Source organism: Mustela putorius, unplaced genomic scaffold (genome assembly GCF_011764305.1).
Source record: "Mustela putorius furo isolate JIRA1106 unplaced genomic scaffold, ASM1176430v1.1 tig00003988_pilon_pilon_pilon, whole genome shotgun sequence".
Classification (NCBI taxonomy): Eukaryota; Metazoa; Chordata; class Mammalia; order Carnivora; family Mustelidae; genus Mustela; species Mustela putorius.
The window spans coordinates 834856-979034 of record NW_025422127.1 but is presented as its reverse complement, the minus strand read 5'-3'; the positions used below and the strand labels follow the sequence as shown (position 1 = coordinate 979034).

Genomic DNA, 144179 nt, shown 5'->3' with positions numbered 1-144179 from the left:
AGAAAGAAAAAAAAAAGAAAAGGATTAAAAAAAAGGAAAATGAATAAAGAAAAGTATAGAAAAGAAAAAGTATATATATTAGATAAACTAGTTAAAAAACGTTAAAGAAGAAAAGGTTAAAAGTTAAAAAAAATTTTAGCTGAAGAAGAGAAAAAAAATGAAAAAGAAAAAAATTAAATTAACTGCAAGACTAAAAAAAATCACAGGGAGAAAGCTATGAGTTTCGTGCTTTGCTTTCTCCTCCTCTGGAATTCTGCTGTTCTCCTTGGTATTGAAACTGCACTCCTTGGTAGGTGAACTTGGTCTTGGCTGGATTTCTTGTTGATCTTTGGGGGCCGGGCCTGGTGTAGTGAATCTCAAGTGTCTTTGCCCCCGGCAGAATTGCACTGCCTTTAGCAGGGGGCCAGGCTGAGTAATCCGCTTGGGTTTGCTTTCAGAAGCTTTTGTTCCTGAGCTCTTTCCATAGAGTTCTGGAGGACAGGAATACAAATGGTGGCCTCCTGGTTTCCAGCCCAGAGGAGCTGAGAGCCCGGGGTCCCACTCCTCAGTGTGCTCTCAGAGAAGAGCACCCAGTCTGCCTGACCTTTGGCCGTGCTCTGAGCTCTGACCTTCGGCTGTGCTCTGAGCTCACCGAGCCTGTGGCTGGTTCAAGGTAACCCTGAGCTGTGAGCTTACTGTCTGCTCTGTCTCTGTAGCCGGTTTTCCTGTTCCAATACCCGCAAGCTCTGTGACACTCAGACACCCCCGATCCTTCTGAGACCCTGCGGGACCTGAGGCCACGCTGACTCCGCATGGGCTTCGCCCCGGTTTAGCCTCTGGAGCGATGTCCCTCAGTGGAACAGACTTTTAAAAGTCCTGATTTTGTGCTCTGTTGCTCAGGCGCTTGCCGGGAGCCGGCCCCTCCCCCCGGCGTCTATCTTCCTGTCGCTTCGGATTCACTTCTCCACCAGTCCTACCTTTCAGTAAGTGGTTATTTTTCTGTTTCCAGAATTGCTGTTCTTCTTCTCTTCAACCTGCCGATGGATTTGCAGGTGTTTGCAATCTTTAGATAAGCTATCTAGCTGATCTCCTGCTAGCTGAAGTAGTCTCATCCTGCTACTTCTCTGCCATTGTGACTCCTCCCCTCCTCTAGAACTTTTAAAGAGTTCATAAACTTATAATTATTTGTTATGATCTCTGTTTTTTCATATGGTCTATATTAGATTTTAAATGAAAAGTTCTGTGGAGTTGTGATCACTAGAGAGGATTAAACACCCAGACTGAGGGACTATACTTTAATACTCAAAAATTAGGCCACCAAACAGTCAAGGGAGCATGACACAAATTCTTATATTAAAGTAAGAACCTTTAACATTGGTGTAGTATCTTCTAAATGAGCCATAGGAATAACAGGACCTTTGTTAAGAAGACATTTGAAAGAGAAGTAAGGACTATATTCTGGTCTTTTTAAATATCTGTGTGTTTAATTACTATACTGAAAAACTATCACATTCCAAAAATGAAATAAGATCTGAGTTGATATGATCTGAGTCTACTACTGAGAATAAGATGGCCTCTGCTCTCAAGATTGTCACAGTCTAATTGGGTGACAAACAGTAAAGAAGCAATTCAAAGCAGCTGTGATGTAGGGATGATGGATATAGGAACACAGTGGAGATGTAGCCAGCCTAGTCTACAGGAATTGAGATGGCATCTCAGAACTTATTCTATATACAGTGAGGAAAATGTATTAAAATGATCAAAACAGGAGACAAGAACTCCAGTGAGAGTATGAAGTTTTCATATTGAGAGTGAGATCAAAGTGATCTGAAGTATGGTAGAAGCAGATGGAAGGAAAACATAGACTATTTTTGTAATACATTAAAAATGTAGAGTCTAGGGGAGTGTGTGTGCTATGGTGAGTGCTGTGAAGTGAGTAAACCTGGCGATTCACAGACCTGTACACCTGGGGCTGATAATACATTATATATTTATAAAAAAATTTTTAAAATTAAATTAAAATAATAATAATAAAAAAAGTAGAATCTAAACAGATTGGCCTTATCCAGATGTGGGCAATAGGGTGGAAAGAGGCCTTCTAAAAGAAAAGTAATAACAATGAATTAAAGAAGAGCAGTGATAGATTAGTGGATAAAAATGCCAGCTTTCAGTAGCCTGAGTAATGAATGAAAGATAGAGGAGTAGACAAAAACAAATAATCAGGTCAAAAGATGGGCAGAAGATATGAGCAGACACTTCTCCAAAGAAGACATACAAATAGCTAACAGACACATGAAAAAATGTTCATCATCATTAGCCATCAGGGAAATTCAAAGCAAAACCACACTGAGATACCATCTTACTCTAGTTAGAATGGCAAAAATTAACAAGGCAGGAAACAACAAATGTTGGAGAGGATACAGAGAAAGGGAACCCCCCTTACACTGTTGTTGGGAATGCAAGTTGGTGCAGCCACTTTGGAAAACAGTATAGAGAGTCCTCAAACAATTAAAAATACAGTTACCCTGTGACCTGGCAATTACACTACTGTGTATTTACCCCAAAGATCCAGATGTAGTGAAAAGAAGGGCCATCTGTACCGCTATGTTTGTAGCAGCAATGTCCACAAGAGCCCAACTGTGGAAAGAGTCAAGTTGCCCTTCAACAGATGAATTGAAAAAGAATATATGGTCCATAAATACAATGGAATATCATGCCTCCATCAGAAAGGATGAATACCCAACTTTTGTGTCAACATGGATGGAACTGGAGGACATTATGCTGAGTGAAATAAAGCCAAGCAGACAGTGTCAATTATCATTTGGTTTCACTTGTGGAATATAAGGAATAACATGGAGGACATTAGGAGAAGGAAGGGAAAAGTGAAGTGGGGGGAAAATCATAGGGGGAGATGAACCATGAGAGACTGTGGACTCTGATAAACAAACTGGGGGTTTTAGAGGGGAGGATGGGGGGATGGGTGAGTCTTGTGGTGGGCATTAAGGAGGGCACCTATTGCATGGAGCACTGGATGTTATATGCACATCAAAAACCAAAGACATATTGTATGGCGACTAACATGATACAAAAGAAAAGAAAAGAATAAAGCAAAGAAAAGAAGAAAGCAAAGAAAAGAGAAGGGATGAGATGAAAATATATATGTTGACTAGGAGAATTCATGAAATGGCATGGTCTTTGAAATTCAGTGATTGGATGTTAACCTGAGCTGTTCTTTTTTTTTTTTAATTGATTTATTTATTTTCAGAAAAACAGTATTCATTATTTTTTCACCACACCCAGTGCTCCATGCAATCTGTGCCCTCTATAATACCCACCACCTGGTACCCCAATTTCCCACCCCCCCGCCACTTCAAATCCCTCAGATTGTTTTTCAGAGTCCATAGTCTCTCATGATTCACCCTCCTTTCCAATTTACCCCAACTCCCTTCTCCTCTCTAACTCCCCATGTCCTCCATGATATTTGTTATGCTCCAGAAATAAGTGAAACCACATGATAATTGACTCACTCTGCTTGAATTATTTCACTCAGCATCATCTCTTCCAGTCCCGTCCATGTTGCTACAAAAGTTGGGAATTCATCCTTTCTGATGGAGGCATAATACTCCATAATGTATATGGACCACATCTTCCTTATGCATTCGTCTGTTGAAGGGCATCTTGGTTCTTTCCACAGTTTTGCGACCATGGCCATTGCTGCTATAAACATGGGGGTGTAGATGGCCCTTCTTTTCACTACATCTGTATCTTTGCGGCAAATACCCAGTAGTGCAATGGCAGAGTCATAGGGAAGTTCTGTTTTTAATTTCTTGAGGAATCTCCACACTGTTCTCCAAAGAGGCTGCACCAACTTGCATTCCCACCAACAGTGGAAGAGGGTTCCCCTTTCTCCACATCCTCTCCAACACATGTTGTTTCCTGTTTTGTTAATTTTGGCCAATCTAACTGGTGTAAGATGGTATCTCAATGTGGTTTTAATTTGAATCTCCCTGAGGGCTAGTGATGATGAGCATTTTTTCATGTGTCTGATAGCCATTTGTATATCTTCATTGGAGAAGTGTTGGTTCATATCTTCTGCCATTGTTTGATATGTCTGCCTGTTTCATGTGTGTTGAGTTTGAGGAGTTCTTTATAGATCCTGGATATCAACCTTTTGTTTATACTGTCATTTGCAAATATCTTCTCCCATTCTGTGGGTTGCCTCTTTGTTTTTTTGACTGTTTCTTTTGCTGTGCAGAAGCTTTTGATTTTGATGAAGTCCCAAAAATTTATTTTCACTTTTGTTTCCTTTGCCTTTGGAGACATATCTTGAAAGAAGTTTTGAATGTCAGTCTTGCTGGAAAAGTATTCTTGGCTGCATGTTCTTCTCATTCAGTGCCCTGAATATATATTTCCAGCCCTTTCTGGCTTTCCAGGTCTCTGTGGATGGGTCTGACATTATTCTGATGGGCTTCCCTCTGTACGTAAGGAGCGTCTTTGTCCTAGCTGCCTTCAAGAGGTTCTGCCTACAATTATAATACTTCATTCTTACTATTAGGTGTCTCGAGGATTTTCGAGAATCTGTAATCTGGTTGGAAACCGTTCAGCCTCTAGTACATGAAGGCTGGTTCCATTCACGAGATTCGGAAAATTTTCTGAAGAACTTGTTCCACTATATCTTCTAGACTTCTTTCTTTTTCCTCCCCTTCAGGGATTCCAATATTCTGATGTTGGAACGTTTCATGGCATCATTTATTTCCCTGATTCTGTTTTCATGGCTTCTAAGCAATTTGTTCCAGGCTTCCTCCTGATCCTTTCTCTCTATCTGTTTGTCCTCCAGATCACTAATTCTATCTTCTGTCTCAGTGACACTGGCTTTGAGAGAATTTAGATTAGATTGGAACTCATTGAGCGCATTGTGAAGCTCATCCCTGGTAGCTTTCAGCTCTTCCCTAACATTGGAAACATGATTTCTGGTCATTTTCAGTTCGGCCCTAATCAATTATGTTTGGTCATCCATGGCTTTCTCCAACCTAGCTATTGCTTGGAGAATTGTTAGCGTGAATTCTCTTTCCGACATATTGTCCATGTTGGTAGCCATTAGTTCTGTTGCAGAAGGCCCATCCTCTGTATTTTTCTTCTGTTGGGCATTCCTCCTCCTAGTCATTTTGTTGAGAGATGGCTGAACGGGTGTAGCTGGATGTATCGACCGTGGTGCAGTCAAGGTGCACCCTGGAACGCTTCTGAGCAATCAGGGTTCCCCACCCAAATGAGAGGAAAAAGAAAAGGAAAAGAAAAAAAGAGAGAAGAGAGACAGGAATGAAAGGTGAGATAAAAGAGAAAGTTCAGCTCAAATGGGCCCCAAGGTATGATTTATGAAGTATACAAACAAAACAGACAAACAAAAGACTGATAAAGGTATATGACAAGAGAAAAAAATTATATACATTTGCATATATATATATATGCAAATAAATGAAGATCCTCGTCAAAAAGAACCCAAGTGTAAGATTTATATACTACCCGGACAAACACAAAAACACGGAAATACTGGTGGAAGAAAATGATGGGAGAGTGGTTGTATATTCTCAGTGTGGGTGAGGAAGGTTGTTTGATTCTTCCTGGATGTATCTTGATATCTTTGTTAAAGGATTCAACTTTCCTAAGACAAAGGGGGATTAGGAATTGGTTTACCTATAGGGGTGGCATTGATTGGGGAAAAGGGATTACCTTGAAGTTTAACTTTATTGAATATTAGAAAATAAAAATTTACAAAAGGAATAAACTAGACTAAACTAAACTAAAATAAAAAAAAAGAAATTTAATAAATAGAAATGCAAAATGAAAACACAGGTGTATGTATCGAAAAGTTCAGGTTAGAAGGTTATTATGGAATTTGATGTAATGGACATCTTATTGTGACGGTAAATACATTAAAAATTTTCTATATAATAATAAAAAATTATCTATATAAAAAAATGAGCCAGAATAGTGGGAACGAATTAATAATAAAAATTGTCCTATGAAGTAGTGGTGGTTGTTCTCTTGTTGTCTTTTTTTTTTTTTCCTTTCCTGGTTGGTTTTCTGGGGGAGGGGCCTGCCAGGTGGGTTTCCAGTCAATGATGTTCTCTGAGTTAAGTCCCTCTGCCCCCCTCAAGGGGGTGGGCTCTGAGGAAACTATTTTTTTCAGGCTTTTGTTTTCTGGAGGTTTTTATATTTGTTCACTTTTGTTTTTCTCTATCGCCTTGACGGCTTTTGATGGTTTTTGTAGGTGTAGAGAAAAGCAAACGTCACCCTGACCTCCCTCTCAGAGAGAAGTCTCAGTCTGGCTGCAGAGCCCAAATAAGTCCCCCCTTGGCCGCTGGAAGAGCAGGTTCCTAGTCGCGGTCGCTGGGGACTCAGGATTTTTCACTTGTACCCCAAACTATTGCAGCAGTGGCTGTCTGGGCAGCTCCAGACTGCCAGAGAAGTTCCAAGCAGCAATTGCACACTGAGATTTTTCCCGCCAGCCCGCGGTGGGTGTGCCTGGTCTTTCCCGGTCCAAGAGCACTGGGCTGGCACCTGTGCGCACCTCTCTCAGGGGAGGCCGCAGGGCAAGACTTGGACTCTGATGGCATTGCAGGGCACTCACGTGGGGACTGCAAAAAGGCTGTGCTTCTGCTGGCTGGCGAGGCTCCCAGCTGTTCATGGGAGCTGGGTCCCATGCGCGCTCAAGTGTGCTGGTGGTTCGGGGACCAAGACCTGGTTTCTCTGCCGCACTCTCTCTGGCTCTGTGCCAGGGGTGGCTGTCCTGGGTCTGGGGACTTAAGCCCCTGTCCCTAACACCCTGATTCCCACAATTTCCCCCCAGTGATCCTTTGCTCTTTTTGAGTGCTTTCTATCAGACTCCCAAGTTAATGCTGGTCCCCAGATGCAGGACACTCTCGTATTGGGATATTACTTTCCAATGGGTCACCTCTGGTGGCTCCCTCCCCCTTTTGTTTATCTTCCAATATCAGTCCAACTTTCCCACTCTGCTTTACCTACCCACTGGCATCTTCTGCTCCAGTAGAGATACAGACGTGTATAATTCTGATCTCAGGCTGATTTCGTGGGTGATCAGAGTTCTTTGGAAGGTAATCAGCTCACTTTAGGGTACAGGTTGAAAGGGTGCCTCCTCCTACTTCCCCGCCATCTTGTCCTCCCCCGCCCAATGTGGTTTTAATTTGAATCTCCCTGATGGCTAGTGATGATGAACATTTTTTCATATGTCTGTTAGCCATTTATATGTCTTCATTGGAGAAGTGTCTGTTCATATCTTCTGCCCATTTTTTGATATGATTATCTGTTTTGTGTGTGTTGAGTTTGTTCTTTAAAGATCCTGGATATCAACCTTTTATCTATACTGTCATTTGCAAAGATCTTCTCCCATTCTGTGGGTTGCCTCTTTGTTTTCTTGACTGTTTCCTTTGCTGTGCAGAAGCTTTTGATTTTGATGAAGTCCCAAAAGTTCATTTTCGCTTTTGTTTCCTTTGCCTTTGGAGACATATCTTGAAAGAAGTTGCTGTGGCGATATTGAAGAGGTTACTGCCTATGTTCTTATCTAGATTCTGATGGATTCCTGTCGTGTCTGTTTTTATGCCAGTACCATGCTATCTTGGTGATCACAGCTTTGTAGTAAAGCTTGGGTATTTACCCTAAAGTTAAAGATGCAGTGAAAAAAGGGCCATATGTACCCCAGTGTTCATAGCAGCAATGGCTACTGTCACCAAACTGTGGAAAGAATCAAGATGCCCTTCAACAGATGAATGGATAAGGAAGATGTGGTCATTATACACTATGGAGTATTATGCCTCCATCAGAAAGGGTGAATACCCTACTTTTGTAGCAACATGGATGGGACTGGAAGAGATGATGCTGAGTGAAATAAGTCAAGCAGAGAGAGTCAATTATCATATGGTTTCACTTATTTGTGGAGGATAACAAATAACATGGAGGACAAGGGGAGATGGAGAGGAGAAGGGAGTTGAGGGAAATAGGAAGGGGAGGTGAACCATGAGAGACTATGGACTCAGAAAGACAACCTGAGGGTTTTGAAGTGGCAGGAGGTGGGAGGTTGGGTGAGCCTGGTGGTGGGTATTAAGGAGGGCATGTATTGCACGGAGCACTGGGTGTGGTGCAAAAACCGTGAATATTGTTACGCTGAAAAGAAATTAAAAAAAAAAAGCCAACATAATATTTAGTGTGTGTTATTTGAGAGGGAAAAAATCTAAACATAATGTCCTAAATTTCAAATTTCAAAGTCTCTGGCTTCTGGGTTGAATATCCCACTGAGAGATTCATCAAGAAAGCAAAACCAGTATCAATGAACATACAGTTATTCCTCATGAACATACTACTATTCCTTTGATTGACAGGTAATGCAAAGAGAAGGCATTACTACTTTTTTCAGGAGTGAATATAATGAATATATACAGAGTAGTGCTTCTTCATGATAAGACTTACTACACTAGCCAGAAAAGAAAATCTTCAAAAACAAAAGTAAAAATGTTAGACTCAAAATATAGCAAATTAAATAAGTAAATTCAATATCCCAGCAGTTTTAGCTATATCCCAAATAAGAATAATATAGCTTTAGGTGGAAAATTTGACTTAAATTTTTTAACCAATAAGGACTTGATTTTGGCTCAGGTCATGATCTCAGAATCATGAGATGGAGCTCCTCACTCAGCACAGTGTTTGCTCGTCCTTCTCTCTTTCTTTCTCCTCTCTCTCCCTCTATCTTTGTTTCTCTCTTAAATAAATAAATAAATCTTAAAAAAAATTTTGCCAGTAAATTTTTAGGTGTTGAATAAATATGGAACTGTGTTACTTATAGAGGTTATTCTAGATAAAAAAAAAAACACACCACATTAGCCTCAAAATAATGTACATGTTCAGGGTGGTACTGGAATAGGAGAAAGAACTGATTACACTGAATGACATCCAATCCATATATCATAATTTCACTGGGTTCCATTCTGCATAGATGTCTTCTACTATTTTATATCAAAAGGGGGTTCTTTAATAAACTTTGGTAAACATGGTTTTATTAGAACAACAGGGGTGGGGCATCTGGATGGTTTGGTTGTTTGAGCAACTCACTCTTGGTTTCAGTGCAGGTCATGATCTCAGGGTCATGAAATCAAGCCCCATGTCAGACTTTGCACTCAGGAGGGAGTCTGCTTGAGGTTCTTTCCCTCCCCCTCTCCCTTTGCCTTCCCCACTGAAATAAAGAAATAAATAGAACATTTTATAAAAAGAACAATGGGGTCAAAAGTATGATTACAATGTAGTAAAGAATAGTGGAGGGTGAATAACAAAAGGACAATTACTGTGAACAAGAACACTGAAATAGGGAGCATACAATTATAACAAGCTAGGCACTTTCTAAGTTTCAGATATGTAGAATTTAGTTTTTTTAAATGGAATATAAAAAAGACCCTACTATTATTTCCACTTCACAGATGACAAGACTGAATAATAGTGAAAGTAAATAGTGCTTAGGGAATGTGATTAATATTTTAAATATGATTTTTTTTGACTTAATGAAATTGGAAGCAAGTTGCTGGAATGTTTAAATCTTAGCCAAACAAATTGAAAGTAAAAGAAAAATCATAATGATTTCATACAATCCTGTGACTGCCAAACCCAACATATATTAACATTCCAAACAACAAATTCTTACCAATAGCAATAGACAGTGACCATAAAGTTTAGACACAAATTTCATGAGGGAGAGAGAGGAAAAGAAATGAGTCAGGAAAAAGTTGTTTAAGAGAGGAAAATATGAGTTCAAAAATTAGAATAATGCTGTATCTCAAAATCTTAAGTAATGGATACAGAAAGCCCATAACTATTTGCATATATTTGCATTTTATCAGTAACCAAACTACAATGAAAAATGAAGTCTTTAGAAGTTTAAGTTTAACTTTAGGATATATCCTTAGTCAGCAGTAAAATATAAATACAAGTAATTCTAACCCAATGTGCAGATAAAAATAAAACATAACTTGGGAATAAATGAATCATAATTTGTCATTAGAGTGCCATATAGATAAAGTAATCTGATTTTCTTAATATACCTTGAAATTATCTAAATGTACCACTGTGGAAACCAATTCCCTTTTATATATATATAAATATATATATATTTATATAAATAAATATATATATATTTATATATATAAATATATATATATTTATTTTAAAAAGTTGTTGATTCACAATCAGAAGCTTTCCAGGTGAAATCTGAAACTGGTCCCATTACACAAAGGGCAAGGAGGGACCAAAAGATGCAGGCCACTCTAGACTGATAAACTGTAGTTTCAACCAGCAGGAGAAAATTATTATATATGAGGCTTGTCATCAGTGGCTGCAAGTTGATTAAATCTCTATATCCATCCTCCAGAATGTAAAAATTTATGTAGAAGCTTTAGCTGGGTTTAATCACATATAGTGTCTAGCTGATTTCAACAACACACTGCTCTCTCAAGACTGTGTCTTCGAAAATGGCTCCCTCCATGGGAACAATGGGCTATCTGCCTATATCAAATCATCACAGTTTATGTATCATCAAATGTTTTGGTTTGGCTTTTTGGTTTTGGTTTCAAGGCTTTTGGGGCTTATTTGGTTTTTTGGTGAGAACATTTAAGTTCTACTCTCAGCAAATTTTAGTTATACAATACAGTCTTATCAAATGTAGTCACCATGTCATACATTTGATCTTCAGACTTTATTCACTTTATAGTTCCTATGCTTTTACCAATCTCTCCCTATTTTCCTAATCTCCCAGTCCCAGCAACAACATTCCTACACAGTTACTGATTTCTTTTATGTTTTTAGATTGCACATATAAGTGATATCATGCAGTATTTATCTTTCTTTGTCTAACTTATCTTACATAGCATAATGGCCCCAAGTACCATCCATGTTGTCACAAAAGGCAGGATTTCCTTTTTCCCTGTGGTTGAATAATATTCTGTTGTACACACTACATTTTATCTACTCATATGTTGATAACCTTATAGGTTGTTTCCATATCCCAGCTATTATGGATAATGCTGCAAAAAAATGCAACTGCATGTATCTCTTCAATCCCTGTTTTCATTTCCTTTGGATATATACCTTGAATCAGGATCGCTGGATCCTATGATAGTACTATTTTTAAATTCTTCAGGAACCTCCACACTATCTCCACAGTGGCAGCAACAATTTGCATTCTCAACAGTGGACAAGGATTCCCTTTCCTCTATATTTTACCACAGTTGTTATCTCCTGTATTTTTTAAAATTAATATATTTTCAGAAAAACAGTATTCATTATTTTTTCACCACACCCAGTGCTCCATGCAATCCTTGCCCTCTATAATACCCACCACCTGGTACCCCAACCTCCCACCTCCCCACCACTTCAAACCCCTCAGGTTGTTTTTCAGAGTCCATAGTCTCTCATGATTCACCCCCCTTTCCAATTTACCCCAACTCCTTTCTCCTCTCTAACACCCCTTGTCCTCCATGATATTTGTTATGCTCCAGAAATAAGTGAAACCATATGATAATTGACTCTCTCTCCTTGACTTATTTCACTCAGCATAATCTCTTCCAGTCCCGTCCATGTTGCTACAAAAGTTGGGAATTCATCCTTTCTGATGGAGGCATAATACTCCATAGTGTATATGGACCACATCTTCCTTATACATTCCTCCGTTGAAAGGCATCTTGATTCTTTCCACAGTTTTGCGACCATGGCCATTGCTGCTATAAACATTGGGGGTACAGATGGCCCTTCTTTTCACTACATCTGTATCTTTGCAGTAAATACCCAGTAGTGCAATGGCAGAGTCATAAGGAAGTTCTGTTTTTAATTTCTTGAGGAATCTCCACACTGTTCTCCAAAGAGGCTGCACCAACTTGCATCCCCACCAACAGTGGAAGAGGGTTCCCCTTTCTCCACATCCTCTCCAACACATGTTGTTTCCTGTTTTGTTAATTTTGGCCAATCTAACTGGTGTAAGATGGTATCTCAATGTGGTTTTAATTTGAATCTCCCTGATGGCTAGTAATGATGAGCATTTTTTCATGTGTCTGATAGCCATTTGTATATCTTCATTGGAGAAGTGTTGGTTCATATCTTCTGCCATTGTTTGATATGTCTGCCTGTTTCATGTGTGTTGAGTTTGAGGATTTCATTATAGATCCTGGATATCAACCTTTTGTCTGTACTGTCATTTGCAAATATCTCCTCCCATTCTGTGGGTTGCCTCTTTGTTTTTCTGACTGTTTCCTTTGCTGTGCAGAAGCTTTTGATTTTGATGAAGTCCCAAAAGTTCATTTTCACTTTTGTTTCCTTTGCCTTTGGAGACATATCTTGAAAGAAGTTGCTGTGGCTGATATCAAAGAGATTACTGCCTATGTTTTCCTCTAGGAGTCTGATGGATTCCTGTCTCACATTGAGGTCTTTTATCCATTTTGAGTTTATCTTTGTGTACGGTGTAAGAGAATGGTCGAATTTCATTCTTCTACATATCGCTGCCCAGTTTTCCCAGCACCATTTATTGAAGAGACTGTCTTTTTTCCACTGTATATTTTTTCCTGTTTTGTCGAAGATTAATTGACCATAGAGTTGAGGTGGCATATCTGGGCTCTCTACTCTGTTCCACTGGTCTATGTGTCTGTTTTTACACCAGTACCATGCTGTCTTGGTGATCACAGCTTTGTAATAAAGCTTGAAATCAGGTAACGTGATGCCCCCAGCTTTAGTTTTGTTTTTCAACATTTCCTTAGCGAATCAGGGTCTCTCTGATTCCATACAAATTTTTGGATTATTTGCTCCAGCTCTTTGAAGAATACCGGTGGAATTTTGATCGAAATGGCATTAAAACTATAGATTGCTCTAGGCAGTATAGACATTTTAACAATGTTTATTCTTCTGATCCAAGAGCATGGAATGATCTTCCATCTTTTTGTGTCTTCTTCAATTTCCTTCATGAGTGTTCTGTAGTTCCTCAATTACAGATCCTTTACCTCTTTGGTTAGGTTGATTCCCAGGTATCTTATGGTTCTTGGTGCTATAGTAAATGGAATTGATTCTCTAATTTCCCTTTCTGTATTTTCACTGTTAGTGTATAAGAAAGCCACTGATTTCTGCACATTGACTTTGTATCCTGCCACGTTGCTGTATTGCTGTATGAGTTCTAGTAGTATGGGTGTGGAGTCTTTTGGGTTTTCCATATACAGAATCATGTCATCTGCGAATAGAGAGAGTTTGACTTCTTCATTGCCAATTTGGATATCTTTTAGTTCTCTTTGTTGTCTGATTGCTGTTGCTAGGACTTCTAATACTATGTTGAACAAGAGTGGTGGAAGTGGGCATCCTTGTCTTGTTCCTGATCTCAACGGGAAGGCTGCAAGCTTTTTCCCCTTGAGGATGATATTTGCTGTGGGTATTTCATAGAAAGATTTGATGAAGTTCAGGAATGTTCCCTCTATCCCTGTACTCTGAAGTGTTTTAATCAGGAACAGATGCTGGATTTTGTCAAATGCTTTTTCTGCATCAATAGAGAGGACCATGTGGTTCTTCTCTCTTCTCATATTAATTTGTTCTGTCACATTGATTGATTTGCGAATGTTGAACCATCCTTGTAGCCCAGGCATGATTCTCACCTGGTCATGGTGGATAATCTTTTTAATGTGCTGTTGGATCCTGTTTGCTAGGATCTTGTTGAGAATCTTAGCATCCATATTCATCAGTGATATTGGTCTGAAATTCTCCTTTTTGGTAGGGCCTTTTCCTGGTTTGGGGATCAGGGTAATGCTGGCTTCATAGAAAGAGTCTGGAAGTTTCCCTTCTGCTTCAATTTTTTGAAACAGCTTTAGGAGAATAGGTGTTATTTCTTCTTGGAAAGTTCGGTAGGATTCCCCCGGGAATCCGTCAGGACATGGGCTCTTGTTTTTTGGGAGGTTTTTGATCACCGCTTTAATCTCGTTACTAGATATTGGTCTACTCAGGTTGTCGATTTCTTCCTGGTTCAATTTTGGGAGTTTATATTTTTCCAGGAATGCATCCATTTCATCCAGGTTGCTAAGCTTATTGGTATATAACTGTTGATAATAACTTCTGATGATTGTTTCTACTTCCTTGGTGTTAGTTGTGATCTCTCCCTTTTCATTCATAATTTTATGAATTTGGGCTTTCTCTCTTTTCTTTTGGATTAGTGTGGGCAGTGGTTTATCGATCTTATTGATTCTTTCAAAAAACCAGCTTCTAGTTTCATTGATACGTTATACCGTATCTCTGGTTTCTACCTCATTGATCTCAACTCTAATCTTGATGATTTCCCTTCTTATGTGTGGAGTTGGTTTGATTTGTTGTTGATTCTGCAGTTCTTTAAGTTGTAGAGACAGGTGGTGTATTCTGGATTTTTCAATTTTTTTGAGAGAGGCTTGGATGGCTATGTATTTCCCCCTTAGGACTGCCTTTGCTGTATCCCATAGGTTTTGGACTGAAGTGTCTTCATTCTCATTGGTTTCCATGAATTTTTTCAGTTCTTCTTTGATCTCCTGGTTGATCCAAGCATTCTTAAGGAAGGTGGTCTTTAGCTTCCAGGTGTTTGAGTTCCTTCTGAACTTTTCCTTGTGATTGAGCTCCAGTTTCAAAGCATTGTGATCTGAGAATATGCAGGGAATCATCTCAGTCTTTTGGTATCGGTTGAGTCCTGATTTGTGACCCAGTATGTGGTCTATTCTGGAGAAGATTCTGTGTGCACTTGAGAAGAATGAGTATTCTGTTGTTTTAGGGTGTAATGTTCTGTACATATCTATGAGGTCCATCTGGTTCAATGTGTCATTCAATGCTCTTGTTTTTTATTGATTTTCTGCTTTGATAATCTGTTTATTTCTGAGAGAGGCGTGTTAATATCTCCTACGATTAATGTATTCATATCAATATGACTCTTTATCTTGATTAACAGTTTTCTTATGTAATTGGCTGCTCCCATATTGGGAGCATAGATATTTACAATTGTTAGATCATCTGGTGGATAGTCCCTTTAAGGATTATGTAGTGTGCTTCTGTATCTCTGACTACAGTCTTTAGTTTAAGTCTAATTTATCTGATTCGAGAATCGCTACCCCAGCCTTCTTTTGAGGCCCATTGGCATGAAAGATGCTTCTCCATCCATTCACTTTCAGTCTGGGTGTATCTTTAGGTTCAAAATGGGTCTCTTGTAGAGAACATATGGATGGGTCCTGTCGTTTTATCCAATCTGCACCCTGTGCCGTTTTATGGGCACATTTAGGCCATTCACATTGAGAGTGATTATTGATAGATATGTTTTTATTGACATGGAGTTACCTTTGAAGTCTTTCTTTCTGTAGACTGTCTCTATATTTCTGTTCAATGCTATTCTTAGGATTTTTCCTCTTTTATAGAACCCCCCTTAATATTTCCTGCAGTGTTGGCTTGGTGGTTGCATACTCTTTTAAGCCTTGCCAGTCTTGGAAACTCTTTTTCTCTCCATCTATTTTGAATGTCAGTATTGCTGGATAAAGTATTCTTGGCTTCATGTTCTTCTCATTTAGTGTCCTGTATATATCTTGCCAGCCTTTTCTGGCTTGCCAGGTCTCTGTGGACAGGTCTGACGTTATTCTGATAAGCTTCCCTCTGTAAATAAGGAGCCTCTTTGCCTTGGCAGCTTTCAAGAGATTATACCTACAATTATAATTCCTCAATTTGACTATCAGGTATCGTGATTTTTTTTTTGGAATGTATAATCTTGGGTGGAGACCGTTCAGCCTCTAGTACATGAACGCTGGTTCCATTTGCGAGATTGGGAAAATTTTCATGAAGGACTTGTTCCACTATATCTTCTAGACTTCTTTCTTTGTCCTCCCCTTCAGGGATTCCAATAATTCTGACTTTGGAATGCTTCATGGCATCATTTATTTCCGTGATTCTGTTTTCGTGGTTTCTAAGCTGTTTGTTCCAGGCTTCCTCCTGATCCTTTCTCTCTATCTGTTTGTCTTCCATATCACTAATTCTATCTTCTGTCTCAGTTACCCTAGCTTTGAGAGAGTTCAGATTAGATTGGAACTCATTGAGAGCATTGTGAACCTCCTCCTGGTAGCTTTAAGCTCTGCCCTAATATTGTGAACATCCTGTCTGGTAGCTTTCAGTTCAGCCCTAATCAATTCCGTTTGGTCATGCATGGCTTTCTCTAACCTAGCTATTGCCTGGATAATTGTTAGCCTGAATTCTCTTTCCGACATATTGTCTATGTTGTTAGCTCTGTTGCAGAAGGTCCATCCTCTGGTATTTTTCTTCTGTTGGGCATCTCTCCTCCTAGTCATTTTAGTGGGAGATGACTGAACAGATGTAGCTGGATGTATCAACCGTGGTGCAGTCAAGGTGCACCCTGGAACACTTCTGAGCAATCAGGATTCCCCACCCAAATGAGAGACAAAAGAAAAGCAAAAGAAAAGAAAAGAAAAAATAAAGAGAGAGAGACAGGAAAGAAAGGGAAGATGAAAGAGAAGGTTCAGCCCAGATGGGCCCCAAGGTAAGATTTATGAAGTAGATAAACAAAAAGAGACAAACAAAAAGACTGATACAAGTATATGACAAAAGAAAAAAAAAATATGCAAATAAAGGAAGAACCTCGTCAAAAAGAACCCCAAGTGTAAGATTTATATGCTATCAGGACAAACACAAAAACACAGAAACACTGGTAAAAGAAGAAGATGGGAGAGGTCTTATAAATTCTCAGTGTGTGCAAGGAAGGTTGTTTTGATTCTTTCTGGATGTATCTTGATATCTTTGTTAAAGGACTCAACTTTCCTAAGATACAGGGGATTAAAAATTGGTTTACCTATAGGGGTAGTATTGATTGGGGAAGGGGGATTACTTTGAAGTTTAACTCTATATGAATATTAAAGGATAAAAATAAAAAAGGAATAAGCTAGATTAAACTAAACTAAAATTTAAAAAAAAGGAGATTAAGAGTCACTTATGGTTTGTCTCCCTCCCAATCCCATTTTCTTTCATTTATTCTTCTCGTACCCACTTAAGCCCCCATGTTGCATCACCACTTCCTCATATCAGGGAGATCATATGATAGTTGTCTTTCTCCGCTTGACTTATTCCGCTAAGCATGATACGCTCTAGTTCCATCCATGTTGTCGCAAATGGCAAGATTTCATTTCTTTTGATGGCTGCTTTGGTGAGTGCTGTGAAGTGTGTAAACCTGGTGATTCACAGACCTGTACCCCTGGGGATAAAAATATATGTTTATAAAAAATAAAAAATTATATTAAAAAAAAGGAATTAAAAAAATAAAAATGCAAAAGAAAAACATAGGTGTATGTATCAAAAAGTTCAGGTTAGAAGGGTATTATGGAATTTGATGTACTGTACAGCTCTCTGTGATGGTAAATAGGTTAAAAAAACTACCTTTGTGTAAAAGAAAAAAAAAGAATCAGAATAGTGGGAACGAGTGAACAATAAAAGTTTTCCTATGAAGTAGTGGTTGTTCTCTTGTAGTCCTTTTTTTTTTTCTTTCTAAGTTTGTTTTCTGGGGGAGGGGCCTGCCACGTGGGTTGTCAGTAAATGATGTTTCCTTAGTTAAGTCCTCCCGCTCCCCCTCAAGGGGGTGGGCTCTGAGGAAACTGTTTTTTTTTCAGGCTTTTTTTTCTCTGGCGGTTTTTATGTTTGTTCACTTTTTTTTTCTCTTACCTTGACCGCTTTTGATGGTTTTTGTAGTTTTAGAGGAAAACAAACCGCACCCTGATCTCCCTCTCAGAGAGAGGTCTCAGTCTGGCTGCAGAGCCTAAATAAGTTCCCCCTTGGCAGCTGGCAGAGCAGGTTCCAAGTCAGGGTCCCTGGGGATGCAGGATCTTTTGCTTGTATCTAAAGCCAAGGCGGTGGCGGCTGTCTGGGAGCTCCCGACCATCAGAGAGGTTTCAAGCAGCAATCGCACACTGAGATTTTGCTGCTGGCCCGGGCTGGGAGTGCCTGGTCTTGCTGGGTCTAAGAGTGCCCAGCTTGCGCCTCTTTCAGGGGCGGCTATGGGTCACGCGCGCACATCTCAAGCACTAATGGGGCGCAGGTCTGAAAGCAGCAGGCTGGGTTTTTGCGCACCTCTGTCAGGGGAGAGAGTTTGGGGCACGCGGCTTAGGCTCTGAAACAATGGCGCGGGTCAAAGAGTGCTGGCCGGGCCTTTGTGACTCTCTCAGGGGAGCATGAGGGATGTGCTAGCGTATCTCAGGCTTTGTAGTAGGGCTCGCGAGTTCTGCTGACCGTGGCTCCCATCCCCTCACAGGAGCTAGAACCTACGCATTCTCAGGCAGGCTGGTGGCTTAGGGACCAAGACCTGGTTTCTCCGCTGCACTGTCTCTGCCTCAGCGCCGGGGAGGCTGTCCTGGGACTGGGGACTTAAGCCCCTGTCCCTAGCCGCCCAGATTCCCACAATTTCCCCCCGTGATCCATTGCTCTTTTGGAGTGCTTTCAACCAGTCTCCAAGTTAATGCTGGTCCCCAGACGCAGGGCACTCTTGCTCGTATTGGGGTATTACTTTCCAACCGGTTGCCTCTGGTGGCTCCCTCCCCCTTTTGTGTATCTTCTGATATCAGTCCACTGTTCCCACTCCACTTTACCTGCCGACTGGCATCTTCTGCCCCTGTAGAGATCCAGACTTGTATGATTCTGATCTCAGGCTGATTTCATGGGTGAATGGAGTTCTTTGGTAGGTAATCAGCTCACTTTGGGGTACAGGCTGAAAAAGGCGCCTCCTCCTACTCCCCCACCATCTTGTCCCCCCTCCTGTATTTTTTTAAAATGTACTATTTTTTAATTTAATTTATTGTCACTGTAACAGAATTCATTGTTTATGCACCACACCCAGTGCTCCATGCAATACATGCCCTCCTTAATACCCACGACCAGGCTCACCCAACCTCCTACCATCTGCCCCTTCAAAACCCTCAGGTTGTTTTTGAGAGTCCATAGTTTCTCATGGTTCACCTCCCCTTCCAATTTCCCTCAACACCCCTCTCCTCTCCATCTCCCCTTGTCCTCCATGTTATTTGCTATGCTCCACAAATAAGTGAAACCATATGATAATTGACTCATTCTGCTTGACTTATTTCACTCAGCATCATCTCTTCCAGTAGCGTCCATGTTGCTACAAAAGTTGGGTATTCATCCTTTCTGATGGAGGCATAATACTCCATAGTGCATATGGACCACATCTTCCTTATTCATTCATCCGCTGAAGGGCATCTTGGTTCTTTCCACAGTTTGGCGACCATGGCCATTGCTGCTATAAACATTGGGGGTACAGATGGCCCTTCTTTTCATGACATCTGTATCTTTGGGGTAAGTACCCAGTAGTGCAATGGCAGAGTCATAGGGAAGTTCTGTTTTTAATTTCTTGAGGAATATCCACACTGTTCTCCAAAGAGGCTGCACCAACTTGCATTCCCACCAACAGTGGAAGAGGGTTCCCCTTTCTCCACGTCCTCTCTAACACATGTTGTTTCCTGTCTTGCTAATTTTGGCCATTCTAACTGGTGTAATATGGTATCTCAATGTGGTTTAATTTGAATCTTCTTGATGGCTAGTGATGACACTTTCATGTATCTGATAGCCATTTGTATGCCTTCATTGGAGAAGTGTCTGCTCATGTCTTGTGCCCATTTTTTGACATGGTTATCTGTGTGTGTGTGTTGAGTTTGAGAAGTTCTTTATAGATCCTGGATATCAGCCTTTTGTCTGTACTGTCACTTGCAAATTTCTTCTCCCATTCTGTGGGTTGCCTCTTTGTTTGGTTGGCTGTTTCCTTTGCTATGCAGAAGCTTTTGATCTTGATGAAGTCCCAAAAGTTCATTTTCACTTTTGTTTCCTTTGCCTTTGGAGACATGTCTTGAAAGAAGTTGCTGTGGCTGATATAAAAGAGGTTACTGCCTATGTTCTCCTCTAGGATTCTGATGGATTCCTGCCTCACATTGAGGTCTTTTATCCATTTCAAATTTATCTTTGTGTATGGTGTAAGAGAATGGTCGAGTTTCATTCTTCTACATATAGTTGTCCAATTTTACCAGCACCATTTATTGAAGAGAACTTTTCCACTGTATATTTTTTCCTGCTTTGTCAAATTATTTGACCATAGAATAAAGGGTCCATATCTGGTCTCTCTACTCTGTTCCACTGGTATATGTATTTGTTCTTATGCCAGTACCATTCTGTCTTGGTGATCACAGCTTTGTAGTAAAGCTTGAAATCAGGTACCCTCATGCCCCCGTTTTATTTTTGTTTTTCAACATTTCCTTAGCGATTAGGGGTCTCTTCTGATTCCATATAAATTTTTGGATTATTTGCTTCAGCTCTTTGAAAAATATCGGTGGAATTTTGATTGGAATGGCATTAAAAGTATAGATTGCTCTAGGTAGCATAGACATTTTAACAATGTTTATTCTTCCCGTCCAAGAGCATGGAATGGTCTTCCATCTTTTTGTGTCTTCTTCCATTTCTTTCCTGAGTGTTCTGTAGTTCCTCGAGTACAGATCCTTTACCTCTTTGGTTAGGTTGATTCCCAGGTATCTTATGGTTCTTGGTGCTATAGTAATTGAAATTGATTCTCTAATTTCACTTTCTGTGTTTTCATTGTTAGTGTATAAGAAAGCCACTGATTTCTGCACATTGACTTTGTATCCTGCAACATTGCTGAATTGCTGTATGAGTTCTAGTAGTTTGGGGGTGAAGTCTTTTGGGTTTTCCATATAAAGAATCATGTCATCTGTGAAGAGAGAAAGTTTGACTTCTTCATTACCAGTTTGGATACCTTTTAGTTCTCTTTGTTGTCTGATTGCTGTTGCTAGGACTTCTAATACTATGTTGAACAAGAGTGGTGAGAGTGGGCATCCTTGTCGTGTTCCTGATCTCAGCGGGAAGGCTGTTAGCTTTTTCCCATTGAGGATGATATTTGCTGTGGGTTTTTCTTACATCGATTTGATGAAGTTCAGGAAAGTTCCCTCTATCCCTATACTTTGAGGCATTTTAATCAGGAATGGATGCTAGAGTTTGTCAAATGCTTTTTCTGCATCTATTGAGAGGACCATGTGGTTCTTCTCTCTTCTTATTGTTTTGATAACTGTCTTGTAACAGGTGTCAAGTAATATACCATTGTGTTTTTTATTTGCATTTCCATGATGATTAGTGATGTTGAACACCTTTTTGTGTACCTCTGGCTATTTGTATGTCTTTGGGAAAATATCTATTCTGATCCATTTTTAAATTTTATTTGTTTTGGTTTATTTTTTTTTCTTTTTTTCTATTGAGTTGTATGAGTTCTTTATATTTTTTTCGGATACTAATCTCTTATCAGATATTTGATTTCTAAATATTTTCTCCCTTTAAGTAGGTTGCCTTTGCACTTTGTTGATGGTTTACTATGCTGGGTAAAAGTTCTTTAGTTTGATGTAGCCCCACTAGTTTATTTTTCTTTGTTGCCTTCACTTTTAGTGTTAAATCCAAAACCACTGCCAAGACTGATATCAAAGATATCAAAACTAATACCTCCTATGTGTTTCTAGGAGTTTTATGGTTCTAGGTCTTATATTCAAGTCTGTAGCCCATTTGAAGTTGATTTTCATGTATGGTTGCATTCATTTATATGTAGCTGTCTAGTTTTCCCAGTAGCATTTATTGAACAGTCTATTCTTTTCCTAGTGTACGTTCTTGGTTCTTTTGTCATATATTAATAGGCCATGGCAGCATTGAAAAATTTTAAGGACATGGATCTATAGTAATTCATTTTCAAGAGCTGAAGGAACATTAAGGTATTGAACAAAAGTTAATAACTACATGATTCAAATATAATTATATGTATATAATTCTAGAACATGTTTAGAAGAACACTGTTGTATATGTCCAAATATACCAATTATGTTACTAATATTTATTTTAACATCATACCTATAAGTATATTGATATATTTTGGGGGGAAAGATTGGAGTTTTGATACTATAATTAAGCACTATGGGTTATATGATTTTACATATTTTTCCTTTTCCTTGTCCAAGTATAATTTTTCAATACAATAAGCAATTTATGTAACCAATCAGTAAATGAAGAATATGGTTTCTTTATGACCCTCCCTGTACTGTCTCTCAGTTTATGTGATATAACAGCAAAAGGAGCTAAAGTTGTTTTATAACCAGATTTTTCTATTGTCCTATGCCTATTATCCGCTACTGCACCATCCTGTCTCCAAGAACACTGTCTCCAAAGAAGCCATAGTTAGTGTACTTTTTTTTTTTTACCTCTATTTTATTTCTCAGAAGATTTATTAACAACTCTGTTCTTCAGTCATCAGGGACGCTTTGTTTATTCATTTAGTTGATTCACTTATCAAATAAAGCAAATGTCAAGTTAGATATAGGAATTGTGCTCACAGCTCTGAGAGGTCAAAATTGCAACTTTGCTGAAACTGGAGAAGGTTACTGACTTTCCACAGCCTTGTACTATATTATTATTATTATTGTTTTTTTTTTAATCTGAGGGGGGTTTTAATAGCAAACAAGGAATTCCATGTGACTGGTTGAAGAAGGATACTATGGTGCATCTTGGAGTTGTGAATGTGACAGTGGATTCATAAACAAAAGTGGCCAGAAGTTCAGATAAAAATCTTCACCTCAACTACCATCTTCACTTTAGAAGTTTTAAAGCTTCATGTTTTTCAACCATCAGCAGAAAGTATGATTCACAGTCATATAGTAAGTGAGAAAAACTGTCATTTTAATTATATTTACTTTTATGTCATTTGAGTTTTATTATGCTCTAAAAATCTGTTTTACCTATCTGTTAAAAATTAGAAATGAGAGTGATACATAAATGTAATATTCTGAGAGACTTTTATGTATGAGAATATACTGACATTTGAAAGGATTAAAATTTGATAGCTATCCAGAAATATATTACCTGTATCATCAATCTCACCAAAAAATAAGATATATATTTACATAATTGTATAAACATACCTTTACTCTCTCAGAAGAATGACACATAAACTAAAGTTTCATCATCATTAAAGATCCTAAACCCATGTCAAACATGTTTTGAAAGTGGAATAAACAGGGCGCCTGGGTGGCTCAGTGGGTTGAGCTGCTGCCTTCGGCTCAGGTCATGATCTCAGAGTCCTGGGATCGAGTCCCGCATCGGGCTCTCTGCTCAGCAGAGAGCCTGCTTCCCTCTCTCTCTCTCTGCCTGCCTCTCCATCTACTTGTGATTTCTCTCTGTCAAATAAACAAATAAAATCTTTAAAAAAAAAAAAGAAAGTGGAATAAACAAAAACCAATTAGTCACATTTCACTGAATCTTTTTTAAGTCTTGTATCATACTTATGACACCTTAGATGGAAAAAAACTTTTTAGAGCATAGAATAATATCCTATGGAGATAGGACTGAGTATGTTTAGTCAATACCATGATGTATGCATTGCTGAGAAATTAGAAACTGGGTTGGAGGAGGATAGGAGATGGGCAGCAGAAATACTTCTCCCACATATCAATTTGATTTACTACAGTAGTTGAATGTATCTCTTGATTTCCTTAGAGTGTTCTGTCAGACCAACCATGAGCTTAGTTCAGTTCTTTCTTCTGTTTGGTACCCTCATCCTGAGGCCTTAACTGGTTTTGCTCCTTAGAGCCAACCCTGTTCCACATCAGTGAAACAATAAATTAGTGATAAGCACTGGGTGTTATATGCAACTAATGAACCATTGAACACTACATCAAAAATTAATGTTGTAATAAATAGTGGCTAACTGAACAAAATTTTTTAAAGTTTTAAAGGTGCTGGTGATGGCTATGGATAACGTGTATATTGCCTTTTCTAAGTCTATTATTCCAGTCCAAGGGGGAAAAAGGGCTTGGGCAAAAGTATAAGCAAGCCCCTTTCTATCTTCGTTTGGGTTATTAATGGGCACACACTCAAAATTATAACCTTTTCAAGCTCTTTTTAATTGATATGAGAAGGAGCCCAGATTTCCTTAAAGGGGGAGTGGAGGGACAAGTCTAAAGGTAGCATCATAGGCTAAATCAATAACCCCAGAATGCCCTTTCCATTTAATAAGAAGAGCGAGGTAAATAATGATGCCACAGACACACAAAAATCCAGAACCTTCCAGGGACACAGCATATGTGGGTCCCTTTGTCTGGACTCTTTTCTCAGTTTCAAGGGAAGAAATCCCATGATCAAAATGTAATCATCTTTACAGAGTACATGATAATCTGATTTACTGGAATTGTGTGACTGAATATTAGAGCATCTTATTTTTCTATATACATGAAGGAATAATGAGTTTGATTATTATAAGTCAGACTCAGAAAACAGACTCAGAAAACAGACTCAGATTATTGTAAGTCAGACTCAGAAAATCACTCACAAGTGACTTTGAACTATAGAAAACAAATTGAAAGTTGCTGGATGGGACGGTAGAGGGGGGATGGGGTAATTGGGTGACCTCTGATGGAAATGACTCATCAGATGACCCACTGGGCAGCTGATCAGGTTGTAAATGTCATGAAGCAATACTGGTGGGAGATATTTCTAGGGCTGCCAGAATGGCACAATTGACTTCTGGACATTCAAAATTAGAAGAAACTAAAAGCAACAAATCTAATTTTGAATGTCCAAAAGTCTTGATAATGGCCAATACAGACAGAATTTTGTCAAAAATATCAAAAAGTTTTAAACATTTGAGTAAATACTCTCACAGATTATTAGGAAAGATACTTAACTGTGTATTTGACCAGAGACAATAAAATATTTTACAGACAAATGCCAGAAGGTTACAGACTTGTGAGAAAACCTATCAAAGACCTAATAAAGCACAGAAAATTACTTCAATAAAACACAAAATCTTTGCTTTTCTTTCATAATCTCTTATCAGAAGCAGACCAATAGTACAGGAAAACTTTGTCCTTTTAGCAGATGAAAGAATATTAAGTTTATCCTGACATTGTTCAGCTAGACTAGAAATGATACAATAAGCAGAGGCAACAGGATCCCTGTATCACTGTTGAGGAAGGTTCTCAGAGAGTAAAGACTTGAAAGATGGGATGCCAACTTCAGAACTGATGACAGTACTATCAATATCTGTGATGTCAGGACCAGAATTCCCAGCCTTGCAAGTAACTGGGAAAAAATGAAGTTCTTTAGAACAAAGATTGTTGCCTGGCTGTAAATCTGAAAAGACAATCTATTTATGAGGCAATCAAAGAGTGATTACAGCTTGACCTCGAGAAGTTATGACTGTGTGTGTACAGGGCTGAAGAGTGTTCTTATACTGACTTTTTCAGCCAGCTGCACAGACCCTTTTGTTGCTCAGTTAACTGTGGTATAAAACCAGTAGCTTTCAAACATGTTGGATCATTTCACAGCAAGAAATAGTGTATATTTATGTTCCAGGACATACATACACATTAAAACCATGTAAGTAATGGAAATAAAAGTTCAATAAATGGACATGTATTTCCTTGACATGGAAATATTTTCAGGAAGTATTTCCTGACATGTATATATTTTCAGGATATGCCATGCATACTCTATTTTCCATTCTATGAAATTATTCTTTTTTATTTATATAAAGGTAATAAATAAATCTATAATAATATCTGTAAATTATAGGTAAAATTAAAGACACATATATCCATCTACATTGATAGGTATTGTGTATCTTTTATTTAAATAACTGTTAACCATAACTCATCAATGGTCTGTGACCTCGGTTTGAAAAATGAGAAGTTACAGCAAATCCTTCCCCAGGGTTACAAAACTCTGTGGGGTTCAATGCACCTTATCTTCTAAAGGGGCACCTGTGGCCTTGGTCTGCATTCTCTCAGTATCAATGCACACAGTTTACACAGAGTTAATTTATGCTTATTACTCTGTTTTAACATTTTCTCTGGTTCATTTTGTAATGTTAGCTCTTCTTCTAACCTTTTTAACTATTTGTAATCTTTCTTTTTCAGTGAAAACTAGGAAACCAGCAATTGGGGACCATAATAAATTAGCATCCTGTAGTATATTAGTAAACTTTTAAAAACATCTGAAATTTTCAGAAATATATTCTTCCTCATAACACATTTTTTTTGTAAATATTAAAATACAAAAGTAAATAAACTTATGTTTAACAGTTAATGTTTCTCTGATTTGTAAGTAATTTAAATATTTAACAAATACCCATTATTTAGTTTAGCTTAGTATAAACTTTTATCTTATTCATATTAATTTAAATCACTTGTTTGACATAACAATTATATTTGGATTAAACACTAAACAGCTAAACACCATTTTGTTATTTGTCTTGTTGATAAATTTTAGAACATTGAGATAACATGAGCTTATTTGATTGTAAACAAATGTGGAAAAATTTGTTTACCCGCATTATATCTAATGGTGGTAACTCTGAAGACATTCCTGGGTTTTTTTAAACCAATAAACTTGAATTAGCTTTTATACATCAAAGATCATCCTAGATCATAGGAACTTGAAAAAACGTTTGTGTTGGTTTGGTTATATTTCTGAAAACTTTAGGAATATTTAATTTATAAGCACTTGATTTTTGTTAAGACAATTAAATAGAGCTCTCACAAATTAATTTTGGTAATAACTTCCAGAGGTTGAAAAATACTAAGCCCATAATGTGTATATAGATAGACAAAGAGATCGTACAGATTTTGGTGTTTCTTCCTTAAATATTCCTCATATTGTCATGTGCCTCAGATATGAAACTCAAAAGAATAGCTGAATCCAAGTTGTGTTTCTGGTAGATGGACTAACTTAAAATTACCAGCTCAAATTCCCTAAGTCTTTAACCAAAGACTTTTAAAATTATTATTATTATTAGTAGTAGTATCACTTGCATGCTGTATGGGAGCTATTTTGTCTTTAGAAGCTTCTGTATGACAATCAAAGAATGTATTCCATGGTCTTCAAGTGGCTTGGAATCTTCTCTTTAAAGAGTCTCTGTTAAGGTGGACTCATTTAAAACAAAGCCTCCCCAAAATGGCCAATGCAATTTTAAATTATCCAACAGCTATTTTAAGATACCAGGAATTTCTCATTTCCTCTCTTATGAAATAAAAGTGTATTCACCAGTAGGAAGACCCACCACCACCACCACCACCTCCATAGCACAGTTGTGAGCTAGCATCATAATCATCCCCATTGGTTTCTCCAACTTGGACCCAGATAAAGGCTACAATCTCAACCAGAAGGAGGGAGGTTGGAACCTGAAAGGACTCACAGTTGGAGACAGCTGTCCAGGGAAGTGATGAGCACAAAGGCTTGAGTGAATACCATGGCCAGTTCTAGGCCACACTGAACCTGCAGCAGTGGGATTGCTTCCAGTCCAGCTTCTGACACCAGCCATGTCAACCTAAAATTGCCAGGAAGCAAGAATTAAGTAAGAGTACTTATTTGGAATCAAAGAATTGCAATTCAGGGTACACAGACATGGGAAAAACTAGTGTCTTACTAAGGAGCAAAAGCCAGGGGTTGTGTTTTGTTTTGTTTAAGCAAATAGAAAATGCTTGTATTAGTTGTTGACAAAGAAGTTTTTATTAGTGCTGGCAGCAGAAAACTAATCTTGACTGAATATAATTGGCTGCTAAATCTATCACTAAACTGTCTGTAAGAGACAGTGAAGGCAGCTGTTCAGGCTGAGTCCTTGGAATATTTTCGGTTTGGCCCCGTTCAAAAGTTCATGGTTTGCTGATTCACAGACCTGTAGCCCTGGGGATAAAAGTACATGTTTATAAAAAATAAAAAATTTAAAAAAAAAAGTTCATGGTTCCACCAGTGAAGACTTGCATAAGACCCATCTCCTTAATGGCCTCCTGGCTCCATTTAAAAACTCCTTAACATGGGTCAGGAGCAAGATGGTGCATGAGTAGAAGACTGAAATATCATGAGGTCCCAGGAGTTCAACTGGATAGTTATCAAACCATTCTGAACACCTACAAATTCAACAGGAGGTTGAAGAGGGGAAGAGCAGCAATTCCAGGAACAGGAAATTGACCACTTTCAGGAAGGTAGGACATGTGGAGAAGTGAATCCAAAGAGGCAGAAAGATAGACCAAGTGGGAGGGGTCATCACCCAGCAAGTGAGAGAGCAGCGGAACACAAAATCAGAATTTTTATAAGTCTGCTCCACTGAGGGATGTTGCTCCAGAGGCTAAGTAGGAGGTGGAACCTTCATGGGAACAATGTAGTCTCAGAACCCACAGGGACACAAAAAGACTAGAGATGTCTGAGTGTGGCAGAGCTCCCAGGTACTGGAGCAGGAAAGCCAGCTGCAGAGACAGAGCTGAGGAGTGTGGTCTCAGCTTGGGGTTACCTTAAACCATGATCCAAGGAATAGCAGGGCAACTGCAACTAAAGAGATCCGAGAAACCTCCTCCTTCCTGCTCTGGGAGGAGTGGCATGGGAGCACATTGCAGGTATCTGCTGGCAACGGAGACTCCAAACCCAGCCATGTGCCAGAGATAGAAATGCTTGTTAACAGGCTGGGTCATCTCGGAGCACACCTTCAGTTCTCTGAAGATAGAACTCAATCACAAAATCCACAAAAGGAGATTGACCACTTTTCTTGGAGGGTGCACTGAGGAGTGGGGCCCTGAGCTCTCAGCTCTTATGGGGTGGGAGACTGGGAGGCCACCATTTTCATTCCTGTCCTCCAAAGCTGTACAGAAAGTGTTCAGGAAACAAAAGCTACCAAAGGCAGATTGCTTAGCCTAGCCCGTGGCAAGGGCAGTGCAATTCTGCCTCAGGCAAAGACATTTGAGAATCACTGCAACAGGCCCCTCCCCCAGAAGATCAGCAAGAACATCCAGGCAAGACCAAGTTCAAGAACCAGCGAGAAATGCAAAACTCCAGAGGTAGGGGAAAGCAACATATAGAATTCGTGGCTTTTTTCCCTATGATCCTTTAGTCTTTCAGAGTTAAATTTTTTTAATTTTATTTTTTTCTTATTCCATTTTTAAAAATGTTTCCCTCTTTCCTATTTTAACATTGACTATTTTATCTTACCAATTCCTTTTCAAAAATCTTTTTTTAATTTTCATTGTTATACTCATATTTTATTCCTTCATTGTTTTTAACCTTATTTTTTTGTATAAATATAGGGTTTTTTTTCTTTAAAATTTTGGATACAATTTCTTCTAATAGACCAAAATATACCCTAAATCAAGTGCATGGTTTTGAACGATTCTCCAGCCTGATCGTATTCTTTCCTCTTTTCAACTAACTTCTTATCAATTCCATTTTTAGAATCTATTTTAATTTTCATCTTCACATTCATATGCCATCCTTTCATCATGTTTAACTCTTATTTTTGTGTATATACAAGTTTTTCTTTCTTTAAAATTTTAGGATGTAGTTTCTTTTAACAAATCAAAATACACCTAAAATCAAGTGTGCAGCTTTGTTCTATTCACCAGCCTAATATATATTTTTTTCCTTTTTCTCCCCCTATTTTTCTCACCCGGTCTTGAGTCTCTTCTAATTTGGTTAATGTATATTTTTCTGGGGTTGTTGCTACCCTTTTAGTATTTTGTCTCTCATTCATCTATTCTTAACTGGATAAAATGACAAGGTGGAAAAACTCACTACAAAATAGAACAATAGGCAGTAGCAAAGACTAGGAACCTAATCAATACAAACATTAGTAATATGTCAGAACCAGAGTTCAGAATGACGATTATCAAGGTGCTAGCTAGGCTCTGAAAAGTATAAAAGATATTAGAGAATCCCTTTTTGGAGAAATAAAAAATAAAATAAAATAAAATCTAACCAAGCTGAAATCAAAAAAGCTATTAATGAGATGCAATAAAAAATGGAGGCTCCTACTGCTAGGATAGATGAGACAGAGGAGAAAATTAGTGGTATGGAAGACCAAATAATGGAGAATAATGAAGCTGAGAAAAAGAGATAAAAAACAACTACCAGATCATGAGGGGAGAATTCAAGAGATTATATATATATATATATATATATATATATATATATATATATTATATAATATTAGATAATTATAATCTATAATATTGAATAATTGGGACCCCAGAAGAGAAGGTATATTGTAGCAAATTACAGCAGATAATTTCCCTATTTGGTGAAGGGAACAAGCATCAAAATCCAGGAGATGCAGAGAAGCCCCCTCAGTATCAGTAAAAATAGGAATACACCCTGTCATCTAATAGTAAAACTTACAAGTCTCAGTGGCAAAGAAAATTCTGAAAGCAGCTTGGACAAGAGGTTTGTAACATACGACGATAGAAATATGAGATTGGCAGCAGACCTATCCACAGAGACCTGGCAGGTGAGAAAGGACTGGCATGATATATTCAGGGCACTAAATGAGAAAAGCATGCAGCCAAGGATACTATATCCAGCTAGACAATCATGGAAAATAGAAGGAGAGATAAAAAGCTTCCAGGACAAATAAAAACTAAAAGAATTTGCAAACACGAAACCAGCCTTACAAGAAATAGTGAAAGGAATCCTCTAAGCAAGAAGAGAGCCTAAAACTAACAGACCAGAAAGGAACAGAGACAATATACAGTAACAGTCACCTTATAGGCAATACGATGGCACTAAATTCATATCTTTCAATAGTTACCTGAATGTAAATGAGCTAAATGCCCCAATAAAAAGAAACAGGGTATCACCACAGATAAATTAAAAAATGTCCAGCAAAAACAAAAAACAAAAAACAAAAAACACAAAACAAAAGAAACAAGACCTGTCAATATGCTGTCTACAAGAAACTCATTTTAGACCCAAAGACACCTCCAGATTTAAAGTAGGGGGGTGGAAAACAATTTACCATGCTAATAGAAAACAAAATGAAGCTAGAATGGCAATCCTTATATCACATAAGTAAGATTTTAAGCCAAAGACTATAATAAGAGTTGAGTAAAGACACCATATCATACTCAAAGGGTTTGTCCAACAAGTGGATCTAACAATTTTAAAATATCTATGCCCCTAACATGGGAGCAGCCAATTATATAAACCAACTAATAACAAAATCAAAGAAACACATCAACAATAACACAATAATAGTAGGGGACTTTAACGCCTCCTTTATTGAAATGGACAGATCATGTAAGCAAAAGATCAGCAAGGAAAGAAAGGCTTTAAATGACACACTGGACCAGATGGACATCACAGATATATGATACTTGGGAAAACCCAAAAGCCTCCACTCTAAAACTGCCAGAATGCATACAAGAATTCATTAAAGTGTCAGGATATAAAATCAATGCACAGAAATTAAGGAGTCCATCCCATTTACAATTGCACCCAAAACCATAAGATACCTAGGAATACACCTAACCAAAGAGGCAAAGAATCTGTACCCAAAAAACTATAAGGTACACATGAAAGAAATAGAGAAAGACATAAAGAAATGGAGAAATATTCCATGCTCATGGATTGGAAGAACAAATATTATGAAAATGTCTGTACTACCTAGAGCAATCTACACACTTAAAGCAATCCCTATCAAAACACCATCAATTTTTTTCAAAGAAATAGAACAAATAATCCTGAAATTTATATGGAACCAGAAAAGACCCATAATAGCCAGAGTGATGTTGGGGAAAAAAAAAAAGTTGGTGGCATCCCAATTCCAGACTTCAAGCTCTATTACAAAGCTGTCATCATAAAGACACTTTGATACTGACACAAAAACAGACACACAGATCAGTGGAATAGAATAGAAAGCCCAGAAATAGATCCTCAACTCCATGGTAAGCTAATCTTCAACAAAGCAGGAAAGAATGTCCAATGGAAAAAAGACAGTCTCTTCAACAAATGGTTTTGGGAAAATTGGACAGCCACATGCACATAAATGAAACTGGATGATGTCCTTACTCCACACACAAAAATAGACTAAAAATGGATGAAAGACCTCAATCTAAGACAGGACTTAATCAAAATCTTTGAGAAGAACACAGGCAGCAACCTCTTCGACCTCAGCTGCAGCAACTTCTTCCTAGGAACATCGTAAAAGGCAAGGGAAGCAAGGACAAAAATGAACTATTGGGACTTCATCAGGATCAAAAGCTTTTGCACAGCAAAGGAACAGTCAACAAAACCAAAAGACAACTGACAGAATGGGAGAAGATATTAGCAAATGACATATCAGATAAAAGGCTAGTATCCAAAATCTATAAAGAATTTATCAAGCTCAACACCCAAAGAAAAAGTAATCCAAAAGAAAAGAGAGAAAGCCCAAATTCATAAAATTATGAATGAAAAGGGAGAGATCACAACTAACACCAAGGAAGTAGAAATAATAATCAGAAGTTATTATCAACAGTTATATGCCAGGGGCGCCTGGGTGGCTCAGTGGGTTAAAGCCTCTGCCTTGGGCTCAGGGCATGATCCCAGGGTGCTGGGATCGAGCCCTACATTGGGCTCTCTGCTCGACAGGGAGCCTGCTTCCTCCTCTCTTTCTGTCTGCCTCTCTGCCTACTTATGATCTTTGTCTGTCAAATAAATAAATAAAATCATTTTAAAAAATTAAAAAAAAAACAGTTATATGCCAATAAGCTTAGTAACCTAGATGAAATAGATGCATTCCTGGAAAAATATAAACTACCAAAATTGAACCAGGAAGAAATCGACAACCTGAACAGACCTATATCTAATAACGAGATTGAAGCAGTGATCAAAAAACTCCCAAAAAACAAGAGCTCAGGACCTGATGGATTCCCTGGGGAATTCTACCAAACTTTCAAAGAAGAAATAACACCTATTCTCCTGAAGCTGTTTCAAAAAATTGAAGCAGAAGGAAAACTTCCAGACTCTTTCTATGAAGCCAGCATTACCCTGATCCCCAAACCAGGCAAAGACCCTACCATAAAGGAGAATTTCAGACCAATATCACTGATGAATATGGATGCTAAGATTCTCAACAAGATCCTAGCCAACAGGATCCAACAGCACATTAAAAAGATTATCCACCATGACCAGGTGGGATTCATCCCTGCGATACAAGGATGGTTCACCATTCGCAAATCAATCAATGTGATAGAACAAATTAATATGAGAAGAGAGAAGAATCACATGGTCCTCTCAACTGATGCAGAAAAAGCATTTGACAAAATCCAGCATCCGTTCCTGATTAAAACGCTTCAAAGTATAGGGATAGAGGGAACATTCCTGAACTTCATCAAATCTATCTATGAAATACCTATCATCCTCAATGGGAAAAAGCTTGCAGCCTTCCCGTTGAGATCAGGAACATGACAAGGATGCTCACTTTCACCACTCTTGTTCAACATAGTATTAGAAGTCCTAGCAACAGCAATCAGACAACAAATAGAAATAAAAGGTATCCAAATTGGCAAGGAAGAAGTCAAACTCTCTCTCTTCACAGAAGAACAAATAATCCAATCAATAAATGGGTAAGGGGTACCTGGGTGGCTCAGTTGTTGGGCATCTGCCTTTGGCTCAGGTCATGATCCCAGGGTCTGGAATCAAGCCCTGCATCAGGCTCCCTGCTCAGTGGTGGGCCTGCTTCTCCCACTCCCATTCCCCTGCTTCTATTCCCTCTTGCTCTTGCTGTGTCTCTCTCTGTCAAATAAATAAATAAAGTCTTTAATAAAAAAAAATAAACAGACTTAACACATGAACCAACATTTTAACAAAGAAGACATCTAAGTGGTCAACAGACACATGAAAAAGTGCTCAACTTTACTTGGCATCAGGGAACTATAAATCAAAACCACAGTGAAATAGCATCTCTCACCAGTCAGAATGGCCAAAATTAACAAGTCAGGAAATGACAGATGTTGGCAAGGATGCAGAGAAAGGGGAATCCTCCTACACTGTTGGTGGGAATGCAAGCTGGTGCAGCCACTCTGGAAAACAATATGGACGTTCCTCAAAAAGTTGAAAATAGGAAGCCTGGGTGGCTCAGTGGGCTAAGCCTCTGCCTTTGGCTCAGGTCATGACCCCAGGGTCTTGGGATCGCACCCTGCATTAGGCTCCCTGCTCAGTGGGGATCCTGCTTCTCCCTCTCTCTCTCTCTGCCTGCCTCTCTGCCTACTTATGATCTCTGTCAAATAAATAAATAATTTTTTTTAAAGTTGAAAACAGAGCTACCCTATAACCCAGCAATCACACTACTGGGTATTTACCCTAAAGATACAAATGTAGTGATCTGAAGGGGCACGTGCACCCAAATGTTTACAGTAGCAATGTCCGCCATAGCCAAACCATGGAAAGTACCTAGATGTCCATCAACAGATGAATGGATAAAGAAGAAATGGTATATAAATGCAATGGAATACTATGCAGCCATCAAAAGAAATGAAATCTTGCCATTTGCAATGATATGGATGGAACTAGAGGGTATTGTGCTAAGTGAAATAGTTCAGTCAGAGGAAGACAATGATCATATTATCTCTCTGATATGAGGAATTTGGGAAGTAGGGTGGAGGGGATCGTGGGGAGTAAGGAGAGGAATAAATTAACAAGAGGGAATCAGGAAGAAGACAAACCATAAGACTCTTAATCTCACAAAACAAACTGAGAATTCCTGGGGGGTTAGAGGGATGGATAGTGTGGCTGGGTGATGGACATTGGGAAGGGTATGTGCTATGGTGAGTGCTATGAAATGTATAAGCCTGATGATTCACAGACCTGTACCCTGAAGCAAATAATGCATTATATGTTAAAAAAAAATGCAACAGCAAAGGCTAAGGAAGACACAGAATTTGAAGAGATGCAAAAAAAAAAAAATTTGATCATATGCTCCTATAAAGCATTAAAAAGTACAATAGGTTAAAAAAAAGAAAAGGAATGAGGAAGAAATTATATTTGTGAGTTTCCTAATTTGCTTATAGTAAGCTGTTAATATCCACATAATAGGTATTAAATATTGTTATTGGTTTTTCATTTAGTTTACCTTGTTTGTGCATGGATTTAATTTGTTAAATATATCTCAGTGTTTCCTAATGTAAATTGATAAATGCCTGAAAAGGTCTTAGAAATCTAGACTGTGGTCATTGGTATAAATTTTTTCAAAATAGATCTGAGATAGTAATAGATATGATGTGGTAGCAGTTTAAACTCTACCCATGGGGCAAATAATACATTATATATTAATTAAAAAAAACACTCCTTGACATAAGTGGCCCGATTTTATTTCATCTTTCAGAACACCTATAGTTAACAGTAACACATTTTACACTTCAAACTTAAGAGGCTAGAACTCATGTTAATTGTTCTCAACACAATAAAATATTTAAGAATACACATATATATACATTTTTTCAGTTTAAAAAAAACAAGTCTTCACAAATATGATTTTAAGGGAGTACCTTATTCTAAAGCTTGATACTACTTAAGATTCCTCCACTTGATTACCAACCCATCATTCAACAATAACTATTGTTATTAAAAGAATCACTCCTTTGAGATTTCACATTTTGTAACATCTAAAGGACATTCACCAGTGAAAAGAACATAAGGATATCTAATATTTTTGTGAAAAAAAAGAATAAGACCAGAAAACAACACATTCATCATAATTACAAGACTAGTACTGTTATCATGAACAATAAGGACCTATCAACTGGGAGATATCATGATTTATAATAAGAAATATCTATTTGGTCATCATCCAGTTAGACACACAGAGCTTCTAAAACCTCTGGGATTTCCTAAGTGATGGAAAAAATAAAGGTATCTTTTGTTATACTAATGAGGTGACTTGAGAAGCCATTTTGTGACCTAAGGATGGAGGCTGACTGCCAGAGCAAGAAACCTTGTACAAAATGTTAGAACTTACAGTCCTGGCCAACTCACATTTGGGAAGCAGAGAGGGGTAGAGAATGAGTTCAATCACCAAGAGCCCGTGAGTTGATCGATCACGCCTAAGTAATGAGGCTTCCATTAAAAAAAAAAGAATGGGTTCAGAGAACTTCCAAGTTGGTGAACATGCAGAGGTGCCTTAAGAGTGGCACACTTGGGGGAGACAAGATGGCGGGGAAGTAGGAGGAGGCGCCCGTTCAACCTTTACCCTAAAGTGAGCTGATTACCTTCCAAAGATCTCCAGTCACCCACGAAATCAGCTTGAGATCAGAATTATACACATCTGGATCTCTACTGGAGCAGAAGATGCCAGTGGGCAGGTAAAGCAGAGTGGGAAAGTCGGACTGATACCGGAAGATAAACAAAAGGGGGAGGGAGCCACCAGAGGCGACCCGTTGGAAAGTAATATCCCAATACGAGAGTGCCTTGTGCCTGGGGACCAGCATTAACTCAGGACTCTGTTGGAAAGCACTCAAAAAGAGCAAAGGATCACGGGGGGGGGGGATTGTGGGAATCGGGGTGTTAGGGTCGGGGCTTAAGTCCCCAGACCCAGGTCAGCCACCCCTGGCACAGAGCCAGAAAGAGTATGGCAGAGAAACCAGGTCTCGGTCCCTGAACCACCAGCACACCTGAGAGTGGTTGGCGCCCGGCTCCCATGAGGGGCTGGGAGCCTCGCCAGCCAACAGAAGCACAGCCTTTTTGCAGTCCCCACGCAAGTGCCCTACCATGCCATCAGAGTCCGAGTGTGCCCCGAGCCCTCCCCTGAGAGAGGTGCACACAAATGCCAGCCAGGTGCTCTCAGACCAGAAAGACCAGGCACTCCCAGCCAGGGCCAGTGGGAAAATCTCACTGTGTGATCCCTGCTTGGAACTTCTCTGGCAGTTTGGAGCTGCCCATGGTTTTGGGTACAAGCAAAAAATCCTGAGTCCCCAGGGACCGCAACTGGGAACCTGCTCTGCCAGTGGCCAAAGAGGGATTTATATGGGCTCTGCAGCCAGACTGAGGTTTCTCTCTGAGAGGGAGGTCAGGGCGCAGTTTGCTTTCCTCTAAACCTACAAAAACCATCAGAAGCAGTCAAGGCAAGAGAGAAAAACAAAAGTGAACAAATATAAAAACCTCCAGAGAACAAAAGCCTGAAAAAAACAGTTTCCGCAGAATCCACCCCCTTGAGGGGGGCGGGAGAACTTAGCTGAGAGAACTTCAGGGACTGAAAACCCACGTGACAAGCCCCTCTCCCAGAAAATCAACCAGGAAAGGAAAAAAAAAAAAAAAGACAAGAGAACAACCACCACTACTTCATAGGACAATTTTTATTATTAACTCGATCCCACTATTCAGGCTCATTTTTTTATATAGTTAATTTTTTATTATTATATAGATAATTTTTAACCTATTTACTGTCACAGTGAGAAGTCCAGTACATCAAATTCCATAATAACCTTCTAACCTGAACTTTTTGATACATACACCTGTGTTTTCCTTTTGCAATTCTATTTTTTAAATTTCTTTTTTTTAAAATTTTAGTTTAGTTTAATTTATTCCTTTTTTAAATTTTTATTTTCTAATATTCATATAGAGTTAAACTTCAAGGTTATCCCCTTTCCCCAATCAATGCCACCCCTATAGGTAAACAATTCCTAATCCCCCCCTATCTTAGGAAAGTTGAGTCCTTTAACAAAGATATCAAGATACATCCAGGAAGAATCAAAACAACCTTCCTCACCCACACTGAGAATTTACAACCACTCTCCCATCTTTTTCTTCCACCAGTATTTCTGTGTTTTTGTGTTTGTCCTGATAGTATATAAATCTTACACTTAGGGTTCTTTTTGATGAGGTTCTTCCTTTATTTGCATATATGTATATGCAAATATATATAAATTATATTTTTTCTCTTGTCATATACTTTTATCAGTCTTTTTGTTTGTCTGTGTCTGTTTGTATACTTCATAAATCTTACCTTGGGGCCCATTTGGGCTAAACCTTTTCTTTTATCTCAACTTTCTTTCCTGCCTCTCTCCCTCTTTTTTTCTTTTCCTTTTCTTTTTCCTCTCATTTGGGTGGGGAACCCTGATTGCTCAGAAGCATTCCAGGGTGCACTTTAACTGCACCACAGTCGACACCCAGCTACACCCATTCAGCGATCTCTCACCAAAATGACTAGGAGGAGGAATGCCCAACAGAAGAAAAATACAGAGGATGGACCTTCTGCAACACAGCTAATGGCTATCAACATAGACAGTATGTCAGAAAGAGAATTCAGGCTAACAATTCTCCAAGCAATAGCTAGGTTGGAGAAAGCCATGGGTGACCAAACGGAATTGATTAGGGGTGAACTTAAAACGACCAGAGATCATGTTTTCAATATTAGGGAAGAGCTGAAAGCTACCAGGGATGAGCTTCACAATGCTCTCAATGAGTTCCAATTTAATCTAAATTCTCTCAACACTAGAGTAACTGAGATAGAAGATAGAATTATTGATCTGGAGGACAAACAGATAGAGAGAAAGGATCAGGAGGAAGCCTGGAACAAACAGCTTAGAAGCCACAAAAACAGAATCAGGGAAATAAATGATGCCATGAAACGTTCCAATGGCAGAATTATTGAAATCCCTGAAGGGGACAAGAAAGAAAGAAGTCTAGAAGATATAGTGGAACAAGTTCTTCAAGAAAATTTTCCAAATCTCATGAATGGAACCAGTGTTCATGTACTAGAGGGTGAAAGGTTTCCCCCCAAGATTACAGATTCTCAGAAGTCCTCGAGACACCTAATAGAAAGAATGAAGAATTATAATTGTGGGCAGAACCTCTTGAAAGCAGCTAGGACGAAGAAGATCCTTACGTACAGAGGAAAGCCCAGCAGAATAACATCAGACCTGTCCACAGAGACCTGGCAAGCCAGAAAGGGCTGGCAAGATATATTCAGAACTGAATGAGAATAACATGCAGCCAAGAATACTTTATCCAGCAAGACTGACATTCAAAATGGATGGAGAGATAAAGAGTTTCCAGGACCGGCAAGGCTTAAAAGACTATGCAACCATCAAGCCGATACTGCAGGAAATATTATGGGGGCTTCTTTAAAGGAGGAGAAAGCCAAAATAGCATTGAACAGAAATATAGAGACAATCTACAGAAAGAAACACTTCAAAGGTAACACGATGTCAATGAAAACGTATCTATCAATAATCACCCTCAATGTGAATGGCCTAAATGTGCCCATAAAATGGCACAGGGTTGCAGACTGGATAAAACGACAGGACCCATCCATATGTTCTCTACAAGAGACCCATTTTGAACCTAAAGATACACCCAGGCTGAAAGTAAAGGGATGGAGAAACATCTTTCATGCCAATGGGCCTCAAAAGAAGACTGGGGTAGCGATTCTCCTATCAGACAAATTAGATTTTAAATGAAAGACCGTGGTCAGAGATACAGAAGGACACTACATCATTCTTAAAGGGACTATCCACCAAGATGATCTAACAATTGTAAATATCTATGGCCCCAATATGGGAGCAGCCAATTACATAAGAAAACTGTTAATCAAGATAAAAAGTCATATTGATATGAATACACTACTCGTTGGAGATCTTAACACGCCTCTCTCAGAAATAGACAGATCATCTAAGCAGAAAATCAATAAAGAAACAAGAGCATTGAATGACACATTGGACCAGATGGACCTCATAGATATATACAGAATATTCCAACCTAAAACCACAGAATACTCATTCTTCTCAAGTGCACATGGAACTTTCTCCAGAATAGACTACATACTGGGTCACAAATCAGGACTCAACTGATACGAAAAGACTGAGATTATTCCCTGCATATTCTCAGATCACAATGCTTTGAAACTGGAGCTCAATCACAAGGAAAAGTTTGGAAGGAATTCAAACACCTGGAAGCTAAAGACCATCTTGCTTAAGAATGCTTGGATCAACCAGGAGATCAAGGATGAACTGAAACAATTCATGGAAACCAATGACAAGGAAGACACTTCGATCCAAAACCTATGGGATAGAGAAAAGGCGGTCCTAAGGGGGAAATACACAGCCATCCAAGCCTCCCTCAAAAAAATTGAAAAATCCAGAACACAGCAGCTGTCTCTACACCTTAAAGAACTGGAGAATCAACAACAAATCAAACCAACTCCACACATCAGAAGGGAAATAATCAAGATTAGAACTGAGATCAATAATGTAGAAACCAGAAATACAGTAGAACGTATCAATGAAACTAGAAGCTGTTTTTTTGAAAGAATCAATAAGATCGATAAACTATTGGTGACACTAATCCAAAAGAAAAGAGAGAAAGCTCAAATACATATAATTATGAATGAAAAGAAAGAGATCACAACAAACACCAAAGTAGAAACAATCATCAGAAGTTATTATCAACAGTTATATGCCAATAAGCTAAGCAACCCAGATGAAATGGATGCATTCCTGGAAAATATAAACTACCAAAATTGAACCAGGAAGAAATTGACAACCTGAATAGACCAATATCTAGTAATGATATTGAAGCGGTAATCAAAAGCCTCCCCCCAAAAAAGAGCCCAGGACCAGTCGGATTCCCTGGAGAATTCTAGGAAAGTTTCAAAGAAGAAATAACGCCTATTCTTCTGAAGCTGTTTCAAAAAATTGAAGCAGAAGGAAAACTTCCAGACTCTTTCTATGAAGCCAGCATTACCCTGATCCCCAAACCAGGCAAAGACCCTACCATAAAGGAGATTTCATACCAATATCACTGATGAATATGGATGCTAAGATTCTCAACAAGATCCTAGCCAACAGGATCCAACAGCACATTAAAAAGATTATCCACCATGACCAGGTGGGATTCATCCCTGCGATACAAGGATGGTTCACCATTTGCAAATCAATCAATGTGATAGAACAAATTAATAAGAGAAGAGAGAAGAACCACATGGTCCTCTCAATTGATGCAGAAAAAGCATTTGACAAAATCCAGCATCCATTCCTGATTAAAACGCTTCAAAGTACAGGGAGGGAGGGAACATTCCTGAACCTCATCAAATCTATCTATGAAAGACCCACAGCAAATATCATCCTCAATGGGAAAAAGCTTGCAGCCTTCCCGTTGAGATCAGGAACATGACAAGGATGCCCATTCTCACCACTCTTGTGCAACATAGTATTAGAAGTCCTAGCAACAGCAATCAGACAACAAAGAGAACTAAAAGGTATCCAAATTGGTAATAAAGAAGTCAAACTCTCTCTCTTCACAGATGACATGATTCTTTATATGGAAAACCCCAAAGACTCCACCCCCAAACTACTAGAACTCATACAGCAATTCAGCAACATAGCAGGATGCAAAGTCAATGTGCAGAAATCAGTGGCTTTCTTATGCACTAACAATGAAAATACAGAAAGGGAAATTAGAGAATCAATTCCATTTACTATAGCACCAAGAACCATAAGATACCTGGGAACAAACCTAACAAAAGAGGTTGAAGATCTGTACTTGAGGAACTACAGAACACTCATGAAAGAAATTGAAGAAGACACAAAAAGATGGAAGACCATTCCATACTCTTGGATCAGAAGAATAAACATTGTTATAATGTCTATACTGCCTAGAGCAATCTATACTTTTAATGCCATTCCGATCAAAATTCCACCGGTATTCTTCAAAGAGCTGGAGCAAATAATACAAAAATTTGTATGGAATTAGAAGAGACCCCGAATCACTAAGGAAATGTTGAAAAACAAAAATAAAACTGGGGGCATCACTTTACCTGATTTCAAGCTTTACTACAAAGCTGTGATCACCAAGACAGCATGATTCTGGCATAAAAACAGATACATAGAAGAGTAGAACAGAGTAGAGAGCCCAGATATGGACCCTCAACTCTATGGTCAAATAATCTTCAACAAAACAGGAGAAAATATACAGTGGAAGAAAGACAATCGCTTCAATAAATGGTGCTGGGAAAACTGGACAGCTATATGTAGAAGAATCAAACTCAACCATTCTCTTACACCATACATAAAGATAAACTTAAAATGGATAAAAGACCTCACTGTGAGACAGGAATCCATCAGAATCGTAGAGGAGAACATAGGCAGTAATCTCTTCAATATCAGCCACAGCGACTTCTTTCAAGATATGTCTCCAAAGGCAAAGGAAACAAATGCGCAAATGAACTTTTGGGACTTCATCAAAATCAAAAGCTTCTTCACAGCAAAGGAAACTGTCAAGAAAACAAAGAGGCAACCCATGGAATGGGAGAAGATATTTGCAAATGACAGTATAGACAAAAGGTTGATATCCAGGATCTATAATGAACTCCTCAAACTCAACACACACAAAACAGACAATCATATCAAAAAATGGGCAGAAGATATGAACAGACATTTCTACAATGAAAACATAAAAATGGCTATAAGACACATGAAAAAATGTTCATCATCACTAGCCATCAGTGATATTCAAATTGAAACCACATTGAGATACCATCTTATACCTGCTAGAATAGCCAAAAGTAGCAAGACAGGAAATAACATGTGTTGGAGGGGATGTGGAGAAAGGGGAGCCCTCTTACACTGTGGGCGGGAATGCAAGTTCGTGCAGCCTCTTTAGAGAACAGTGTGGAGATTCCTCAAGAAATTCAAAGTAGAACTTCCTTATGACCCTGCCATTCCACTACTGGGTATTTACCCCAAAGATACAGATGTAGTGAAAAAAGGGCCATCTGTACCCCAATGTTTATAGCAGCAATGGCCACGGTCGCCAAACTGTGGAAAGAACCAAAATGCCCTGCAACGGATGAATGGATAAGGAAGATGTGGTCCATATAAACTATGGAGTATTATGCCTCCATCAGAAAGGACAAATTCTCAACTTTTGTAGCAACATGGACGGGACTGGAAGAGATTATGCTGAGTGAAGTAAGTCAAGCAGAGAGAGTCAATTATCATATGGTTTCACTTATTTGTGGAGCATAACAGAAAGCATGGAGGACATGGGGAGTTAGGAGAAGGGAGTTGGGGGAAATTGGAAGGGGAGGTGAATCATGAGAGGCTATGGACTCTGAAAAACAATCTGAGGGGTTTGAAGTGGTGGGGTGGTGGAGGTCGGGGTACCAGGTGGTAGGTATTATAGAGGGCACAGATTGCATGGAGCACTGGGTATGGTGAAAAAATAACGATACTGTTATGCTGAAAATAAATAATATTTTTTAAAAAAAGAGTGGCACACTTGGGAGGGCATGAAGCTCTGTGCTCTTCCCCACATAACAAACCCTATACATCTCTTTTTTCTGGCTATTCCTGAATTATACCTTTTTATGAATAAACTGCTGATATAGTAAATAAAATGTTTCTTTGAGCTCTGTATGGACTCTAGCAAAGTAATCCAACCCAAGGAGAAGGTCAATGAACTTCAGATCTATAGCTGGTCTGTCAGAATTACAGGTGACAACTTAGGCTTGCCATTGACCTCTGAGGTGGGTGGAGAGCGGTCTTGTAGGACTAAGCCCACCACCTGTGGTATTTGACAACATCTCTAGGTAGATGGTGTCAGAACTCAGTTGAATTGTAGAATGCCCAATTGCTGTTTGAGAATTGCTTTATGTGGAAAACAATATACATCAGAATTGGTGTCAGAATTTTAAACTGGAAAAAAATAGCAAAATATATTCTTTTCAAGCACATATAAAACATTCTTCAGATTCAATCATGTCATAGACCACAAAAAAAGTCTTAATAAATTTAAGAAGATTGAAATTATGTCAAGCAGCCTTTCCAACCATAATGGTATGAAAGTAGAAGAAAACTCAAAACCTTACAAATATGTGGAGATTAAATAATATCTACTGATCAACCAATGGGCCAACAAAGAAAGAAATCAGAAGATAAATCAAAAAATAACTTCAGAAGCTAAAATGGAAATACAACATACCAAAACATATGGGATACAGCAAAAAGAGTTCAAGGAGTGAAATTTATAATAATAAATACCTATATTAACAAAAAAGATCTCATACAAACAACCTAACTTTATACTTCAAGGGACTAAAACAGAGGAACAAATGAAGCCCAAAGCTAATAGAAGGAAGGAAATAACAAAGATCATGGAAATAGAGACCACAAAGAAAATATCTATGAAACCAGAGCTTTTTTTTTTTAAATAAAAACAAAATAAAGAAACTTTAGTGAGACTTAATAAGAAAAAAGAAGACTCAAATAAATAAAATTATAAATAAAAGAGAAGACCTTACAACTGATACCACATAATTACAAAATGATATCAGACAATACTATAAAAATTATATGACAACAAATTAGACAACCTAGAAGAAAATGGATAAATTCCTAGAAACATACAACCTACCATGTTTAAATCATGAAGAAATACAAAACCAGATCAATTACTAGTACAGAAAATAAATCATTGATCAAAATCTTTCCAACAAAGAAAAGTCCAGCACCAAATGGCTTTACATGAATTCTACTAAACATTTAAAAGAAGAATTAATACCAATCCTTCATAGAATCTTCAAAAAAAAAAAGAGAGAAGAAAATACTTTCAAACTTATTTTATGAGACCAGCATTACTCTTATATCCAAGCCAGACAAAGACACTACAAGTAAAGAAAATTATAGACCAATGTCCTTAACAAACATAGATATAAAAATCCTCAACATAATATTAGCAAAACAAATTCAACAATACACTAAAAGGATAATACACAATGATCAAGTGGAATTTATTCCAGGAATTCAAGGAATGGTTCAACCTCCACAAATCAATCAATGTGATACACCACAAAATGAAGGATAAAATTCCATATAGATGCAGAAAAAGCAGCTGACATAATTCAGCACATTTTCATGATAAATAGTATCAGCAAACTGGGTGCAGAGGAAATATCTCAATAGAATAGAGGCCATATATGAAAAGTCTACAGATAATACTGTTCTCAGTAGCGAAAAGCTGAAAGCTTTACTTTAAGATCAGGAATAGGACAAAGATGCCCATTCTTACCCTTCCTATCCAACATAGTATTGGAAGTGCTAGCCAGATAGTTAGTCAAAGAAAATAAATAACTGGCTTCAAGATCAGAGAAGAAGAAAAACTATTTCTATTTGGATACATGTTATATGTAGAAAACTCTAAAGACTCTGCAAAAAAAAAATTGTTAAAAATAATAAAATATTTAGGGGTACCTGGGTGGCTCAGTCAGTTAAGCGTCTGACTCTTGATTTCACCTCGGGTCATGATCTCAGGGTGGTGCAATAGAGTACAACACTGGGCTCCACACTCAGCACAGAGTTGCTTGAGGCTCTTTCTCTCTCTCCCTCTGTCCCCTCCTAAAATAAATAAATCTTAAAAGAAATAACAAAGAATTTTAGTAAATATGTAGTTTACAAAACCATTATACCAACATCAGTTATATTTCTACACACTAATAGTGAACTCTCTGCAAAAGAAATTAAGAAAATAATATCATTTACAAAAGCATCAAAAAGACTAAAATATTTAAGAATAAGTTTAACCAAGAAAGTCAAGATCTATACACCAAAAACTGTAAGACACTAATGAAAAATACTGATCACAACACAAATAAATGAAGAGATATACCATGCTCAGGACAGTCTTTACAAAAATTCCAATGACATTTTTCACAAAAATGAAACAATCCTAAAATTTGCATAAAACCACAAAAGATCCTAAGTATCCAAATCAATCTTTATATAGAACAACAAAGTTGAAGGCATCACATTATCTGATTTTAAACTATATTATAAAGCCATAGTAATCAACACAGTATGATATTGGCATAGAAGTTGACACAGAGATTAATGGAACAGAATAGAAAGTCCAGAAATGAACCCACACAAATATTGTCAACTAATTTATAACAAAGGAGCCAAGAATACATAATGCAGAAAGAACATTCTCTTCCAAAAATTGTGCTGGGAAAACTGAATTGTCACATGCAAAAGAATGAAATTTGTCCCCTATCTTATGCCATACACAAAAATAAATTCAAAATAGGTTAAAGACTTGAACATAAGACCAGAAATCATAACTCCTAGAAGAAAATATAGGAGGGTAAGCTCTCTGACATTGGTCATGGCAATGATTTTTTTTTTTTTAATTTGAAACCAAAAGCAGAAGCAACAAAAAGCAAAAATAAGTAAGTGGGACTACGCCAAATTAAAAAGCTTCTGAATTGCAAAGGAAAATGTCAACAAAATGAAAAGGCAATCTACTGAATGGGGAAAAACATGCAAATCATATATCTGATAAGGAGTTAATATCCAAAATATATAAAGACCTTACATAACTTTAGAGGGGAAAAATCCAATTTGAAAACTAGGGAGAGGATCTGAATAGATATTTTTCAAGAAAAGGAACACAGATGGCCAACAGGTAGTATCATTAATTGTGAAGGAAATGCTAATCACAACCACAGGGTGGTATCACTCACACTTGTAGAACTGCTATTATCAAAAAGACAGGGGCGCCTGGGTGGCTTAGTGGGTTAAGACTCTGCCTTTGGCTCAGGTCATGATCTCAGGGTCCGGGGATCAAGCCCCACATTAGGCTCTCTGCTTGACAGGGAACCTGTTCCCCCCCACCCCTGCCAGCCACTCTACTTGTGATCTCTCTCTCTCTGTGAAATAAATAAATAAAGTCTTTAACAACAACAAAAAAGATAGCAACTGTTGGTGAGGATGTGGAGAAAAGGGAACCCTAATACACTGTTAGTAATGTTAATGAGTGCAGCTACTATGGAAGTTTCCTCAGTATGGAAGTTCTTCAAAAAATAAAAACAGAGCTATCATATAATTCAACAATCCCACATTTGGGTATTTATCTGAAGGAAACATAAACACTAAATAATAATGTTAACAATATGGGTGCCTGGGTGGTGCAGCAGCAGGTTAAGCACCTAACTCAGTTTCGGCTCAGGTCCTGATCTCAAGTTCATGAGACTGAGCTCTGCATCAGGCTCTGTGCTCAGTGCAGAGCCCACTTAGGACTCTCCTTTCCTCTCCCCCTCCCCCACCTCTCTCTCTCTCTCAAACAAATAAATCTTTTTTTTAAATGTTACAACCACTTTGAAACTGCCCGTCAAACAAAAACTTGCATTTGATCAGACCATTGAGATGAAGGTATTTACCAGAGAGAAATGAAATACCTGTCTACACCAAAATTTGTAGATCAGTGTTCATAACAACTTTATTCACAATAACCAAAACCCAAAGACATTCAAAATGTCCATCTATTATTGAATAAACAAATTGTGATATATCTAAGTTCTGGAGTATTTCTTGGTAAGACAAACTGACTACTGATACACGCAATAGTAAAAATGAATATAGGGGTGCCTGGGTGGCTCAGTGGGTTAAGCCTCTGCCTTTGTCTCAGGTGTTGATCCCAGGGTCCTGGGATCGAGCCCTGCATCGAGCTCTCTCCTCAGCGGAGAGCCTGCTTCCCCCACCCCCCTCTCTCTCTCTGCCTGCCTCTCTGCCTACTTGTGATCTCTGTCTGTCAAATAAATAAATAAAATCTTTTTTTTTTTAAAGATGAATATAAAAAACACAGAAGGGAAGAATGTTGTGTATAATTCCATTCACATGAAACACAAGAAAAAGACTTGCATTTGAAAAAATCAAATTTAATATAAAATGATGAAAAGCATATTGCCATTAGCTGGGATTAGAGGGTTTTAATAGGAAGAGACATTAAGGAACTTTGTAGGAAAATGGAAATATTCATTGTATTTTCAGTGGTAGTAATAATTAGAGAGGTATATTTTTGTAAAAATTCCTCAACTGAAATATTAAAAAATGGTCCATTTATTGTATGTAAATTTTACTGTAACAAATCTGTAACCCAACCTGCACCCATGTTAACCCATAAATGAATGAAGGTAGTAATTACTTAAAAGAAAAGAAGATGTGTGTTCATGACTTAGGTGAATGCACAAAGATACTCTTAAACACTTAATTTAAAGGAAGATATTAATTATTACTTAAAATAATGAATTAATAAAATGATTAATTAAAACATAGTTAGAAATAGGAGGAGTCAAGATGGCGGAGATGTAGCAGGCTGAGAATACTTCAGCTAGCCGGAGATCAGCTAGAAAGCTTATCTAAAGATTTCAAACACCTGAAAATCCATCGGCAGATCGAAGAGAAGAACAGCAATTCTGGAAACAGAAAAACAACCACTTTCTGAAAGGTAGGACCTGTGGAGAAGTGAATCCAAAGCGACGGGAAGATAGACCCTGGGGGGAGGGGCCGGCTCCCGGCAAGCGGCGGAGCAACCGCGCACAAAATCAGGACTTTTAAAAGTCTGTTCCGCTAAGGGACATCGCTCCAGAGGCTACCCGGTGCAAAGCCCACACGGGGTCAGCGTGGCCTCAGGTCCTGCAGGGTCACAGAAGGATCGGGGGTGTCTGAGTGTCTCAGAGCTTGCGGGTATTGGAACGGGAAAGCCGGCTACAGAGACAGAGCCGACAGTAAGCTCGCAGCTTGGGGTGACCTTGAACCGGTCGCAGGCTCGGTGAGCTCAGAGCGCGGCCGGAGGTCAGGCAGACGGGAGTAACAGGGCGCGGTTCTCTGAGGGCACACTGAGAAGTGCGGCCCTGGGCTCTCGGCTCCTCCAGGCCGGAGACCAGGAGGCCACCATTTGTATTCCCGTCCTCCGGAATTCTACGGAAAGCGCTCAGGGAACAAAAGCTCGTGAAAGCAAACCCAAGCAGATTACTCACCCCGGCCCCGGGTAAGGGCGGTGTAATTCAGCCTGGGGCAGACACTTGAGAATCACTACAACAGGCCCCTCCCCCAGAAGATCAACAAGAAATCCAGCCAAGACCAAGTTCACCTACCAAGGAGTGCGGTTTCAATACCAAGGAGAGCAGCAGAATTCTAGAGGAGGAGAAAGCAAAGCACTGAACTCATGGCTTTTTCCCTGTGATTTTTTTTAGTCTTGCAGTTAATTTAATTTTTTTCTTTTTCATTTTTTTTTTCTCGCCTTTGGGTAAAATTTTTTTTTAACTGTTACCTTTTTCTTTTTTAACGATTTTTTACTAGTTTATCTAATATATATATTTTTTCTTTTTTATATTTTACTTAGGTGTATTCTTTTTTTTAAAATTCTTTTCTTTTTTTTTTTCTTTCTTCCTTTTTGAACCTCTTTTTATCCCCTTTCTCCCCTCTCACGATTTTGGATCTCTTCTAATTTGGTTAAAGCATATTTTCTTGGGGTTGTTGCCACCCTTTTAGTATTTTACTTGCCCCTTCATATACTCTTATCTGGACAAAATGACAAGACGGAAAAATTCAACAACAAAAAAAAGAACAAGAGGCAGTACCGAAGGCTAGGGACCTAATCAATACAGACATTGGTAATATGTCAGATCTAGAGTTCAGATTGACGATTCTCAAGGTTCTAGCCGGGCTCGAAAAAGGCATGGAAGATATTAGAGAAACCCTCTCGAGAGATATAAAAGCCCTTTCTGGAGAAATCAAAGAACTAAAATCTAACCAAGTTGAAATCAAAAAAGCTATTAATGAGGTGCAATCAAAAATGGAGGCTCTCACTGCTAGGATAAATGAGGCAGAAGAAAGAATTAGTGATATAGAAGACCAAATGACAGAGAATAAAGAAGCTGAGCAAAAGAGGGACAAACAGCTACTGGACCACGACGGGAGAATTCGAGAGATAAGTGACACCATAAGACGAAACAACATTAGAATAATTGGGATTCCAGAAGAAGAAGAAAGAGAGAGGGGAGCAGAAGGTATACTAGAGAGAATTATTGGGGAGAATTTCCCCAATATGGCAAAGGGAACGATCATCAAAATTCAGGAGGTTAAGAGAATGCCCCTCAAAATCAATAAGAATAGGCCCACACCCCGTCACCTAATAGTAAAATTTACAAGTCTCAGTGACAAAGAGAAAAACCTGAAAGCAGCCCGGGAAAAGAACTCTGTATCATACAATGGTAAAAATATTAGATTGGCAGCTGACTTATCCACAGAGACCTGGCAGGCCAGAAAGAGCTGGCATGATATTTTCAGAGCACTAAATGAGAAAAATATGCAGCCAAGAATACTATATCCAGCTAGGCTCTCATTGAAAATAGAAGGAGAGATTAAAAGCTTCCAGGACAAACAACAACTGAAAGAATTTGCAAACACCAAACCAGCTCTACAGGAAATCTTGAAAGGGGTCCTCTAAGCAAAGAGAGAGCCTACAAGTGGTAGATCAGAAAGGAACAGAGACCATATACCGTAACAGTCACCTTACAGGCAATACAATGGCCCTAAATTCATATCTCTCAATAGTTACCCTGAATGTGAATGGGCTAAATGCCCCTGTCAAAAGACACAGGGTATCAGAATGGATAAAAAAACAAAACCCATCTATATGTTGCCTCCAAGAAACTCATTTTAAGCCCGAAGACGCCTCCAGATTTAAAGTGAGGGGGTGGAAAAGAATTTACCATGCTAATGGACATCAGAAGAAAGCAGGAGTGGCAATCCTTATATCAGATCAATTAGATTTTAAGCCAAAGACAATAATAAGAGATGAGGAAGGACACTATATCATACTCAAAGGGTGTGTCCAACAAGAAGATTTAACAATTTTAAATATCTATGCCCCCAACGTGGGAGTAGCCAACTATATAAACCAATTAATAACAAAATCAAAGAAACACATCAACAATAATACAATAATAGTAGGGGACTTTAACACTCCCCTCACTGAAATGGACAGATCATCCAAGCAAAAGATCAGCAAGGAAATAAAGGCCTTAAACGACACACTGGACCAGATGGACATCATAGATATATTCAGAATATTTCATCCCAAAGCAACAGAATACACATTCTTCTCCAGTGCACATGGGACATTCTCCAGAATAGATCACACCCTCGGTCCTAAATCAGGACTCAACCGGTATCAAAAGATTGGGATCATTCCCTGCATATTTTCAGACCACAATGCTCTAAAGCTAGAACTCAACCACAAAAGGAAGTTTGGAAAGAACCCAAATACATGGAGACTAAACAGCATCCTTCTAAAGAATGAATGGGTCAACAGGGAAATTAAAGAAGAATTGAAAAAAATCATGGAAACAAATGATAATGAAAATAGAACGGTTCAAAATCTGTGGGACACAACAAAGGCAGTCCTGAGATGAAAATATATAGCGGTACAAGCCTTTCTCAAGAAACAAGAAAGGTCTCAGGTACACAATCTAACCCTACACCTAAAGGAGCTGGAGAAAGAACAAGAAAGAAACCCTAAGCCCAGCAGGGGAAGAGAAATCATAAAGATCAGAGCAGAAATCAATGAAATAGAAACCAAAAAAACAATAGAACAAATCAACGAAACTAGGAGCTGGTTCTTTGAAAGAATTAATAAAATTGATAAACCCCTGGCCAGACTTATCAAAAGGAAAAGAGAAAGGACCCAAATAAATAAAATCATGGATGAAAGAGGAGAGATCACAACTAACACCAAAGAAATACAAACTATTATAAGAATATACTATGAGCAACTCTACGGCAATAAATATGACAATCTGGAAGAAATGGATGCATTCCTAGAAACATATAAACTACCACAACTGAACCAGGAAGAAATAGAAAGCCTGAACAGAACCATAACCAGTAAGGAGATTGAAACAGTCATTAAAAATCTCCAAACAAACAAAAGCCCAGGGCCAGACGGCTTCCCGGGGGAATTCTACCAAACATTTAAAGAAGAACTAATTCCTATTCTCCTAAAACTGTTCCAAAAAATAGAAATGGAAGGAAAACTTCCAAACTCATTTTATGAGGCCAGCATCACCTTGATCCCAAAACCAGACAAGGATCCCACCAAAAAAGAGAGCTATAGACCAATATCCTTGATGAACACAGATGCGAAAAAACTCAACAAAATACTATCCAATAGGATTGAACAGTACATTAAAAAGATTATTCACCACGACCAAGTGGGATTTATTCCAGGGCTGCAAGGTTGGTTCAACATCTGCAAATCAATGTTATACAACACATCAATAAAAGAAAGAACAAGAGCCATATGATACTCTCAATAGATGCTGAAAAAGCATTTGACAAAGTACAGCATCCCTTCCTGATCAAAACTCTTCAAAGTGTAGGGATAGAGGGCACATACCTCAATATCATCAAAGCCATCTATGAAAAACCCACCGCAAATATCATTCTCAATGGAGAAAAACTGAAAGCTTTTCCGCTAAGGTCAGGAACACGGCAGGGATGTCCATTATCACCACTGCTATTCAACATAGTACTAGAGGTCCTAGCCTCAGCAATCAGGTAACAAAAGGAAATTAAAGGCATTCAAATCGGGAAAGAAGAAGTCAAATTATCACTCTTCGCAGATGATATGATACTATATGTGGAAAACCCAAAAGACTCCACTCCAAAACTGCTAGAACTTATACAGGAATTCAGTAAAGTGTCAGGATAGAAAATCAATGCACAGAAATCAGTTGCATTTCTCTACACCAACAGCAAGACAGAAGAAAGGGAAATTAAGGAGTCAATCCCATTTACAATTGCACCCAAAACCATAAGATACCTAGGAATAAACCTAACCAAAGAGACACAGAATCTATACTCAGAAAACTATAAAGTACTCATGAAAGAAATTGAGGAAGACACAAAGAAATGGAAAAATGTTCCATGCTCCTGAATTGGAAGAATAAATATTGTGAAAATATCTATGCTACCTAAAGCAATCTACACATTTAATGCAATTCCTATCAAAGTACCATCCATCTTTTTCAAAGAAATGGAACAAATAATTCTAAAATTTATATGGAACCAGAAAAGACCTCGAATAGCCAAAGGGATATTTAAAAAGAAAGCCATCGTTGGTGGCATCACAATTCCGGACTTCAAGCTCTATTACAAAGCTGTCATCATCAAGACAGCATGGTACTGGCACAAAAACAGACACATAGATCAATGGAACAGAATAGAGAGCCCAGAAATAGACCCTCAACTCTATGGTCAACTCATCTTCGACAAAGCAGGAAAGAATGTCCAATGGAAAGATGACAGCCTCTTCAATAAATGGTGCTGGGAAAATTGGACAGCCACATGCAGAAAAATGAATTTGGACCATTTCCTTACACACACATGAAAATAGACTCAAAATGGATGAAGGACCTCAGTGTGCAAAAGGAATCCTTCAAAATCCTTGAGGAGAACACAGGCAGAAACCTCTTCGACCTCAGCCGCAGCAACATCTTCCTAGGAACAACGCCAAAGGCAAGGGAAGCAAGGGCAAAAATGAACTATTGGGATTTCATCAAGATCAAAAGCTTTTGCACAGCAAAGGAAACAGTTAACAAAATCAAAAGACAACTGACAGAATGGGAGAAGATATTTGCAAACGACATATCAGATAAAGGACTAGTGTCCAGAATCTATAAAGAACTTAGCAAACTCAACACCCAAAGAACAAATAATCCAATCAAGAAATGGGCAGAGGACATGAACAGACATTTCTGCAAAGAAGACGTGCAGATGGCCAACAGACACATGAAAAAGTGCTCCATATCACTTGGCATCAGGGAAATACAAATCAAAACCACAATGAGATATCACCTCACACCAGTCAGAATGGCTAAAATCAACAAGTCAGGAAATGACAGATGCTGGCGAGGATGCGGAGAAAGGGGAACCCTCCTACACTGTTGGTGGGAATGCAAGCTGGTGCAGCCACTCTGGAAAACAGCATGGAGGTTCCTCAAAATGTTGAAAATAGAACTGCCCTATGACCCAGCAATTGCACTATTGGGTATCTACCCTAAAGATACAAACGTAGTGATCCAAAGGGGCATGTGCACCCGAATGTTTATGGCAGCAATGTCCACAATAGCCAAACTATGGAAAGAACCTAGATGTCCATCAGCAGATGAATGGATCAAGAATATGTGGTATATATTCACAATGGAATACTATGTGGCCATCAAAAGAAATGAAATCTTGCCATTTGCGACAACATGGATGGAACTAGAGTGTATCATGCTTAGCGAAATAAGTCAAGTGGAGAAAGACAACTTTCATATGATCTCCCTGATATGAGGAAGTGGTGATGCAACATGGGGCCTTAAGTGGGTACGAGAAGAATAAATGAAAGAAAATGGGATTGGGAGGGAGACAAACCATAAGTGACTCTTAATCTCACAAAACAAACTGGGGGTTGCTGGGGGGAGGGGGTTTGGGAGAAGGGGGTGGGATTATGGACATTGGGGAGGGTATGTGCTTTGGTGAGTGCTGTGAAGTGTGTAAACCTGGTGATTCACAGACCTGTACCCCTGGGGTTAAAAATATATGTTTATAAAAAATAAAAAATTATACTTAAAAAAAAGAATATCTTAAGATATAAAAGTCTTCAAAAAATGTAAAATGCATGTTTTGAGTAAATGTTTCTGTAAATTTTCTGTAATTTGTTTTTTTACCTCTGCCAATTTTATTGAGGTTTAACTGACAAATAAAAATTATATATATTTAAGGTAAAAAAAAAAGAAATATATCAATATTATGAAGAAAGTTCAATTCTATCAATTATGTGACAATGTACAAAATATATTTTCACAATTTTTTTATCATTATAAAACTTTTTATAATGATAAAAAATATAAAAAGAAGCTAAAGTGATTTAAGGTAATTGGAAACATTATAATTATCCATACAGTGATATTTTACAATGGTGAAACTTTGGAAGCAATTTACATTTATGACAATAATAAATTTTGGTTTAAATTCTGATGTCATATTAATATAGTGTACTAAAATTAAATAGATTTAAAATGATGCATCTCAATAGTAATTAAGATATAACAAGATTTACACACTTCTAAGGGAAAAATAACTGAGACAACTTGTATATCTCGATACAGAGGTATTTTTAATTTAATGTTCGTGCATTTGTACTTACTATATGTGACAAACATGCATGTGATTACAGGAAGGAAAGAATGAAAGGTATTCTCCAAAATATTACCTCTAATATTTCACCATGATTTTTCTGTTGTTATATATCTAATCAAATGTTTTAACATATAATTTGTTCATTCCATAACTATTCGAAAAAGCAGAGGGGGAGATCTATCATCTTTTAACTACCTTACACCATAAGAATTAAAAAAAAAAATACTGGACTAGTTTAAGAGTCAATGTTCTCCTACCAGTCTCTTAAATGACTCTGTTGCTTTTCCTGTCTCGAAAGGACATGTCCCCACTGCTACTGTGTTAAGTTTACTTTTATTTTTTATTTTATTTTATTTTTTTTTACCCTAAGGTCAAATGATACAAGATGATTACACAGATGACTCATTAGCAATTTTTGAGCCTGGGTCACCAAGGACTCTTCTGTTTATTAATTTTGCTGCAGATATGGCAAATAAATATCAAGCTTGGGAAACTGGAAAATTCTCTTCTCTCAGCAGAACAGTTCATAACATCCACTCTTCCAGAGTGCCCTTGAACCTGTTTTTCTTCTCAATGGCTGAGAGTTAAAAAAAAAAAAACAAACAAAACAAAATTAAAAAAAACTGTTTCCTAGGCTTGTGATGGCACTACAGCTATTGTGCAGGAATTGATACAATCACCTGAAGATAAAAACTGCAAGGAAAGTATGTATATTCTTGAGAGCTGTTACTGCAGGAGTGGCTGGACTCAGCCAGTAGCGACCAGAAGTTTTGTTGCTAGTTTTCAACATTATATGCATCTTCAAGTTGTAGCTGTAAGAATAATTGTAGTTAACTTAATAGAGAGAAGCTAAGATTAACTGCCAGAGTGTAAGTATTATGAATCCTGTCATTTGGGGTTACATTTGTTATGAGATTTGGGTCATATTCACCTATAGTAAGTGAATGTTTACTGATTATATAAAATTTAGCAATGGAAGGGCACCATGGTGGCTCAGTCAGTCGAGCAACCAACTCTTGGGTTTGGCTCAGGTCATCATCTCAACATCCTGGGATGGAGCCCTCCATCAGGCTGCGCTCCTTGCTGAGTACAGGGTCTTCTTAGAATTCTCTCTCTCTCTTCCTTTCCTGCCCCACCCCCACCTTATACACACGCTCTGTCTCCCTAAAATAAATATTTTTTAAAAACATTTCACAATGTCATTTCTAATCTGGGTATTAAACATCATTTTTAGAGACTTTATTCTTGGATAGTGTATAGCTATAAGATTAGTTTAAGCAACAATAAATAAGAGGTCACCTAAGAGTTGCATAATTTGAATTCCATGATGAAGTGATATGTCTCGCAAATGCAAATTCTGGGAACTAAAAACTATTAACCAGTGGCTAGCTGAGGATGTGCATGCTCAGCAAAACTGGAGACTGGGAACCGAGATTGGGTGGGGAAACACAGAACAGTGATGGGAAGATTACTCCAGATAGATAATCCATGTAAAATGCAGGTTTCAGTATCTAGCATATAATAAAGCTTCAATAAATATACAAGTTAGATTATTAAAAAAAAACATAGGGGGAGAAATAGGATTAGAGTACAGAAAATTAAGAGTTTCATTTTGGACATTCATTTATGTCTGGAGTGCATTTGCTTATGTAACTGAAGCACAATCATTTTTAGAAATTAGTTCAAGAAATTAGTTCAAGAAAACACTCAAAGGGATCATTGTGTTAAGAAGTAAAAAAGTATTAACAACTGGGACACATGGGTCATGCAGTCCATTAAGCATCTGCCTTTGGCTCAGGTCATGATCCCAGAGTCCTGGAATCAAGTACCACATCAGGCTCCCTGGAGCCTGCTTCTCCTTCTCCCTGCTGCTCCCCCTGCTTGTGCTCTCTATCTCTGACAAAATAAATAAATAAAATGTTTTTTAAAAGTGTTAAAAATTATGACAACATATGAGAGACCGGCAAAAAAAAAAATAGTATCTAGAGATTAGAAAGCCAAAAGATGGCAGGTAAACATGTATGTGGTATTAAGGTAAGTTAAGAGAGAATGCTATGAATATCGGGTGGTTGAAGGTACACATTCTACTTAGAAATTCCCTAAACTTTAAAAGCAAAAAAAAACCAAAAGTGATAAATTCTGGCACATATTATTTCAGTAGGTTCTTGAGAACAAAACAGGACTGTAGCATATTGATGATTGAATGTAAGGTAACTAAAAGGTAAATTATTATGGACAAGGTAATTGAAGTAGTTAAAATAAACATCACTCTTTATCAGTCATGTACATTCTAAGTACTTTATATATTAGTCTTTAATTTTTTGATGAAGGAAAATATGATTTCCATTCTGTAGATTATAAAAACTGAGTCACAGTTAAAGCAAGCCATGCTTGAAGAATGTGTTTAATAGCTCAATCTGAAATTTTTTGTAGTTAGTGATATTAATAACAATATTTTGAAATGTGTTTCAACCTCAACTAAACAGTTTGAAACCTAAGAAAAATTGTAATTATTTTTTACATCCCTATATATCTTACATCCAACACATACATATTATCATTCTGTACATATATTTGTCATCAAAATACTTCCTGTCTTCCATACCACCGTGGGAAATTACTATAATTTTAAAAAGAAAATATGAAAGTCAGGGAAATGGGTGAGTGAGAAAGGAGTTGTTTAAGGAAACACACATTTATAAAATTATAATATTAGAGCTCACCATCTTCAGTAATGGATATGCAGAGCCTATATAGTGAGAGTCAAAATATTTGTGATTTGTTCCTTACCAAAACAAAACTTCAGGGAAACGTATGAAGGTGATAATGAAAACTGAAGATTCAGCTTTAGGATTCAGTCTGTGAATAGGGACAAAATGATCTCACAAAACATTAGCAGTCAAATCTATCTGTCGGGAAAATCAAATCCCAGGTATAAGTAACAAATATATAAATTGCAAATAAAATGTAATGAGAAGGAAGCACCCATAACATTTTGGAGTGTGATACAGTTTTTTCTGATTTTTTAAAATACCTTCTGAATTTACCAAAAACACCCAATTGTAGAACCTAGAATCCCAGTGTATTGATAATATTTGTAAACAAAAATTTTGTAAATGCATGTGATTATTTGCTTAGTTTCCCATTAATTACCACTGCATCTATATCAAATATACCTGAATTTTAAATGCAGATTGAATTGAAGTCAGAAGTCAATGATGAGAAACCACACAATAACAACTTTTATCCTGTTGGGATTGACCAATGATCCACAACTGAAGATTATGATCTTCATCTTTCTATTTCTCACTTACATGTTGAGTATAACTGGGAACCTGACAATCATCTCCCTTACCTTCATAGATTCTCACCTTCAGAATGCGATGTACTTTTTCCTACAAAATTTCTCCTTCTTAGAGATCTCAATTACCTCTGCTTGTATTCCCAGATATTTGTACAACATATTAACAGATGACAAGACAATCACATATGACAATTGTGCCCTTCAGATTTTTTTTACTGATGTTTTTGGTGTAACAGAATTTTTTCTCCTGGCCACCATGTCCTATGATCGATATGTTGTCATCTGCAAACCCCTGCATTATGTGACCATCATGAACAAAAAGGTCTGTAGAAGACTCATCCTTGGGTGCTGGACAGCTGGCTTCTTGATCATTCTTCCACCACTTAGCCTGGGCCTAAATCTGGAATTCTGTGACTCCAATGTTATTGACCATTTTTTCTGTGATGCATCCCCCCTCCTAAAAATATCATGCTCAGAAACATGGCTTATAGAGCAGATGGTCATCGTCTGTGCTGTGTTGACCTTCATTATGACCCTCATATGTGTACTTCTATCCTACATATACATCATCAAGGCTATTCTACGATTCTCTTCTCCCCAGCAAAGAAAAAAGGCATTTTCTACATGTTCTTCCCACATGATTGTAGTCTCCATCACCTATGGAAGCTGTATTTTCATTTATGTTAAGCCTTCAGCAAAGGAATCAGTGGCCATTGATAAGGGTGCGGCAGTCCTTACTACATCCATTGCTCCTATGCTGAACCCCTTCATTTATACCTTGAGAAACAAGCAAGTAAAACAAGCTTTCAAAGACTCGGTCAGAAGAATTGCATTATTCTCAAAGAAGTAATAGTATTTGCTAAAGTAGGGAACCACATTTTCATAAAAATATCTTTAGTTCCTAAGTATGTATCTTTAAATTTTTATGTCATTTCTTTCTAGCAAAGAGTCTATATCAGAAAACTTTCTTTTCAAAAAAAATTTTATTTATTATTTTAAGAGAGAGAGAGAGTGCACAAATCAGGGGAGGAGTAGAGGGAGAAGAGAGGGAGAAGCAGACTCCCTGCTGAGCAGTGAGCCTAACTAGGGCTTGATCCCAGGACTGTCATGACCAGAGCCCAAGGCAGACCCCCAACCAACTGAGCCACCCAAGCAAAGCTCTCTTAAAAAGAAAATGTGATACATTTCTAGGAACAAAAGAATGCTTCACATCTTAACAAGCCTTTACAAAAATGCAGACAAAATAAGCAGAACCAATGAGTTAATTGTATATTTTGGATAGAGTAATTGTGTATTGCATTTTCCAGTTCTAGCTTTTAAGAGCATTTTTGATGCCAGGGACCATTTCAGGAACTGGAGACAGAATAGAAAACCTACAGGTTTCTTGCCCTTAAATGCCTTACACTTTAGAAGGAATATGTGACTAGTGCATTAAATAAAATATGAACATTACTGTCAACATACAATTGTCAGGAAGCAATACTCAAGCAAAAGTGTGTATTTGGGATCAAAGAATTATAATTCAGGTACCAGAGCTGGGCAACAATGTCCTACTAGGAAGCAAAAATCAGGGGTTTTAAAGATAAAAAGGGAATGCTTGTGTAAGTTGTCCACAAAAACATCAATTGGTGTTAGCAGCAGAAAACTAATCTTGGATAAACATAACTGGTCCCTAAGGCCATCACTAAGCAAAAGTCCATTACTGCAGCAAGTTGTATATATTCTTGCAGAGTCCTTGAGGTATTTGGGATTAGGCCCGGTTCAGGAGTTCATGGTTCTACCTGATGAGGACAAGCATATAGCCCACCTCCTTAATGGCCTCCCAGATGCATTTTAAAACCCCTTGACATCAATGACTCCATTTTATTTCACCTTTCACAATTATAAACAACAAAAATATCTTTAAGTGAAAAAAAGGAAGCTATGACAAATGTTTGCCTCTTAATGCCTAAGCTGAATTATAAAATGTAAATTCTCACAATTTTGAGTACCCAAAAAATCAATGACTAGCAGGTTAATTTGAAGTAAAAGTGCTAACAATTCTTCTTAGAAGACAAGTAAATTTTTTAAATTTATTTATATGTTTTGGTTTTTTTTGTTTTTGTTTTTCATTTTTTTAATTTAATATCTTTTCAGTGTAACAGAATTCATTGTTTATGCGCTACACCCAGTGCTCCGCGCAGTACATGCCCTCCATAATACCCGCCACCAGGCTCCCCCAACCTCCCACTCCCTGCCCCTTCATAACCCTCAGATTGTTTTTCAGAGGACAAGTAAATTTCTACAGACAGTGGTTATATGTATCCATATCTGTATTTGTTTCTACACCTTTATAACTATATGCATTAGTTATTGAGAAACATGTAAAAAATAAAAAACAAGTAAAAACATGAAATGTATCTTAATTAGGCACAGAAATAACTACAACTCAAAGGAAACCTATGGAAGCAGTACTTTCATCTATAGTACAAAGTCAGCCTTGGAAACAGTGGCTGTTAATAAGGGCATGACAGGGCTCCATACTTCCTATGTTCAGAACTACTTCCTGGACCCCTTCATTGATGCCTTGAAATACAAGGAAGTAAAACAAAATTGTAATGACATTTCAGGGACCTTGATTGTGAAATAATATTTGATATATTTGATTACATAAAATATACCATTTAAATGGATTTTTTAAAATTTTTTAATTTATTTTTTTAATAAACATATAATGTATTTTTATCCCCAGGAGTACAGGTCTGTGAATCACCAGGTTTACACACTTCACAGCACTCACCATAACACATACCCTCCCCTCCCCAATATGTCCATAACCCCACCCCCCTCTCCCAACTCCCTCCTCCCAGCAACCCTGTTTTCTGAGATTAAGAGTCACTTATGGTTTGTCTCCCTCCCGATCCCATCTTGTTTCATTTATTCTTCTCCCATCCCCCAGCCCCCCATGTTGCATCTCCACTTCTTCATATCAGGGAGATTAATTTATAATATGGCTATAGAAATGTCTGAATTAAATATGTGCCTTACATCACCTTTCTATAGGAATGCTTCAGATATTTAAGCAGTGCTGGTTAGTAGTGGACTCAGAATATAGGGTCTGTTTATTAGACCCCAAATTCTGTATTTGACTAAAGAAAAATTCACCAAGGAAACACTTTTAGCCAAAAAGATGTTTTCATAAGACTCCTCAAGTAAAACGTACATGGAATGAAATCAGTATAAGTAACATTTAAAAATATTATCCCTAATATTAAAAAAGGCTCACAGAGACTTAACCTATAAAATGCAGTACATCTTTTTAATGTAAGATTAATAATGTACAAATGAAATTAATCTGTGGGTTAAGAATGAAAAGAACTTTCAAAAGATAATATAAATGTAGTGATCACTAGCATAACATAACTAATTTTCCTTTAAAAAGTGTTGAACTTTTAAATATATATAAATTAAGAAAAAAATGGGAATCTGAATATGTAAGCAATGTGGTTTTTAAGAGCAATACTCCTTGGCATCGAGTAGGCAGGAAGGACGGCTGAGTGCAATGAGGTCAGGAAACCTGGGAAGCTCCTTCTAATGCAGGCAGAACTTTTTGGCAACTCTCTGTATCAATTGTTGTACAGCATTAACTGCAGTTCATTCAAAAGATCTGACTCTGGTGGAATCATTTTTCCACATCATTTTTTCACCTTTGCCCAACCTTCTCTCATTTCCTTCATTGGTCTAGTAGGTGCCTTCACTCCCAAGGAGACAATACTAAGAATTATATCCTCCTCATCCAGAGCCCCTGATCTGACAAACTGGGTGTTTCCAGAGACGAGTGGACTTAATGACTAAGTTATTAGAAATTGTTAGTTTCTGGGAATTTAGATTGCAATAATAACCCTCACCTGTCTTGAGACAATTTGCTAGAGGAGGCCTGTGTTATAGGAATAAAAGTCCCTTACTGCTCAGGCCCACTAATAGTAGCTTACCTGAGGGCCCAGACTGAGAAGTTATAGTCCTCCAGGTCTTGTTCTAAGACAATAGGTCTTGTTCTAAGACTTTTTCAGCCCAAGGGTAATTACAACTAGTTTCCTAAATTCCTTAAAATGTCTAAAATATTAAAAATATCTTTTTAAAAAATCTTAATATCAACAACAAATTATTTTTGAGTGCTTATTCTACCCCAAGCTGTATGTCAAACACTTCATTTCTCTTCAACTTACATAGAGAAAATTTCATAATGCACAGTACTATCTCAATCACATCAACAAGTATCAATTTATAGCCAACTTGTTTCATCTACAAACAGGTCTATTCCTTCCAACCCCTACTTGATTATTTGAAACAGATACATACATTATTTCATATACATTTCAGTATGACTCTCTAAAAATATAAATTTTTTAAACATTGATGATAATATATAATATAGCACATAATTCACTGTGTACAGCTTGATGAGTTTTCAAAAGTACTGATACTCATGTAACCATTACACAGATCCAGATACAGCACATTTTCAGCACCCAAGACATCTCTTTCATGCCACTCAATATCAATATCCTCTCAAATGCTTCTGCTCCGCTGACTTACAATGCCAAGGCTCAGTTTTGTATAATCACGGCCATCAAATGAATAAGAATACACAGAACGTACTCTGCGGGGTCTAGTTTCATTTGTTTGACATCATGTCCGTAGAGTGGTCCAAGTTGTTGTGTTAGCAATTTATAAGTTATAGTCTATTATAGAAATATAGCACAATTAATTTAGCCATCTCCTATTAATAAATATTTAGGTTGTTTCCTATATGTGACTATTATAAATAAAGGTCAAAGAACATTCTTGTACATGTTTTTTTGGCAGACATAAACACTCACATCTGTAGAATATAGGACTAAAAGTGGATTGATAGGCTATCTGCTAGCCATATGTTTAGCTTAGTTGACATTTTCAAACAACACTCAAAAATAGTGTACTGATTTATCTTCCTATCAGCAATGTATATGGACTATAATTGCTTCATATTCTTGCCAACATGAAACTTTGTCAGACCTATTAACTTTTACCATATTATGACTGATGATGTTGAATACCCTCATATGCTTTTCAGGTATCAGACATCCTGTTTTGTGAAGTGCTTATTCAAATAATTTGTCCTTTCTATTAGATTTCTTTCTGTTTGAATTTATTTTTAGGACTTTTATTAATTTTCTATATGTCAGTCCTTTGTCAGAGGCGAATACTGAAGTTATCTCTTATCTATGTCTTGTCTGTTCATGTTGTTTATGTTAAATTTGTAAAACAAAAGATCTTAACTTTAATGAAGTCCAATCCATCCTTTCATTTCTGTTGTTGATAGAGGGTTCTTCGTTTTTTGTTTTGTTTTGGGGGATTTGTTGTTTGAGAAATCTTTGTTAACTAAACATCATGAAGGTAGATAACTATGTTCTATTATATAAGTTTCACTCACAGTTCTTACAAACTAAGGTTAATGGCCCATGTGAAATTGACTTTTTCTATGGTTTGAGATAGAGAAGTATGGTCTTTTTTTCCATGTGAATATCAAAATAACAGAATTATTTCTTGAAAAAATTCACCTTTCTCCTTGAATTCAGTGGCAATTTTGTCATCATCAGTTGATATGTGAGTGAATCTTTTTGAGGTTTCATCACTTAATTTCATTGGTATGCTTCTCTCTGAACCAACACTATACTATTCTATTTATAGTAGCTTTATAATAAGTTTTCATATCAAGTAGTGTAATCCAAATAACTATCTTCTACTTCCTCAAGTTTACTTTGTTCTTATCAGTCATTTATTTTTCATAAAACTTTAAAAACCTTGGCAACTTCTACAAGTAAAAAATTATCTTCAGTGATTTTAAGATCGCATTGAACCAACAGGCCACTTTGGGGGAAATTAATGTCATTATAACATTAAGAACTCTAATCCACTAAAACAGTCTCATTTGTGTCCTTGATTACTTTCAAAAATATTTTCATTTTAACTGTATAGAGGCCTTGCACAACATTGATAGACATATTACTGGTATTTGATAGATTCATTCCTCAGCCTTTGATAACACATTGCTATTTTACATGGACTTTTAAAATTTTTATTTTCTAATTGTTTGTTGCTAGTTTTAGAGGTATTATTGTTCTTTAATATTGACTTTTATCTAGTAATCTTCCCAAATTTAGTAATTACTAATTCTTAAATTTAGTGATTAATTCAAGTGATTTTACATGTAGTGAATTTTAAATATGTCAATACACAATCAAATGATATGCAAATAACGACAGGCTACTATATTTATTTTTTTCTTTATTGCTTTGTCTGGGTCCCCCCAGTAAAATAATAAATAGAAATGGTGGGAGTGGACATCCTGTTATATTCCTCAACTAAACAGAAAAGATTTCAGCATTCAGAATAAAATACTTAGGAATAAATTAACCCAAGGAGGTGAAAGTCTGTACTCTGAAAATTATAAAACACTGATGAGGTAAATTGAAGATACAAATAAATGAAAAGACATTCAATGCTCTTGGATTGGAGAAAATGATATTGGTAAAATGTTCATACTATCCAAAGCAATCTATAGATTTGATGCAATCCCCATTAAAATACCAATGACATTTTTCACAGAACTATAACAAAGAATCCTAAAATTTGTATGGAACCATAAAAGCCCCCCAAACAACTAAAGCAATTTGACCCCCCCAAAATAAACCCTATAGGTATCACATGCCTTGATTTCAAATTACATTACAAAGTTATAGTCATCAAAATAGAGCAAAATAGGGTGGTGGTACTGGAATGAAAACAGGTAAAAAGATCAATGGAATACAATAGAAAGCCCAGAAATAAACCCAAACAAATGGTTAATCAACCTATGACTAAGGAGGCAGGAATATACCATGGGGAAAAGACAATTTCTTCATTAATGGTGTTGGGAAAACTGGACAGCTTTGTGCAAAAAAAATTGGACCACTATCTTACACCATATACAAAAATAAATGTAAAATGGATATAAGACTTGAATGTAAGACCTAAAATCATAAAATTCCTAGAAGAAAACAAAGGAAATAAGCTCTCTGACATTGGTCTCAGCAATTTGTGGGGGGGACCAGTCCCCTCACTCAAGGGCAACAAAAGTTAAAATAAACAAATGGGATTACATCAAACTGAAAAGCTCCTGCATAGGAAGTAAACCATCAACAAAACAAAAAGGCAAACTACTGAATAGAAGATACTTGCAAATCATACATCTGATAAGAGTTGATATCCAAAATATGTAAAAAAGTCACACAACTTAATATCAAAAAGAATACACAACCCAGTCAGAAAATGGACAGAGAACTTGAATGGACATTTTTCCAAAGATAAACAGATGACCAACAGGCACATGTTCAACTTCACTGATCATCAGGGAAATGCAAGCCAAATCACAATGATATACCACCTCATACCAGTCAAATTGGCTATCATCAAAAAGACAAAAAGTAACAAATATTTGTGAGGTTATAGAGAAAAGGGAACTCTTGTCTACTGTTGGTGGAAATGTAAATTGGTCCATCCACTTTAGAAAACAGCATTCAGGTTCTTCAAAAAATTAAAAATAGAACTACCAAATGATTAAACAATTCCACATCTGAGTATTTATCTGAAGAAAATAAAAACACCTATTTTAAGATACATATTACTGCACCCCTGTGTTCACTGTGGCATTATTTACAATAGCCAAGATATGGAAATAACTTATGTGTTCATTGATAGATGAATGACTAAAGAAGGTAGGATATATATAATGTATAAAATGATATATTATTTATAATACATATTATATATACATGTTAACATGTATTTTATATAACTTAATAAAATATAATTATATAATTATATGTATTATATAAATAATCTGTAATGGACCATTACCCAGCCATAAAAAAGAATGAAATCTTGCCATTTGTGACAACATGAATGAACCTGGAGGGTATTACACTACATGAAATAAGAGAAGGACAAATACCATATGATTTCACTTATATGTGGAATCTAGAAAACAAATGAACAAAAACACAAAACAAGGGTGCCTGGGTGGCAGTCAATTGAATGACTCTTGGATTTGCCTCAGGTCATAATTGCAGAATTGCGAGACCAAGCCCCACATTGTCCTCTGTGCTCAGCATAGACTCTGCATGAGACTCTCTCTCTCTCTCTCTTTTTGCCCCTGCCCCCAGTGCTCTTTCTCTAAAATAAATAAATAAATCTTTAAAAAAAACAAAACAAAACAAAATAGAAACAGACTCATAAGTAGAAGAAATGGTTTCCAAAGGAGCTAGGGGTTGGGTGGCAGGTGAAAGAGGTGAAGGAAATTAAAAGGTACACATTGCCAGTGATAAAATGAATCATGGGGATGTAATGTACAACACAGGCAATATAGCCAAGAATACTGTAATGATTTTGTAAAGTGCCTGATGGTAGCTAGACTTATCATGAGGATAGTTTTTTATGTAAAAATATTGAGTCACTGTAATTTACACCTAAAAAAAATATATTGTATGTCAATTATATTTCACTAAAAAATAATAACATGTTGTCTAGATTCCTTTTATCAGATTAACAAACTTAGTTTCTATTCCTAGTTTTCTGAGAATGCTTAATAATGAGTGGGAATTATGGTTTATAAAATGCTTTTCTCTACATTACTGAGATTATCGTATTTTTTCCTTCATTCTACTAATGTGGTGGATTGTATTTATTGATTTTCAATGGTTAAGCCAACCTAGAATTTCTGTAATAAACCTCACTTTATGGTTACACATATCATTTTCTAACACTCCATTTAACTTGATAATTCATATTTAAGGATTTTTATAATTACTATGACAGAAATCAACCTGTAATTTAACTTCTTGCAAAAATGTTTCCAATTTTGGCATGAAAGATATTCTGCCCTCATAACCAAGTTGAGAATTATTCTTCCTTTTACTCTTCTCTGGATTGGTTTATATAAAATTAGTATTGTTTTCTTTAAATATTTGGACTAATTTACTAGTGAAGCCATTTGGCCCTGAATTTTCTTTGTGAGAATATTATTAATTATAGATTCTATGATTCTGAGTTACATTGACACATCTTTATATTTTCTTTTTCTTTCTGTCTAATTCTTTTATTTCTGTTTTTAACATAAATTAATATGTGATTTTAGGTAAACTATTTCATTGGCTTAATGGTCTTTATAACATACTTTATTATTCTTTTAATATTTGTTGCATCTGTATTGATATTCCTGCTTTTCATTTGGATAATTTCCCATTTTTTCTCTTTTGCTTCTTCTTGACTATACCTACAAGTTTAACTTTCTTAAAAAATCATTTTGCAATTGCATTTATTTTTTATATTATATTTATTCTCTATGCAGCTGATTTCTACTTTTATTATTCTTCCTTCTAACTATTTTTTTTTAGCTTGTTCTTCTTATAGTCTATTAAAGTGAATGTTTAGGTCACTGGTTTTTCAATATATTAAATATTCTAATTTTATATTTAAATAAAAATTTCCCTCAACACAATGGTATAATGCACACATTTTGATATGTTACATATTATTGTAAGATGAAAGAAAAGTTACCATTACAAACCAGATCTCAAGAAATTACTAGAGCATAAACTATAGGTTTTTCCCAAGTGCACAGGATTAATCCAAGGAAATAATATGAAAATGAAAAGCAGTACTGAATGCCCAAACCAGGTGTTTATTGTGTAAATATAGTAGCTTGATGTAAAAATTATATATGATATTATGCACAATTAAGTTTATTATGGAAAGAAAAAATATCTTTGAATGAATTTTTAAAAAACTACATGTGAATCTAGACCCACCTTAGGAAGTGCTGAAAGGGGAAGATGAAAATGTATTTTTATTTTTATAAATATTCATATGTGTTCATATGTTTCCTTCAAATATTAAAAAGAATTAATTGCTTTGAGTTTTCTAATGTTTTCCTATTTTATCCTTTTTAATGATTGAAAAAAAATGATTATTGGAATAGAGTTTTCAGCTTCCATATATTTTAGGAAAGAAAGGCAGGAAATGCAGACTACTTCTTGACCATCTGGTTTTTTACTGTTGCCTCTTGACCTGTGTCTGTTGTTATTTTTTATCTCTGTGTCTCTAAGGACACTGAGCCCACTGCTGCATCTTAGGATTTTTGCCCAGATTCATTACAAAAGCTAATCAGTGATGTTTGAAACTGGGTCACCAAGGACTTAGTTGTTTATTATTTGGTTTGAAATTTATCATATAAATCTTAATAGTGTAAAAGCCTCTTATCCTTTCCAGAGAAGTCATAATGGTGACTTCAAAACAAGAGGGGGAAATGTTTTAACTATATTTTACTTTCAACCAAGAGAGAGCTATAAAATACTTCCTGGGCAAAAAGAGGACCAAAATTCTTGGTCTGAAAATCTCAGTGTGATGAAGATGAAAAATACAAGCAGTTCCAGGCTCTCCCAGAGCATCAGGCAGGGTAAGTAGAGTCATAAACTGAGAACCTAGTAAATCCCACACAAACCTTTTCTAATAGATCCTCTTCATCAAATTAACTTTTAGGGCTCATTGTTAAATAATTAACTGAAGGTAAAATTAACCCTTGGAAGAGTAAGTATAGGGGACACTTCATTTTACTTTTTATCTTTACTTTCATCTTTTTCCATCTTTGGTAAATTTACATTTTAATTTTTCTCTGAAAAGCAAATGTAACATGATTTACCAAAATCAGATGTAAATAATATTTATTATATAAAGACACAGATCTTTCTGAGATGTATTTTTTTATGTTTCTTTTTATAGTTTACATAAAGATAATGTAGAGTGATGTGCAGTGAGAAGTTATCTCTGCCACACACTCACTTTCTCTTTAAAGAGAAGATGTATATTGCATTAAAATCACTGATACGACAAAGTTTGTCATCCTAGATAATTTTTAAAATATAAAACTCTTGGGTTTTTTATTTTTTTAAAGATTTTATTTATTTATTCGACAGAGAGAGACATCACAAGTAGGCAGAGAGGCAGGCAGAGACAGGGGAAAGCAGGCTCTCTGTTGAGCAGAGAGCCCAATGCAGCACTCAGTCCCAGGACCCCAAGATCATGACCTGAGCCAAAGGCAGAGGCTTAACCCACTGAACCACCCATGTGCCCCTAAAATATAAAACTCTTTTAAAGATGAAAACTATTTGCTTAAACCTTATCTCTTAAAAACAGCATTAATGAATGGAATAAATGAAAAACATTTTGGAACAAGGGTTACCACCTAGAGGGTACAGGAAAGAGCATGGTACCATGTAAAGCTCTAGGAGCCACTGGAGTGAAGAATAATAGATTGAGGAAGTTAAGGAGGCTTGAGAGTATCTTTCTACTTCATTAAAATTATCCTTTGTAGTTATTATGGTGTGCCCCTTTAGTTCCTGGGAAGATCAAAGTTCTTCAAAAAAATATCATTGTCACTGGAGTCCAGTGAAGGTGACAGTAAACCTTGGGGTTTAGTTGTAGTAGCTGGATATACAGTGAGAGATGACACTGCCCTCATCTCTGGAGAAAGTGAGTATTTTACAGGACAAATGAGAGCCAGTCACAGCACAAGCTAACTGATTTTTGCCAGGAAGTTGAAAAGCATATTGCCTTCTATCCACTTATATAAGAGACACCCAAAATCTGGAGCTACTAGCTCAAAACTAAAAAAGTTTTTGATGATGTTAGTAACACTAAGTATGATAGCTAAGGAAAAACGATAGAAAAACTATTAAGCCCCTGGGGATAAAAATATATGTTTATAAAAAATAAAAAAAAATTATATTAAAAAAAAAGAAAAACTATTAAGCCAATGCAAAAATTAGTGAGTTCTTAAACTTCAGTTTCAAAATATGAAAATATGCATTAAAGAGACATAAATGGAAATTTAAGAGGGAAAAAATCTTTCTCTGTGGAAGACAAGAATAAAAGTTTTAAACGTAAGCTGAACAGATGACTATTTCATGGTGTAAACTGTGTGAATTAACACCCAACAGAACCAGCCTTTATAAAATATATGTCAATAATCTTGAAAAATGACACAATACATTACAGTAACTTTAGCACAGATACAATTAAAGTGGCATAGTGAGTTGAAGGAAACCATGATAGGAATGAAGTTTATAGATGATACCTTTGTAAATGTACACAAAATTTCTGAGCATCTTTTTCCTTGAAATTTCATTTTCAGGAATTATTACAAAATCATGCAATAGTGTTCATAAAAACCTGGTTTTTGCAGACATTTTAACCTTTGTAGAAAACAAAGATTTATAAAAGGGTATTAGAAATTGATTCAAAACTTTAGCTATTTTCATATAAATTTTTGAAATAATAAGAATTTACCGAAATAAAGAGCATCAGAAACGATGAATACCCAAATTCGTATCAACATGGATAGGACTGGAGGACATTATGCTGAATAAAATAATTCAAGGAGAGTCAATTATCAGATGGTTTCACTTATTTATGGAGCATAAAGAATAACACAGAGGACATTGGGAAATGGAGAGGAGAAGGGAGTTGGGGGAAATTGGAGGGGGAAACAAATGATGAGAGACTGTGGGCTCTAAGAAACAAACTGGGGGTTTGGGAGGGGAGGGGAGAAGGGGTTGGGTGAGCCCGGTGGTGGGTATTGAGGAGGGCACGTATTGCATGGAGCACTGGGTGAGGTGCATAGACAATGAATTTTGGAACACCAAAAAAAAAAAAAAGAAAAAATTAGATTACATTCAATTTTAAAAAACTGGAATTACATAAATACAGTGGGTTGAAATTAAATAGAATTAAAAGAAGTATATTTTGTAATAGAAATGTAAAAATATTTATAATATATTTTAAGAAAAAATGGCATGTGAAAAATTATTATTTAAATATGTAAATTTTTTACCTCCAGTTTGAATATCTTACTGACAAAGTCCTCAAGAAAGCAAAACAACTACAAAGAAAAATACAACTATTTAACTGTTTGAAAGCTCAAGCAAGTCACAGATGCCAGTTAATAGTTCAGCCAGCATGAAAGGTAATAGCATATCATGAAACCACCACCCTTTTTGCTGTTTTTACCTTTCATGCTGCCTGAACTATTAATTTTAGATACTGGTACATATAAAAGTTTAGTAATTAAAATTAGTGACAAAGCAGTTTCTTTTTTTAAGATTTATTTATTTATTCATTTATTTGAGAGAGAGAGAGAAGTCGGGGCAGAGAGAGAGGGAAAGAGAGAATCTCAAGCTGACTTCCCACTGAGGGCAGAGTTTGACCTGGGGCTTGATCCCACAACCCCAAGATCAGACCTGAGCCTAAAGCAAGAGTCAGACACTTAACTGACTGCACCACCCAGGTGCCCTAGAAAGCAGTTTCAAGATGAAACCCAAATAGGACAGAAGATAGCTTTGAATATGTAGGCAACTGAATAAGATATGTATGTATTTATACAACAATATGTCTTACCATTGACTATAAGTCTAGGATTGTTAGTTTCAGAGCTATCCCAGTAAAAAAGACAGCAGTCCCTGATTTCAACAAACTTAACCTTCTCACCGAAAGTGCTAAAATGGAAGTAACAATTATTTGTTATGAGAGCACAAATAAGGACCAGTCAATACAGACATAAAGTTGAGAAATCTTCTCAGTAGAAATGATGCTCAAAGTGAAAATCACAAATAAGGAATTGTACCTGGGTAGTGTTGGAGACTAGGAAGTAAAGATGGAATGTGGAAGGACAGAGAGAGATGTGGAAGGAGAGATTTTTTTTCCCCAGATAGATTACCAGTGTAAACCACTTTACACAAGACCTACGACATGATAAATTCTCAGTAAATATAATCTATTCCTCTTACTATAAGAAATGTGGAGTAGAAAGAAGGTATCACTTACACAGACCATAAATCCCACTTAGGATTTTGTGGTTTTGAGGCCATGTCACATGAATTATCTGTAGGACAGAGATAATAGTAGCTGACATAAATGAAGCATATACTATGCATCAGATTTTATCATAAATACATTACCTCATCTAATCATTTTAGCTGTATATGGTAGATACTCTTATTATCTCCATTTTAGTGATTAAAACACCCTGAAGGCCTGAGAGGTTGGGAAACTTGCCTGAAGTCATAGAGATGTGGGCAGGAAAGCCAGGTATTGCATGATGGAGGTCTCACAATAGGTGTGCTCTTAATCAGCATGATGCTGCCACTACAGCTTAGAGTGAGAAAGAGAGTATAGACAGGTGTGTAGGGAGTATATTCAATATTTTTAATTTGATTCTGAACTTAGTGATAATGAGGTATTACAATGTTTTCCATACTTAAACAGACCAAAATATGTGAGGTTTTTTCCAGCTGTGTATCTTTGGTCCCAACATTTCTTCATATGAAGCAGACAAATTGTGCATTAAAATACTCTCTGTATCGTGTATCCGGTGGACACTGAGTGTAAATTACATACTGCCAGAGAAACTTAAGAAGAGAGTCAGAGGAGTGATCCAACAATTTAGAAGATGAAACATGAAACAAGACATAAGCACATGCTTCGTCATCGTGCCACGATGCAAAATACAAGTCACAGATGGATCAGCAGCCCTGATGGAGCCCAGATCAGCTGTTATAGGTTTACATTTCATCATGACCAAATCTTCAAGAAAAGTCATAAAACAAACTAAATGGAGATATTCATCTTTGAAATAAAGAAGAAATGTTAGATATAAGAAGAAATCACAATTTTGTTGAATCACAATCTAATCACATGAGAAAATCCTTTCTTGGGTATAGATTAAAATTGTGAGGGAAAAGAAAATGAGATAGTAGAACAATTTTTAAAAATATGTTTAAGAAATCTATTACAAAACTGCCAAAAGAATAAAATAAAATTAAAAAATTGAGTAGCCAGAGTATTGGCAATATCATTTATTAATTTATAAAAGAAACCACATGTTCCTTTGTATGCTATCTCTTGTAGTCACTGTTTATTGCCATCTAGCTTTGACACACTCTATTCAAATAAAATAACTCTAAATTTTACATCAAACTGAATAAAATTTAGTAGTCAGTGATGAAAAACCACACAGTAACAACCTTCATCTTATTGGGACTGACAGAGGACCCTCAACTTCAGATTCCAATTTTTATATTTCTACTTCTCACTTACATATTGAGTAAAACTGGGAATCTGACAATCATATCCCTCACTTTAGTTGACTCTCACCTTAAAACACCAATGTACTTTTTCCTACAGAATTTTGCTTTATTAGAAATTTCATTTACATCTGCATGTATCCCTAGATACTTGTGCAACATAGCAACAGGTGACAGGTCAATTACATATAATATTTGTGTTATTCAAGTGTTTTTCATCGACATCTTTGGAGTAACAGAATTTTTCCTCCTGGCTACAATGTCCTATGACCGCTATGTAGCCATCTGCAAACCCCTGCATTATGTGACCATCATGAACAACAGAGTCTGCAAGAGGCTTGTCCTCGGCTGTTGGATGACTGGCTTGTTGATCATATTCCCACCACTTACTCTGTTCCTAAATTTGAAATTCTGTGATTCAAATGTCATTGATTATTTTTTCTGTGATGCATCTCCAATCTTGAAGATTTCATGCTCAGACACATGGCTCTTAGAGCAGTTGGTTATTGTCTGTGCTGTGCTGACCTTCATTCTGACCCTTCTGTGTGTTCTTCTGTCTTACATTCACATCATCAAGACCATTCTACAATTCCCCTCTTCCCAACAAAGGAAAAGAGCTTTTTCTACTTGTTCCTCTCACATGATTGTTGTTTCCATCACCTATGGAAGCTGTATCTTCATCTATGTTAAACCTTCAGCAAAGGAATCCGTGACTATTAATAAGGGTGTGGCAGTGCTAATGTCATCCATAGCTCCCATGTTGAACCCATTCATTTACACTCTAAGAAACAAACAAGTGAGACAAGCCTTCAGTGAGTCCTTCAGAAAAATTGCATTAGTCTCAAAAAAGTAAAAGAATGTTCAAGTTCGTAAATAAAAATAACAAGCTAAGCATAAACCATCAGGCTCTTAATCTCTCTGTCTCTTTTTAATATGATCTCTATTTAGGTTAACTTTCTCAAGCATTTATTTCTTCCAGAATTAACACCTTTCACCACCCGAGTTCTCTCCTTTAACTCCCCACCCTGCAAACAAACCCAAGATCCTAATCAGAGGACATGATAATAATTTTCTAATTGATGTAAACCTGATTTTACTTCTAATCTCACAAACAAAATTGCAATGCAGAAAAATAAAACAAATGAGAACCAAACAAGGAAATAAATAGTTTATCTTATATTTAGCTGGACTTGTAAAAATTAATTGATTTAAAGTGCTCTTCTAATCATCTAATCTAAGTGTTGCTGACTTTTAATTGACTAATAAAACTTATTGAGTGCCTAATGTTGGTGGGTCAAGTTCTAAGCAAAAAAAAAAAAATTTAAGTAGTCATGCACAGATGCACAGTATGGAACCCATCACAGGGTTTGAACTCATGACCTTGAGATCAAGACCTGAACTGAGATCAAGAGTCAGAGGCTTAAACAACTGACCCACCAAGGCACTGCTCTAGTTGAAGTTTTTAATTAGCAATATCCCTGATTGTATTTATCTCAGTATTATTAAATTTTTTAAAAAAATTTTATTTATTTATTTCAGAGAGGGACAGTGAGAGAGAGCATGAGAAGCAAGAAGGTCAGAGGGAGAAGCAGACTCCCCATGGAGCTGGGAGCCCGATGCGGGACTCGATCCCGGGACTCTGGGACCATGACCCGAGCTGAAGGCAGTTGCTTAACCAACTGAGCCACCCAGGCGCCCTTATTAATTTTTTTTGAAGCAGCACTTGGGGGTGGTGGGTGGGAGAAGGGGTTAAATGGGTGATGGGTATTAAGGAGGACATTTGTGATAAGCACTGGGTGTTATACGTAAGTGATGAATCACTAAATTCTACACCTGAATCTATTTTCACACTGTATGTTAACTAACTGAAATTTAAATAAAAACTTGAAAAAGAAGAAAAAGCACCACGGCCAAAAACTAATATGATATAATTGAAAAGTAAAGAAAATAAAAATAAATACATTCTAAATAAATGTGTCTTAAGTGGAAGTAGAATTTGATATCTAGGATCCTAGAGTTTATTTGTAAATACACACACACACACATACACACACTCATATAAAATGCTGAAATTTTAAAAGTAAAAGATTCACAAACTATACAAAATACATAATGGGGTTTTTTAATTTATTTTTTATTTATTTTCAGCATAACAGTATTCATTATTTTTTCACCACACCCAGTGCTCCATGCAATCCGTGCCCTCTATAATACCCACCACTTCGTACCCCAACCTCCCACCCACCCCCACCACTTCAAACCCCTCAGATTGCTTTTCAGAGTCCATAGTCTCTCATGATTCACCTCCCCTTCCAATTTTCCCCAACTCCCTTCTCCTAACTCCCCATGTCCTCCATGCTATTTGTTATGCTCCACAAATACGTGAAACCATATGATAATTGACTCTCTCTGCTTGGCTTATTTCACTCAGCATAAATGCGAGAAAAAGCCATTTTCTAAAAAGATATGATATGATACGTTCAGTGTCAAAATGTTAATTGCTATTGAGGAATTAAAATTGTGTAAAATATTCAATTGTTTAAAGTATGAATATCCAAATTCAAAATGTAGTTAAATTAACCAATAAATATTTGTATATCATGAAATCAGAATTTCAAAAGAAATCTAGAAAACAAACTATCAATATATATGGAAGACTAAGGTAATTAAAAAGTTATAACTAAAATAATAGTTACAGGGGCGCCTGGGTGGCTCAGTGGGTTAAGCCGCTGCCTTCGGCTCAGGTCATGATCTCAGGGTCCTGGGATCGAGTCCCGCATCGGGCTCTCTGCTCAGCAGGGAGCCTGCTTCCTCCTCTCCTCTCTCTGTCTGACTCTCTGCCTACTTGTGATCTCTCTCTGTCAAATAAATAAATAAATAATCTTAAAAAAATAAATAAAATAATAGTTACATATTTTTTCATGAAGTAAATGGCATATAGATTAGAAGACCACAAAATGCACATCAATTTTTCTTAAAAAAACTTTTTAAAATTAAAACTCATAAAACTACTAAGTAAATTTTCATATTGGTAAGTTTTTTTGTTTTTTCTTAATTTTTTACTTTATTATTATTATGTTTTTATAAACATACAATGTATTTTCATCCCCAGGGGTACAGGTCTGTGAATCACAAGGTTTACACACATCACAGCACTCACCATAGCACATACCCTCCCCAATGTCCATAACCCCATCCCCCTCTCCCGACCCCTCCTCCCCCCAGCAACCCTCAGTTTGTGAGATTAAGAGTCCCTTATTGTTTGTCTCCCTTCCAATCCCATCTTGTTTCATTTATTCTTCTCCTACTCCCTAAACCCCCCATGCTGCATCTCCACTTCCTCATATCAGGGAGATCATGTGATAGTTCTCTTTCTCTGATTGACTTATTTCACTAAGCATGATACCCTCTAGTTCCATCCACGTCATCACAAATGGCAAGATTTCATTTCTTTTGATGGCTGCATTGTAGTCCACTGTGTATATATACCACCTCTTCTTGATCCATTCATCTGTTGATGGACATCTAGGTTCTTTCCATAGTTTGACTATTGTAGACATTGCTGCTATAAACATTCAGGTGCACGTGCCCCTTAGGATCACTACGTTTGTATCTTTAGGGTAAATATCTAGTAGTACAATTGCTGGGTCATAGGGTAGCTCCATTTTCAATTTTTTGAGGAAGCTCCATGCTGTTTTCCAGAGTGGCTGCACCAGTTTGCATTCCCACCAACAGTGTAGGAGGGTTCCCCTTTCTCTGCATCCTTGCCAGCATCTGTCATTTCCTGACTTGTTAATTTCAGCCCTTCTGACTGGTGTGAGGGGATATCTCATTGTGGTTTTGATTTGTATTTCCCTGATGCCGAGTGATGTGGAGCACTTTTTCATGTGTCTGTTGGCCATCTGGATGTCTTCTTTGCAGAAATGTCTGTTCATGTCTTCTGCCCATTTCTTGATTGGATTATTTGTTCTTTGGGTGTTGAGTTTGCTAAGTTCTCTTTATAGGTTTTGGATACTAGCCCTTTATCTGATATGTCATTTGCAAATATCTTCTCCCATTCTGTCAGTTGCCTTTTGTTTTTGTTAACTGTTTCCTTTGCCGTGCAAAAACTTTTGACCTTCATGAAGTCCCAAGTTCATTCTTGCCCTTGCTTCCCTTGCCTTTGGCGATGTTCTTAGGAAGAAGATGATGCAGCTGAGGTCGAAGAGGTTGCAGCCTCTGCTCTCCTCAAGTGTTTTGATGCATTTCTTTCTCACATTGAGGTCCCTCATCCATTTTGAGTCTATTTTCATGTGTGGTGTAAGGAAATGGTCCAATTTCAATTTGCTGCATGTGGCTGTCCAATTTTCCCAGCACCATTTGTTGAAGAGGCTGTCTTTTTTCCACTGGACATTCTTTGCTGCATTGTCAAAGATTAGTTGACCAGAGTTGAGGGTCTATTTCTGGGTTGTCTATTCTGTTCCTTGATCTATGTGTCTGTTTTTGTGCCAGTACCATGCTGTATTGATGATGACAGCTTTGTAATAGAGCTTGAAGTCCGGAATTGTGATGCCACCAACGTTGGCTTTCTTTTTCAATATTCCTTTGGCTATTCGAGGTCTTTTCTGGTTCCATATAAATTTTAGGATTATTTGTTCCATTTCTTTGAAAAAAATGAGTGGGATTTTGATAAGGATTGCATTAAACGTGTAGATTGCTTTAGGTAGCATAGACATTTTCACAATATTTGTTCTTCCAATCCATGAGCATGGAACATTTTTCCATTTCTTTGTGTCTTCCTCAATTTCTTTCATGAGTACTTTACAGTTTTCTGAGTATAGATTCTGTGTCTCTTTGGTTAGGTTTATTCCTAGGTATCTTATAGTTTTGGGTGCAATTGTAAATGGGGTGGACTCCTTAATTTCTCTTTCTTCTGTCTTGTTGTTGGTATAGAGAAACGCAATTGATTTCTGTGCATTGATTTTATATCCTGACACTTTACTGAATTCCTCTACAAGTTCTAGCAGTTTTGGAGTGGAGTCTTTTGGGTTTTCCACATGTAGTATCATATCATCTGCGAAGAGTGATAGTTCATTGGTAAGTTTTCTCTTGGCTTTTGACATCCAGGCCTAATCAACATCATTTTGGATTCTCTCCTGGTATCTCTAGAATATGGTACTTACAGTTGCCTTTGTTAAAATGAAAAGGAAAAAAAAAAAACCCAAGGCTCTCTTCCTAATTCTTCCATTTCATTTCCTCTATTTTTCACTTAGGTCTCAACATGAATGTCATCCATTTACAGGCTATCTCTTCCTCTCCCACCACACAAACAGAAAAACTAAATCTGAAGAAGCTCTATCCTACCTGCTGTTTTGACCTAAACTTTCTCTTCTTTAGTACTAATTCACTAAAATTTTGTTTATATTGTATATCTAAAATCCTCTAGAAAGGCAAACTCTTCTTTTTATGCATAATTTACTATATATAAAACCTAGTAAATAAATAATACTGCATATATTATTTTCAAATATACTGAATGAGAAAGCCTCACAATTACTGAAAAAATTGTTACTTATTAAAGAAAAATGATAATTTCTGTCAAAAAAATTCATAGAAGAATCAAATGGGTAAAATACGCTATGCATTTTTAAAGAAATTTAAATCAAGAATTAACTACCTTGCTACAATTGATTTCTATTTTAAGATGTAAAAAAAAAATTTAACAAAAGTTGTCATTTACTGAGAGATCAGTTTAGGCTAACTTTACATAAGCTACAACATCTACCTATGAATTTACTATAATACACACATATGCACACACATATGTATTTTTTAATGGATAATCTTCCAAAGACCACTGGAGTTGGTTTTTAATCTTTGTTTCATAGATTAGCAAACTGAGATGTGGGACTATTAGGTAGTGTTAATAAGAGTTGGAGCCAGGGTTCAGTCCTGTTCATGTTATTCCAGGTCTGTAATTTCTATAGGGTATGGCACTGCCTTTTCAGGATTGCACACATAGTCATCAAAATTACATCAAGGAATATCTTAAGAAATTTTATTTTATCTAAAATACCCAATGTTAGGGGCACCTGGGAGGCTCAGTGGATTAAAGCCTCTGCCTTCAGTTCATGATCGTGATCCCAGGGTCCTAGGATCAAGCCCTACATCGGGCTCTCTGCTCAGCAGGGAGCCTGCTTCCCTTCCTCTCTCTCTCTGTCTGCCTCTGCCTACTTGTGATCTCTGTCTGTCAAATAAAATAAATAAAACCTTTTAAAAAAATAAATAAAATACCCAATTTTTAGATCAAGAAAGTGGAATAAAATCTAAACAAATGGAGGCTAATAATTTTATAATTGGATGGAATTACTCAAAATCAAAATATCATTATTTGATAGACAATTTATGATATAAAAATTAAATTATTTATTGAAATGCCCTATTGTATTGACTATCTTGCAAAAGGTATAATTTTTAAAACATAACTGAATAAAGAAAAGCTAATAATCTAATATATAGTAATAAGGAAGAGGCAAACATCGCTTAAAATGTAATTCAGAGACTTCCAGGGAGGATGGCAGAGTAAGAGAATCCTAAGCTCACCTCACCCCACGGACACACTTAGATAATAGCCACATCAGTGTAATTAACCCAGAAAATGACCTGAAGACTGGTAGAACAGACCCTCCACAGCTAATGGTAGAGAGGAGGCCACATCAAAAATAGTAGGAAGGGTGGCCACTCAGTCAGGAATAAAACTGACTGCAAGACTGCCTATAAGAGGGAGAGACATGCAAGCCTATAGAAAGGGCAAGGCAGACCCCACACCAGGTATCTCAGGCATAGGAGACCCACTCTGGGAAGATGAATCTCCATAACATTGGGCTTTGAAAACGAGAGGGACATAACTTTATGAGTTTTTATATCAAATGAAAGTGGGGATACCACTTGGTCAAAGCAAACTGATTCCCTGCCTTTAAAGAAGTGTATAAAAAATAGCACCATAGAGACACAACATAAAGGTAACAGTTTGAAAAACGTGGTAATATGGGAAGGAGATTTAATTATTAATCCCAGAACATGTCCTGGAGGGGTAGTGATCTTTAGGAGTCTTCTCCAAGAACAAAGAGTGGGTAGGCATTCTTTCCCTCCACCACCACTCACAAACACCTCCAGAAACCAGTCCAAACACTGTCTACCTAGCCTGCTAACAGTGTGCCCCATGCCCAAGTTTTCCTGCAACCTGGCCCTCCAACTTAACCTTGACAGGCACTCCACAAAGAAGTTCCAGGTCTCCTCCCACAGCAGACTGGCACAAACCTTGCTAACTCCATGCACCCTACCCTCATGTTCTCCTGCAGACCAGCCCTCAGCAGAAGTCCATCCAAACAGGACCACAAGTGTAACACTGTGCAAGCAGCCCTAATAGTGGCCAACACCACTCTAAAGTGACTCCTACCCGGGGCCAAGGGAAAGAGAACCACATACGCCATTCCAACTGTGGCCCAAGCATGGGGCTAGGGGCAGATATCTGGTCTGACTGCAGGCCAGGCCCACAGATAAAGGCCTTTCAGGGATAAGACATGGAAAAAACCCTGCCTCTTGGTGTGACCACAGCTCTGGCAAACGCCTGATTAGACCCAACTAAAGCCCAAGGAAGGCAGCCACAGACTGGCACATTAACAACACAGGAACTAAACTTCCTCAAATGGACAAAGTGAGACATTGAAGATGACTAAATTGAAGGCAAACATGGCTCGGCCACAACAATAGATGCACACAAAACACATAGGAGACACCCCTAAAACACCAGGTTCTGGTGAACAGGGGACAAGGCATTGCAGCATATTACAGGACCTCTTCTTCATACAGCCACTACCTCCAAGAGCAGGAGATGCAGCTGAATTTCCTAACACGGAGAAACAGACAGAGAGTTAGACACAGTGAGGAAAGACAGAAATATGTCCCAAAGGAAAGAACAGGACAAAATCATAGCAAGAGAGTTAAATGAAATGGAGATAAGCAATATATTGATAAAGAATTTAAAGTAATGTGGGGTTCTTTTTGACCAGATTCTTCTTTTATTTGCATATATATATTTTTTCTCTTGTCATATACTTTTATCAGACTTTTTGTTTGTCTCTTTTTGTTTGTATACTTCATCAATCTTACCTTGGGGCCCATTTGGGCTGAAGCTTCTCTTTTATCTTCCCTTTCTTTCCTGTCTCTCTCTCTCTCTCTCTTTTCTTTTCTTTTTTCTCTCGTTTGGTTGGGGAATCCTGATTGCTCAGAAGCTTTCCAGGGTGGACCTTGACTGCACCACGGTCGATACACCCAGCTACATCCGTTCAGTCATCTCTCACCAAAATGGCTAGAAGGAGGAATGCCCAACAGAAGAAAAATACAGAGGATGGACCTTCTGCAACAGAGCTAACGGCTATCAACAACATAGACAATATGTCAGAAAGAGAATTCAGGCTAACAGTTGTTGGAGAAAGCCATGGATGACCAAATGGAATTGATGAGAGCCAAAATGAAAGCGACCAGAGATAATGTTCACAATGTTAGTGCAGAGCTGAAAGCTACCAGGGATGAGGTTCACAATGCTCTCAATGAGTTCCAATCTAATCTAAATTCTCTCAGTGCTAGCGTAACTGAGACAGAAGATAGAATTAGTGATCTGGAGGACAAACAGATAGAGGGAAAGGATCAGGAGGAAGCCTGGAACAAACAGCTTAGAAGCCACAAAAACAGAGTCAGGGAAATAAATGATGCCATGAAACATTCCAATGTCAGAATTATTGGAATCCCTGAAGGGGAGGACAAAGAAAGAAGTCTAGAAGGTATAGTGGAACAAGTTTTCATGAAAACGTTCCCAGTCTCACGAATGGAACCAGTGTTCATGGACTAGAGGCCGAATGCTCTCCACCAAAGATTATAGATTCCAGAAAAACATCAAGGCACCTGATAGTCAAATTGAGGAATCATAATTGTAGATATAATCTCTTGAAAGGCACTAGGACAAAGGAAAGCCCATCAGAATAACGTCAGACCTGTCCACAGAGACCTGGCAAGCCAGAAAGGGCTGGCAAGATACATTCAGGGCACTAAATGAGAAGAACATTCAGCCAAGAATACTTTATCAGCAAGACTGACATTCAAAATGGATGGAGCGATAAAGAGTTTCCAAGACTGGCAAGGCTTAAAAGGGTATGCAACCACCAAGCCACCACTGCAGGAAATATTAAGGGGTGGTTCTATAAAAGAGGAAAAATCCTAAGAATAGCATTGAACAGAAATATAGAGAAAATCTACAGAAAGAAAGACTTCAAAGGTAACATGATGTCAATAAAAATATATCTATCAATAATCACTCTCAATGTGAATGGCCTAAATGTGCCCATAAAACGGCACAGGGTTGCAGATTGGATAAAACGACAGGACCCATCCATATATTGTCTACAAGAGACCCATTTTGAACCTAAAGATACACCCAGACTGAAAGTGAAGGGATGGAGAAGAATCTTTCATGCCAATGGGCCTCAAAAGAAGGCTGGGGTAGCAATTCTCATATCAGATAAATTAGACTTTAAACTAAAGACTGTAGTCAGAGATACAGAAGGACCGTACATCATTCTTAAAGGGACTATCCACCAAGATGATCTAACAATTGTAAATTTCTAAGGCCCCAATATGGGAGCTGCCAATTACATAAGAAAACTGTTAATCAAGATAAAGAGTCATATTGATATGAATACATTAATAGTAGGAGATCTTAACACACCTCTCTCAGAAATAGACAGATGGCTGAAGCAGAAAATCAATAAAGAAACAAGAGCATTAAATGACACATTGGGGGGGCGCGCCTGGTGGCTCAGTGGGTTAAAGCCTCTGCCTTCAGCCCAGGTCATGATCCCAGGGTCCTGGGATCGAGCCCCGCATCGGGCTCTCTGCTCAGTGCAGAGCCTGCTTCTCTCTCTTTCTCTGCCTGCCTCTCTGCCCACTTGTGTTCTCTGTCAAATAAATAAATAAAATCTTAAAAAAAATTGACACATTGGACCAGATGGACCTCATAGATATATACAGAACAATCCACCCTAAAACAACAGAATACTCATTCTTCTCAAGTGCACATGGAACCTTCTCAAGAATAGATCACATACTGGGTCACAAATCAGGACTCAACCGATACCAAAAGACTGAGATGATTCCCTGCATATTCTCAGATCACAATGCTTTGAAACTGGAGCTCAATCACAAGGAAAAGTTCAGAAGGAACTCAAACACCTGGAAGCTAAAGACCACCTTGCTTAAGAATGCTTGGATCAGCCAAAAGATCAAAAACAAACTGAAACAATCCATGGAAACCAATGAGAATGAAGACACTTCAGTCCAAAACCTATGGGATACAGCAAAGGTGGTCCTAAGGGGGAAAAACATAGCCATCCAAGCCTCTCTCAAAAAAATTGAAAAATCCAGAATACACCAGCTGTCTCTACAACTTAAAGAACTGGAGAATCAACGACAAATTAAACCAACTCCACACATAAGAAGGGAAATGATCAAGATTAGAGCCGAGATCAATAATGTAGAAACCAGAGATACAGTAAAATGTATCAATGAAACTAGAAGCTGGTTTTTTGAAAGAATCAATAAGAGTGATAAACAATTGGCCACACTAATCCAAAAGAAAAGAGAGAAAGCCCAAATTAATAAAATTATGAATGAAAAGGGAGAGATCACAACTAACACCAAGGAAGTAGAAACAATCATCAGAAATTACTATCAACAGTTATATGCCAATAAGCTAAGCAACCTAGATGAAATGGATGTAAACTCCCAAAATTGAACCAGGAAGAAATTGACAACCTGAATAGACCAATATCTAGTAACGAGATTGAAGCAGTGATCAAAAACCTCCCAAAAATCAAGAGCCCAGGACCTGATGGATTCCCCGGGGAATTCTACCAAACTTTCAAAGAAGAAATAACACCTATTCTCCTGAAGCTGTTTCAAAAAATTGAAGCACAAGGAAAACTTCCAGACTCTTTCTATGAAGCCAGCATTACCCTGATCCCCAAACCAGGCAAAGACCCTACCATAAAGGAGATTTCAGACCAATATCACTGATGAATATGGATGCTAAGATTCTCAACAAGATCCTAGCCAACAGGATCCAACAGCACATTAAAAAGATTATCCACCATGACCAGGTGGGATTCATCCCTGCGATACAAGGATGGTTCACCATTTGCAAATCAATCAATGTGATAGAACAAATTAATAAGAGAAGAGAGAAGAACCACATGGTCCTCTCAATTGATGCAGAAAAAGCATTTGACAAAATCCAGCATCCATTCCTGATTAAAACGCTTCAAAGTACAGGGAGGGAGGGAACATTCCTGAACCTCATCAAATCTATCTATGAAAGACCCACAGCAAATATCATCCTCAACAGGAAAAAGCTTGCAGCCTTCCCGTTGAGATGAGGAACATGACAAGGATGCCCACTCTCACCACGCTTGTTCAACATAATATTAGAAGTCCTAGCAACAGCAATCAGACAACAAAGAGAAATAAAAGGTATCCAAATTGGCAATGAAGAAGTCAAACTCTCTCTCTTCACAGATGACATGATTCTCTATATGGAAAACCCAAAAGACTCCACCCCCAAACTACTAGAACTCATACAACAACTCAGCAACGTGGCAGGATACGAAGTCAATGTACAGAAATCAGTGGCTTTCTTATACACTAAATGAAAATACAGAAAGCAAGATTATAGAATCGATTCCATTTACTATAGCACCAAGAACCATAAGATACCTGGGAACAAACCTAACAAAAGAGGTTGAAGATCTGTACTTGAGGAACTACAGAACACTCATGAAAGAAACTGAAGAAGGCACTAAAAGTTGGAAGACCATTCCATGCTCTCAGATGGGACAAATAAACATTGTTAAAATGTCTATACTGCCTAGAGCAATCTATACTTTTAATGCCATTCTGATCAAAATTCCACCGGTATTCTTTAAAGAGCTGGAGCAAATAATCCAAAAATTTGTGTGGAATCAGAAGGGACCCAGAGTGAATTTTCTCATGTAACTCTTTCCCACAAATCCAAGCCAGGTACTCAAGCAGTATATCAAAGCTTGGGGGAAGGAACAGATACTGTCTCAGATTGAAATCAAATGTCTTCTGAATATATTTCAAGTTTTCAAATGCAGAAGAATGAGGAAGAGGATATAGAGCTAAAAGAAACCCTTTTAATATATTCCAAATCAACACAAGATTCATGGTAGTCAATCTCCAAAAATGGGGGCAGTCTAACAGAGTAGAGAAAAATCTCCTAGGATTCAGAAAGCTGGGAATGGGCTGAAAACCAAAGGACCTCACCAGTATGCAGATAATGGAATGGCATCTTTGTAATCTTAAAGGGCAACAACAACAAAAACTAAAATTCGTGTTCTGCAAAAAGCCCTTCAGATATAAAGCCAGATAAGACATTTTTACACAAAAAAAGCTGAGATAAGCTATTCACTTAGAGTTCCAATTAAAAGAATGCTAAAAATTCTTTCTTGCCTCTTTTTTTTTTTTTTTTTTTCAGATAGAGATAAAAGAGTGTGTGAATCGGCATATGGGGATGGGCAGATGGAGAGGAAAAGAGAGAATCTTAAGCAGGCTCCCCACCCAGCCCAGACTCAGTCTCATGACCCTGAGATTGTGACCTGAGATGAAATCAAAAGACAGATGATTAACCAACCCAGCCACCCAGGTACCCAATAATGCCAAAAGTTCTTTGTGCTAAAAATGTTTGGTATCAAATGGAAAATGAGTACACAGAAACAGAGTACCAGAAATCTTGATTTTGGCTCAGATTGTGAGATTGAACCCCACATCAGGCTCCACTCTGAGCCTGGAGTCTGCTTCTCTTCCTCTCCCTCTAACCCTCCCCCTATTCATGTACTCTCTCTCTCAAATAAATAAATAAATCTTTAAAAAAGTACTGTAACATCACTTGCATTTATATCCAGAAAACTTCTCTATTCACTAGTTGACTCTAAACCTCATAATCAGTTTTATGCTTTTGCTGGAAATTTTGGAAAGTGATAAAATTAAGGTGCATTGTTATTAAACAGGCTTTCTAGATCTATTTTTAAAGTGAGATTTCTGTTTTAACTTCTGTCACCAAAAGTAGTTTTTGTTTCTATTTTGTGTGTGTGTTTTGAGAAGGAACTCTGATTTTCAGGCTCCCTCCTCTCTTTCTAATGTTTCTCTGACTGTATATGTAGACACAGAAATCATTTTAGTACATAATTTACTTCAGATGATGTATATCGAGTGCACTGGTTTAGTGAAGAGCAAAGTAATAACAGCCTACTTCTTCCTGTGTTATTCTTCTTTAATAATTGCAAAAGTTTCCCTTTGGTTGATTTTGTGCAATTATAATGAATAAATATTTTCTTACACTGTTCATCATTTAAGAGAAAGTCTCTTTCAAAGGTTTTGTAAACATCATAAACTTTCTTGACTTATAAATATTGCTATTTTTACAGTATCAAATTTAACATTTGTTTTATTTGCTAAATATGCAAATAAATTAATAAAATTATTTCATTTGTATGTCTTTGGAGACCCAGGTACCAAAGACATGAAGAAACTTTTCTATGTTTTACACGACCATATTTTAAGATAAAAGTCTAGATTATCCTTTCTATTATTCTTGTAATATTTGGAAAATTACAAGGCATATTTTTTCTTCTTTATTATGATTTTATTAAAGTAATAATGTGTATTACTGAAAAGGCTTACTCTGATAAGCCAAAAGAAAAAAGTGTAAAATCACATAAGGTAGAAATAACTAATCTAATTATTTGGGAGTATATTTTTCTCAACTTTTCCCTCTGTGATTGTACCCAGAAACATTATGTACTAATGTGATTAGTAAATGCATGAATACATCACTTGTCAAATATATTATTATCCTTAAAATATTTTGTGCACCTATTTATATCTCAGTAATTAGAGATAATCATCTATTTAATTTCAAGTTTATCATTATATATGTATTTTTTAATTAATTTATTTTCAGCATAACGGTATTCATTATTTTTTCACCACACCCAGTGCTCCATGCAATCCGTGCCCTCTATAATACCCACCACCTGGTACCCCAACCTCCCATCCTGCACCCCTTCAAACCCCTCAGATTGTTTTTCAGAGTCCATAGTCTCTCATGATTCACCTCCCCTTCTAATTTCCCCCAACTCCCTTCTCCTAAACTCATCTCTTTTGTCAAGATTTTGTGGTTTTTCCTTAAGAATTCTCCATTCTTAATGTGACAATACACCTCATGTTTATGATCTAAAATTTTTTAAAAAATATTTTTATTTATTTATTTATTTATCAGAGAGAAAGAAACAGCACAAGCAGGGGGGCAGCAGGTAGAGGGAGAAGCAGGCTCCCCGCTGAAAAAGGAGCCCAATGCAGGACTCTATCCAAGGACCCTGGGTACATGACATGAACTAAAGGTAGATGCTTAACTGACTGAGCCACCCAGGCAGCCCATACTTCATGTTTTAATCATGACTAATTACAGTCTTTAGATTCCCCTTAGTTTTTGTTTCTAAATTATACAAGCTTTGTTAATAGCATCCTTGTAGAAACATTTCACATTTGTCATTAATAATATCATTGAAATTTCTAGGACAAGGATGTGCTTATTTTTTAAATGCATTTGAATGTCATCAAAATGACATCTATAAAGTTCTTATCCATATAATACTTTAAGGCCACTGCATGAACATTTGCCTTTGCTTACATGAAACTCACCATTGCATTCTATTTTTTTAAAAAAAGTTTTAGGGTCTCCTGGGTGGCTCAGTTGGTTAAGCATCTGCCTTTAGCTCAAGTCATGATCTCAGGATCCTGGGGTGGAGCCCTGTATGGGGCTTCCTGCTCAGTGGGGAGCCTGTTAGTCTTTCTCCCTCTGCCCCTCACCACTCGTGCTCTCTCTTTCTCTCTCAAATAAATAAAACCTTTTTAAAAAGCTTTAAAGGATATTGGTGCTTTGTTTGGTGTAGTAATTGTACTGACTCTGAAATCACCCATATAATGGTTACCTATTCAACCTGTATGTAAAACTATCATGTAAAACAAAACAAAACAAAAAATGTTCTCCTCCCTGCCTTCTGCAGATAAAGTTTTCCCCAGAGGGATGCCTAGTTGGCTCAGTGATAGAGCATGAGACTCTTGATCTTGCGATTTTGAGTTTGAGCCCCACATGGGGTATGGAGAGTTCTAAAAAATCATTTTTCTTTAAAAAAAAATGTTTTCCCTAGAGTTTTCTCTTTGTAGTTGCTGGTTATACCTTATTAACTCATCTTTCTGTAGGATACTAACAACAAAAAAACTTAAGGGCTTTGTAAATCTGTTTTGGACTATAGCTGCTCCATTAACAGATCCTAAATTATCACCAGTTTTTTCCAATGATTATTTATAATAGCAGCTAGTCAGTAGTTTATGTTTTGAATAAGTATTCCCAGGGTAACAGGTTTCTTAAATTGATGAATTAAAAGAAAAATTTCCCTGGAGATCTCCTTTAGTTTATTATGTGAATGGTTTTAATTGCTTCCTCTAAAACATTGCCTTGCCAAACTCCTACTTTGTGTCCAGTTCTCACAGCTTAAACTGCTGTCATATTAGGGAGGGAGGACTGACCTAGGGCCATAGCTTTCTGCTGAGCTGTTATACATACCAGCTGCTCAGTGTGATATATTTGAAAGCATTAGCTTTACAAGCCACCCACATTCTCCCCATTGTCCTCTCCTCAATCTAGAAGTTCTTGGGACATCTCATAGTAATGTTCTCAACCCCGAGTACTCTGGGCAATATCCAACACATCCTTCTTCTTTTTTTTTTTAAGAAAATATTTTATTTATTTTACAGAGAGAGAGATTATAAGCAGGAGGAGGGGCAGAGGGAGAGGGAGAAGATGACTCCCTGTTGAGCAGGGAGCCCCATGTGGGGCTCCATCCCAGGACACTGGGAGCATGACCTGGGCCAAAAGCAGATAGTTAACCAACAAATCTTTCTTTTCCTATTCTCTTATTCCCTTTTATTTTCAAATTTATGAAGAGACAATATTGGGAAAATAACTGACCCTGAACTGTGGCTGATTGAGTTATAGTTATTGGCTTTCAGAGATTTTTTTCCCCATTCTAAAAGAGTTCATGGGTCACTAAATAAATCAGTGTCAGGTAGTATGTCATTAACTATCTGTATCTAATCTATATATATCATCTATGTCTATATAATATTTTGGTGAACTATTTACACAAATATCATATAGCCTTGATGAAAATATTTCAATCAGTAAAGATCTTATAACTCATTTTACAATTATTTAAATAGCTTTTCATCACAAGACTGGTAAAAAATAGATCTAATCTGTTACTCAGAGGAAATTGTCATCTAAATCTCTCAAAGGGAATAGTAAGTGAAATCACAAACATTATACTTACTTTTCTTTGAGTAATAGCTCCAGCTCATTAGTAGTTCTGAAGGTTAAAAAGATGAAGAGGAAAATGTTAACAGGGGCTTGTGTGTGGGTTTCTGATCCCTCTTATCCATGGCCTATCATATTCACTGGGGCTTTGAGATGGCCTACATCTCTGGATTTCTTATTTCTAACACAATGAAAATATTTTCTTACTTAGACCTTTTCATTTCTAATGTAGGAAATATCCCCTAGTTCTCTCCCCACTTAAAAGTTGAATACTATTCAGGGACTTCCAGAGTATGAGGAACTCTATTTGGTTTGAAGAGCTGGTAATTCTCATCACTCTAATTTTACACCAATAAGACTATTTTTTGGAAAGGCAATTGCTGGTAAGACAGAAGCTAAGCATATAAACAGAAGGGCTCTTGTGTCTCAGATTAAAAAATCACTAATGAATCCCTTGTGCAAAGTATTTGAGAAAGAATCCTGAAAGATGCAATGGTGAGGATGGTTTCTTAGAGACTGAAGACTCAACAGAAACACCAGACACAGTCTGAAACAAAACAGTGACAATCAGTTGATAAGAAAACAAACAGACCTCTTAAATTTTTTTTTCATCATTTATAGCAGCTAAGTGATCATAAAAGACCATTTTTCTTTTTCTTTATTATTTTTATTATATTTACTTATAAAGTAAAAATAAATAATTTAAAAAAGGAAAAATATAAGTAAGTATAAGTTAGCATACTTTCAATATTTTTGAATATATCTTTTTTAATGGTTATATACATTTCTATAATATATTTCTAGTAATAATATTCAATGTTTTATTATTTATTTATTTATTTATTTCTAAAGATTTATTTATCTGATGGAGGGAGAGAGTGAAAGGAGTGGCAGAGGGAGATGGAGGGAAAGAATCTCAAGCAGACTGTAGGGAACCCAACGTGGGGCTTGATCTCATGATCCTGAGGTCATGACCAAGGCCAAAAGCTAGAGTTGGGCACGTTACTGACTCGTCACTCAGGTGCCCCTAGACAACTAGATTTTAGGACCAAGTTTAATATCATAAATAAGTAAGGTCATTTCAAAATGATGGAGATCAATTTATTAAAGTGGCATAGAGTTTATGCTCTTAATAACACAGTTTCAAAGTATCCGAAACAAAAACCGACAGAATGTAAAGAAAGCTGGACAAATACATAATAGGATATTTCAATACTTATTTCTCAATAACTAGCAGAACAAATAAGCAGAAAATCAGTAAGGATATGGAGGATTTGAACAATGCTATTGACTAATGACTAATGGATAGAACAACTAGGCAGAAGATTAACAAGGAAAATGAGGACTTGAAAACTTATGAACCAGTGATGTTTAACGACATCTATAGAATAATCTACCCAATAAGAGAAGAATATATTCATTTGAAATGTACACTGAACATTTGTCAAGATAAACTATATTCTGAACCATGAAACAAATCTTAGTAAGTACAAGAACATTCAACTTTCACAAAATGTGTTCTTAAATTTGTGTATCAAAAGAGGGGTCTCCAGGAAACCCATAAATATCTAGAAACTGAATAGCACACTTAAAAATTAGTCATGTTCCAAAAAATAAACCCAAGGGAAAATTATAAACACGGCCTCACTGGTGAATTTTACTAAACATTCAAAGAAAAAATGCCAGTCCTTTTCAAAGTGTTCCAAAAATTTGAAGACAGGGACACTTCCAAATTCATTTATATGAATCAGTGTTACCCTGATTCCCAAGTCAGATATGTTACTACAACTGGAGAATTTTGGTCTGCATATCAGCCCAGGCAGGATGAAACTCATATTGCTTGAACTTTGTTTCCCTGTCTTCAGCAACTTTCTGATATTTTTCAATGGTAACTTTGTAGAATTCTGAGCTCTTCTCCTTTAGCCAGTTGCTCTTTATAGAATACATTCTGCATCTTTATCACTTGATCTTTCTCTTCCAGTTGTTTAGCCAGGTGCTTCCTTGGTTTGTTCTTCACTTGATATCCTTCTGTGAAGAACTGCTTTGGTTAACTGCTCATTGGCAAAAGTCCTTTCAGTTCAGTTCTTTGCCTTGCTTTAGTTGTTTCTGATTTTCTGACTCTTTCTTGGTTTGCTCCAACGCCTGCTCCTCAGCCACTCTTCTTTTCAATTCTTCATCAGAAACTGAGGAACCATAAACACAAGAATACTGTTGAGACTTTGGACCAGATAGGAAGGTTTCCTTCATATAATCAATCACATTTTTCGAAAGCCAGATGTCTTTCACCATGGTGATATTCTCATTCTCCTCTACCTGGAAGTCACCTTGTGGGTGCTGGTGATCTCATGGCTCTTGCCCCTGCAGAGACTTAGTTTGGAACCAAGAGCACTACAGATTCCACCAGGAAAGATCCACATGGACATGTCCAGACTCTTTGCAGGGAGGGAGCAAGGCCAAAACCCCAAGAAGAAGCAAGGAGAAGGTGCCTGTCCTTAGGATTGTCTTAAATTCTCTTTTTCCTACTTCATTATTAGTGTATAGAAATACAATGGATTTATGTACATTGATTTTGTGTCCTGTGACTTTATTGAATTCATTTATCAGTTCTAGTAGTTTTTTGGTGGACTCCTTAGGGTTTTTTATATATATATAGTATTATGTCATTTGCAAACAGTTAAAGTTTTACTTACTCCTTACCAATTTGGGTGCCTTTTATTTTTTTCTTGTCTGATCATTGTGGCTAGAACTTCTATTACTGTGTTGAAAAAGTGGTGAGAGTGGACATCCTTGTCTTCCTGATATTATGGGGAAAGTTTTCAGTTTTTCACCACTGAGTATGATGTTAGCTGTGGATTTTTTTCATATACAGCCTTTATTTTGCTGAGGTGTGTTCCTTCTAAACCTACTTTGTTGAGGGTTTTTTTTTTTTTTATCATGAAAGGATTTTGTACTTTGTCAAATGCTTTTTCTGCATCTTTTGAAATGGTCATATGGTTTTTGTTCTTGCTCTAATTGATGTGATGTATCACATTGATTGATTTGCAAATATTGAACCACACTTACATTGTGGGAGTAAGTTCTAGTTGATCATGGTGAATGATTTTTAAAATGTATTGTTTGATTCAGTGTGCTAATATTTTGTTGAGGATATAATTTTTAAATTTTCATTTATTAATTTTTAAATTAACATGTAATGTATTATTTGCTTCAGGGGTACAGATCTGTGAATCATCACTGTTGAGGATTTTTGCATCCATGTGTATCAGATATATTGGTTTGTAGTTCTCTTTTTCTGGGGCATTTTTATCTGGTTTTGGTGCCAGAGTAAGTCTGACCTCATAGAATGAATTTGGAAGCTTTCCTTCATCTTATATTTTTGGAGTGGTTTGAGAAAAATAGGTATTTACTGTTCTTTAAATATTTGGAAAAATTCACCTGTGAAGCCATCTGGCCCTGGACTTTTGTTTGTTGGGAGTTTTTTTATTACTGATTCAATTTCATTTCTGGTAATTGGTCTGTTCAAATTTTATATTTCTTCTTCATACAGTTTTGGAAGGTTATATGTTTCTAGGAATTTATCCCTTTCTATAGGTTGTCCAGTTTGTTGGCATATATTTTTTCCTTCTATTCTCTTATAATTGTATTTCTGTGGTGTTCATGGTTATTTCCCCTCTTTCATTTCTTTTTTTTTTTTTTAAAGATTTTACTTACTTATTTGAAAGAAAGAGAAAAAAATAGAGAGCATGCATGAGTGGAGTGAGGGGCAGAGGGAGAAGTCTCAAGCAGACTTCGAGCTGAGCATGGAGACTGACACAGGGCTTGATCCCAAGACCCTGAAATCATGAACTGAGCTGAAACCAAGAGATGGATGCCTAACTGACTGAGCCACCCAGGTGCCCCTCCTCTTTCATTTCTGATTTTTTTGTTTGAGTTCTCTCTGTTTTTTTTTTTTTTTTTTTGTTTTTTGTTTTTTGTTTTTTGGATGGGTCTGTCTAAAGGTTTACCAATTTGCTAATCTTTGAAAATGACCAGCTTCTGGTTTCATTGATCTGTTTTATTCTTTTCTTAAAATTTTATTTCATTTATTTCTCTTCTAATTTTTACTATTTCTTTCCTTCTACTGGTTTTAGATTTTATTTGTTCTTTTTCCTAGCTCCCTTAGATGTAAAATTAGGTTATTTATTCCAGATTTTTCTTGCTTCTTGAGGTAGTCTGTATTGCTGTAAACTTCCCTCTTAGGGCAGCTTTTGCTGCATATCAAAGATTTTGGACCATTGTGTTTTCATTTTCATTTGTCTCCATTTTTTTTAAAATTTTCTCTTTGATTTCTTGGTTGTCTATTCATTGTTTAATAACATGTTATTTAACCTCTATGTGGGTAAATTTGTGGCTTTTCAGATTTTTTTTGTGGTTAGTGTCTTGTTTCATAATGTTGTGGTTGAAAAAGATGTGTGGTGTGACTTTGAACTTTTTGAATTTGTTGAGACTTATTTTGTGGCTTGATGTGTGATCTATTTTGGAGTATGTTCTATATGCTCCAAAAGAATGTATATTCCGCTATTTTAGGGTGGAATATTCTGAATATATCCATTAAATCCATCTGGACCAATATGTCATTTAAAGTCATTGTTGCCTTACAGATTACCTATTTAGATGATCTGTCCATTGATGTAAGTAGGATGTTAAAGTCTCCTACTATTATTTTGTTATAATCATTTATTTCCTTTATGTTTGTTATTAATATTTTTATGTATTTGGGTGCTCCCATATTGGATGCATAAATATATGCAATTGCTATATTTTTCTGTTGAATTGTCCCATTTATGGTTATATAGTTTCCTTCTTTGTCTTTTGTTATAGTCTTTGTTTTAAAATCTATTTTTTCTGATATAAGTATTGCTACCCCAGTTTTCTTTTCACTACCAGTGGCATGATAAATACCTTTTCCATCCCCTCATTTTCAATTTGCTTGTTTTTAGGTCTGAAATAAGTTTCTTGTTGGCAACATGTAAATGGGTCTTGCTTTTTTGTCTATTTCATCACTCTTATCTTTTTTTTTAAGATTTTATTTCTTTATTTGACAGACAGAGATCACAAGTAGGCATAGAGGCAAGCAGAGAGAGAGGAGGAAACAGACTCCCCACTGAGCAGAGAGCCCGATGCAGGGCTCAATCCCAGGACTCCGGGATCATGGCCTGAGCTGAAGGCAGAGGCTTTAACCCACTGAGCCACCCAGGCACCCCATCATCACTCTATCTTTTGATTAGAGTGTTTAGTCTGCTTACACTCAAAATAATTGTTGATAGGCATATACTTATTGCCATTTTGTTACTTGTTTTATGGTTATTTTTGTAGTTCTTTGTTCCTTACTTCTCTTGCTCTCTTCTTTCGGGGTTTGATGGCTTTTTTTTTTTTTTTTTTGTCAAATATTTGGATTACTTTCTCTTAATTTTTTACCTATCTATTACTGGTTTTTTTATTTGAAGTTGCCATTAAGTTTATGTGCGACATTTTATGAACATAGCAGTCTAATATTAAGTTGATGGTCACTTTAAGTTTGAACCCATTCTAAAAACACTAAATGTTTACTCTTCCTGTGCCTCTCTATTTTACATACATGGTGTTATACTTTAAATCCTTTTTTGGTAAATCCCTCGACTGATTTTTATAGGTATACTTAAAATTATTGGTTTTGTACTTCTTGCTTTTTAGATTAAAAAAATTTAAAAATATTTTGTTTATTCATTTATTTGAGAGAGAGAGACAAAGAATGAACAGGAGTTGGGGAGAAACAGTGGAAAAGGGACAAGCAGACTCCATGCTGAATGTGGAGCCCCAAATGGGACTCGATCCCAGAACCCTGAGTTTATGACCTGAGGCAAAATCAAGAGTCTGATACTTAATGAACTGGGTCACCCAGGCACCGCTTTTTCTTACTTTTTAAAAAATCCTGCTTATTATCTTTCCTTTTTATTGAAAGAATCCCCTTTCACGTTTCTTGTAAGGCTGGTTTCATGGTGATGAATTCCTTGAAGTTTGTTGGGAAACTCTATACTATTCTTGTATTCTGAAAAATAGCCTTGCTGGATAGAGTTATCTGGGTTGAAGGTATTTTTCCTTTTAATACTTTGAATACAGCATGTCATTCCCTTCTAATCTGCCAAGTTTCGGGAGATAGCCTTATGGGATTTCCTTTATATGTAACTGTTTTCTTTTCTCTTGTTTGTTTTCTTTTTCTTTTTTTATAATTCTTTCCTTATTGCTACTTTTTGCCATAATTTTACTTAGTTCATGTCTTTGTGTGAACTCTTTGTTGATTTTATTGGTGTTCTCTATGCCTCCTGGATCTGGATTTCTGTTTCTTTTCCCAGATATGGAAGTTTTTATCTTTTTTTCTTCAAATAATATTTTTTGCCCCCTTTTATCTCCCCTTTCCTTCTGGGATCCCTATAATGAGAATGCTATTATGCTTCATGGTGTTACTGAGTTCTCTTAATCTATTCTTATTTTTTTAAAAGATTTTATTTATTTATTTGTCAGAGAGAGAGGAGCGAGAGTGAGCACAAGTGGACAGAGTGGCAGGCAGAGGCAGAGGGAGAAGCAGGTTCCCCGCCAAGCAAGGAGCCCAATGTGGGACTCGATCCCAGAACGCTGGGATCATGACCTGAGCTGAAGGCAGCTGCTTAACCAACTGAGCCACCCAGGCATCCCTCTATTCTTATTTTTTAATTATTCTTCTTTCTTCTATTCAGCATGATTGTTTTCTATTACTCTGTCTTCCAGGTTGTTGATTCTTCCTTCAGCTTCCTCTAACTTGCTATTTATTCCTTCTAGTGTATTTTTTATTTCAGTTATTGAGTTCTTCATGATTACTTGGTTCTTTTTAATATTTCCTATCTCTTTGTTGCGGATCTCACTGAGGTCCTTCACTGTTTTCTCAAGTCCAGTGAGTATCTTTATGACCATTACTTTAAATTCTTTTTAAAAAAATTTTTTTAAATTTATTTTCAGTGTAACAGTATTCATTGTTTTTGCACAACACCCATGCAATACATGCCCACTCTAATACCCACCACATGGTTCCCCCAACCTCCCACCCCCCCCGCCTCTTCAAACCCCTCAGATTGTTTTTCAGAGTCCATAGTCTCTCATGATTCACCTCCCCTTCCAATTTCCCTCAACTCCATTCTCCTCTCTAACTCCCCTTGTCCTTCATGCTATTTGTTATGCTCCACAAATAAGTGAAACCATATGATAATTGACTCTCTCTGCTTGACTTATTTCACTCAGCATCATCTCTTCCATGTTGCTACAAAAGTTGGGAATTCATCCTTTCTGATGGAGGCATAATACTCCATAGTGTATATGGACCACATCTTCCGTATCCATTCATCCGTTGGAGGGCATCATGGTTCATTCCACAGATTGGTGACTGTGGCCATTGCTGCTACAAACACTCTGGTACAGAAGGCCCTTCTTTTCATGACATCTGTATCTTTGGGGTAAATACCCAGTAGTGCAATGGCAGGGTCATAGGGAAGTTCTATTTTTAATTTCTTGAGGAATCTCCACACTGTTCTCCAAAGTGGCTGCACCAACTTGCATTCCCACCAACAGTGGAAGAGGGTTCCCCTTTCTCCACATCCCCTCCAACACATATTGTTACCTTTCTTGCTAATTTTGGCAATTCTAACTGGTGTAAGGTGGTATCTCAATGTGGATTATTTTTTAATTTATTTTTTATTTATTTTCAGCATAACAGTATTCATTATTTTTGCACCACACCCAGTGCTCCATGCAATCCATGCCCTCGATAATACCCACCACCTGGTACCCCAGCCTCCCACACCCCCACCACTTCAAAACCCTCAGATTTTTTTCCAGAGTCCATAGTCTCTCATGATTCACCTCCCCTTCCAATTTGCCCCAACTCCCTTCTCCTCTCTAACTCACCATGTCCTTCATGCTATTTGTTATGCTCCACAAATAAGTGAAACCATATGATAATTGACTCTCTCTGCTTGACTTACTTCACTCAGCGTAATCTCTTCCAGTCCCATCAATGTGGTTTTAATTTGAATCTCACTGATGGCTAGTGATGATGAACATTTTTTCATGTGTCTGAGAGCCATTTGGATGTCTTGATTGGAGAAGTGTCTGTTCATATCTTCTGCCCATTTTTTTATATGATTGTCTGTTTTGTGTGTGTTGAGATTGAGGAGTTCTTTATAGATGCTAGATATCAACCTTTTGTCTGTACTGTCATTTGCAAATATCTTCTCCCATTCCGTGGGTTGCCTCTTTGTTTTACTGACAGTTTACTTTGCTTTTATTAATTTCTTGAGGAATCTACACACTGTTCTCCAAAGAGGCTGCACCAACTTGCATTCCCACGAACAGCGGAAGAGGGTTCTCCTTTCTCCACATCCTCTCCAACACATGTTGTTTCCTGTCTTGTTAATTTTGGCCATTATAACTGGTGTAAGGTGATATCTCAATGTGGTTTTAATTTGAATCTCCCTGAGGGCTAGTGATGATGAGCATTTTTTCATGTGTCTGATAGCCATTTGTATGTCTTCATTGGAGAAGTGTCTGTTCATATCTTCTGCCCATCTTTTGATATGTTTGCCTGTTTCATGTGTGTTGAGTTTGAGGAGTTCATTATAGATCCTGGATATCAACCTTTGGTCTGTACTGTCATTTGCAAATATCTTCTCCCATTCCGTGGGTTGCCTCTTTGTTTTGTTGACTGTTTCCTTGCTGTGCAGAAGCTTTTGATTTTGATGAAGTCCCCAAAGTTTATTTTTTATTTTGTTTCCTTTGCCTTTGGAGACATATCTTGAAAGAAGTTGCTGTGGCTAATATCAAAGAGATTACTGCCTATGTTCTCCTCTAGGATTCTGAAGGATTCCTGTCTCACGTTGAGATCTTTTATCCATTTTGAGTTTATCTTTGTGTACGGTGTAAGAGAATGGTTGAGTTTCACTCTTCTACTTATAGCTGTCCAGTTTTCCCAGCACCATTTATTGAAGAGACTGTCTTTTATCCACTGTATATTATTTCCTGTTTTGTCGAAGATTATTTGACCATAGAGTTGAGCGTCCATACCTGGGCTCTCTACTCTGTTCCACTGGTCTATAGTGTCTGTTTTTATGCCAGTACCATGCTGTCTTGGTGATCACAGCTTTGTAATAAAGCTTGAAATCAGGTAACGTGATGCCCCCAGCTTTATTTTTGTATTTCAACATTTCCTTAGCGATTTGGGGACTCTTCTGATTCCAAAAAATTTTTGGATTATTTGCTCTGCAGAAGCTTTTAATCTTGATGTAGTCCCAAAAGTTCATTTTTTTTTTTTTTTAGCCTTTGGAGACATATCTTGAAAGACGTTGCTGTGCCTGATATCAAAGAGGTTACTGCCTATATTCTCCTCTATGGTTCTGAATGGATTCCTGTCTCACATTGAGGTCTTTTATCCATTTCGAGTTTATATTGGTATATGGTGTAAGAGAATGGTAGAGTTTCATTCTTCTACATATAACTGTCCAGTTTTCCCAGCACCATTTATTGAAGAGACTCTCTTTTTTCCACTGTATATTTTTTCCTGTTTTGTCAAAGATTATTTGACCGTAGAGTTGAGGGTCCCTATCTGGGCTCTGTACACTGTCCCACTTATCTATGTGTCTGTTTTATGCCAGTACCATGCTGTCTTGGTGATCACAGCTTTGTAGTAAAGCTTGAAATCAGGTAATGTGGTGCCTGCAGTTTTAGTTTTCTTTTTCAACATTTCCTTAGAGATTCAGGGTCTCTTCCTATTCCATACAAATTTTTGGATTATTTGCTCCAGCTCTTTAAAGAATACCGGTGGAATTTTGATCGGAATGGCATTAAAAGTATAGATTGCTCTAGGCAGTATAGACATTTTAACAATGTTTATTTGTCCCATCTGAGAGCATGGAATGGTCTTCCAACTTTTAGTGCCTTCTTCAGTTTCTTTCATGAGTGTTCTGTAGTTCCTCAAGTACAGATCTTCAACCTCTTTTGTTAGGTTTGTTCCCAGGTATCTTATGGTTCTTGGTGCTATAGTAAATGGAATCGATTCTATAATCTTGCTTTCTGTATTTTCATTTAGTGTATAAGAAAGCCACTGATTTCTGTACATTGACTTCGTATCCTGCCACGTTGCTGAGTTGTTGTATGAGTTCTAGTAGTTTGGGGGTGGAGTCTTTTGGGTTTTCCATATAGAGAATCATGTCATCTGTGAAGAGAGAGAGTTTGACTTCTTCATTGCCAATTTGGATACCTTTTATTTCTCTTTGTTGTCTGATTGCTGTTGCTAGGACTTCTAAGATTATGTTGAACAAGCGTGGTGAGAGTGGGCATCCTTGTCATGTTCCTCATCTCAACGGGAAGGCTGCAAGCTTTTTCCTGTTGAGGATGATATTTGCTGTGGGTCTTTCATAGATAGATTTTATGAAGTTCAGGAATGTTCCCTCTATCCCTATACTTTGAAGCGTTTTAATCAGGAATGGATGCTGGATTTTGTCAAATACTTTTTCTGCATCAATTGAGAGGACCATGTGGTTCTTCTCTCTTCTCTTATTGATTTGTTCTATCACATTGATTGATTTGCGAATGTTGAACCATCCTTGTATCCCAGGAATGAATCCCACCTGGTCATGGTGGATAATCTTTTTAATATGCTGTTGGATCCTGTTTGCTAGGATCTTGTTGAGAATCTTAGCATCCATATTCATCAGTGATATTGGTCTGAAATTCTCCTTTTTGGTAGAGTCTTTGCCTAGCCAGGGTAATGCTGGCTTCATAGAAAGAGACTGGAAATTTTCCTTGTGCTTCAATTTTTTGTAACAGCTTCAGGAGAATAGGTGTTATTTCTTCTTTGAAAGTTTGGTAGAATTCCCCGGGGAATCCATCAGGTCCTGGGCTCTTGATTTTTGGGAGGTTTTTGATCACTGCTTCAATCTCGTTACTAGATATTGGTCTATTCAGGTTGTCAATTTCTTCCTGGTTCAATTTTGGGAGTTTACATCCATTTCATCTAGGTTGCTTAGCTTATTGGCATATAACTGTTGATAGTAATTTCTGATGATTGTTTCTACTTCCTTGGTGTTAGTTGTGATCTCTCCCTTTTCATTCATAATTTTATTAATTTGGGCTTTCTCTCTTTTCTTTTGGATTAGTGTGGCCAATTGTTTATCACTCTTATTGATTCTTTCAAAAAACCAGCTTCTAGTTTCATTGATACATTTTACTGTATCTCTGGTTTCTACATTATTGATCTCGGCTCTAATCTTGATCATTTCCCTTCTTATGTGTGGAGTTGGTTTAATTTGTCGTTGATTCTCCAGTTCTTTAAGTTGTAGAGACAGCTGGTGTATTCTGGATTTTTCAATTTTTTTTGAGAGAGGCTTGGATGGCTATGTTTTTTCCCCCTTAGGACCACCTTTGCTGTATCCCATAGGTTTTGGACTGAAGTGTCTTCATTCTCATTGGTTTCCATGGATTGTTTCAGTTTGTTTTTGATCTTTTGGCTGATCCAAGCATTCTTAAGCAAGGTGGTCTTTAGCTTCCAGGTGTTTGAGTTCCTTCTGAACTTTTCCTTGTGATTGAGCTCCAGTTTCAAAGCATTGTGATCTGAGAATATGCAGGGAATCATCTCAGTCTTTTGGTATCGGTTGAGTCCTGATTTGTGACCCAGTATGTGATCTATTCTTGAGAAGGTTCCATGTGCACTTGAGAAGAATGAGTATTCTGTTGTTTTAGGGTGGATTGTTCTGTATATATCTATGAGGTCCATCTGGTCCAATGTGTCAATTTTTTTTAAGATTTTATTTATTTATTTGACAGAGAACACAAGTGGGCAGAGAGGCAGGCAGAGAAAGAGAGAGAAGCAGGCTCTGCACTGAGCAGAGAGCCCGATGCGGGGCTCGATCCCAGGACCCTGGGATCATGACCTGGGCTGAAGGCAGAGGCTTTAACCCACTGAGCCACCCAGGCGCCCCCCAATGTGTCATTTAATGCTCTTGTTTCTTTATTGATTTTCTGCTTCAGCCATCTGTCTATTTCTGAGAGAGGTGTGTTAAGATCTCCTACTATTAATGTATTCATATCAATATGACTCTTTATCTTGATTAACAGTTTTCTTATGTAATTGGCAGCTCCCATATTGGGGCCTTAGAAATTTACAATTGTTAGATCATCTTGGTGGATAGTCCCTTTAAGAATGATGTACGGTCCTTCTGTATCTCTGACTACAGTCTTTAGTTTAAAGTCTAATTTATCTGATATGAGAATTGCTACCCCAGCCTTCTTTTGAGGCCCATTGGCATGAAAGATTCTTCTCCATCCCTTCACTTTCAGTCTGGGTGTATCTTTAGGTTCAAAATGGGTCTCTTGTAGACAATATATGGATGGGTCCTGTCGTTTTATCCAATCTGCAACCCTGTGCCGTTTTATGGGCACATTTAGGCCATTCACATTGAGAGTGATTATTGATAGATATATTTTTATTGACATCATGTTACCTTTGAAGTCTTTCTTTCTGTAGATTTTCTCTATATTTCTGTTCAATGCTATTCTTAGGATTTTTCCTCTTTTATAGAACCACCCCTTAATATTTCCTGCAGTGGTGGCTTGGTGGTTGCATACCCTTTTAAGCCTTGCCAGTCTTGGAAACTCTTTATCGCTCCATCCATTTTGAATGTCAGTCTTGCTGATAAAGTATTCTTGGCTGAATGTTCTTCTCATTTAGTGCCCTGAATGTATCTTGCCAGCCCTTTCTGGCTTGCCAGGTCTCTGTGGACAGGTCTGACGTTATTCTGATGGGCTTTCCTTTGTCCTAGTGCCTTTCAAGAGATTATATCTACAATTATGATTCCTCAATTTGACTATCAGGTGCCTTGATGTTTTTCTGGAATCTATAATCTTTGGTGGAGAGCATTCGGCCTCTAGTCCATGAACACTGGTTCCATTCGTGAGACTGGGAACGTTTTCATGAAAAACTTGTTCCACTATACCTTCTAGACTTCTTTCTTTGTCCTCCCCTTCAGGGATTCCAATAATTCTGACATTGGAATGTTTCATGGCATCATTTATTTCCCTGACTCTGTTTTTGTGGCTTCTAAGCTGTTTGTTCCAGGCTTCCTCCTGATCCTTTCCCTCTATCTGTTTGTCCTCCAGATCACTAATTCTATCTTCTGTCTCAGTTACGCTAGCACTGAGAGAATTTAGATTAGATTGGAACTCATTGAGAGCATTGTGAACCTCATCCCTGGTAGCTTTCAGCTCTGCACTAACATTGTGAACATTATCTCTGGTCGCTTTCATTTTGGCTCTCATCAATTCCATTTGGTCATCCATGGCTTTCTCCAACAACTGTTAGCCTGAATTCTCTTTCTGACATATTGTCTATGTTGATAGCCGTTAGCTCTGTTGCAGAAGGTCCATCCTCTGTATTTTTCTTCTGTTGGGCATTCCTCCTTCTAGCCATTTTGGTGAGAGATGACTGAACGGATGTAGCTGGGTGTATCGACCGTGGTGCAGTCAAGGTCCACCCTGGAAAGCTTCTGAGCAATCAGGATTCCCCAACCAAACGAGAGAAAAAAGAAAAGAAAAGAGAGAGAGAGAGAGAGACAGGAAAGAAAGGGAAGATAAAAGAGAAGCTTCAGCCCAAATGGGCCCCAAGGTAAGATTGATGAAGTATACAAACAAAAAGAGACAAACAAAAAGTCTGATAAAAGTATATGACAAGAGAAAAAATATATATATGCAAATAAAAGAAGAATCTGGTCAAAAAGAACCCCACATTACTTTAAATTCTTTATCAATATATTGCTTATCTCCATTTCATTTAACTCTCTTGCTATGATTTTGTCCTGTTCTTTCCTTTGGGACATATTTCTGTCTTTCCTCACTGTGTCTAACTCTCTGTCTGTTTCTCCGTGTTAGGAAATTCAGCTGCATCTCCTGCTCTTGGAGGTAGTGGCTGTATGAAGAAGAGGTCCTGTAATATGCTGCAATGCCTTGTCCCCTGTTCACCAGAACCTGGTGTTTTAGGGGTGTCTCCTATGTGTTTTGTGTGCATCTATTGTTGTGGCCGAGCCATGTTTGCCTTCAATTTAGTCATCTTCAATGTCTCACTTTGTCCATTTGAGGAAGTTTAGTTCCTGTGTTGTTAATGTGCCAGTCTGTGGCTGCCTTCCTTGGGCTTTAGTTGGGTCTAATCAGGCGTTTGCCAGAGCTGTGGTCACACCAAGAGGCAGGGTTTTTTCCATGTCTTATCCCTGAAAGGCCTTTATCTGTGGGCCTGGCCTGCAGTCAGACCAGATATCTGCCCCTAGCCCCATGCTTGGGCCACAGTTGGAATGGCGTATGTGGTTCTCTTTCCCTTGGCCCCGGGTAGGAGTCACTTTAGAGTGGTGTTGGCCACTATTAGGGCTGCTTGCACAGTGTTACACTTGTGGTCCTGTTTGGATGGACTTCTGCTGAGGGCTGGTCTGCAGGAGAACATGAGGGTAGGGTGCATGGAGTTAGCAAGGTTTGTGCCAGTCTGCTGTGGGAGGAGACCTGGAACTTCTTTGTGGAGTGCCTGTCAAGGTTAAGTTGGAGGGCCAGGTTGCAGGAAAACTTGGGCATGGGGCACACTGTTAGCAGGCTAGGTAGACAGTGTTTGGACTGGTTTCTGGAGGTGTTTGTGAGTGGTGGTGGAGGGAAAAAGAATGCCTACCCACTCTTTGTTCTTGGAGAAGACTCCTAAAGATCACTACCCCTCCAGGACATGTTCTGGGATTAATAATTAAATCTCCTTCCCATATTACCACGTTTTTCAAACTGTTACCTTTATGTTGTGTCTCTATGGTGCTATTTTTTATACACTTCTTTAAAGGCAGGGAATCAGTTTGCTTTGACCAAGTGGTATCCCCACTTTCATTTGATATAAAAACTCATAAAGTTATGTCCCTCTCGTTTTCAAAGCCCAATGTTATGGAGATTCATCTTCCCAGAGTGGGTCTCCTATGCCTGAGATACCTGGTGTGGGGTCTGCCTTGCCCTTTCTATAGGCTTGCATGTCTCTCCCTCTTATAGGCAGTCTTGCAGTCAGTTTTATTCCTGACTGAGTGGCCACCCTTCCTACTATTTTTGATGTGGCCTCCTCTCTACCATTAGCTGTGGAGGGTCTGTTCTACCAGTCTTCAGGTCATTTTCTGGGTTAATTACACTGATGTGGCTATTATCTAAGTGTGTCCGTGGGGTGAGGTGAGCTTAGGATTCTCTTACTCTGCCATCCTCCCTGGAAGTCTCTGAATTACATTTTAAGCGATGTTTGCCTCTTCCTTATTACTATATATTAGATTATTAGCTTTTCTTTATTCAGTTATGTTTTAAAAATTATACCTTTTGCAAGATAGTCAATACAATAGGGCATTTCAATAAATAATTTAATTTTTATATCATAAATTGTCTATCAAATAATGATATTTTGATTTTGAGTAATTCCATCCAATTATAAAATTATTAGCCTCCATTTGTTTAGATTTTATTCCACTTTCTTGATCTAAAAATTGGGTATTTTATTTATTTTTTTAAAAGGTTTTATTTATTTTATTTGACAGACAGAGATCACAAGTAGGCAGAGGCAGACAGAGAGAGAGAGGAAGGGAAGCAGGCTCCCTGCTGAGCAGAGAGCCCGATGTAGGGCTTGATCCTAGGACCCTGGGATCACGATCATGAACTGAAGGCAGAGGCTTTAATCCACTGAGCCTCCCAGGTGCCCCTAACATTGGGTATTTTAGATAAAATAAAATTTCTTAAGATATTCCTTGATGTAATTTTGATGACTATGTGTGCAATCCTGAAAAGGCAGTGCCATACCCTATAGAAATTACAGACCTGGAATAACATGAAACAGGACTGAACCCTGGCTCCAACTCTTATTAACACTACCTAATAGTCCCACATCTCAGTTTGCTAATCTATGAAACAAAGATTAAAAACCAACTCCAGTGGTCTTTGGAAGATTATCCATTAAAAAATACATATGTGTGTGCATATGTGTGTATTATAGTAAATTCATAGGTAGATGTTGTAGCTTATGTAAAGTTAGCCTAAACTGATCTCTCAGTAAATGACAACTTTTGTTAAATTTTTTTTTTTACATCTTAAAATAGAAATCAATTGTAGCAAGGTAGTTAATTCTTGATTTAAATTTCTTTAAAAATGCATAGCGTATTTTACCCATTTGATTCTTCTATGAATTTTTTTGACAGAAATTATCATTTTTCTTTAATAAGTAACAATTTTTTCAGTAATTGTGAGGCTTTCTCATTCAGTATATTTGAAAATAATATATGCAGTATTATTTATTTACTAGGTTTTATATATAGTAAATTATGCATAAAAAGAAGAGTTTGCCTTTCTAGAGGATTTTAGATATACAATATAAACAAAATTTTAGTGAATTAGTACTAAAGAAGAGAAAGTTTAGGTCAAAACAGCAGGTAGGATAGAGCTTCTTCAGATTTAGTTTTTCTGTTTGTGTGGTGGGAGAGGAAGAGATAGCCTGTAAATGGATGACATTCATGTTGAGACCTAAGTGAAAAATAGAGGAAATGAAATGGAAGGATGAGGGAGAGAGCCTTTTCATTTTAACAAAGGCAACTGTATGTGCCATATTCTAGAGATACCAGGAGAGAATCCAAAAGGGTGTTCATTAGGCCTGGATGCCAAAAGCCAAGAGAAAACTTACCAATGAACTATCACTCTTCGCAGATGATATGATACTACATGTGGAAAACCCAAAAGACTCCACTCCAAAACTGCTAGAACTTGTAGAGGAATTCAGTAAAGTGTCAGGATTGTAAATCAATGCACAGAAATCAATTGCATTTCTCTATACCAACAACAAGACAGAAGAAAGAGAAATTAAGGAGTCCAACCCATTTACAATTGCACCCAAAACTATAAGATACCTAGGAGTAAACCTAACCAAAGAGGCTAAAAATTTATACTCAGAAAACTTTAAAGTACTCATGAAAGAAATTGAGGAAGACACAAAGAAATGGAAAAATGTTCCATGCTTCTGGATTGGAAGAACCAATATTGTGAAAATGTCTATGCTACCTAAAGCAATTTACACGTTTAATGCAATCCCTATCAAAATCCCACTCATTTTTTTCAAAGAAATGGAACAAATAATCCTAAAATTTATATGGAACCAGAAAAGACCTCGAATAGCCAAAGGAATATTGAAAAAGAAAGCCAGTTTATTTCCTGAGATTAAGTCTCTTATGGTTTGTCTCCCTCCCAGTCCCATCTTTTTCTTTTTTTCCCTTCCTACCCCCCATGACCCCCTGCCCTGCCTCTCAGATTTCTCATATCAGATAGATCATATGATAATTGTCTTTCTATGATGGTGTAATTTTGCTTAACATAATACTCTCTAGTTCCATCCACATCATTGTTAATGGCAACATTTGGGGCTTTTGATGGTTGCATAGTATTCCAGTGTATATACCTCATCTTCTTTATCCATTCATCTAGTCTCTTCCCATAGCTTGGCTATTTTGGACACTGCTGCTATAAATATTTGGGTGTATGTGCCCCTTCAGATCACACTTGTACCTTTAGTGTAAATACCCAGTAGTGCGATTGCTGGGTCATAGTATAGTTCTATTTTCAACTTTTTGAGGAACCTCCATGCTGTTTTCCAGAGTGGTTGCACCAACTTGCATTCCCACCAATAGTGTAGAAGGGTTCCCCTTTCTCCACATCCTCACCAACATCTGTCATTTCTTGACTTGTTAATTTTAGCCATTCTGACTGGTGTGAGGTGGTATCTCATTGTGGTTTTGATTTGTATTTCCCTGATGCTGAGTGATTAAAAAAAAAAAAAGTATTGATAAGATAAGTTGGTGGGGAAAAAAAAGGAAAGAATGTGAGCAGGCTGGAGACTAAAACAAAGCCATGCACTAGATTTAAGGTATATTTTGATCTGTTAGAAGAAACTGTATCCCAGAAGAAATAAAAGCCTATATGTATACAAAAAGTAAGGTTAAATACAATGAAGGGATAGAATATAACAATGAAAATTTAAAAAGATTTTTAAAAAAGGTATAGATAAGATAAAATAATTTAAAAAGTTTAAAATAGGAAAGAGGAAAAATTTTAAAAACCTAATAAGAAGAAAATGAAATTTAAAATATTTAACTTTGAAAGGCTAAAGAATCATGGGGGAAAAGCCATGAATTTTATGTGTTGCTTTCCCTAGCTCTGGAGTTCTGCAGTTCTCACTTATCTATTAACATAGTCTTGGCTGGATGTTCTTGCTGATCTTCTGGGGGAGGGGCTTGTAGCTGTGATTCTCAAATGTCTTTGCCTGAGGTGGAATTACTGTCTTTGCCAGGGGCCAGACTAACTAATTGCACAGTTTTGGTCTCAGGAAATTTTGTTCCCTGAATGCTTTCTGTAGAGCTTTGGAGGACAGGAATAATGATGCCAGTCTCCCAATCTCTGGCTTGAGGAGCAAAGAACTCAGGGCCCCACTCCTCAGTGCACCCTGAGAGAAAAGCAGTCAATCTCTCACATCTGTCTGGTCTCCAGCCTGTGTCCAAGCATTTCTATCTCTGGCACAGGGCTCTGTTTGGAGTCTCCAAACTCATTAGATTCCTGCCATCCTGTTCCTCCCAGAAGAGGAAGGTAAGTCTCCCTGGATCAGCGAATTGTGGGGTCCCTGCTCTTTGATATCATAGTTTAAGGTAACCCCGAGCTGAGAGCCCCCTCCTCAGCTTCATCTCCGCTGCCAGCTTCCCTCTACAATACCTGGGAGGTCTGCCACACTCAGACACCCCTGGTCTTTCTGTGACGACACTGTTCCTGCGAGGGCTCTAACCCCTGCTTAGCCTCTGGAGTTAGGTCCCTCAGTGCAGCTGATTTCTAAACGTTCTGATTTTTTGCTCTGTTGCTCCACCACTTGCTGGGAGCCAGCCTCTCCCCTCACAGTCCATCTTCCTGTATATTGCCTCGGATTCACTTCTCCATACATCCAACGTTCCAGAAAGCGGTTGCTCTTCTGTTCCTAGAATTCTTGCTCTTCTTCTCTTTGATCTCCTGTTGAGTTTGTAGGTGTTCAGAATGGTTTGATAACTATCTAACTGAACTCCTGGGACCTGATGATATTTAAGTCTCCTCCTTCTCTGCCATCTTGTTCCTTTTCCTTCTATACACCCTTATTCTCTCTAGTTTTAACCATGTTTGTCCTTTTTTTATGGTTGAAAAATATTCCATTTTATACATACCACATCTTCTTTATCCATTCCTCTATCAATGGTCACTTGGCTATTGTTAAGTAATTTTGCAGTAAATATAGGGGTGCATGGATCCCTTTGAATTAATGTTTTTGTAATCTTTGGTTAAAAACTCAGTAGTGCAAAAACAAAAACAAAAACACCCCCGCCCCCCCAAAAAAACCTAGTAGCGCAATTACTAGATTGTAGGGTATTTCTATTTTTAACTTTTGAGAAAACTCCGTAGTGTTTTCCACAGTGGCTGTACCAGTTTGCATTCCCACCACCAACATTGCAAGACTTCCTTTTTTCCCACATCCTCACCACTCCTGATATCTGCTGTTTTTTATTTTAGCCATTCTGAGAGGAATGGGGTGAGATCTCACTGTAGTTTTCATTTGCATTTCCCTGGTGACATATGATAATGAGCATCTTTTCAAATGTGTGTGTTGACCATCTATAAGTCTTCCTTGGAAAAGTGTCTGTGTATACTGCACATTTTTAAAAATTTAATTAATTTATTTTCAGCATAACAGTATTCATTATTTTTGCACCACACGCAGTGCTCCATGCAATCCATGCCTTCTATAATACCCACCACCTGGTGCCCCAACCTCCCATCCCCCACTACTTCAAACCCCTTAGATTGTTTTTCAGAGTCCACAGTCTCTCATGATTCACCTCCCCTTCCAATTTCCCCCAACTCCCTTCTCCTCTCTAACTATCCATGTCCTCCATGCTATTTGTTATGCTCCACAAATAAGTGAAACCATATAATAATTGACTCTCTCTGCTTGACTTATTTCACTCAGCATTATCTCTTCCAGTCCCGGCCATGTTGCGATAAAAGTTGGGTATTCGTCCTTTCTGATGGAGGCATAATACTCCATAGTGTATATGGACCACATCTTCCTTATCCATTCATCCGTTGAAGGGCATCTTGGTTCTTTCCATAGTTTGGCGACCGTGGCCATTGCTGCTATAAACATTGGGGTGCAGATGGCCCTTCTTTTCACGACATCTGTATCTTTGGGGTAAATACCCAGTAGTGCAATTGCAGGGTCATAGGGAAGTTTATTTTTAATTTCTTGAGGAATCTCCACATTGTTCTCCAAAGAGGCTGCACCAACTTGCATTCCCACCAACAGTGGAAGAGGGTTCCCCTTTCTCCACACCCCCTCCAACACATGTTGTTTCCTGTCTTCTTAATTTTGGCCACTCTAACTTGTGTAAGGTGATATCTCAATGTGGTTTTAATTTGAATCTCCCTGATGGCTAGTGATGATGAACATTTTTTCATGTGTCTGAGAGCCATTTGTATGTCTTCATTGGAGAAGTGTCTGTTCATATCTTCTGCCCATTTTTTGATATGATTGTTTTGTGTGTATTGAGTTTGAGGAGTTCATCATAGATCCTGGATATCAACCTTTTGTCTGTACTGTCATTTGCAAATATCTTCTCCCATTCCATGGGTTGCCTCTTTGTTTTTTTGACTGTTTTCTTTGTGTACAGAAGCTTTTGATTTTGATGAAGTCCCAAAAGTTCATTTTCACTTTTGTTTCCTTTGCCTTTGGAGACATATCTTGAAAGAAGTTGCTGTGGCTGATATCGAAGAGATTACTGCCTATGTTCTCCTCTAGGATTCTGATGGATTCCTGTCTCACATTGAGGTCTTTTATCCATTTTGAGTTTATCTTTGTGTACGGTGTAAGAGAATGGTCGAATTTCATTCTTCTACATATCGCTGCCCAGTTTTCCCAGCACCATTTATTGAAGAGACTGTCTTTTTTCCACTGTATATTTTTTCCTGTTTTGTCGAAGATTAATTGCCCATAGAGTTGAGGGTCCATATCTGGGCTCTCTACTCTGTTCCACTGGTCTATGTGTCTGTTTTTATGCCAGTACCATGCTGTCTTGGTGATCACAGCTTTGTAATAAAGCTTGAAATCAGGTATTAGAAGTCCTAGTAACAAATCAGACAACAAAGAGAAATAAAAAGTATCCAAATTGGCAATGAAGAAGTCAAACTCTCTCTCTTCACAGATGACATGATTCTTTATATGGAAAACTCAAAAGACTCCATCTCCAAACTACTAGAACTCATACAGCAATTCAGCAATGTGGCAGGATACAAAGTCAATGTGCAGAAATCAGTGGCTTTCTTATGCACTAACAATGAAAACACATAAAGGGAAATTAGAGAATCGATTCCATTTACTATAGCACCAAGAACCATAAGATACCTGGGAATCAACCTAACCAAAGAGGTAACGGATCTGTACTCAAGGAACTACAGAACACTCATGAAAGAAATTGAAGAAGACATAAAAAGATGGAAGACCATTTCATGCTCTTGAATCAGAAGAAAAAACATTGTTAAAATGTCAATACTGCCTTGAGCAATCTATACTTTTAATGCCATTCCAATCAAATTCTACCAGTATTCTTCAAAGAGCTGGAGCAAATAATCCAAAAATTTGTATGGAATCAGAAGAGACCCCGAATCGCTAAGGAAATGTTGAAAAACAAAAATAAAACTGGGGGCATTATGTTACCTGATTTCTTCTGCACATTTTAAAATTGGATTATTCATTTTATGTGTGTTCAACTTTGTGCTTTTTTTAATAGATTTTGGATTCTAACCCTTATTAGTTATGTCAACCCTTTATCAGGTGTGTTATTTGTAAATTTCTACTATTCCATAGTTTGTCATTTAGTTTTGTTGATTGTTTCTGTCACTGCACAGATGCTTTTTATTTTGATGTAGTTCCCATAGTTTTTTTTTTTTTCTTTTGTTTCCCTTGTTTCAGGAAAAATGTTATTCCCTTGTTATCTAGAAAAATGTTGCTATAGCCAATGCCAGAAGAATTATTCTCTTTGTTCTTTTCTATGATTTTTGTTGTTTTGGGTCTCACATTTAGGTCTTTAATCCGTTTTCAATTTGAATTTATTTTTGTATATGTTGAAAGAAAGCAGTCTAATTTCATTCTTTTGCATGTTGCTGTCAGTTTTCCCAACACCATTTGTTGGATGGACTTTTCCCCATTGGATATTCTTTCCTGATTTGTCCAAAATAATTTAATTGGCCATACAATTGTGGGTTTATTTCTGTGTTTTCTACTCTGTTCAGTTGATCTCTGTGTCTATTTTTGTGCCAGTACCATATTGTTTGGATTACTACAGCTTTGTAATATAACTTTCATTTCAGAATTGTAATGCCTCAAGATTTCCTTTTCTTTTTCAAGTTTGCTTTAGCTATTTGAGGTCTTTTGTGATCCCATACAAATTTTAAACCTGTTTGTTCTGGTTCTGTGAAAAATACTATTTTTTTAATAGGATTGTGTTAAATGTGTAGATTGTTTTGGGTATCAAAGGCATTTTAACAATATTTGTTCTAATCCATGAGTATGGGATGTCTTTCCATTTCTTTGTGTCATCTTCAGTTTCTTTCATCAGTTTTTTATAGTTTTCAGAGTATAGACCTTTCATCTCTTTGGTTTCTTTCTAGGTATCTTCTTATTTTCATTGCAGTTGTAAATGGGATTGTTTTTTAAATTTCTCTTTCTGTTGCTTCAATTTTTGGTGTATAGAAATACAACAGATTTTTGTGCATTAATTTTGTATCCTGCAAGTTTACTGATTTTGTTTATCAGTGCTAGCAGTTTTGTGGAGAGTCTTTTGGTTTTCTATATACAGTATCTTGTCATCTCCAAATAGTGAATGTTTTACTTCTCCTTTACGAATTTGGATATCTTTTATATGTTTTTGTTGTCTGATTGCTGTGGATAGAACTTCCAGTAATATGTGGAATAAAGGTGGTGAGTGGACATCCTTTTCTTGTTTCATAGCTTGCCTTTTGCTTTTGTTGTGGTTTTCTCTGCTGCACAGAGCTTTTTGTTTTTTAATTTTTTAGAAAAGATTTTATTTTTAAGTAATCTCTACACCCAAAATGGGGCTCAAACCTACAACCCCAAGATCAAGAATTGCATGCTCTACTGACCAAGCCAGCCAGGCACCCTTGCACAGAGTTTTATCGAGTGATGCAGTCCCATACATATATTTTTCATTTGTTGCTTTTGTTTTTGTTCTCAAAATTAATTAATTAATTAATCAATTAATTAAAATTAAAATTAAAAAAAGTGATTGCCAAGACATTAAAGAGCTTACCTCTCATATTTTCTTCCAAGAATTTTGTTGTTTCAGGTCTCACCTTCAAGTCCTCAATACTTTTTGAGTTGATTTTTGTGTATGGTGAAATGAGTCTAGTTTAATTCTTTTGCATATGAATATCCAGTTTCCCAGTATCATTTATTGAAGAGACCATTTTTCCCTATTGTATATTCTTGAAGTTTTGTTAAAAGTTAGTTGACTCTAAGTGTATAGGTTTATTTCTAGGATCTCTTTTCTGTTCTATTTAAATGCCTGTTTTTATGACAATACTATACTGTGTGATTACTATAGCTGTATTACTACATATAGTTTAAAATCAGAAAGTATGATGTCTCCAGCTTTGTTCTTTCTCAGGATTGCTTTGGCTATTCACAATCTTTTCACCTCCTTAGTTAAATATATTTCTAAGTATTTATTGTGCTTGATGTTATTGTAAATGGGATTTTTAATTTCTTTTTCAGATAATTTGTTGTAATTGTATAGAGACACTACTGATATCAGTATGTTGATATTGTACCCTGCAACTTTCCTGAATTTGTTAGTTGCATCTAACAGTTTTTTGGTGGAATGTTTAGGATTTTCTACATATAAAATCATGTCATCTGCAAATAGACAGAACTTACTTTTTCCTTTCTGATTTAGAAAGCTTTTAGTTTAATTTTTTTTTCTTGCCTGATTGCACTGAGTCGGTGTGGTGAGATTGGGCATCCTTGTCTTGTTCCTGATCTTGGAGGAAAAGCTGTCAAGCTTTCCTCATTGAGTATGATATATGGGTGCTTATCCCATATGGCTTTTATTATTATGTTGAGGTATGTTTCTTTATTTAATTCGTTGAGGGTGTTTATCATGAATGGATGTTGGATTCTGTCAATTGCTTTTTATGCTTCTACTGAGATTATCATATGTTTTTAAAAATCTTTTATTCTATTAAAGATGTTATTTATTACCTATTCTTCTTATTATTATGTTTTTTATTGATTTGTATGTATTGAACCAACCCTGTATCACAAGGATGAATCCTGCCTGATCATAGTGTATGGTACTTTTATTGTGATTTGAATTTGGTTTGCTAATATTTATTGAGAATTTTTCATCTATGTTCAGAGAGGATTTTGTTCTGTGGTCTTTTGGTTTCTTTGTTTTGTTTTGTTTTTCCTTGTAGTGTCCTTATCTGGCTTTGGCATCAGGACAATGCTGGCCATGTCCAGCATGTCCAATATTTTGGAAGAGTTTGATAAGGATTGTTCTTAATGATTCTTTAATGTTTGGTAAAATTCAACCAATATAATTATCTGGTCCTGGTCTTCTTGTAATGGAGAGGTTTTTGATTAATGATTCAATGTATTTACTCATTATTGGCCCATTCATATTTTCTATTTCTTCATGATTCAGTCTTTATAGATTATATGTTTCTACGAATTTATGTACTTCTTTTAGGTTTCCAATTATTGCCATGTAATGGTTCACAGTAATCTTTTATGATATTTGTATAGTTGTGGTGTCAGTTATGTCTCCTTTTGCATTTCTGATTTTATTTGTTTTTTTTTTTTTCCTGGTTGAGTAGAGTTAACACAATGTTCCATTAGTTTCAGGTGTACAATATAGTCATTCAATTTCTCTATATAGCATAACGTTATACTCACCACAAAGGTAGCTATCATGTTTTTTTTTAAACCACTTAAAAAAGAAAAGATTATTTATGTATTAGAGAGAGAGAGAGCGAGCACAAGCCAGGAGGGAGGGGCAGAGGGAGAGAGGGAAGGAGACTCCCTGCTGAGTAAGGGAGCCTAATGCAGGTCTCAATCCCAGGACCCTGAGATCATGATCTGAGGGAAAGACAGATGGTAACTGATCGAGTCAACGTGGTGCCCCTGTAACTTCCATGATTCACTATACAATATTATTACAATAACATTGACTATATTCCCTATGTTGTGGCTTTTATTTCCATGAATGATTTGTTCCATAGCTAGAAGTCTATATCTTCCACTCCCCTTTATACATTTTTGCCCATCCCTTCACTCCTATTCCCCTGGCAGCCATCAGGTTATCCTCTGTATTTATAGGTCTGATTCTGCATTTGGTCGGTTTATTCATTTGAGTTTTTCAGATCCACATTTGTCTTTCTCAGTATGACTTAATTCACTGTGTATAATACCATCCAGTTCCATCCATTCTGTTGCATATGGCAGGATCTCATCCTTTTTAAGGTTGCATAAAATTCCATTTTCTGTCTTTCTATCTTCCTCCTTCCCTCCCTTCCTTCCTTTCATCTTTCCTCTCTCCCTCTCACTTTCTTCCTTTTTTCTTCTTTCCTTCCTTCCTTTTTTCTTTCATTCTTATTTTCTTGTCTTGTCTTTCCTTCCTTCCTTTTTTCCTTCCTTCTTTCCTTCTCCTTCCTTCCTTCCTTCCTTCCTTTCCACCTCACCTCTAAAATTCTCAAATTGTTCCATTTACTACTTCTTCCTTATCCATTTGTCTATTGATAGAAATTTGGGATGCTTTCATATTTTGGCTATTGTCAATAGTGCTGCAATAAATATAGGGATGTATATGTCTTTTCAAAATTAGCATTTTCACTTTCTTGGGTAAATAGTAGAGGAATTATTAGGTCATATGGTATTTTTATTTTTAATTTTTGGTGGAACTTCCATATTGTTTTCCACAGTGTCTGTACCAATGTGCACTTTCACCAACACTACCCAAGAATTCTTTTTCCTTCACATCCTTGACAACACTTGTTATTTCTTGTGTTTTTGATTGTAACAATTCTGACAAGTATAAAATGATATATCATTGTCATTTTGATTTGCATTTCCCTAATGATGGGTGACATTGAGCATCTTTTCATGATCTTTGGTCATCTGTATGTCTTCTTTGAAAAAGTCCTTTTCAGATTTTTTACCCATTTTTTAAACTGGAATTTTTTTAAGTGTTGAGTCATAGAAGTTCTTTATGTATTTTAGATATTAACCCTTTATTAGATATGTCTCTTAGAAATATCTTCTCTTATTCTGTAGGTTGTCTTCTTGTTTTGTTTATGGTTTACTTTGCTGTGCAAAAGCTCTTTATTTTGATGTAGTCCCAATAGTTTATTTTTGCTTTTGTTTCCCTTGCCCTAGGGAACATATCAAAAACATATCTTAAAAAATGTTGATATGACTGATATCAGAGAAATTACTGCCTGTGTTCTTTTCTACGATTTTTATGGTTTCAGGTCTCATATCTAGGACTTTAAGCCATTCTGAGTTTATTTTTGTGTATGGTTTTAGAAAGTGGTCCATTTTTATTTTTTATATAGCTACCTTGTTTTCCTACATCATTTATTAAAGAGATTGTCTTTTCTCCATTTTGTAGTCTTGCCTCCTTTGTCATAGTTAATTGACTAATGCGCATAGGTCTATTTTGGAGCTCTCTTCTGTTCCACTGATCTGTGTGTCTATTTTTGTGACAGTACCATAATGTTTTGATTATGGAAATCTGGAATGGTGATATATCCACCTTTGTTTTTCATTCTCAACATTGCTATGTCTATTTGAGGTATTTTGTGACCAAGAAAAAAAGAGAAAGGACACAAATAAACAAAAACCAAAATGGAAGAAGAGAAGTAACAACTGCTACCATAGAAATACAAAGTATTATAAGAGAATACTGTGAAAAATTATATGCCAACAAATTGGACAACCTAGAAGAAATGGATAAAATCCTAGGAACATATAATCTTCCAAAACTGAATCAGGTAGAAATAGAAAATCATTTCTGATTTTATTTATTTGAGTCCTGTTCTCTTTTAGTCTTAGTGTAGCCAAAGTTTTGTTTAGTTTTTTATTTTTATTTTTATTTTTATTTTTATTTATTTGGCAGAGAGAGATCACAGGCAGGCAGAGAGGCAGGCAGAGAGCTGGATGGGTGGAGAAGTCTCCCTGCCAAGCAGAGAGCCCAATGCAGGGCTCAATCCCAGGACCCAGGATCATGATCTGAGCAGAAGGCAGAGGCTTAACCCACTGAGCCAACCAGGCACCCCTGGTTTAGTTTTGTTAATCTCCTCTATTATTTTTCTGGTCTCTCTTTTATTATTTCTTCTCTTGTATTAATTATTGCCCATTTTACCCCAACAAACATTCATTTGTCGATTTTCTGTCTGGATGGTTTATCTACTATTGAAAATAGGGTATTAGAGTCGTCCACTCTTATAGTTTTGTCTGTTTCTTTCTTCAGAATTTTTAAAAATATTTATTTATTTTAGAGAGAGAGCATAGGGTAGGGGAAAAGGCAGAGGGGACAGGAGACTTTTTTTTTTTTTTAATAAACATATAATGTATTATTAGCCCCAGGGGTACAGGTCTGTGAATTGCCAGGTTTAAACACTTCACAGCACTCACCATAGCACATATCCTCCCCAATGTCCATAACCCCACCACCCTCTCCCTATCCCCCTCCCCCAGCCCCCCCTCAGTTTGTTTGGTGACATTAAGAGACTCTTATGGTTTGCCTCATTCAGATCCCATCTTGTTTCATTTATTCTTTTCCTATCCCCCAAATCCCCCATGTTGCATCGCTACTTCTTCATATTAGGAAGATCATATGATAGTTGTCTTTCTCCAATTGACTTATTTCCGTCAGCATAATACCCTCTAGTTCCATCCACGTCATCGGAAATAGCAAGATTTCATTTCTTTTGATGGCTGCATAGTAGTTCTATATATATATATATATATATATATATATATATATATATATATATATACCACATCTTCTTTATCTATCCAACTGTGGATGGACATCTAGGTTCTTTCCATCGTTTGGCTACTGTGGACATTGCTGCTATAAACATTCGGGTGCACGTGCCCCTCTGATCACTACGTTTGTGTCTTCAGGGTAAATACCCAGTAGTGCAACTGCTGGGTCATAGGGCAGTTCTATTTTCAACATTTTGAAGAACATCCATACTGTTTTCCAGAGGGGTTGCACCAGCTTGCATTCCCACCAACAGTGTAGGAGGGTTCCCCTCTCTCCGCATCCTCGCTAGCATCTGTCATTTCCTGACTTGTTAATTTTAGCCATTCTGACTGGTGTGAGGTGATATCTCATTGTGGTTTTGATCTGTATTTCCCTGATGCCGAGTGATGTGGAGCATTTTTTTTCATGTGTCTGTTGGCCACCTGGATGTCTTCTTTGCAGAAATGTCTGTTCATGTCCTCTGTCCATTTCTTGATTGGATTATTTGTTCTTTGGTGTTGAGTTTGCTGAGCCCTTTATTGATTTTGGATACTAGCCCTTTACCTGATATGTCCTTTGCAAATATTTTCTCCCATTCTATCAGTTGTCTTTTGGTTTTGTTGACTGTTTCCATTGCTGTGCAGAAGCTTTTGATCTTGAAGCCCCAGTAGTTCATTTTTGCCCTTGCTTCCCTTGCCTTTGGCGATGTGCCTAGGAAGAAGTTGCTGTGGCGGAGGTTGAAGAGGTTGCTGCCTCTGTTCTTCTCAAGGATTAGGATGGATTCCTTTCTCACATTGAGGTCCTTCATCCATTTTGAGTTTATTTTTGTGTGTGGTGTAAGTAAATGGTCCAATTTCATTTTCCTGCATGTGGCTGTCCAATTTTCCCAACACCGTTTCTTGAAGAGGCTGTTTTTTTTCCAGTGGACATTCTTTCCTGCTTTGTCAAAGATTAGCTAACCATGGAACTGAGGGTCTATTTCTGGGCTCTCTGTTCTGTTCCATTGATCTATGTGTCTGTTTTTGTGCCAGTACCATACTGTCTTGACAATGACAGCTTTGTAATAGAGCTTGAAGTCTGGAATTGTGATGCCACCAACTTTGGCTTTCTTTTTCAATATTCCTTTGGCTATTTGAGGTCTTTCCTGGTTCCATATAAATTTTAGGATTTTTGTTCCATTTCTTTGAAAAAAATGGATGGTATTTTGATAGGGATTGCATTAAATGTGTAGATTGTTTGAGGTAGCATGGACATTTTCACAATATTTGTTCTTCCAATCCATGAGCATGGAACATTTTTTCATTTCTTTGTGTCTTCCTCAATTTCTTTCATGCATACTTTATAGTTTTCTGACTTTATATTCTTCATCTCTTTGGTTAGGTTTATTCCTAGGTATCTTATGATTTCAGGTGCAATTGTAAATGGGATTGACTCCTTAATTTCTCTTTCTTCTGTCTTGTTGTTGGTATAAAGAAATGCAACTAATTTCTGTGCATTGATTTTCTATCCTGATACTTTACTGGATTTCTGTATGAGTTCTAGAAGATTTGGAGTGGAGTCTTTTGGGTTTTCCACATATAGTATCATATCATCTGCACAGAGTGAGAGTTTGACTTTGCCAATTTGGATGCCTTTAATTTCTTTTTATTGTCTGATTACTGAGGCTAGGACTTCTAGTACTATGTTGAATAGCAGTGGTGATAATGGACATCCCTGCCATGTTCTTGACCTTAGCAGAAAAGCTCTCAGTTTTTCTCCATTGAGAATGATATTTGCTGTGGGCTTTTCATAGATGGCTTTGATGATACTTAGGTATGTACCCTCTATCCCTACACTTTGAAGAGTTTTGATCAGGAAAGGATGCTGAACTTTGTCAAATGCTTTTTCAGTATCTATTGAGAGTATCATATGCTTCTTGTCCTTTCTCTTATTAATGTATTGCTTCACATTGATTGATTTGTGGATGTTGAACCAACCTTGCAGTCCTGTAATAAATCCCACTTGGTCGTGGTGAATAATCCTTTTAATGTACTGCTGGATCCTATTGGCAGGTATTTTGGTGAGAATTATCGCATCTGTGTTCATCAAGGATATTGGTCTGTAATTCTCTTTTTTGATGGGATCCTTGTCTGTTTTGGGGATCAAGGTGATGCTGGCCTCATAAAATGAGTTTGAAAGTTTTCCTTCCATTTCTATTTTTTGGAATTGTTCCAGGAGAATAGGAATTAATTATTCTTTAAATGTTTGGTAGAATTCCCCTGGGAAGCCGTCTCTCCCTGGGCTTTTGTTTGTTTGGAGATTTTTGATGACTTTTTCAATCTCCTTGCTAGTTATGGGTCTGTTCAGGTTTTCTATTTCTTACTAGTTCAGTTGTGGTAGTTTATATGTCTCTAGGAATGCATCCATTTCTTCCAGATTGCCAAATTTGTGGGCGTAGAGTTGCTCATAGTATGTACTTATAATTGTTTGAATTTCTTTGGTCTTGGTTGTGATCTCTCCTCTTTCATTCATGATTTTATTTATTTGGGTCCTTTCTCTTTTCTTTTTGATAAGTCTGGCCAGGGGTTTATCACTTTTATTAATTCTTTCAAAGAACCAGCTCCTAGTTTTGTTGATTTGTTCTATTATTTTTTAGTTTCTATTTCATTGGTTTCTGCTCTGATCTTTATTGTTTCTCTTCTCCTGCTCGGTTTAGGTTTTCTTTATTGTTTTTTCTCCAGCTCTTGTAGGTGTAGGGTTAGGTTGTGTGTTTAAGACTTTTCTTGTTTCTTGGGAAAGGCTTGTACTGCTATATATTTTCCTCTCAGGACTGCCTTTGCCATGTCCCACAGATTTTGAACCATTGTGTTTTCATTATCATTTGTTTCTTTGAATTTTTCAATTCTTCTTTAATTTCCTTGTTTACCCATTCATTCTTTAGAAGGATACTGTTTAGTCTCCATGTATTTGGATTCTTTCCAAATTTCCTCTTGTGATTGGGTTTTAGCTTCAGAGCATTGTGGTCTGAAAATGTGCAGGGAATAATCTCAATCTTTTGATACAGATTGATACCTGATTTAGGACTGAGGATGTGATCTATTCTGGAGAATGTTCCATGTGCACTAGAGAAGAATGTGTATTCTGTTGCTTTGGGATGCAATGTTCTGAATATATGTGTGATGTTCATCTGGTCCAGTGTGTCATTTAAGGCCTTTATTTCCTTGTTGGTCTTTTGATTGGATGATCTGTCCATTTCAGTGAGGGGAGTGTATTGTCTATGTGGTTCTTTGAATTTATTATTAATTGGTTTACATAGTTGGCTGCTCCCATGTTAGGGGCATAGATACTTAAAATTGTCAGATCTTCTTGTTGGACAGACCCTTTGAGCATGATATAGTGTCCTTCCTCATCTCTTATTATAGTCTTTCGCTTAAAATCTAATTGATCTGATATAAGGATTGCCACCCCAGCTTTCTTTTGATGTCCATTAGCATGGTAAATTGCTTTCCACCCGGGACAGGGAGTCTTAAGCAGATTCTGCATTGAGTGCAGAACGTGATGCAGGGCCCCATCTCATGACCCTGATCATGATCTAAGCCAAAACCCAAATCTGGATGCTCTACCAACTGTGCCAGTGAGGCACCCCTCTCGTCAGATCTAGTAGTATTGCTTAATGTATTTCGGTGCTCTCATATTGGATGTATTTATGAGTGTTGTATCTTCTTGATCAGTTGGCTCTTGCATCATTCTATAATGGCCTTCTTTGTCTTTTGTTACTATTTTTGGCTTAAAGTCTCTTTGTCTAATGTAAGTAAAGCTACTCCTGCTCTCTTTCGGGTTTCCACTTGCATGGAATATCTTTTTCCATTTATTCACTTTTAGCCTTTGTGTATTAAAAGTGAGGTAAGTCTTTTGTAGGAAGCATATATGTTGGTCTTATATGTTTTATCTGTTCATCCACTCTGTGTTTTCTTCCTGGTTGAAATCAGTGCATTTTCATTTACAGTAATTATTGATAGGTAAAGATTTACTTATGCCATCTCATTGTTTCCTAGCTGTTTTATAGTTCCCTTGTTCCCTTATACCTTTTTTCCTCTTTGACTGCCTTCTGTTCTGAATTGATGGTTTTCTGTAGTGGTATGCTTTGATTCTCTTCCATGTATCATTTGTGAATCTATTGTAGGTTTCTGCTTTTTGGTTACCATGAGGCTTACATGAAACATCTTAGATGTAAAGCAGTCTATTTCATACTGATAATAATTAAACTTCAATCACATGAAAACTCTACCGTTTTACTCCCTTTTATATTTTTGATGTCACAGTTTACTTCTTTTTATATTGCGCACCCATTAATAAATCATTGTAGCTGTAGTTTCTTATTTTATTTTACTTTTTATCAGTGTTCCAAAATTCACTGTCTATGCACCATGCCCAGTGCTCCAGGCGATATGTAGCTGTAGTTATTTTTAAAAACTTTTGTCCTTTAACTGTTAAACTAGAGTTAAATGGTTAACATACCATACACAACAGTATTGTGTATTTTCATATGTTTTCATGTTTCTAATTATCATCCTTTCACTTCAGTTTCAAGTACTCCTTTCAACATTTCTTGGAAGGCAGTTCTAGTGGTAGTGAGCTCCATTACCTTTCTTTTTGGGGGGAAAGTATTCATTTTGCCTTCCTTTCTGAAAGCAACTTTGCCAGGTTAAGTATTCTTGATTGGCAATTTCTTTCTCACAGGATTTTGAATATATTATTCCATTCTCTCCTGGCCTGCAAGGTCCCTGCTCAGAAATCTGCTGTAACCTTATGGGGCTTACCTTGTATGAGAGAGTCTTTTCTCTTGTTGCTTTAGAAATTCTTTCTTTGTCTTTGATTTAATGAGTTACATTATAATACATCTTGTAGAAGATCATTTTGGGTTGAAATTTTATGGTGACTTATTACCTTCATTAACTTGGATCTCCAAATGTCTTCCCCAGGTTTGGGAAGTTCTCAGCCATTATTTCTTTAACTAAGCTCTTTACCACATTTTTCTCTCCTCCTTCTGGGACTCCAATGATCTTTACATTGTTTATTGTTTTGTTTTGTTTTGATGGTGTCCCATAATTTTCATAAGTTTTCTCTATTGTTTTTCTTTCTTTTTCCTTCTTGCTCCCCTATTTGGATAATTTCAGTTAATCTCTCTTTTACGTCACTGATTCCTTATTCTGCTTTTTCAAGTCTGATATTGAAGCTCTCTATTGAACTATTCAGTGACTATATTCTTCAGGTCCAAAATTTCTGTTTGGTGTTTTTAAAAAATGTTTTCTCTTGGTTGAACTTTTCATTTTTCTCTTGTATTGTCTTCCTGATTTTGTTAAGTTGTTTATATGTGTTTTTAAAAATAGTTTCCTGAACATCTTTAGAACAACTGTTTTGAATTATTTGTTGAGCAATTCTTGGATCTCCATTTCTTTGGGGCCAGTTACTGGAGGTTTACTCTATTCCTTTGGTGGAGTCATGTTTTCCTAATTCTTTGTGATTCCAATAGCCTTTTGTAGGTCTGTGCATTTGAAGTATTCACCTGAACTTTATGGCCTGACTTTGACTCAGAGTGGGGGCATGCTGATGCAGGACACCAAGTGTGGGGTGTGGGTGGCATGGTTCTCTTTGGCTAAGGCTACTAGGGTCCACAACATTGACAACACTGCTGTCCTTGGTAAGCATTCAAGGGGTCCATAGTGGCTTCAAGGGCAGTTGGGGTCCTCAGTGACACTTCCAGGTACGATGGCTAGGGACCAGGCATTTAGTGATGATGGTCAGAGCTCATGGTGGCATACTTGGCTGAAGAGTCTAGCTTCAAGTGCCTGTGTCATGTCGTGTGTCAGTTAGGCACATCATACAGTGGTGGGGTCATGGAAGGCAGCAAAGGACAGGCCCAGCTACAGGCTCACTGGCATGCACTACTGTGGCTGTTTGGTATTGCCATGGGTGCACAGTAGTGTAGACTGTTGACAGGATTCAAACCTGGGATGTGTGGGTGCAGAGCTGGTGGGGCTAGCGACAGAATACAGGGCCTAATCCAGGCCCACAAGCAATTACAGAATCCCTGGCTGTTGGTGTGCTCCCCTATGCCTCCAGAATCTTACTCCAAGGCCTGCATACTTCATCAGGCCTTCATCTCTTCATCAAGAGACAATTGTCAGGCTCTCCAGACTTGCAGCATAAAGGGCACACCTAGTTGGGCTAGCCCCAAGTGCACACATGGTGGTGGGGTCAGTGTCGGGGATCTATACTCTCATCTTGCACTAGTGCACCAACAGAAGCCTGGCCTGGCAGCTGGTGCAGTTTCCAGGCTCTTTTTGCAGCCAGAGAGGGGAATTAGAACAAAGAGATCCAGACAAAGGGTGTCAGCAAATGCCAATACCTGAAAGCTGGTGAAAACTGCAGGTTTTCACCTTAGTGAAATTTAGTGAAACTTACTAACTTGGAGGCTAAGTTGGTGATTGATTTCTTCACTGGCAAAACCTGCTGGGCTTCACTGCAGTGGGTCCTGATACGTGGCTGCTATTAGTAGCTATTGTGTTTCTTTTTGTTCCTAGCCATCTCTGCATATCTCACATTTGTTGGTCTCTGGGTGGGGTAAAACTGAATTGGGACCTTTGTGCAGTATCCTGAAAGCCTGGAGAAGCTGGTCCCACACTCTGCTTTTCCTTTTCTGGTAAGTGGAACTCCTTCTGGCTGGGGACTCTTGGCACTGAGCTGTGCCAGCTTTAGGGGTGAGATGATGCAGGCAAAATGAAATGTTCTTCTTTTCTTGTGCAATTATTCTCAAGCTTTTTTGTTTCACTGTGTTGCTAAGTTTTCTTAAGAGGACTCCTGAGTTTTTGTCAAATGCTTTTTCTGCATCAATTGGGAGGACCATGTGGTTCTTCTCTCTTCTCTTATTAATTTGTTCTATCACATTGATTGATTTGCAAATGGTGAACCATCCTTGTAGCCCAGAAATGAATCCCACCTGGTCATGGTGGATAATCTTTTTAATATGCTGTTGGATCCTGTTTGCTAGGATCTTGTTGAGAATCTTAGCATCCATATTCATCAGTGATATTGGTCTGAAATTCTCCTTTTTGGTAGGGTCTTTGTCTGGTTTGGGGATCAAGGTAATGCTGGCTTCATAGAAAGAGTCTGGAAGTTTTCCTTCTGCTTCAATTTTTTGAAACAGCGTCAGGAGAATAGGTGTTATTTCTTCTTTGAAAGTTTGGTAGAATTCCCCAGCGAATCCGTCAGGTCCTGGGCTCTTGTTTTTTGGGATGTTTTTGATCACTGCTTCAATCTCGTTACTAGATATTGGTCTATTCATGTTGTCAATTTCTTCCTGGTTCAATTTTGGGAATTTATAGTTTTCCAGGAATGCATCCATTTCATCTAGGTTGCTTAGCTTACTGGCATATAACTGTTGATAACTTTTGGGACTTCATCAAAATCAAAAGCTTCTGCACAGCAAAGGAAACCGTCAACAAAACAAAGAGGCAACCCACAGAATGGGAGAAGATATTTGCAAATGACAGTACAGACAAAAGGTTGATATCCAGGATAAAGAACTCCTCAAACTCAACACACACAAAACAGACAATCATATCCAAAAATGGGCAGAAGATATGAACAGACACTTCTCCAATGAAGACATACAAATGGCTATCAGACACATGAAAAAATGTTCATCATCACTAGCCCTCAGGGAGATTCAAATTAAAACCACATTGAGATATCACCTTGCACCAGTTAGAATGGCCAAAATTAAGAAGACAGGAAACAACATGTGTTGGAGGGGGTGTGGAGAAAGGGGAACCCTCTTACACTGTTAGTGGGAATGCAAGTTGGTGCAGCCTCTTTGGAGAACAGTGTGGAGATTCCTCAAGAAATTAAAAATAGAGCTTCCCTATGATCTTGCAATTGTGCTACTGGGTATTTACCCCAAAGATACAGATGTAGTGAAAAGAAGGGCCATCTGCACCCCAATGTTTATAGCAGCAATGGTCATGGTCGCCAAACTGTGGAAAGAACCAACATGCCCTTCAATGGACGAATGGGTAAAGAAGATGTGGTCCATATACACCATGGAGTATTATGCCTCCATCAGAAAGGATGAATACCCCACTTTTGTAGCAACATGGACAGGACTGGAAGAGATTATGCTGAGTGAAATAAGTCAAGCAGAGAGAGTCAATTATCATATGGTTTCACTTATTTGTGGAGCATAACAAGTATCATGGAGAACATGGGAGATGGAGAGGAGAAGGGAGTTGAGGGAAATTGGAAGGGGAGATGATCCATGAGATACTATGGACTCTGAAAAACAATCTGAGGGTTTTGAAGGGGTGGGGGGGTTGGGAGGTTGGGGGAACCTAATGGTGGGTATTATAGAGGGCACAGATTGCATGGAGCACTGGGTGTGGTGCTAAAATAATGAATACTGTTACGCTGAAAAAAAATAAATTTTTTTAAAAAGACAAATAAGGGAACCAATGGGGAACCACCCACATTCCTGTCATAAATGCTGTTGTAAGGCTGTTGTCTAGCTATAGTTCTAAGACCTTCCTGTCCTCACCTTTATTCCCTGTTTTCCTTCTCTTCATCAGTCCAATTCCTTTTGGTTATAAGTAGTAGAAACCCAGTTCAAAGTAGCTTAAACACAAGGGAATTTATCCACACATGAGACTTAAAAGTTCAGGGTTTGAATAACTTCAAACAGCTGAATGTATATGTTCCACTGTTGGTTCTGTTGTTGTTGTTTTCCCCCTGTTGTCTTAATTCTTCCTCACATCTGTCCAGGTTGCAGGAAAGACTGCCCCAGCTGCACTATATGTTCACAATTTTCATAGCTATCAATCTCAGAAGCCATTAGTTTCTCTCCTAGTATTCCTACAAAGACCCTCATTGATGGGTCTGGGTTGTATGTCTGCTTGGCATAAGAATTATATGGACCACACAAGGTGCAATACTCAAAAGAAAAGGTTTATGGACAGATTTTATATGTAACCCATGTCCACTATATCTTTCTAAGAAAGTATCTGGATAGTAATATGGTCCCAGGCCAATGTTCCCAATGCAGTAAGAACTAATCTACTAAATGCAGGGAAAATGCACAGCTTATAATTATGGATAAGGACTAGATCTAAGTTTGGAGATCTTCAACCTAGGAGGAAAGTCTCTTAGAGAGAATTAAAGGTTTGATCTGCTGTTACCCTCTAGTATTTCCTGTTCTGTTTAGCCATTTACTTATATGGGTAAGCATAATGGTGGGCAGGTTGACTAGAGAAGAATTTCTGGTCTCAGAGTCTCCTGAACTAAAATCGGTCTTTTTCCCTCTCCCTCCTTCTATCCCTCCCTCTGTACCTTCCCACTCCATCACCAAATGTGATTGGATTTCCTTTGACCCATTGTATGTAGGACTCATTCAGAATCCTGAAATGAGACATCCAACAGAAATCTTGGGACTAAAATTTTTGTGTTCAAAGCGGGGAATTGGAGATGTTTCCTTATACTGATGTGTGGTCATGTAATTGTGCCAATAATGAAAGCTCTAGATGTAGTTACTTTCATTAATTTCCATCTCACAAAGGTAATAAATGTTCTGTAGTGAGTGCCTGGGAAGATGGCTCTTGCCAAATCTGGAGAATATAAGAAAAGAAGAGTTCTTCTGGGTAAACGTTCTTGGTATCAGGTATTAGAAGCTTTTGTAGAGCTCATAAGCATACTAAGAAATTTAATTATATACTCACATATTTTAGGTATAGTTTATTTTATAAAGGCTCAGCCCATTATATTAGCATGATGACTGTGCTTTTCTTGTGGAAAATTTGGAAACAGACTAATAATAAATTGTCCCCCTGCCCCGCACAATGAAAACTAGATTGCTTTAGTTTGAGAGAATTGATAATAGTCTTATAATGACAGTTTCAACACTATTTTACACAGCATTCTCAGAGTATTTAACATTTACTTTGACAGCAAAGCTGTGGAAAGAAAGGTTCTGACTGAGTGGTTATGAATGAAAAACCAGGTAAGAAGCTTGACTTTAAGGAATAATTTGTAGCCTGTTAATTGTCCTATGGGTCTTAAGGAAATGAGATAGACAATAATCCATTCTTAGTGGGCTAATGAGGCACAACATCTGAAAAGTTGGCACGTATATTGGAAGTTCCTTGATGATGAATGATGTCAAACATCTTTTCAAGTACCTGTTGGCCATCTGTATGTCTTCTTTGGAAAAATATCTATTCAGAGCCTCTACTCATTGTAAAATCAGACTGTGTTTTGTTTTGTTTGGCTATTGAGTTGTATGAGATCTTCATGTATTTTTTTTTATCTTTATTTTTTCCAGCATAACAGTATTCATTATTTTTGCACCACACCCAGTGCTCCTTGCAACCCGTGCCCTCTCTAATACCCACCACCTGGTTTCCCCAACTTCCCACCCCCTGCCCCTTCAAAACCCTCAGATTGTTTTTCAGAGTCCATAATCTCTCATGGTTCACCTCCCCTTCCAATTTCCCCCAACTCCCTTCTCCTCTCTAACTCCCCTTGTCTTCCATGCTATTTGTTATGCTCCGCAAATAAGTGAATCCATATGATAACTGACTCTCTCCGCTTGACTTATTTCACTCAGCATAATCTCTTCCAGTCCCGCACATGTTGCTGCAAAAGTTGGGTATTCATCCTTTCTGATGGAGGCATAATACTCCATAGTGTATATGGACCACATCTTCTATATCCATTCATCCGTTGAAGGGCATGTTGGTTCTTTCCACAGTTTGGTGGCCGTGGCCATTGCTGCTATAAATATTGGGGTAGAGATGGCCCTTTTTTTGTTTGTTTGTTTTTTGTTTTGTTTTTTTACAAATGACCCTTCTTTTCACTACATCTGTATCTTTGGGGTAAATACCCAGTAGTGCAATTGCAGGGTCATAGGGAAGCTTTGATATCTGCTCTACTCCAAGTCCTATTTCTATGTTCCCTTTTCATTGACTGGCACCACCATTCATTTGGACAGGTTATTTTATCTCTCATCCTATCGACCACTGAATTCTGAAATTTTTACCTTCAAAACATCTTTTGAAGTCTTCTGTCAGTTTCCGCCATAGTCTGAACATTTTTTTAAAATGTGGAATACTGCATTATTAGCTTTAAAAATGGCTTTCTTGTATGCAATCTGACCTTCACCCTGGCAGAATAACCCTTTCAAATATGAATCTGTTGATACCACTGCTTAGACAAGACACTTCAGAAATTCTCCTTTACATTGAAGATAAAGACTCTATTTCTAAACATAAGTTGCCAGTGCCTGTATGATCTGGCCCCTCCCTTAGACTCTGGCTTTCATGTGCACCACCTCCCTCACTCCTCTATGCTCCGACCTCTCTGGCCATGTTACCTCTTGCCACAGAGTCTTCTCACATGAGGCTCCTTCTGTCTGGATCACTCTTCTACCTCACCACTACTTACCAGGTGGACTCCTAACTTCCCGCAATATAAGCTCAAGCTTTAGCTTCTCAAGTCTGCCTTCGTGGACCTGCCTTGCAGCTCTTTCTTGGCGCTTATCACCGATAATTTTACATTTGCTTCTATTGTTACTGTTAGCCAATAATGCCTGTCTTCCTTATTGGACTCAAGCTCTACAAGGTCATGACTTATGTCTGGCAATCATTAATTCCGTAGTCCCAGGCAACAGAATTTAATAGGAGTTCAATAGTTGTTAGATGAAAGATTGCTTATATTACTTTACAACTTACTTTTCTATCTAAAAGAAAGCAGTGTGCAATGACTGTTAGGTCTGGGCTGTCTTGAGCATTGTTGTGAAGTGGCCAGCAGAACCTTCAATGGCATACATGAAAGGGATGTTGCAGGCTACTGTGTATGTTCTTCCAGAGGAGGTTGTGGATAGAGTAGCCCAATTTCTCAGAAGAAATAGATGTTGCTCCCACCTTATTTCCTCTCTAGTCATGTAAAAAGCAGACTAAATGGAGCAAGTTAATTTAGACAGTTTCAGATGAAGTCTCACACTATTCCTGGCATGGGATAGGATAGTCAAGGTGGTCTGAGATTGGCTGTGGACAGTTACAATTGGTGTTCTTCCATACACGTTGGGAAGCATGTAGAAGTTTCCAGAAGTGTTACCCAAAATAAAAATCTAATCTTGTTTGCCTACTGAAAAGCTGTTCCCACCTTTTCTCGGGATGTACAGCCTTTATTGCATTCCAGTGTTTAACCCTAACTCATGCGCCTTGAGAAAGAGACAGTATCCAGATCCCAGCAAGAAATTCTAATGGATCTAAGCCAATCATTGTGACCCAGTTCCTTTGTCAGTTATTGAATCTGATGCGGACATGCCACTGCATGTGAGAGGCCTTCGTGTTTTTGGAGGGAAGGCTCTTCTCTTGTTATCAGAGGCACATAGATAAGCAGTCCCCCTCTTTCTGCTCAATGCGGTTTTGTCTGTATGGGGTCCTGAGAAGGCTGCAGCCATCTTGTGACATGGGAACTAATCTGCAGATGATAGATATGCTGAGCATGGCAGAGAGGTAGAAGGCTCTGAGCTGCAGGCTAGTTCTCCTCACTGATATGGCTGGGTAAGCAACGCACAATTACCTGGACACACACACACACACGTTTGTACGTGTGCAGCAAAGAATTTGGCAAAACATCATGTGCTTCAGTTTCCTTCTGCGGTTGCATGTTATATACGTAAAAGTTATCTCCATCATGGGGCAGAATCTTGTTGTGCTGGGTTTCAGGAATAAAAGTGAAAATTAACCACTTTCATCAATTTCATTTAGAGGTGAAAGAAAAACTGTGGAATGGAAAACACTGAGAAATTTCCCAGTATCTACCACTTTTAAGAGCTTGGAGAGTACGCTGGCCCCACTTGGATAACCCAGGATCCGCTCCCTGTCTCAAGGTCGGCTGATTAGCAATCTTAGCACAACTTTAATTCTCTTTTGGTACATAACAAAGCATAGTCATGAGTTCTGGGGAATAGGATGCAGAAATATTTGAGTGTCATTCACATCCTTTCCATCTTAGTATTTCTTTCATTTTAAGTTGACTCAAAAATTTATCCATTTGGTAAACTTCTGGGCACTTGCTTTGGAAATGTGAGAAATGGCCTCTGCATTTAAGGAGGTGGTAATTTAGTGATGTCTTGATCATAAAATGTTTTAATTTCTAGCATTCAATTTAATGATAAGGGAGATACTGTTCTAAATAGTCTAGCCATCCTGTTTCAGATATTCTAGAGGTATGTGTATATGTAAGTTTTTCATTTTCTAGTGGAGCAACCAGAAGTTATACTGAGGTAAAGCTACTTTTATCTGGAGGCGCAGCTGGAAGCACTTGGAGACAGTGTGCGAATTGTGATTTTCTTGCTTGTCTGGTGGTTTTCCCTCTGTGTCAATGGCTGCGTTATGTATGAAGAATTCAGGTCTTGTTTTTTGTTTTACGATAACTTCCAGACCTGAAAAGCAAAATAGGAATGCAGTTTTCCCTGTTTTCACAGAATTTCAGCTGAGAACAGTGGGTGATAGACTCTTCCTTATGTCCATAAAGTTCAGTGATGGCAATTTCCAACAGTCTAAAAGGAATAAAGAGTTCTTGAAGTTTTCTTTGACATACATCAGGAAAACATACATATGTGAGTGCATGCGAGTCTGTGAGTGGCTTTTCCTCTCTCCTCCTCCTGGTGGAGAGACTTGCAGACTCTTGCCTTGAGAATTCTGAAGGTAGGACTTTGGCAGGAGTTAGCCATTAGCACGGCAAGGAGGAAGGGCAGCAGAAAAACATGCCACTTAGAAAGTAAGGATATGTGATTTCATGGATCAGTGGATCCATGAACAGACGTGAACAGACGTGTCCCTCTCTGGAGGGCAGGGGACCTCAGCAGGAGTTTGTGTGGCGTGAACCACAAAAGGGATTTTAAGAGGAGTCAGCTGAAAGAGTATCTGCATTGGGGAAGGCAAAGACCCCACCAATGAGATCCAAGATAATGGACACAAACTGTCACATTTATGTCTCCTTGACTCGAGGAGACTCTTTACCTGTCAAAATAAATGTCACATGCACGGGAAGGAGTATGTCAAGATCTGTGCTTCATAATTGTGAATAAACATAGTACGAACCTTTGCTTTGGGTTTTGCCATTTTGTCCTTGGGATTTGTTGCACAGGGCCAAAGTGGAGCTGGTCTCTGATCTTTAGGAGGTGGAACAGGGTCACTGAGCAGTAGATAAGATAATTTCTTGTTTAGTGATGGGCACTGTCTCTGTGATCCATGGTGGGAGGTGGCCAGGAGAGGAGGTGACTGAAAGGGAGGAAGGCCCTTGTGATCCTCCTTGAGTAAGATGACTACCTCTGCTCTTTTCAAAAGGCACAGACAGGGTTATCATCTCTGCATTTCTGAAGGGGTACATAGAAATCTAGGCGCCTTCAAACTTTACTGGTAAGTATACCCAACTGCTTCCCAGCACAGCTGACACCAGAATAAATGTGGTAATGTGCAGCACAACTCCTCCTCAGTTGATCTTGGGTCTTCATATATGTACCCTCTGGTGCTGCCAGCCCTCGGTGATTTGACGATTCTTCCTTCGGTCAGAGGAGGACGCCTTAGCCAAATTGAGGCAAGTAGCCATTGTTGATTAGAAACTTCAAAATCACCTAGGCCCTCTAACCAATGGCAATGGGGACAAAGTGAAGAAAAACTAGCCTATGAGAAGCAGAGCTCTACCCTAGAAAAAAGTCTGCTGAAAAGTTTTTGGTCTCAAAATGCTAATATAGGAGGAATCAAATAGGAGCACAATTCATATGAAGAAAATAATGAAGCTTTTTCTCAGGGAATGGGCAAAGTATTTCTCAACATTCCTGAAGTCACCTGAAACTGTAATGCATTTCACCAAGATAATAAAAAAGTGCTGTGGGGTTAATAGCTTGTCTTGTACGCATTTGTCTATTTGAGATGAAATAAGCCACCAGGAGTGTAGAAAATCTGTAAGTATTGTTGAAAAGGGTATTGAAATTATAGATTATATTTACTCATTCCTTACTTGCAAAGGAACTGTGCAACACATTATAACAGAGGATGAAAAAAAATGGTACCCTTCTGAATCCCTGAAGATAGGCTCTGGACATCTGACATGCCTGTACAAAATATAATCACTTATTTTACCTGAAAGCACATGCCAACGCCATTTGCTATGTTTCTATGTTGCTAGATACTGGGTTTTGTATATTCCTGAAGTCAGTTTACCTCCACGTGCCTTGTTGTGTCTGATAGGCTGATTCTCCTCGACTGTTTAGGGCACAGATATCACACCAGACTTGAGAAAAATGTACTTTTGGTTAGATTTTGTTGTGTCACATTATGGAAATGGAATTCCTTTTTCTCTTCTACTTTCAAAAAGGTAGTATCCCATAGAACAAATTTCATGATTCCTGCATTTTGAAGATTATCCTTCAACATTCCAGAGTGTGGTGAAGATCTGGAGGGCTTGGCTCAAGTGCCCAGTGAGTGAAGACTTTTGTTATGGCAAAATAATAAGGTGTGGGCTTTTTATTGTGAAGTCTCCCTGGAATGTTAGTGCTATTTAAAAAAATTTTTTTTTTTTACTTACTAAAAACCTTACAGTGAACCCTTAAATCCAATACATTTGGTTAAAATAAAGTACATAATTTATAATTCACAGTCAGTTTCCTGTTGATACTCAGAAGATTGATGCTGATCCCCAGCCATTTTAGAAAAGCAAATAAAATTGTAATCACGATTGATAATGTGTAGGGGAATTGCGCTTCCTTTACCTAAATTTGCTTTCCAGGTTAATGTACATTAATATACTTATAAGCATAAACTTTCAGGGGCGCCTGAGTGGCTCAGTGGGTTAAGCCACTGCCTTCGGCTCAGGTCATGATCTCAGGGTCCTGGGATTGAGTCCCCGGGTCAGGCTCTCTGCTCAGCAGGGAGCCTGCTTCCCTCTCTCTCTCTCTGCCTGCCTCTCTGCCTACTTGTGATCTTTGTCTGTCAAATAAATAAATAAAATCTTTAAAAAAAAAAGAATAAACTTTCATTCCCCCCCCAGTTTTGTCATCAACCACTGTGGCAATTTCCTGCCCTGCCCACCAACACACGTGGACCCATGCACAGACAGTAACTTGTGCGTACATATACACACACTCTCTTACTCAGGGATGAGGTCTCACATTGTCTTGCTGGACTTCTTGGTAATTGCTGTTAAGTCTCTCCCTGACAATCATCACCTCCTAACTTACTTATTTTGTGTGTTTTCTTCTTCAGCTGCTAGAATGTAAGGGACAGAGGGACAGAGACTTCTGTTTATTTTGTTCTTTGCTTTATGGTCTGTGCCCACAAGAATGTCTGCCATAATACAAATGCTCAAAAAATATTTGTGAAGTCAATGAGCATATTGCATGCCTTTAACACTAGAAAAGAGATTTATTATTACTGTTGTCAAAAAGAAAGAAGCGTTGGCAACTACCTCTCATCTACCCTCCCTCTTTTAGTAGGATATTCTCTGAGTCTATTTTTCTTATCAAGACTGAAATGCCTAACAAGAAATGTGGTTGCAGTGGCTCTTCCTGGATTTTGACTCAGTCCTTGAACTGCCTCTTGAAGAAAATCTGTCCCTGCCCTGCTTCTTGAAGAAAATCTGGTCAAAAGGGTTCTGTCTCAGGGCATCGCCGGTGCAGCATAAAGATGATGAAGTCCGCAATTGTTCCACTGTGATTCAGGTCAGATGCCCTCTGAGAAAATCTTGAACTTTAGAATTCTTAAAGCCTTTTTCTTTTTGGAGAAAAGAATATATTCTTTGCAATTATCTAAGCACAAAGAGAAAATGAAGGCTGACAGTCTCTATTGACTTTAGAAAAATAAGCAGAAAGATAATTTTAAATATATAATTTCCAGAAATATCAATTCTCCTCTGCATAGCATCAGATAGTAAGTATTTATTATGTATTATGTATGTAGTATGTGTGTATATATGTATACACAGATACGTGTGTACATACCTAAAAAACAATAACAAATGTAAGTCATGGACTGAGTATCAAATCAAAGTGACAATTTTAAATGCTTGTATATTCTTCACTATAAGGATAGACATGTTATAATTTGATTATCTCTCTTCTTTAAAAAAAATTATTTATTTAGTTCACAGACCAATCACAAGTACGCAGAGAGGCAGGCAGAGAGAGGAGGAGGAGGAAGCAGGCTCCCCGATGAGCAGAGAGCCCAATGAAGGGCTTGATTCCAGGACCCTGGGATCATGACCTGAGCTGAAGGCAGAGGCTTTAACCCACTGAGCCACCCAGGCACCCTATCTCTCTTTTTTTTTAAGTTACCCTCAGCTGATATTTTTTTAAAAAAATGTTTATTTTTAAGTAACCTCTACAGCCAGCATGGGGCTTGAACTCACAACCCTGAGATCAAGAGTCACATACTCTACTGAGACAGCCAGGCACCCCTACAGTTTGATACTTACATGGCCAACAAATTCTTTAACTTTAGATGCTATGAATATATACTTTGATAAACATTGACCAACAAAGCTATACTTAAATCACCGTAAGGATCTTTATCCATAAAGAAAAAGAAAAAAGTTGGGAGGGGGGAGAGGATGGGAATAGGGGTAAAAGTCATCTTATCTTGCAGATTTGTAGGATAAAAGGATATTATGTATAGTGGTGATGTATTCTTTGGAATTTGAAGGCAAAATGTTATATGGAAGAACTTTTCTGAACTTTCTGGGCAACTGGCATAGTATGCATTCAGTCTCTTTTGCAACTTCCTTGAAAACCTATTTACTTTGTTAGAGCAAAATCTTTTTGTTGTTATTTTAGAAAGTTTAAGAGACAATCAAGGGAATTGTAAGATCATATTTTTGCATTATATGGCTATTAATTTATTGAGAGAGAAAAGGGATGCTCTAGATATATTGAAGTCCCATATAATTAATTTACTTCAAGGAGATGAACTAGAGTGAACCCAAACTGTAAACTTAGATAGCAAAATGAATGACATAAGTAGGAAAAAAGATAGGGTACTTGTTTCCAGCTCTGATGAGATAAATAGAAGACTGTCCTCTTACTGTAAATAATGGGACAAAATGTGTTGAGCTATTATCTTCAGAAACTGAGCAATAAATAGTGGAGGACTATGATCCCTGGAAAAAAGAAAACAAATGAGGTGAACCATAGAACCTCTCTGACCTCCTTAGAGACATCTTCTAGACTGCAGCCCAGGAAGGAGATTCTAAACAAAGCACAGCATTTTCTCCAAGTCGAGGAGACCAAGCAGAGTTTGGCAGGGGGTTGGGGGGGTGCTGGAATATGTGAGGCTGAGTGCCAGGGAAGAGGGAACTCTGGAGATATAGTGCCTCAGAAATGTACACTGGGTTCCCTTCAGTTTGTCTTCAAATCCCCAGTCACGGATGTGGATGATCAACTTCTTCGAAGTCAGGCAAAGCTTGGCCAGAGCCTATCACTAAACACTGAGCCACACATGCATGGGGTAAAACTCTGTGAGCTGAGGCAAAACATAACTAGAGAAATAGATGCTAAAAAGTTGCCTGAGCTCATCCAGAGCTGGTGGATGTTTTGGACAGCCAGAAAGCAGAGTCCTCATTTGGCCTTTTCCATAGAAACTCCAGTTTTGCCTCATATTATGACAAAACCAGCCCTGGGACTAATGACTACTCTAGACTTGCCCTAACAAGGCTTAAAAACAAGTCTTGAAAAATCAGACTGATGCATCCATAACTTCCTGTCAGATCAAAGTCCAACAGTATTTAAAGGAAACAAAGAAGAAATCTAGTACTCAACATACATCGTCAACAAGGCCCAGCACCCAATGCAAAATTACTAGGCATGCAGAAATGGAAAATATGACCCACAACTCTGGTAGAAATCAATAAATAGTTAACAGTAGTGGGACTCAGTGATGGCTCTCAATGACCAACACCTCCTGATGGTCATGCCCTTTAGTCTTCTTGCACATTGTGTTAGCATGCGTTGCTATGGCCAGCAGAATGCATTAGCGGTGCTCCTGTGTGACATTCTAGGCTAGGACAAGAGGACAGTTGGATCCCTTGTTCTGGAAGAAGCCAGCAGCTACACCATGAGCAGCCCCGTAATGAGGCTTAGGTGGAGAGGAACTGAGACTTGCCATCCCCATGAGTTAGCCACCTTGAAAATGAATCTTCTACCTGCTCCAGTCAAGCCTTCAGATACGTGCATCCCCAGCTGACATCTGACTAAATCTCACGAGAACTGCGAGATAGTACGCCCAGTCAAAGCTACTCCCCAATTCCTTAACCACAGAAAATAAGAAAGACAGTAAATGTGATTATTGGTTTATGCCACTGAGTTTTGGGCTAATTTCTTAGGGAACAATAGAGAGTTAATATAGACATTGGAACTGTCACTCTAATAAAACCCCCCAAATCTAGGAGTGACTTTGGGACTGAGAAAGTAGGGAAAAGCTAGAACATCTTAAGGAGACTTTTAATGAAAGGCCAAAGGCCTTGGAGCTACTACTAACAACCTTGTGGCCCTTGAGGAGGCTGCCACGGAGGCGGAAAGTGAGGAGAATATGTTTGTGGAGACTGGTGAAAAGAGAATCCCTGTTATATGGTGGCCAAAAGTTGAGAGGCACGGTCGATGGCCATGATACTGTGGTATCCTGGGAACTAGAGAAGACCCTGAGTCAGCCGGAAGATTAAACTAAGAATCTTTTGGGGCAGGTGCCATCTGGCTTCCTTTTGCAGTTTGTTGCACAACATAAAGAAGAGGGAGACAGAAGTTAAAGGACAAGTTGTTAAACACGAGGAAACTGCTAGGTTTGTTTGAAAGTGCCCCATCTCTTCAAATAGCAGACAAGGCTAAAATTAAGAAATGGCTCTAGGAAAAGATCAAGTCCAAAGAACTGTTAGGAAAGCATGGTCTCAAGATGAAACCAGGCATGGAGGGGAGTGACCTCATCAAGATGGCAACACAATGGCTCCCAAATGCAGCCCTCCTCCCGAGAACAATTAGCGACTGTCCATAGGCAAGACACCACTTGAAAATCCAGGACGTGGGGGTAGGGTTGAAGCACCCCCTTTCCCCCGGAACACAGAGACTGAAAAGGGATTGAATTAGAAGGGTAAGAAGAGCAGTTACACTCTGATGGCGTCACCCATCCACAGGCCAGCACCGGGATGCGCTGAGAGGCAGCCCTCTTCTTCCCCTCCCCTCGGGCTGATGGTTTCTCTGGTGGGAAAAATAAAAGAGCCCAAGGTGAACATCTAGCTCTCCTGGCATTGTGGGATGTTTCCTGCAGGGCCCATTTGGGTCTTGCCTCACAAGGATCACAGGGGAAAATCTGTGAGGTTTGATCCATGGGGGTGGGACTGAGATGGAGGGGCTGGAGTAGAGTTTACAGCAACTCATGCTCAGACCTTGGCTGACAGCATTCTTCTTGCAGGAGCAAGCAAATAGGCATGGCAGCCAGTGGCTCTATCTGCAGAGCTGAGCTGGTGGCCCTGTCTGGCCAGGGAGCCGCTCAGCTGGATTATGTCCACAGTAAATGAGCCATACACACCTGGGAGCCTGTTCAGTCCTTCTGCCTTGGCAGGGAAGTGAGCTCAAAGCCCTGCCTAATATTGAATACAGCCCTCTGTCCTGCCAGAGCAGGAAGTCTAACCAGAGTACCTGGGACACTGCATAGACAATCCTACAGCCCCAATATATAGTAGTAACAGCTGCACAGAGAGCCGAGCCAGTGGCACTTCTGATCTCCAGAGCCAAGCCAGGGGCCTTTTGGTTCAACAAACTTGGTGGCAAGTTCTGCCTGATTCAGGTACCCATCCAACCAGCCATACCAGCTTCGGACCGTGTTTTGTTACTACACCCAGGAAGGGAAGCAAATTCAAAGCCTGCATACTGCAGAATAGAGCTCACAGTCCTACCCAAGCAGGAGTCCTAATCAGAGGACCCAAGGAGCTGTGCAGCCCAGCCTACATGCTCTACCCCAGGAGCCAACTCAGCAGGTTGATGAGAAGGATATGTGGTTGGAGAGAGCCAGAACGTTTTAAAATGTTTTAACTCATTAATTTTACAACACAAGTTTTTTTTTTTTTTTTTTAATTCTTCCTGCTCCCCCCCATTCTTTCTGTTTTTTAAGAGAAGTGGTTTGCTATTATTCCAGAATAATGGAATTAGGAGGTAATTTATCAGCGTTACTCACTGTGTTCAAGTCTTTTTACCTACTGGGTCATCTTTCTCTTTAAATCTCTACCAGGTCCAACAATCCCAAGGAACGGGGCTGACTCCCTGCTTGGCTTGCGATCAGCCTGTGCTCTGACACCTAGAACACTTCCAGAAAACCTCCCGATGCCAGTCTCCACTTAGATTAGGGCCCCCCCCAAAGATTTATGACTGGATGTTTGGCTTGGATCTGGCCCCTGACCCCTGCACTACACTTTCTTGTAGAGCTGCTCTGAACTTCCCTTGAGGATCCCAGCCACTCTGACCCCAGTGCCCACTGATGACTGCTGTCAACCCCTCTCTCTGGTTGACAAGAAGTCCTGGCCCCACCCTGCTCTGCTTCTGGCTGCAGTCTGGCTTCTGGTTCCAGATCGGCTCTCAGTTCCAGGCCGGGTCCTGGGTAGTGATCAGACTCGGCTCAGGAACAGCCTTCGAGGGACTGAGGCTCATTTCTGGGAAGGTAAGGATGTCCTCTGTTCTCTAATCTGTTCTCTAATCTGACGGCAGGTGAGACAGCAGCTACTAGACAGAGCGCCCGTCTCCACCCTACCCCACCCACAGTTTTCTGGAGAAATTCTAAGAGAGTCCGTTTGAGCTCCTGCAGCTCGTGCCCAGATCCTGGGATCTTCCAATGGTGGGGAGCACCAGTTTGAGCAAAACTGGTTTGTGGTGTGTCTGTCCTCTCAGGAGCTAAGTTAATACAAGAAACACTTCTTAAAGGTGCATAAAATTTGTACAGGTTCTACAGGACTCACAGTTTATAGGGGGAATTTGGCTTGTTCACAGACACAAATACCCACACCCACCCACATACAAATGAATTCCAACTGGCAGTTTTTACCTTTCAGGGGATTATCCAGCAGCATAGTTCTTAGGTAAGGCTTTTGTGAACCTGTACACCTAATTTAGTTATTTCCATTCCCTAATTACAAAAGTAATTGGTGCATACATTCTCCTTATAAAAAGTTAGAATTACATTAAATGAAAAATGGGTTTTCATCCTAACAAACCATTTTTTATGCATTTGCACATTTCAAAATACTTGTAAGTATATGTTTTTCATAAATGTTATATACTATTTGTGTGTGAAAATTTCATTTTTCATAATACATCAAAGGATCTTAACATGTCTGTGCATATGTATATTTTATTCTTTAGAACTGTTCTCTAATCTTCCAGTCTATGAGTGAAACATAAATTAGTCATAATCCTATTGATCCGTGGGTGGGTTGTTTAGAGTCTTTTCGTCATAAGCAGAGACTGTTATAAAGAGCATTATTGTAAATAATGCTAAATGAATAAATGTCTTTTATTCAGAACACAAGATTCATATCTGTGAGATAATTTTCTAGAAGTAGATTTACTGGGCCAGAGGATATCCCCTTTCAAATTTCTAGAGCTATTGATAAACTAATATGCTTAGATTTTATCAATTTACACCCTCGAACGCAGTGTATGAGGTTTTGTTTTGACATAGCCTATACCAGAATGTCAGTAAATCATTTGATTTGTGTCATTGGTATCTTATTTTGATTTTATTTTTATATTATTGCTTAGAATCATCATATTTCCTCTTTGGTGAGCTCTCAACCATTTTTCTGGTTTACCTTTTGGACTGTTGGGATTTTCTTCTTGATTTATGAGAACCACTCATATATTAAAGAAAGGATCACTTTTACCTGTATTTTGAGTCAAAAGTTCTTCCCTCCACCCACCCACCCCTGCCACCTTTGTTGGTGACCATGGCACATGTTTGTAAGTGAATTAACTAACACTTTGCTTTTATGAGTTTTAGATTTTGTGTCATAATAGACAGACTTTGTGATTGTAGTTAACTACTTCATAAAATATTTAAATAACCATTTGGAATTTATTTTAGTGTAGTGTAGCAGGTTAAGAATCAATGACATTGAGTGCTTGCTGTTAAGCAAAAATTGTGCTGTCTTTCCATAATATGGAATGGCAATTGAAACATGGGTGCCCACTCAAGGACTACATATTCTAGTCCCTTTGGCCTACATGTGTAGCCATGTGGTCTGTAATCAAGTACAGAATTTAAGCAGAAGTGATGTGTATCACCTATAGGCCAAGACCTTTAAGAAGTTCTCTGTTCGGGATGCCTGCGTGGCTCAGTTGGTTAAGCAGCTGCCTTTGGCTCAGGTCATGATCCCAGTGTCCTGGGATCAAGTCCCACATCGGACTCCTTGCTCAGCAGGGAGCCTGCTTCTCCCTCTGCCTCTGCCTGCCATTCTGTCTGCCTGTGCTCGCTCTCCTCCCCCCCCCTGATAAATAAATAAAAATCTTTTAAAAAAAAAAGAAGTTATCTGTTCTGCCATCAAGACTGAGGCAACAGAGGAACCCATTTAAATTATGGCACTGTAAGTTGGCAGGAATTTGGGTCCCTGAACTACCATGGTCAAGATAGCTACTCACTAATTAGGAAAATCTACTGTGATTGTTACATGAGTGAGAAACATTCTTCCATTGGGATAAGCCACTAAAATGCTGGGCCATATTATTAAAGTGGCTAGTATGGCTTTACCAATAAAGTATCACGTGAAGAGATAGCTGTCCCTAACCACTTGTGTCTGAGCACACTTCATTTTATTCAGTGAGCACTCTGCCAACTGTCAGTGGACAGGAAGTATTAGTTGCATAGCATTTGTAAAGGATCTGGAAGAGAAGTGATTTATCATGTGTGACTTTCAGAGTTAACCACATGTTAAAGTGAGAATTCTATTCAGTGCACCTGTGTCATCCACATCACTAGACCAGGAAGAATCTGAAAGTAAAAAGCAGAAGTATATCAAACCAATCCAGGCTTATTTTAATTCAACTATTAATAATAATAATACTTAATTTAAAATAAGACATTCAAATTTAATTTAAATTAAGTGGTATACCAGGACAGTAGTGGAAAACCAGTTTTGGCTGCTGGAGATAGAATTAACAATCACATAGAAAACTTAGTAATAACCTATACTAAGCAAAATAGGCTTCGTTTATAAATATGAATAGATAATCAAAGATTACATCTGAGGAATACATGCAGAAGGAACAAGATGAGCTAATAAAATACCTGAAATAAGTGAACAAATATTTGCTGATAAAGCGGACATTGAATTTAAAGATATTCAAACATGACAATATGTACCTTTTCCTCTTAACTGTCCAACATCAGCCAGATTTTACAAATGCTTGACTCTTTGAAAAACTACTTTGAAAATCAATCTAGTGCACTACAATGGTATTGGACTAGTTTGTGAATGAGTCCTCTATTTGTTCTTGTTGCAATTTGTTCAAAATCAGTTGTGATCTTTAATCAAGTGTTCAATGAAGGGAAGACCAAAGAAACATAAAGCTTTGAAGCATTTAGCAAATTGGAATTATTGAAAACAAAGTGTGTGAATAGGAAGCCATTGAGTTCATCACTATAAAAGCCAGGAAGGAAATGAACAAATCAAACAAGGAGAGCTCAAACAATGTATCTGATTTAATTTTGCAATTTTATAATTGTGTTTTGTAATTTCTTAACTTGGGAGAAGAATTTTTTGATGAGCTTCCATTTGGGGGATAAATTTACATTCTGTAATGAAAAACCTATTATTTTGCAGCATCTCCAATTGTTGGCCAAATATTGAAGATAATCAGATAGTGAGAATTTATTTGATGAATTTTGTGTTATAAAATATTTTCTAAGAATGATAATCTCAATAAAACAAAAAGAGACAGTAGATGAACATATATTGACTCGATTATTTAAATATTTCCATACACAAAAGCATTATTAATAACCTTCACGGAGTAGACTATTCCTGAGGAATATCCCTGAGAAATCTCACCATATGTAGAAAGACTGTTTTTTCAATAAAATATGGGTTAAAGAGAAGAGTCTATTGAAGGTGTCAACAAATTCAAATTTATTAATGACAAAATGCAAACTTGAAGAATATTACAGTATTATGCACCAACTAAAAATAACAAGAACATATTTGTAATTAGAGTCCCAGAAAGAGAGGATAGAGACAATGTTGCAGAAAAATATTTCAAGAAATAAAGGCTAAAATATTTCCAAATATGATAGAAAATATCAAGCTACAGTTCCTAAAAGCTCAAGGTATCCAAAGAAAGTTGAATAGAAAAAAGCACCACAACACCACATCATAGTCAAATTGCTAAAAACAAGTAACAAAGGAAAATATTAAAAGCAGCTAGTAAAACAAAACAAAACAAAAGACATAGTCCATAGAGAAGAATAGTATAACAATGGAAACTGGATTCTAATCAAGTAGACAATGCAATGACATTTTTTAAGTGCTGAAAAAACCCTCTTAACCCAGAGTTCTAAATCCAGTTAAAGTATTCTTTAAAAAAAAAAATGAAGAGAAAGCAAAGGCATGATCCATGATCAAAGAAGAAATCACAAGAGAAATGGGAACTTATTTTGAAAGGAATGTTAAGGAACACCCATTGCATAAAAATTTGTGGATACAGTTAAAACAGTAGTAAGAAGGTTATTTATAGCATTAAATGCTTTCTTTGAAAAATAAAGGTTTAAAATCAAATCAATCTCCTTAACGAGCTGGAAAATGAAGAGAAAATTAAACTCAAAGTAGAAAACAAGAAGGAGCAAAGAGTAAAAGGCAGTGAAGCAGCAAATAGAGAAATAAAAGAAGAAATCAATCAAGTCAACTGTTGGTTCTTAGAAAAATTTAATAAAATTGATAATTCCTTGATCAAGAAATAAAAGGGATATAATACAAATTACCAATATCAAAAATTGCACAGGGGACATCACTAGAGACATTAAAATGATAATAAGAAAATTATTCATTGTCCATTTAGCTAAAAGGGATAATTAAAACATACCAAACGAT

General features: G+C 37.6%; 2 protein-coding genes and 1 pseudogene across 2 annotated transcripts; 2 read left to right on the top strand and 1 right to left on the bottom strand.

Annotated features, from left to right (window-relative positions):
* Window positions 1–58078: 58078 nt before the first annotated feature.
* On the top strand, window positions 58079–59014 carry LOC101691065 (olfactory receptor 6C2-like). Its single transcript, XM_004782485.2, has one exon. The coding sequence runs from the start codon at window positions 58079–58081 to the stop codon at window positions 59012–59014; it is 936 nt and encodes a 311-aa protein (XP_004782542.2).
* Window positions 59015–73275: 14261 nt separating this feature from the next.
* On the top strand, window positions 73276–74211 carry LOC101691245 (olfactory receptor 6C2-like). Its single transcript, XM_045071793.1, has one exon. It carries the CDS (start codon window positions 73276–73278, stop codon window positions 74209–74211), a length of 936 nt encoding a protein of 311 aa, XP_044927728.1.
* A 17415-nt stretch (window positions 74212–91626) lies between these two features.
* LOC101676917 lies at window positions 91627–132677 on the bottom strand (annotated as a pseudogene).
* Window positions 132678–144179: the final 11502 nt, after the last annotated feature.

Coding starts and splice junctions, on each gene's coding strand:
- LOC101691245 (XM_045071793.1), top strand. CDS start 73,276: ATGAAAAACCACACAGTAACAACCTTCATCTTATTGGGACTGACAGAG.
- LOC101691065 (XM_004782485.2), top strand. CDS start 58,079: ATGAGAAACCACACAATAACAACTTTTATCCTGTTGGGATTGACCAAT.